The sequence below is a fragment of the Balaenoptera ricei genome, chromosome 18 (genome assembly GCF_028023285.1).
Source record: "Balaenoptera ricei isolate mBalRic1 chromosome 18, mBalRic1.hap2, whole genome shotgun sequence".
Classification (NCBI taxonomy): Eukaryota; Metazoa; Chordata; class Mammalia; order Artiodactyla; family Balaenopteridae; genus Balaenoptera; species Balaenoptera ricei.
This window is the reverse complement of record NC_082656.1, coordinates 16,860,424-17,004,602: the sequence shown is the minus strand read 5'-3', so window position 1 is coordinate 17,004,602 and position 144,179 is coordinate 16,860,424. Positions and strand designations below refer to the sequence as shown.

Sequence of the window (144,179 nt, the reverse complement as noted above, 5' to 3'; positions counted from 1 at the left end):
AAACACATGAATAATTGTTAAGCTCTCTAGTAAGCAAAAAATTGCAAATTAAAACAACAGTATAGTATCTTTTTCCCCAAAATTGCCAGTATTTAAAAACCAGGTAATGTCTTTTCCTAGAAATGATGCTGAAGAACTGGCATTTGCAAGGACTGCTATTGAGAATTAAATTGGCACAATATTTCTGGATGGCAATTTGTATTAAAGGGGGGTGGTAATCATTTTGCAATATGTAAGTGTATCAAATCAACATATTGCACACCTTAAACTTACACAACGTTATATGTCTATTATATTTCAATAACCTGCGGGTGGGGGAAAAAGAACACAGTACTACCCGGTAGTGTTGCCAAAAGGATTAAACGTGTGTCTGATCAAGACTTTGGGTCCAACTACCAATTTACAGGACATACCAAAGACAGAGGAACATGTTGACTTGAGTCAGTATCCAGTCTTTTCTACTTCTAGCATTCCCTTTCCTCCCTCCCTCCAGCACACAGATTAAACATGAGTCTGATCATGTTTACATACAATCCATAAAACTATAGGAGCCATAAAACTTCAGGAACCTTGTGTTTGGGGCTCCCTCAACAGTGAGACCACCCCCAAGTCTGCATTGATGCGCTTGAACCTGCCAGGCGTGCATTCCATGGGGAAAAGCGAAATGGGATGGGGAAGGGGGGAGTTAGTGCTTTCTCTGGGTTTGGCCTCTTGCTTATACTATCACAGCAAGTGATGAAAGGCTTCAATGTTACTTTCACTTTGGCTTGTTGCTTTAGTCACTCTAACACCTGACAGTTCCAGCTCTCTACAGCTCAGCTGATCTCCTGACAAAACATACAATCATGATAATCATGCTTTAAAGATGTTTAGGGTTAATTTTAGATCCAAGATCCCACATCATTATGAACTATTTCTGCACTTAATAATAAATGCTTTCATGCTTGTTAAATCTCCTAAGACCACCCACTGCAGCCAGATAACTTTATATTCTACTACAGGTCATTGTAGCCTTGATAGCTTGTCTGAAGTCCACTAGCAAGAGATATAAGTCTTCCTATACAAACATACGTGTTAATTTGAGACTCCTCTGTTGTTTATATGTCTTGTCCGTTAAACTTCCCTGTATCCTGTCCAAATACTTCTCTTCCTGTCCTCGACAGCACCCCCATGAGTCTCATCTTACCTACCATTCAAGCTAGACCTGTAATATAGAGTGAAAATACATTATCAGTCTGCCTATCGCCCCTTCCTTCAGGGAAAACATCCTTCTTATATTCAAAGTTGTCAAGATGGGAACAATACCGGCCACATTTTAGTCCCAGAGATGGGCATGTGACCCAAGTGTGGCCAGTGGAGGGCTCCAGCCCTATGGTCATAATGATGGTTTCAGAGATGGTTATGTAAGCCAGGCTGAATCACGATCTTCCCCAAGGATTTTTTTGCCATGGGTATGGGAAAAGATTCTTTTTCTTCTTCTGGGATCTTGAGTCCTAAAGTCTATAAGTTCAAGCTGCTTTGAGACACCTTCCTTGACTAGAAAAAACTTTCTGTTATGGGAATGAATAAGGCCAACGCTCAAAAGAAACAGAAGAAGAAAATAAAGAGATTGAAAAATTGACTCTTTGGTTCCAATTATACCCAAAGTGTACCTCAATTTTACAGTTACATGAATCAATAAGTTCATTTTCCTTTGTTTTAAATCAGTGTGAGTTGAGTTTGTCACTAGCAAACACAAAAATTCTGATTAATACATACAGTACATCACAGTTGTGTGTTTGTTTAACATAATGCTTTCCTGGATAATTGTGTTAATGAGACTAGATCCAAAATTAAAACCATAAAGTGAAGATAATAGCATTCAATTAATTCTGTCACATATTCATTTACTCAATTGTCATTATGGAGGGTAAGATTTGAGAGGGAGGATAAGAAATCATTTATAGCATAAAGCTCTGATATCTGGATTGCAAAATTCTAATCAGTATAAGATGAATATAATATGGCTATTTCTGCTTGAGAAATGAGTGGTTTCTGCCTAATCTTGAATTTTTGCCTTATTGTGTGCTCTGAATCAGTACTTCTATGAATGGAACATGTTAATTCTCATCAGAACCCATTTGAATTCTGACAATAGTTGTGATTTGTATTTGCATCTAATTACATTTTACTAAAAGGGACAAAACTGGATGTAGCAGAGATGGAATCCTATTGAGTCTCGAAAGATACAGGAGCCTACAAAAATTACAGTAAGAGTCTGGTGAAGTTGTAAGAGAGTAGGTGCTTGAAGAGCCTCATGTTTTCACCACCTGAATGTAATGTAAGATGTGACACATGCTGGATGTCAGCATTTCTTGGCCCTCGCTTCTCAGTGAACACACACACACACACACACACACACACTCTTGTATGCCTTTAAACACAACATTCACACACATGCATACTTATACACACATGCACTCAGATTCTCTTTCTCTTTCTCTCTTTCTAGCTCCTTGAATACCTAGAAGTTACTGGCCACATTTATTATCCAACCAATTAAAAGAATGATTAAAGAAGCTACAAAGTGTTAACATGTCTGTAGATTTACTCATTTCATCTACCCTTTGTGATCCGCTCCAGGCTTTCAACATCTTTAAAACAAACACTGCACAATTTATTAAAAACATACCACATCCACCCCAAATTTTTGATGGCTGCTTTAGATCTTTTATACAAATATCCATGATATTGTTTTCCACATGTTGTTGGGAAAAAAAGTTTTATTTGAAGAAGCCTCATGATGGTCCTGATTCCTCTGTTTTTGCATTCATTCATTTCCAACAAGTTTTTCAATAGATTTGTTTCCAAAATCCTGCTGCCTATCAGTATTCCCTGGGGAGCTTTCTTGGGAATCCAGGTGTGGAAACCTCTGCTCTACAGGCCTGTCACTCACAGTGTGGTCTAAGGTCAAGCAGCACTGACATCACCTGGGAGCAATTGAGAAATGAGGACACTATGGCTCCATTGCAGACATAGTGAATCAAACTCTGCAACAAAGATCCCCACGTGAGTCTATGCACATTAGTGTCCAAGAAGCAACTGCAGAACATGGTCAACAGAACTGGATCCTCTTTTCTCCATTGCTATTATCCAAAATTCTGACTTCTACTTCATTAAGAATGTTATCGTGCACTTAAATTTGATTTATTCTTCATCTGTACTTTGCTCCAATAAAATTTAAATCTTATCTTTGACTGCAGGTAAGCATAAGGCTTCAACTTGTAAAGGCCTCTTTGATGTCTCATTTTATTTTATTTTCAGAAGCGTATTCCCCACAGGTCTGCACCACTAAAGTGTCCTGAGTTTTTCTTCCTGTATTTCTTGACCTTTGCTTCCCATGTAGGTTTTACTTCCAAGGCTATTTCATCTTAGCTGTGACCTTGCCATTCATCTCCTGCTACCTAAATTTTCAAAATTTTTCTTTTGACAGTCTTCCCAGGCTTTTATCTGGGCCAGCTTTAATTCTGGGCTAATGTGGAGACCCATTTTCTATAGGCTCTCAGGTTAGATGCAATGACCTATTCCAACTTCAGATTTCATTCCTAGGAAATTGTCTGCCAATATCCACTTTCTGGCTGTTCCTATTTGACTTCAAAATGTCTAGATAAAGGTGATTCATCAATCACCTTGACATTTTATCTTCCCAGTGCTGGATGCTTGGTGTTACTCAAACCATCTTCTTGAGGATTCTCAATTTTCCACTTTCCATCTGAATATTTTGATAGATGCAGGAAACTGAAAACACACAAAAACAGTGATTGGCTTGTTATAATGATAGCAGTAGGGAGCAAGCAATGATAATCAGAGTGTGAGGGTTCTTATGAATGAATTCTGCCTCAGTGTCTTCACTTCCAAAGACCTGCACTGCCACTCCCTTTCAGTCACCTCTCCCATGGTCAGACCCTGCACTAGGCCATCATCAGGAATTGTCCATATTTGACACCCCGAATGCCAATTTCCCACTGTCTGGGCAAAAATCTTTTGTCTGTCAGACTTGTATTCCCTCATCCATGCCTGTTGACCCTGATTCAGGCTGAAATCAACCAAAATATCAACTCAGCATTTCAGCAGTTTCCAAAGGACATCAAATTGTTTAAGCATGTCATCACATCTGAGTTCATTAGTGAAGATGTTATGGAAACACACAAAAAAGGTTGCATATGGTAAAATATTACTGTTCTCCAAAGTCCAGACCTCCCCAAAGAAGGGTCTACCCTCCTCACTCCTAGTGCCTAACCCACAGACTCCTCTCCCTAATCCCCCCTCCTCTCCTACTCAAGACTTCACTCAAGTTCTCCCATCTCTTGTGCAAGGAAAGTCCATTCTGCTCCCAGCTCCTACTCCCCCAAAAGCCAGAGTATCCATTGAAACCAATGTCGAGTATGCTGCAGAATTTCAGGAATCAAGACAGGAAAACATATTGGTAAGGGATGAGGCCAAACAGCCAAGAATATGAAATGATGAAGGAGTTCTGAGGGAAAGGGTTTGAGAAAGAATCCATTAGAAATCAAGGTGTGTTTGCACCCTCTGTACCGCATGCTGACCTAGGTTTTGCATCACTGGTCCTCAGTGTCTGAAAACTATATGTAATCACTATAACTGAAGTATTACTGTGGGTAGGTATCCATCCATTAGGACTTAATAGCATAGAGGTTAGATGCAAGGGCTCTGGAATTCAACTGCTTCCTTACTAGCTCTGAACAAGTTACTTACCTGCTCCGTGCCTCATCTCTAAAATGGGGGTAATAAAAGTACTGCCCCCAAGGGTTGTGGTGAGGGGTATATGATATCATCTATGCAGAGGGCTTAGCACACAGCCTGGCCCTAAGTAAGCACTAAATGCATTTCAGTTATAGTAAGGATCTGCATTGGTCATAAACCCTTCTTCTGAAGGGCTTACATTAAAAACAGCATTTTTAAAATTTATTTATTTATTTATCTATTTTTATTGAAGTATAGTTGATTTACAAAGTTGTGTTAATTTCTGCTGTAAAGCAAAGTGATTCAGTTATACATTCTTTCTCATATTCTTTTCTATTATGGTTTATCACAGGATATTAAATATAGTGCCCTGTGCTACACAGTAGAACCTTGTTTATCCATCCTATATATAATAGTGTGCCTCTGCTAATCCCAAACTCCCAATCCATCCCTCCCCCACCTCTTCCTCCCCCTTGTCAACCACAAGTGTCTTCTCTACATCTGTGAGTCAGAAACAGCGTTTTGGTTTTTTTTTTTTTTTTTTAAACACTAAAGAGGCTTTTAATTATGTAGTATTATCCATAAGTAAAAAGACTTTCCCAGTCATGTCACTTAAGAGATCATTTTATCCACTACTCTGTTTGGCTGCCAGTCTCCTGTCTCTCTCCTCAGCAATGGTAAGGCGGATACCCTTTCCACGAGGAAGAGAGATCCATGGTTTGTTGCCTTTGCCAATAACGAAAATGTTGGAGAGCCGGGTGGCAAAGCTATTGCCGTTGGCATCTTTCACATGAACTACATCAAAAGAACCAGGATGTCTCTCCCAGTTAGTGATCACACCAATTCTTCCCAGGTTAGCACCTCCAGTCACCATGCACAGGTTATCAGTGTCAAATTTGATGAAATCAGTAATCTTGCCAGTCTCCAAATCAATCTGAATGGTGTCATTCACCTTGATGAGGGGATCAGGGTAGCGGATGGTGCGAGCATCATGGGTCACCAGATGAGGGATTCCTTTTGCCCCACAAAGATCTTTCTCACTTTGCATAACTTATACTTGGCCTCCGCAGGTGTAATACGATGAACAGCAAAGCGACCCTTGGTGTCATAGATCAGACGAAAATTCTCTCCAGTCTTGTCAATGCTGATGACATCCATAAAACCAGCAGGGTAAGTTATATCGGTGCAGACCTCGCCATCAATCTTAATGAAACGCTGCATGCAGATCTTCTTTACTTCATCTCCTGTTAGGGCATATTTAAGTCTGTTCCTTAGGAAAATAATTAGGGGGAGACATTCCCTCAGCTTGTGGGGACGGGTAGATGGACGAGGAGCAAACACACCAGTCAGTTTATCCAGCATCCAATGCTTTGGAGCTGCTACGCGCTTCAGGTGCTTCTTGGGACCACGAGCCATGGCTGCACTAGGCACGGAAAGAGCAGCATTTTGTTTTGATAATTTTCATATTTGTCTTTTATTTTGACCTAGTGTCCATGTGGGCCAAAAGATAAAAGAAATAAAGATATAGAGTGAGGTGGAGATAGCCTGGATCATTGAATTTTAAACAAAAGTGATGAAAAGGAATATAATTCCTCTGCCCTAATGAATTATTGCAGAAATAGACTCCAAAATTAAATCAGTATTGTCCAGGAAAATGAAAGGTCATCTACTTTACTCTCCTGTCTTCACTCAGGCCCACATTCAACTTATCCCTGGGAAGCAAAAATAAGTTTTATTTTCAAAGGACCTCTTTGCAGAGATTTGCATTCTTCCTGAGTAACCAACTCCTTTTCTTCTGACTGTGAGTCAGAAAAATGCAGGCCCTTTTATTCTGGAAATCAATGTATGTATAGAACAAAAACTGACTGGTGAGTGAGCATAGGATTGACAAAGGTTCCTGTTCTTATTTACAGTCTGTTTCCTAATTGCCACACATGATTTGCAATGAATAGGAAATATTTGCCCAAAATGCTATACTTTCACTCGTATATTCTTGGCAAATTTTGCTTTGTTTCCTCAGTTTATGAAACCCTTGTCACTAGTATAGTCTTGTTCATCTAAATTGGTAAAAATGATGTAAATAAATATTAAACTATGACTGCCATTTCAAAATCAGACAGTCAGCAATCACCCTTGGGTTGTAAGAGGATTGCTCTGGTCCTGATGTAGAGGAAACATGAGAAAGGCTAGAATCAGGAAGACCCTCTCTGAGGCTGGGAGGTAACACAGCTTAGAAATGTTGAGTCCAGAATAGGCAGTGCAGTGGGGATAGGGAGAGGGGGAAGGCTGGGACAATAGTAAGGAAGTAGGGCAACAGGACATGGTGACAAATTCTTCCTGTCTAAATTATTTCATTTATTTTTTTTATTTTTATTTTTTAAAATTTATTTGTTTATTTTTGGCTGCATTGGGTCTTCGTTGCTGCACGCAGGCCCTCTCTATTTGTGGCGAGCAGGGGCCACTCCTCGTTGCGGTGCGCAGGCTTCTCATTGCGGTGGCTTCTCTTGTTGCAGAGCACAGGCTCTAGGTGAACGGGTCTCAGCAGCTGTGGCTCGCGGGCTCAATAGTTGTGGCTCATGGGCTCCAGAGTGCAGGCGTAGTTGTGGCGCTCGGGCCTAGTTGCTCCGCGGCATGTGGGATCTTCCCAGACCAGGGCTCGAACCCGTGCCCGCTGCATTGGCAGGCGGATTCTTAACCACTGTGCCACCAGGGAAACCTTATTTCATTTATTATATTAGTCATTAGTGAAAAAAAGGAAAAACTTTCCATCTTTATATCTGGCAATACATCATACCTACTGAGTGCTTCAGGAGAAGGAAGGGAGAGAATGAATATTTCCTGAATGTCTGTTAGGTCTTTGAACCTCTTCTCGATCTGTATCTACTCCCTTGGTGATTTCAACCAATCTCACAATTTTAAGTATATGCGTACACTGAGGGCTCCAAACGTTCTCTGTCCAGCTTTAACCTCTTTCCTGAACTCCAGGCTTATATACTCAGCTGCCTACTCAACTTCTCCACCTGCGTGACTCTCAGGGGCCTTAACATGCCCCTAAATAAATTCCTGCTCCTTCTTCCACCTGCCCCTTCCTCAGTCTTTCTCATCTCAGTTATTAGTTTCTCCATTCTTTTCTTATTATTAAATTTTTATTTTATATTGGAGTATAGTTGATTTACAATGTTGTGATAGTTTCAGGTGTACAGCAAAGTGATTCACTCATACATATACATGTATCTGCTCCTTTTCAAATTCTTTTCCCATTTAGGTTATTACAGAATATTGAGCAGAGTTACCTGTGCTATACAGTAGGTCCTTGTTGGTTATCTATTTTACATATAGCAGTGTGTACATGTCAATCCCAAACTCCCACTCTATCCCTCTCCCCCACTCTTCCCCCCCTGGTAACCATAAGTTCTGGCTTCTCCATTCTTAAACAATCAAGTAATAAACCTCCCAGTCATCCTCGACTCCTCTTTCTGTTATGTACCTCCTCGACTCAGGCACAGAGTCCTACTGGGTTTACCTTCAAAATATATCCAAGAGGACTCCTTCTTTCCAGTATCGATCTTATTCAAACCAATGCTAACCACAAAAAATTGTCGGACAAAATATTTTTTTTAAAAACTAAGAGATGACAAGATAATAGGGAATTGTAAAAACTGAAGAGAAATTTTAATTCAGGAATAAAAGGGGCAAAAAAAAGACATCTTTGCCCTGAGGATAGGAGCCTAAGCCAGAACATTCTTCTTGGGAATGTAAACATTATGGGGATATAACAAGAAACTCTCCCCACAATAGTTGAGACCTTAAAGGGTCTTCAGGCTAAGGCTGGTCCAGGAATGGGTCAGTCCTCACATGGAATTACACTTGAGCTTTATTTCTGGGTCATCCGGTGAATCTCAAGTCTTGAACTTGATTTAAGTTGATCCCAAGCTGGTAGCATCCTGGTGCCTGGAAGAAGCAATGACAAATCCTATCTGGATGAAGTTTTCTTAATTAATTAAGGAATTGAATGTAATTCCTACATTTTTTTCGAATAAAACATCCAGTATCCAATCAAAAATAACTAAGCACACAAGGAAACTAGGAAGAACCAGCAGAAGCAAGAGATAACACAGATTCACAAGGCTTAGATATGGGAATTACCAAAGAGTCTTTAAAATAATCATGTTTACTATGCTTGAATAAATAAAAGACAAACTTCAGGATCTCTGAAGGAACAGAAAACATATAAAAATGATAAAGCAGACAAAAATAGAGTTTTATAAAAATAAAAACGCAATAAAATTTAAAACTACATGGATAGGTTCAATAACAGGTTAGACAACACTGAAGAGGATTAGTGAACTGGAGAATACAGCATTAAAAACCATAGCATAGAGGTACCAGCTTCAATGGCTAGGGTGGATGAGGAGGTGAGGGCAGGTATCACCTCTTTGCCTCATTGTCCCCTAGCACTGCCTGAACGTCACACAGGTCACCACCACCATGACGATCTGGACTTCACAGCATGTCTTTTACTATCCATGGGAAACTGTTACAACACCTGCAAGGCAGATATATCCAAACCCTAGGAACCCAAGTATGGTTAGAGTTGATGTATGGGACAGACATATAGAACCTTCTGGAAAGTTGCATAGCCATAGACTTCTCAGCACAGAGTGGGAATTGCCTTCCATTGTAAATTCACTTATTGGTGCAGCAGGAACCAAAACATATGTGCAATATATAGTTGATCTTATAAAGAAAATAACGGAACTTAAATCTACTAATATTTCATTTACAAATATGGTTTCAGTAGTTGGGAGACATATACAAACCACATCCTCAAGACCCAGGAAAAAACTATTTTGACTTAAAAAGTCATAATGATTGAAAGGAGTCAGTCTCAGCAGTTACGCAGAACGATTTATGGCAAGTACGATATCTTCAAATGCTAATCAAGGCTGAGATGCAATGGAATCAGTAATGCATAAATTAAATGCCAAGATTGAAGGGTTGACGGCTTCAGCAAGAGGAAGATAAGGACACCCATGGCAGCTGCAGCATTTGTAGAGAAATGATAATGAAAATTGGTATATAGCACTGGGTCTCCCAGGTGTCTTTTAGCTGGCAATGTATTTATTTGTTATTTTAAAAATACAACTACATTTTAGGTAGATTTTTTTTAATAACCTAAAGAAAGGCTACGTGCTTTTTGACCAAAACAAAGAGGTGTAGGACTTTTATATAAAAGGGATCATCCAAAATTAGTGTAGTTCAAAATATTCATCTAATTTTGAGGGTCCAGTAACCGGTGAAAATTTAACAATTTTTGAAAATGTATTTTGAAATTGGTATTGGCATAGTTACTCTCCTTGAGGTAGGATTTTAAAGCTTTTCCCACACTGGCATTCTATCTGGCTTGGGACCAACCTCAGAACAAAGAAGAACCACCTCTTACGTGCACACAGTTGCTCTACTGTAGTTACCCTCAAAAGCTTGCTTGAAGGAACTCACTTTAAAAGGAGAAATTGTATAGTTTTAAAGGCATATTAATTTGTATAAAATAACCTGCTCTGCTAAAAACCACAGTGTTTTGATTTGGTACTTAGATGATACTTTTGGCCTGAAAATTATATTGTATCCACAAGGACTGTATTAATTTGCCAAAATTTTGTAAACTAGTAAAGTTATTACCTTCCTTCAATTTGTACTTCCAAAAGTCTTTATGATTTAGTCTGCTGTACTGTGGGCTGGTTATGCTTCCTGAAAATATAGTCGTTACCTGGGAAAAACAGTTTAGCATAGAAAGTAACAGGAAAAGTCTACAGTAAGAAAGTCTCACATACATTAAATCAGAGTCCAAAAAAAAAGTAGAGAGTGTGAGGAAGAGGCAATACTTGATGAGATGGTGACAATTTTCTAGAACTACAGAAGGATACCAATCACGTACTCAGGGAGTTCTATGAATCCCAAGCAGGCAAATAAAAAGGATGCCACACCTACACAGACCATGGTGAAAATTCAGAAAACCAAAGACAACGAGGATGTCTTGAAAGCAATTAAAGAAAAAAATGCATATTATCTGTGAAGAACTGACCAACAGGAATACTTTTCAAGAGCAATAAAAGAAGTCAGAATGTAATGAAATTACTGGTTTGATGAGTTCTAAAAAATCTAGAAGTCTATGTCTAGCTAAAATATCCATAAAGAAGGAAGTTCAATGAAGATATGTTCAAACAAACAAAAATTGAGTTTTCTACTAACAGACCTACACGAAAGGAAATTCTGAAGGATGTATTTCAGGAAGAAAGGAAATAATCCCAAACAGAAGGATTGAGATGCAAGAAAAAATGAAAAATAAAGGTAGTAGCAAGTATGAGCTTAACTTCAAATAAATATTAATTATGCATGTTAATAGTGATTATAAGTTCTTATGGTTTTGAAAATATATATAGAATTAAGATGTACAACAACACATGATGGCATATAAGTCAGAAGAAGTGTGAAAGGATTTAAAGTATTCTAATGCCCTTATATCAGCACACAACCCAATAGAAAAAGAGAAAATGACTTGACCAGGCAGTCACAACATAGGAAATGCAAGTATTAAATAAATATATGTAAAGGTGTTCAATCTCGTTAGTACCCAGGTAAATGCAAATTTAAACCACCCTGAGATATCACTATATAAGCACCAGAACAGCTAAGATATAAAAAAGTGATAATAGCAGGTATTGACAAAGATGTGAAACAATGGAATATTTCAAACATTGTTCATGAGAATGAAATTGGACAGCAACTTTCAAAAACAGTTTAGGAATATCTACTAAATTTGAAAAAACCCATACTACATGATCCAGAAAGGTGTATACCCTGATATATACAGATTAGATAGATAGATAGATAGATAGATAGATAGATAGATAGATAGATGATAGATAGATAGATCCAAGTGTTATATATCCAACAGTAATATGGACCAATAGTTATGTAAAAGAATGTTCACAGCAGCATTGCTTGAAGTAGTTGGAAAATGGAGACAACCCCCAAATCGTCAATATGCAATGGTTTTAATGAACTGTGATCTATTCATGCAATTTAAACTTGTACAAAAATAATGTTGAGCAAAAGAAGCTGGACACAAAACAATACACACTATATGAGTTCATCTTTTAAAAATTCAAAAAGCAGGGAAAACCAAATATCATGCTTAGGTGGGAAAACTATAAAGCAAAGCAAGGAAGTGATTCTCATAAACGTCAAGAGGGTGGTTACTCTTAGGGGACATATTCAAGGGAGTTGATGCTTCAGCTTTGACTTGACGAGTGCCACACCGAGCGGTTAAATCTCTGTACACTTTTCTGAATGTACATTATATTTCACTACACAAAAGAATTGTTAATAGTCTTTTTATGAAGTGTTAACCTGTGTAAGTTACTTAACCTCTCTGAACTTTAGTTTTCTCATCATATTTAGAAATGTATAATAATATCTGTGGTATTATAAGAGCTAAAGATTCTGACTATCATAATACCTCTAAATGTCATAATACCTCCATACAGGTATAGAAGTTTCTTTCAATTTCCCCTCAACACCATCCTTTTACTACTTGCCTTGGTCCTAGACATTATTCACTTGGCCAGGGGCTAGAAGGAGAGGGTGGAGAGCTTTGAAACAGCCAGGGGACCCATAGAAGGGTGCTTTGTGCTCATCTCTGCTGCCATTGGAAGTCTCACCCCAAATAGGCAGGAATAAAGGTTTACTGTACCAAGTCCCCCTAGGGCGATAATAATAAATGGGCCAACCCAAGGGAGTCATATGAATGAATTTCAGTTACATGATGAATTAAGGCCTTTGGCGGTAGAAAATAACCATCATGTTTAATATGGCTTATATAGGAAAATACTTTCCAGGTTCCAAATGTACAGGACTAACTTATACATTCCTCTACACACTCATTTTTTCAAATTAATATAATTCATGATCATGCTTTCTAAAAATATCTGTTAACTAAAAGCCAAGTAAAGCATACCCATTAAAAACAGCCAGAAAAATAATAATGATTTTAAGAGAGGATAGTAGATGTTATCAGGCAACTGGGATAAATTGGCTACTATGGTTGAGGACCAGATCTAGGGCCAAGACTCCTGGCAGCTCAGTGTGGTGAAAGGAACATCTGCCTTTTCCCCACAGGGCAGTGACCAGAGGGACGGGGCTGATGGGAGGGGGCTGGAAGCCAAGGAGCCCAGGGCATCTGCAGGTTTCCTAACATCTCTGGGCCTGTTTTCTTCTCTATAAAAGTAGTGGGATTGACTAGATTACATGAATGTCATTTTTAGTTCTAGAATGTTGTGAATCATCCTTGATTCACTGATCAATATTTTTAAATACCCCAGTTTATTCAGAGAAACAATTTATCTTTCCTGGTATTGATTTATAGGGGGAATTTGTCACAAAGTTCTCTACTTAAGGCACACTGAGTAACTCAACTGATAATGTGCTTACTGTCATTTTGCGAAGGATACAGAAATGCACGTTTAGAAAGCTTTTCTTCCCTCTATGAAACTTAAGGACAAAAAATTGAGCTAAACTCAGTATTTCCTAAAGTTTGTTTCATTAGTCCTGCAAAATACAACTTAAAAAAAATTTCTAAAGCTTTTTGGCATCAAATAAGAAGGAAAATTCATAAGGCATATTAGCTTATTAAGGCTCTGTAAAGATAGTAAGATAGTAAAAACTTTTTTAAACCTAAAAAAGTCTCAAAACTTTTCCTCAAAACTTTTCACTTGCATTAAACCAACTAATACCCCATATGCAATGAACTGAATGTGTCCCCCCAAAATTCATACACTGCAAGCCTAACCCCAATGTGATGGTATTAGAAAGCGACATCTTTGGGAGATGATAAGCTCATGAGAATGCAGCCCTCATGATAGGATTAGTTCCCTTATAAAAGGGACCCCAGAGAGCTCTCTCTCTCTTTCCTCCATACGAGGACACAATGAGAAGGCAGTAGTCTGTAACCTGCAAGATGCTCTCACCAGAACCTGACCATGCTGGCGTCCTGACCTTAGACTACCAGCTGCCAGAGCTGTGAGATACAAACATCTGTTGTTTACAAGGCACCCAGTCTATGGTATTTTGTTATAGCAACCTGAATGGACCAAGCCACAGTATAATTAGTGTTCTGAAGAATTTGCTATAGAAAATCTTAACGCTCCATTTCTCTTTTCTCCCTTCCAAACAAAAATGTTCAAGAGATGTAGCCATAAATGTTGCCTCCTCTTCACCTCCCACTCCAGTGGGGCTTTCGGTTCCTCCACTCCAATAAAGGGCTCTTTTCAACATCAACAATAACCCTCACTCTCTCAACCCCACGGACTCGTGTCTGGCCCCATCTTCCTTCATGCATCAGCTGAATTCAGCAGATAGCTGCTCCTGTATTCTGGAAGCAAGCTCTTCTATGGTTTGTCTTTTGTGTTTTCCAGGTTTCCTCTTCCGTCCCTGCCGTCCTTCCCAATCTCCTCTTCTGACTGTTTCACCCACCAGACTTCCAAATGGGGGCTTCCTCTGTGCACTAGATCTTCTCCTGTCTGAGTCAGCTATACTCTGTCATTGTCCTCTTTTCCTCCCCACAGTGTGAAATGCCATCTCTGTGCTGATGGCTCCACAAATGTTATCTCCACTCAGCCCCCCTGTCATGTCTTACTCACTTTCACACTATTCCCCTAGGACACACTTCACTCTTCCCTACCTTGGGAACTTTAGATCTGCTGTCTCCTGTTTCTAAGACACTCTTCAAGTCTTTTCCTAGTCCCTCATTTATCACCTTAAAACTCACTTCTTCAGAAAGCCTGTCCCTCTCCACTCTATCAACATAAGCACCCTGCCAATCATTCTCAGTCACATATCCTAGTTAATGTCTTTTTAGCACTTGTTACAAGCTATCAATATTTTGCTTTATTTATTTGTTACTTTGTTGTTCATCTCCTCCATTATAACCCCAGCACTGAGAGTACAGGATGGTATCTGTCTGTTCTCCCAAGGACCTAGCACAGTGCCAGGCACAGAGCAGGTGCCTGGTAAATTTTTGTTGAATGAATGGGTGTATGAATATGATTCTTCTGGTTTCTTAAGCTAATAGAGCCCCCTCACACTCTTTTCTTGTGACAGAGTCTAGAACACATGGAGCCTAGAACACCTAGAGAAACTGGATCTTAACAGAGTTCTTGGTTGTCTCTCTGAAGGATCAAAGCTTCAAGGGAGGTTTGGGGAAGAGCAGGATGGGAGTCATTCCTAGTCTACCTCTCTGAAGAGTGTCCTAAAAGACAATTCTGCTATGTTATCATTTCCAAAGATGGCCACAAAAATACTTCCCAACCCACATACTTTTCTTAAGATGTGATGTGGACATTCCTCCTATTGAGAGTTAGGCTGTGTATTCTTTCCCCCTTGAATCTGGGTGAGCTTATAACTTTAGCAGAAATGACATTGTGTCTTACAAGTTCCCCTGAACAAAGAAACAAATAAGAAACAAGGCTACAGCATAAAAGGCAATACGGCTTTTACCTGGTTCTCCTGGGATGCTTGCTCTTGGAACCTAGCTACCGTTCTATGAGAATGCCCAAGTAGCCACATGGAGAGGCCATATGGAGGTGTTCTGACCAATAGCCTCAGCTGCAGTAACAGATGAAAACCAGTATCAACCAACAGACATGTGAGTGAGGAAGCCTTTTAAGTGATCCAGTCCTCCAGTTAGCAAGTAAACCCAGCCTTTGAGTCTTCCTAGGTGAATCCCCTATCATGTAACAGAGATAAGCCATCCCCAGATCGCCCCTCTCCAAATTCCTGGCCCACAAAATCGGTGAGCATAATAAATTTTTTAAAAATTTTTATTGGAGTATAGTTAATTTACAATGTTGTGTTAGTTTCTGCTGTACAGCAAAGTGAATCAGCTATACATATACATATATCTACTCTTTTTAAGATTCTTTTCCCATATAGGTCAGTACAGAGTATTGAGTAGAGTTCCCTGTGCTATACAGTAGGTCCTCATTAGTTATTTATTTTATATATACTGGTGTGTATATGTCAATCCCAGTCTCCCAATTTATCCCTCCCTTTCGCCCTTTCCCCACCCTGGTAAGCATAACTTATTTACAAAACAGAAATAGAGTCAAATAGAGTCACAGATGTAAAATGGTTTTTGAAGCCATTACATTTTGGGGTTTTGTTAGCGGCCGTAGTAACCAGAACACCAATATTATTTGTTGTTAGTTATAAAATGATTCCTATTCTCTCAATATCAGTTGGACAGGGGGTGGTATTGACACAACTGTGAAGATTTGCAGACAAGAATTCTACCTGGAGAAATGAACAGTTCTCCCACCTATGTATAAAATTAACGTGTCGCAGGGAGCTAGGGTCGGTTCACACTGGCTTATGATGTACACATTCCCAATGTGTACATCTTTTCCCAACCAGCCATGGTGGAAATAATTACACCATGGAAATTGGCAAGCACGATAAATCAGGGCTTTTTCCCCCTCCGCCATAGAAGTGGCTTACCACTCCACCTCTAGGAAAGTGCGGCTTCACTTCTTGGTAATAATCTTTCTGCCCTATTATAAAAAAAAGAAAAGAAGTTTGACTTTATTGGCAGTTTTTCCTCCAAGGCTCCTTTAAAGCCACCTGTGATGTTCCAAGAGCCGCAGGATGGCTCTCCCTACTCTAATATCCTCTTCTAGCATTTCCACGTTGGACCGTCCCATCCCTGCAGTGACCCTGACACCAGTTATAGGCAGATGTTGCGGGAGGGGCGGAGTGCCCCCAAGATTCCCTAGGAGAGAGGGGTTTTCCTGACTCCACTTAATTTGTGTCCACAGAAAGCTCTCCTGCTGGCCAATAAAAGCATGTCCAGCAGGTCCAGCTCTGCCACATTTTCAGGTGGGAAGGCACCCTCCATTCTCTTCCCTGCGGTGGCTGAGGACCACGCATGTGACCCAGACACACACAAAAGGATGAAGCAGGCCCATGAATTAAGCCTCTAATAAAGACTTGTGGAATTGCATTATTAAGTCAATTCTCCCAGAGCACAAGTGGTACTTTCTGATGCCACTTTAATAAATTACATCTCCAGTGTATTTGCATAGCTATTAAGTATCTTCATTATTAGGATAGGAAATTGGGCAGCAAGGGATGAAGTATCAAGCCCTATGCTGGATGAGCACAGTGGGAAATCCTAGAAGTAAAACCAAGTTTTGCATTCATTCAAACTAGACTTTGAGGAAGAAAGTTTTTTTGTTGTTTTTTTTTTAATGAACTACTGCCCATGGAGTCATTTCACACTACAGTTTGATTTTTGAGTTCCATATTTTAAATTTATTTATTTATTTATTTATTTTTTATTTTTGGCTGTGTTGGGTCTTCGTTTCTGTGAGGGCTTTCTCTAGTTGCGGCAAGCGGGGGCCACTCTTCATCGCGGTGCGCGGGCCTCTCACTATCGCGGCCTCTCTTGTTGCGGAGCACAGGCTCCAGACGCGCAGGCTCAGTAATTGTGGCTCACGGGCCTAGTTGCTCCGCGGCATGTGGGATCTTCCCAGACCAGGGCTCGAACCCGTGTCCCCTGCATTAGCAGGCAGATTCTCAACCACTGCGCCACCAGGGAAGCCCGAGGAAGAAAGATTTTAAACTTTTGGGTCATACAGCCTCATATCTTCATGTCAGCAATTCTGCTTCTAACAACTTACCCTACAGATATATCTGCACACAGACAAATTAACAAATAGGTATTATAAGGATGTTCACCCAGGTATTGTTTGGGTTAATCAGTAAGTTACTAGTTTAAATTGTGGCCACCCGTGCAGTGAAATATTAAAAGAAAGGCATTTTTAAAAGGAGGCAGGCCTGTATATATTCACATAGGAACATCTTTAAAATACTTTAAGTGAAAAATCAAGGCTGGAAGTCCCTGGTGGTCCAGTGGTTAGGACTCCCGCTTTCGCTGCCAAGGGCCCAGGTTCATTCCCTGGTTGGAGAACTAAGATCCCACAAGCCACACAGTGTGGAAAAAAAAAAAAAAAAAAATCAAGGCAATGCAGTCTGTAATGTTGCAAATTGGTCAAAAATAATATATTCATATATGTGAGTATTTGCATGGAAAATGTCTGAAAGGAAGCAGGAGAAACTGTTGGAGGGAGTTAGGTTGAAAGGACAAGAAATTTGGAGTGGAAAAGAGCCTCATTTTTCATTGTAAATGGTTTTGTTATATGTTAAATTTTTAACCATATGCATATCTTTTTTCCTGATGGAATCATTTATTCAATTACATCATTTTTTAAATTTTTAAATTTAAAAATTGAGGTAAGATACGTTGATAACATTACATAAGTGTCATGTGTATGAAATCACATCACTAACACAACAACTTAATACAACTTAATAAAAGCACTTAATTTGTGTTAAGATGATTGAAATCCTTTTAGATAATTTTATTCCTCCTCAGCTTTATTGTTCCTGAGAAGATCTTCCAGTTATCGTTTGCTAGTCAACCATGCCCTTGTAAATTCACTCCGACCCCAAGCAGATCTAAAAACATGTCTGTTTTTTTTATCACTTTTATCTTCAGCACTAGAGCAGTACCTGGTGCACAGTGGAGGCAAATAAACAATTAAAATATATAGTATGTACGATGGTGGCTGGTGCTGAGAAAAAAATTCAGCAGAGAGGGAGAGGGGTGAAGTGCAATTTTTAATTTTTTTTAATTTATTTTATTTTTTTATTTTTTAACATCTTTATTAGAGTATAATTGCTTTACAATGGTGTGTCAGTTTCTGCTTTATAACAAAGTGAATCAGTTATACATATACATATGTCCCCATATCTCTTCCCTCTTGCATCTCCCTCCCTCCCACCCTCCCTATCCCACACCTCTAAGTGGTCACAAAGCACCGAGCTGATCTCCCTGTGCTATGCAGCTGCTTCCCACTAGCTATTTTACGTTTGGTAGTGTATATATGTCCATGCCACTCTCTCACTTTGTCCCAGCTTACCCTTCCCCCTCCCCGTATCCTCAAGTCCATTCTCTAGTAGGTCTGCATCTTTATTCCAGTCTTGTCCCTAGGTTCTTCTGACCATTTTCTTTTTTTTTTTTTTTTTAGATTCCATATATATGTGTTAGCATACAGTATTTGTTTTTCTCTTTCTGACTTACTTCACTCTTTATGACAGTCTCTAGGTCCATCCACCTCACTACAAAAACTCAGTTTCATTCCTTTTTATGGCTGAGTAATATTCCATTGTATATATGTGCCACATCTTCTTTATCCATTCATCTGTCAGTGGACACTTAGGTTGCTTCCATGTCCTGGCTATTGTAAATAGAGCTGCAATGAACATTTTGGTACATGACTCTTTTTGAATTATGGTTTTCTCAGGGTATATGCCCAGCAGTGGGATTGCTGGGTCGTATGGTAGTTCTGTTTTTAGTTTTTTAAGGAACTTCCATACTGTTCTCCATAGTGGCTGTATCAATTTACATTCCCACCAACAGTGCAAGAGGGTTCCCTTTTCTCCACACCCTCTCCTGCATTTATTGTTTGTAGATTTTTTGATGATGGCCATTCTGACCGGTGTGAGATGATATCTCATTGTAGTCTTGATTTGCATTTCTAAAAATGTGGTTAGGGCAAGTTTTATTGATAAGTCGATATTTGAGTAAAGACTTAAAGGATTTAGCAAAGCAAGGGATGAGGCAATTGGGAATAAGAGATTTCTAGGCAGAAGAGTAGCAAGTGCAAAGGCCCTGAGGTAGGAGAGTGTCAATCAAATAATATGCTGAATTCTTTTAAACTTTACACTTTAAATATACATAGATCATTCCTTAACTTAACACAGGAACATGAACACAATAGGTTTGATATATGCCGTCATTTCTTTAATTCCCAGGGTTAAAGATGCCAACCAAGTAAACAATTTTATTATTTCAAGCAAATGGAGGTGACTGTTCGAAGGGACATGGAGCTGAGGTTACTACCCAAGAGAATTGAGGTGACCCTTCCAAGAAAGCCTGGGTGATCCCTCTGACAATCGAAGTTGCTTTTTAACAAGTCATAGATATGCAGGACAATTTTGCAAATAACCCTGAGCCATAAGATTTGAGCCCCCTTTTCTGGACATTATCGCAATAAGGACACCCAGCCCACACCTGTCTCATGGAGTCCTCTCTTAGCTCACACACCTGGGTTCAGGTTCACATTGCCTAATTCTCCAGTCTGATTTGGGTCTGCAACCCCCTGAACTGGAATCAACAAACCTTCCTGTCACCTGATTCTCAGAGTCTCCACTACTGTAATGACACCTCGTTTCACTTTCTGTAGGGTTTTCTGATTCTCAGCACTTTCTTCATGGATCTCATCCGACTTGACCTCCACATGATACGTCGACTTGACTGACACTCTTGATGACTAAGCCCATTCCCAAAACTCTCACCTCTGACTTCCATAACATGGTCTCCCACTAATCTAGGCTCTTTCCTAGTCTCCTCCTGCCTGGGGCCCTCCCTTAATCAGTAATGTTCCGAGGGCCGCTTTGACTATTTTCTCTCTCCCCCTACACTGGCTTCTCACTTAAATGCTCATAACATTCTCCCTACATTAACCCACAGGAAGAAGGAGGCAATTTCCACTCCCATCCCTACCCCCATCATCACTGTAATTTATAAGTAATGGCACCTACTGAGTATTAAACAGAAAAACCAATGATGCAGTGGATAATGTTTATCATATATAGAAGAAAACTAGGAGATTGTGTAGAAACACAAAACTATGCTATTTGTGTCTGTCCAAGCCCAGTCACGCTGGGCTTTCCTCTCCAAGGGGCACAATTGGAGTGAGATTTTTAGCTAAGAAAGCTGAAATCTGAACAATCGTATTTTGCTCTTCCTGAAGAAAGACTTGAATAGAAGGACGTGGTCAGCAGGTGGCCTAAAGAAAGAGCAGCCACAGTGCAGCCCTGTGTCCACTGCACAGACCAGAGGGCAGGGAACCCGTGTGTTCTGACCTGGGAGTCGCCTCCATGCTTCACGCTCTGTTTCCCCATCACCATCCCCAAGCCCCACCCAGGGTTTGCCTGAAGTAAGGAGTCCATAGCCAGGGTGCTTAAGAAAAGAATCCTATCTTTTGGTGTGTGGGTAAGAAAGAAAAAATATCAATAGAAAAGGCACCAATGTCCCAGCCCCCATCTCAGCCCCTCTCCTACCCTGGTCCTCAGGTGGAACCCCTCCATGGGTGCAGGCAAAGTGTCCTCAAGCTGACTGTGACTTACCACAGACATGAAGCTATCACCTCTTCCGGGACCATGGATCACCAGCTCGTGACTCTCACTTCCAGGGAGAGCAAAAGGAAGAGGTTGGGATCTTGAGACTGTGAACTCAGGAATCAAACCAGCGGGGTTCAGATCCCCGCTCAGCCACTTACTGGTTGCATGCCTTCAGCAAGTTCCCTGCCTTACTGTACCTCAGTTTTCTTATCTGCAAATTGGGGATAAATAGAGCATCTAAGTCACAGGGTTTTAAGCACTCAATGAGCCAAGACAGTGCCTGGCTCAGAGTTAAATTCTCGATATCACCCTAATGGGCGGGAAGGAGCAGGGGGTCTATGAATCTCAGTTCTGAGTAAATTCATTGCCTCTCCCAGTTTCTGCTCAGTAGAGCCAAGCTTGCTTCTCGGGGGTCCTTTTCCCCCGAGGCAACCGCATCAGAAGCATGGCACTTATCTCTCTCTGGTTATTTTTTTCTAAGACCCAAGCAGAAGGGAGGAATCAAATGACTATTCACTAAACTGCTTTATCTTCCTCAGAGCAAAAAGTTTAATAAATTAGAACATTCTTCCAACTGGTTCCTATGGAGAGTCCAAAGTTACCTTTCGAATTATGATATATTTTGAGCTAAATATTTCTACCTAAATCCTGAACATTTCCATAGCCTTGTGTTTTCCTTTGGTTATTTGTTTGCCCTTTTTTTTTTTTTACAAGGCAGCAAAAACATTTGTAGAAAATAATTCTCATATATAAATAAAAACAGCTACAGAAACAGACTCACAGACATAGAGAACAGACTTATGGTTGCTAAGGGCAGGGGATGGGGGCAGTGAAGGATTGGGAGTTTGGGATTAGCAGATGCATACTAGTATATATAGGGTGGATAAACAACGAGGTCCTACTGTATAGCTCAGGGAACTATATTCAATATCCTGTGATAAACCATAATGGAAAAGACTATGAAGAAGAATATATATATGTATAACTGAGTCACTGTTGTAGAGCAGAAATTAACACAACATTGTAAATCAACTATATTTCAATAAAAAAAAAACTCCACTGTTTTTATCTCAACCTCAAGTTTAGCTACGCAGCAACAACTTTAAGACACAGGCTCAACAATATCTGGAAATATGTACATGAATATTCTGGACCAACAATTCAGTAAGAATCATTCATCTCACTTCCTTACCTTGGATTTTACGCTCACGAAGCAGCCTGCTGGTTATAATGTGCCTTACAGGCAGAGAATGTATTGAGTGGTGAACTTAAGTCTTTGGGAGAATTTTTAGCATTTCTATTTCTCACTCTAAATGAATGAATTGACATGGTGATTGTACATCAATCTCTTGTGAGTCAGGTGTATACAAAACAGCCACTAAAACACTGGTTAGTTCTGGGGGTCCTAGCAAATCAGAGTTCCCCACCCTCTACATCCTCTAGAATGCTATGGTCACACCCAAGTGTGGTTGCCATTTTGTGAGCTCTGACTGGACCTTCTAGTTTACCTTTGTAACATCTCCGTTTGGTTCTTAGTTACAGCAGCAACTAACATAGTTACATCTCCTACTCTGCCTTCTCTCTGCATCTGCCCAGCAGACCCTAACTGAATGTCCCACAGGCATGTCTTTTTTTTTTTGATTTATTAATTAATTTATTTATTTTTGGCTGCGTTGGGTCTTCGCTGCTGCTTGCGGGCTTTCTCTAGTTGCAGCGAGCAGGGGCTACTCTTCATGGCAGTGCACAGGCTTCTCGTTGTAGTGGCTTCTCTTGTTGCAGAGCACAGGCTCTAGGGCACGTGGGCTTCAGTAGTTGTGGCACGCGGGCTCAGTAGTTGTGGCTTGCGGGCTCTAGAGCGCAGGCTCAGTAGTTGTGGCGCACGGGCTTAGTTGCTCTGCGGTATGTGGGATCTTCCAGGACCAGGGCTCGAACCTGTGTCCCCTGCATTGGCAGGCGGATTCTTAACCACTGCGCCACCAAGGAAGCCCCACACAGGCATTTCAAGCTCAGCACTTCTAATACATAATTCAGAGTCTCACCCTGCAAGCCCATTCTTCCTGCTGCTCCCACAGGTGGTGGGGGATCCTAGGAGAGATTTAAGCAGAGTAGTTACATGATCTGGTTTGCATTTCTGGTTTACATTCTCTATCTGGTGTAGAGAATAGATTGTTAGAGGACAGGAGTGGATACAGGGGGTCAGTTAGGAGGATATCACAGTCATCTAGGTCAGCAATGATGTTGACCTGGACTGAGGGATGACATTGAAAAGGGAGGGAAAGAACACTTATGAGATATGTATGAGGTGTATTTGTGATGACTGGATGTGAAAGGTGGGACAGAGGAAGACATCAAAGATGACCCTGGGTTGTGGTGGATGGTGGGATCATTCACTATGAAAAGGCAGCAGGTTTGGGGAGGAAGATCATAATTTCTCTTTTGGACATATTGCATTTGACACATCTCTGAGACATCCAAGTGAAAATTCCATGTAGGGAATTGGACTTTCTCTTTGAGCTCAGCTGGGAGAAATGGGTCAGAGATACAAATTTAGACGTTGTCAGCCTATTGATAGTACTTGTATTCATGGGCATGCATGGAATCATCAAGGAAATGATTAGAGAATGTAAAGAGAAATAGAGATAGAGCTAGACAGAGAGAGAAGAACTAGAACAGAGTGGACTCCAATATAAGAAGTCAGACTGGTCTGTAGGATCTGGCAAAGGCATCTGAGCCACAGGGTCCGGAGCTGTTGGGGGGAGAACCAGCAGGGGTGATGTCAAGAGAGGGGGATGCTCTAGGCAGGAGGGCACGGCCACCTGGGTGGGCTGCTGCTGAAAGATCAAGTTGAAGTGGCTATAACCTTTCCCTTGGGAAAAATTCCGTAATAGGATTGGAAAATGTTTATTACAAAGCCCCCCCAAAACAAATAAAAAACAGCTCTCTGGATAGCCATAGTTTATGGTTTGAAATGCAATGTAAATCCTAATTACATATAATAAAGAAACTTTTCAAAAATGATTTATGTGGCACCAAAATAAGGAATTGAAAAAAAACCTACACAATTTTTCATCCAGAAAGTTTGTCATTGCAATGTCAGACAGTTGCATGTTTCCAAATATCTCTCAGTGTTTGGCATCATAGAAACCAAATGGGCAGGTGTTTGGCTGTCTTTTTTTTCCCCATGAATCATCCTGATATTTAGCATTATGTGCAAAACAGCCTAAAACTTTCCACAGCTCACTGACCCACATTCCCACCTTTCTAACCTAAAGCTGGTGGTTGCACCTTGATCTTTTTGGTTTATGTACTGTTGGTTTCCTAAATCACTTAGGACACCATTTGTCAGTGTTCCCAGACTCACAGATAAAATATCACATGTGTTCCCTCCCACCATGAAGCCAAACCCAGATAAATTTTGAGTCAGTAGCATGAGCCCTCCAAGATCCTCACATCAGGCTTTGCTTGTTTCCTAGGAGACAAAGCTGCGCAGCTAGTTACTATTCCAAAGCACACAGCCAGATTCCCATCACTATGATATATTCCATTTTCTAGTCAGTTTCATCCCCAGGAGGAAACTCAGGGGTTATATGGAATTGCGCATTAAGACTTGCCCTTCTGTCAAACATTAATAGGATCACGGAATCATAATTCAGAGGGAGACTGGGGAACTCATGGAATCATTTCACTCACCATCAGCAGAAGAACGTTTAACGTAACCCTGAGGAACTAAGGAATCCCCGTATTTAAAAGACAGCTCCTTTCCCCTCCATAAGAAATGATTCTACAACCTCCGGCAAACAATTCTCAGTGCTTAGCAACCTCTACCCTGTGAGAACCCTGGGTGACATGGCGTCAACACCCATCACAGTAGGACATTGGTAGTCAAAGATAGACTGGGAAGAAAATGATCTAATTCACTTACCGACGATTCAGATATAATATTTTGAATTCTGGAAAATATTATGGAAAAGTGAAAGCACCAAAACACAGCCAGTTCACAATATAATGTTTTCCACATTAGATTACTCATGCCAGGAAGAGTCCAGAGGTCACTTGGGTCAATTCTTGAGGAGTTGTGGGAATTAACCACTGTCACTCAGTGTACCCTTTTTTCATGCTTCTTCCAGTAGATAAATCTCCCAGTGGGATGAAACTTAATTATTTGAACTGTGTCTGCTCTGTTACATATCTTTGAAAAAAATTTTAGTGTTCTCCAAGGGATTAGAAAAGGCATCAGAACATCCACAGTCCATGTGTTCAGTCACCCTTTCAGCAACATTGGTAGAATGCCTACTGTGTGCTAGGCTCACTGTTAAGTGCTAGGCATAGAGGCGTCTGTTGTAATGACATCCTCTGTCAATCACTGTGATAGACAGCGAAGGTACAGTGGTGAGTGGAATCGTCTGGGCTTCATGAAACTTATCATTTAGAGGTGGAAAGAGGGAATGATCAAAGTACCACACAAACAAATACAAAATGACCACTACGTTAAGATCCTCTGAAAGCATAAATAGGGGGATCCATCTAATGAGGGAGGAAATAATGATTGAGGGGCAACCTGATGACCAAGTGAACCAAGTGAAAAGTATCCCAGATAGGGAAACTGGCACAGCAAAGGCTCTGTGCCTGGAGAGGAAGTGCAGTTGGTCATTTGAAGAACTAAAAAAGGCCAGTGTAGTCGAGAACAGAGAATGCAGAGAGAATGGCAGTGGGGTTGGTGTGGGGGAAAGTGGTGACACATGGGTGGAGGTTTGGTACAGTTCCGCCCTCCATCCTAAGAGCAACAGGAAGCTCTTGTAATCCTTCAGGCGGTACAGGGGATGCCACAGCCAGATCTGTCTTTCAGGAAGAGCACTCTGGCTACAGTACAGTGACTCAATGAGAGGGGCAGGAATGGATGCAGGGATCCATTTGAAAGATTAGTGTAATAAGCTGGCTTAGAGAGGGGGGAGGAATGGACTAGGGTGATGGCAGTGGAGTTGAAGCCAAGAGAAAATGTCAGGGCACATCTAGCAAGCAGAAACGGCAGGACTTGGTGATGAACTGATAAATGGTTAAGGGAAAGGAGAGTTTTCGAGGATGAAACCTCTGGCTTGCATACTAGGATGGATGGTGTTACTACTTACTGAGATGAGAGACAGAGAAGAGCATCGTGGCAGGGTGAGCGGGTAGAGAGGATGGGCATGGCCACCACGAGTTCAGTTTTGTAGGACTTTCATTGGAAGTGCCTTTGGGACATCCAAGAAGAGACGTCAAGGAGACAGTAAGATCGACAAGGCTGAGGTACAGGGGAGATGTCGCAGTTAGAGATTCGTACTGGGAGCGTATGTGCATCAGTTGAAATCATGGGTCAAGGGAGAGAGTGCAAAGTAAGAGGAGAAGAGAGCCTAGGAACAGAATTTGAGGACTCCAGTCCAGGAAAACTGTGGAGGAGGCTGCATGAGAGCCAAAGTAGATGTGACCAAAGAGACGGGAAGCAAACCAGGGAGCGTTATACCATGAGAACCCGGAAAAGAGACTGTCCCAAGAAGAAGGGAGGCGTTGGTGTCTAAGGAATCTGAAGCCTATCTGGAATGGAAGGAAACGGAGATGACAAATATGGACAATGCTTTCAGGAAATGGGCTGTGTGAAGGGGTGGCAGTTGATGAAAGAGGACGTGGAGTTTAAAAGGTTTTTTTCTTGTTCAACATGAGAGAGAGGACTATTTAAATGTTGATGGGAGAGATCTTGGGAGAGGTTGAAGATACAGCAGAGAGAAACGGCAAGCAGCAGGGCAAAGTTTCTGAGAAGGAAGGATGGGATGGGAGCCTTTAGGTGGAGAGATTTTATTTTGAGGGTAGTCATTGTGGATGTTGACAACCCACGCAACTGCCAGAGCAAGCCGCTGTTGCCAGCATCATGGTCCCAAAGATACTGGCAGTACCTCTCCACGTTGCCACCCTGAGGCGGCTAGTCTAGTCAGAGCACCACCCACCAGTCAACCCAGCAGAGGGGTCATCTGAGCCTGAGGCTTTGTTCAACCCCCCTGCCAGTCCAACCAGTAGGGCAACCTTCTCATTCAGTGGCCACGTTGTTTGTAAACCCACAGCACGATAAAGGGCTCTGGACCCCCAGACATAGTTCTGGCAAAAAAAGCTAGCAAACAAGGTGAGTACACCAACAGGGTTACATAAAAGGTCCGGGGTTTATGGAGGTAAGGAGGAGCCTTTCATCCTGGCTTTGGATTTGACAAAGGTTATCACATTGTTTTCAAACTCTCAGGTTGCTTTTTAACTCTTGAATAAGCTGGCAACTGCTTAAGGGCAAGAATTGTGCTTTTTTAATTTACGTCCCCAGTGTCTAGCGCTATCCGGGATACAGTTGACGGACCAGGAGGACAGGATCCCTCACAGGGGGTGGAAAGAGGACAGAGAGAGAAATGAGACTGGAAAGAGAGCCCGGGTGAAGGATCAGCGCCGGGCTGAGGTGTTTGCCCGTATTCTGTGAGTCGATGGTGGCCGTGAAAGTTCTGAAATCTGCAGACCTATCCAGAGACCTTTAGGGTGGTTCAACTCCGAGATGCATAAATAGAAGTCTTTATGAGGTTAGGGAACAGGTGGGGAGACAGAAACAGGAGTAGGAAGGCTGGGAACATAAATTTGTATCTTGGAGTTTTAAATTGCAGCTGGAGCAGTTGTAAAATGAAGGCATTATCGGGGTGGAAAAGATGATTGTGAGCCAAATGTCAAAGTCGTCACTGGACCAGGGAAGGAACTAGGAAGTCTGTTATATCGACCCACCAGGAGCAAGGAGACCAGAAGGGGTGGGAAGGAGGTGGAAGGGAAGACAGAACAGCCTAGACCTCAAAGAAGAAAGGTTTGTGCCCTTCCCCTTTCTGTTTGATGAATTCTATTCACTCCTTAAGTCTCAACTTACGTTTTCTATTCTGTGAAACTTTCCCATCCCTTCCTCCTGGTTCTCGCCCACCCCGCCCAACCCTGCTCAGGATGTATTGTTTCCTCCCTTCCATCCCTTGCATGGCTCTAACAGCGTTTCGAAACTGAACTGCACACACATCTGTCATAACATTAATTACATCGTATTGAGGTTTGCAGTTTACTTGCCTGGATCCCCCAGTAGGCAGGGGGTTCAAGGGCAGGGGTTTATCTTATTTGAACCAGATCCATCACGATACCCAAGTCAGTATCTTTTGAGGAGAGAGTGAGTGCGTGGCATTGGTGTGGAGGCGGGCAGGTGCATTTGGACAGTCAGATACAGATCGTGAGAGAGCTCATGGAGAGAGAGACTTGGAAGCTGACTGCAGAACAAAATGATGATTAACACCCAACACTTCCCACGTGCCAGGCGCTACCTCCATGGAATAACTCCTCAGTCCTCACAAGCCCTTAGTGTGCCTGTGATACAAATAAGGAAACTGACTCTCAGAGAAGTTACAAAACTTGCCTCAGATCACAAACCTAGAGTTAAGGTCTCTAGGGTAATAAATTAAAATGAGGCCATTGGGGTGGGCCCTAATCCAATCTGACTGGTGTCTTTATAAAAAGAGGAAATTTGGGCACACGCAAAGACACCAGGGGTGCGCACACTGAGGAACGACCACGTGAGGACACAGAGAGAAGGCGGTCGTTTACAAGCCAAGGAGAGAGGCCTCAGGAGAAACCACATCTGCCAACGCCTGGAGCTTGGACTTCCAGCCTCCAGAACGGTGAGAAAGTAACTTCCTGTTGTGGAAGCCACCCAGTGTGTGGTATTTTGTTATGGCAGCCCTAAGAAACGAAGGCAGGCAGAGTGGTGGAAGACTGGGTCACTGAAGCAAAGTGTGAGAAGAGGAAGAGGACAGAGAGCCAACATCCCAAGTCTACATCGTTAATATGATAAATAGGTGACCCGGCCACAATTCCCAGAAGGCATGACCGTCCTCTCAGGGGCCTGGAGGGCAGCGTCCTGAGTCTAGGGTTTCCCCGTATTTGTAAATTTCCACAGCACTTTTCCAGAGGTCTTTCACGTTCCCATCTCATTTTTCGCCCACCACCTGACAGTTGGAGGGGTAACCATGGGCACGGTGTGGGATGTCTGGGCTTGGACTCCAGTTCTACCCCTTAAACTGCAGGCTGAGAGTTCTTGCGGAGGCTCCAGGCAGGACCACTATCTTTGCTCTCCCCTATCCAAGCGGAGTCATTTATATTTTAATAAGATTATTTTCCAACTCAACAGTGTATCTTTAGTTTCATGTATCCCTTTGCCATCTGGTCCCCTTATGCTTGCCTGTAAGGCTAGTGGCTTTCTTTGTCTAAGTAGACTTGTCAATAGTTTATAATTTTTCTTGTCATGATCATAATATTTATTTTTCACATCAGACAAACTCTTCTGGAGACTTGGAAGAAAGAGATTGTTTTTTCATGTCTCTCTTTAACCTGAATTTTTTATTTCTGGGTTACTTCCCCAACCAGGGATCAAACCCGCACCCCCTGCGGCGAAGGCCTGGAGTCTTAAACACTGGACCACCAGGGAAGTCCCAGAAATGGATTTCTTAAAATAAAGAATTAAATAAAACTGAATGAACAAAACTTCTCAAACTCTACTGGATACCCTAAATTAGTGTATTAGATCAGGCTGGTCTTACAACAAATGGTCCAGAAGATTTAGACTCCTGCAGTGAAGTGGCCTAACTTCCCTCTAACTTGAAACTCAAACCCAAGCAAATCCCATGCCCAGGAGATTTTTATTTTTATCTGTTTTCAATCTCTAGCCTTTAAATTTCTTATCTTAAAGCTACTTACCTTCTATTGTTTAAAACCTTTGGCGTCTTGTCCCAATTACTTTTGGCCTTCTTGATTACTAATCTCTCTCTTTCACTGGCAAAATCAAAGCTCTTTACCATCAGATTATTTTGAGTTTTTCCTCCAATAATGGTGTCAGGTACCTGGTAGGGCTTCCTCTAAGGAACTTCAGCTTGGTGGGAGGGCCAGCCCTGCCCGTGGGGTCTGGAACAAGATAAACTGCCCTCTCATTACCTCAAAAGTCCCATGAGGCCAGCCACTGCCTCTGACTTGTTCCCCAATGTGTCCCTGACACCCAGCCAATGCCTGGCACACAATGAGTGCTTAACAAATAAATAGACGGATGGTCTTGTTTTCTAATACACCACCCCATGCTACAACGTCCAGAGGCTGAAACAGTATTCTAGGTGAAATACAACACGAGAGTGTGTTCAGATCTGTCTGAGAAAAAGTGATAAAAAAATCAGTGACATCTTGTAATCATATGCTTCGCGGTTTCTAGAGGGCTTCACATTTCCTCTGCGATTTACGCCAAGAACCCCATTTTAAGGACAATGGAAGCCCCACAGGTTTGTGTGAGGATTAAAGAGATGATGCTCATAAGGCCCCTACCACAATGCCTGACTTGTAGTGAGAGCTTCTAAAACAGCTTATGATCTACCCTGTTTCTCTAGTGGCCTGTCGGATTCTCGTCAGAAATCAGCTTTCATTTTTCCTGGCCTATTACACCCTACCTCAGTGTTCCTCCCATTCTCACGTTGATGGGAACATCTTTAAGGAGGAGGGCAGGGCGTTCCAAGCAGACCAGTGACACTCCTCTGCCCCCATCTTACAGCGGGGAGGGGGAGGGCGTTGCATCCCCCGACAGTTAAAGTGATCAACGTTAAATAGCTGGAAGTAGAGCCCAGGAACCACGTAAAGGTTATGGGCAAAATACCCTATTGCGATCGCTACAAGGTCCTTGTGCTGATTACCCGCTGACACCTCTTTTACCAAAAAAATAACAAAGTGAGGCTCCTAAGACCCAAAAACTTAAGCGGGAGCCCATGCATAGCTGGATATGGGTGCTCAGAGGGACAGTGAAGACCGTTCAAAATTTTTCTCTTCCCGATAGTAAATGCATCACTGAGTCACCATCTGAGGCTGTGCCAATAATAAATAACACTTGTGTCTCCTGCAGTTGAGGGGACCTGAATCAGTGTATCATTTGAGATGCAGTCCAGGTTTTTATGTGGTCTGACCTTTCTCTGGATATTTGAGAAAGACTGATATAACTTAAGCAGCATCTCATTTTCTAAGGGCCATGCTAATTTCACTGTCTCTTCTCTGCTCTTTTTCTTAGTGTTGCCTTCCTGAGGGTGTAACTGGCCCACCTATAGCCTTCCTGGCAGATGGCAAGGACTCCATCCACATTAAATGGGTCACCTGGCTCCCTGACTCACTCACTGGGTGGCCTGGGGCAAGGCCCTTGAACTCACTGGGGTTTAGTTTCCTCGACTGTAAAGTGGAAAAATAAACCTATTTCACAGACCTTTGTGCAGGATTAAATGAGGTGACAAATATGAATTGTCCCTACACAGACTAGACAAAGGTAGGTTCCCTCGTGGCTGTAAGGATAACAAGGTAGCAGAATGTTCATTGGACTTACCTATTTGGCCACTTTTATCACTCCCTTTAATCTGGTCTCATGGACACTGTATTTGTCCTTCTACTTTTCAAATAGGCTATAATGGTCTATTGATTTCGGGGAGATGTTACATGTATATAGAACTGCCTCACTATCATCTTTGCCATTTTGTGTCCTTCTGGTCCCCCAGCTTTCCTTCCCTCCCTCTCTAATCAAATGCTCAGTGCCCTGTCCTGCCGCACCCTTGCTGGTCTCTGCACTGGGAAAGCTCTCCTCACTAACCCCCCTCCACTCTGGGGCTGCTTCCCTTTCATTCACTCAACACATATTTATTGCTCGAAGGACTATTCCAGGTGCTGGGAATACAGCAGTGAACAAAACAGAGTCCCTGCTCTCCTGGAGCTGGCATTCCATGGATAGGATTGGGGAAGAAAGAACAGGTAATAAGTCAACAAACCTATCATATGTTACGTGCTTGCAGAGTTATAAGAGCAGAGCAGGGTAAGGGATACTGTGATGTAGGTTTAGTTGGGAAGGGCTCTCTGATGAGGGGCCATTTGAACAGACTACTGAAAGACATGTGGCAGGAGCCTTGCAGAAAATATGGGAGAAATTATTCCAGGGAGAAGAAACGGCAAGTGCAAAGGCCCTGAGGCAGAAGAGGGCTAACTATGCCTTCCCAAGAGAGCGTTCCCTGACATTCCAACTTGAATTACATTCTCTCTCAGGGCACACTGTTCTTTTCTTCATAGCATTCATCTCCACTGATGTTTTATATATATATATATATATATATATATATATATTTTTTTTTTTTTTTTGGTGCTCTACACGTTCAGAGAAACTTCTCTAGTAACGAACTATAGAAATGATCCCTGAAAGTATAGTCTTCATATAGGTTTTAATATATACTTGTTTAATAAGTCTCCCTCTCCTGATTACAAGCTCAGCGAGGGCAGGCATCAAATCTGTTGCTGTTTTCCCTTATTTGTATATCCAGAATTCAGCCTCCTGTCTGGTATTTAGTTATCAACTGCATGGATAAATTTAAGATGGTCATTAATGACGTTGTGCTGTAAATCTCTCACAACATTCCTTTTGCCTCATCTGAGAATTTTCTTTTAGGAATCAGTACATGGGGTGGGAAGCGGGGCGAGTCTCCTTTGAACTGGCATGCTCCTTTCTTTCAGCTAATGAGCACAAATTGAGTATAATATATCCATTTCTGTTTTGTGTGCAAGGAATTTTATGCTCAGTAAGGACAATTCAGTTAAGATTTGGGGTTGGCATATTTACCTGTGTTTTTTCTTGATGATGAGATTGCATGTCTATTCTTCTTTTGTTTAGTTGGATTTCTCTTTTATGTAATTTAATTAAGATAAGAATCAAAAGGAGTGACATTTAGGTAAGTAGGAAGGAAGAACAGAAGGGGGAGAGAGGGAGAGAGGAAAGACAATGGATTCCCCTTCAGCGATACCACTCGTCACTGCTTTGCAAATTGAGACTGGGAATGCAGCTAGCTCATGCTTTAAAAGTAATGATAGCTGCCTGGTACTACTGCTTAGCACGTATCAGGACCAATGCTACGTATTTTTATGTATGATCTCAATAAATTCACAACAGGCTATAGGGTAGCTATCAATAGTCCCATCTTACAGATAAGTAAATAAAGGCTCAAAGAGGTTAAATAACTTGCTTTAAAACAGGAGAAAGAAGAAATGAGTGCCTTCCAATGGCTTGGACAGGGCTGTCAGAATTAAATCCAAATTGTTTTGATCCTCCCTGCCCCCAAATTCCATCCAGCCTCACCCTACTAAGAGGAGGTGAGGCTCTCCAATAGTGATCATTAACTCACCCCAGGTGCTGAGCAGGGTACTTTACAAACATCCATTATCCCCTTACAACAACAACCCCTGAATGCAGGTGCCTGCAATGGTCTTTAAGTTATTTTTAAAGGCTTTTTTTTTTTTTTTTTTTTTAACTAGCAAAAGAATGCATGACACCAATTGTAAACTGGCAAGTTGGTGGTGGGAAGCCACTAAGACCTGTGCTAAGAAAGGTGATAATGAATTCAGTGTTGGCAATTCTGAGGAAACTGTACGAAAACACCTAGATGTTCTAACTGGTCCAGAAGTATAACTGATTCCTCCTTGCTTTCACCGTGCGGCCGGGGGTTTCTCGGTGGGACTCGCGACGCTGGGGCTGAGGAACCTCCGGGCAATCCCTAGGATTCTGAATTCCGGGACTGTGGGCCCAGGGGAGAGGGACGGCTCACTCACACATCACACGCGGTCACAAAGCACAGACGGGAACACGCGGTCAGCAGACACCCAGAAGCGTGCACCTACAGATACATACCTACCCACAGCAAACCACAAAGACAAGTGTGCACGGCCACACAGACCTCGCCCACTCATGCATTCACACCACTCATAGGCGCGCAACACGCGGGCTCACGCGAGCTCGCGCACAGACTCACAGCCGGAGCACACACCCTCTTGCGCGCGCACCTACCCTCGCGCACATGCACACACTTTCTTGCGCGCGCTCATACTCTGCACACATCCCCCCGCGCGCGCTCACACCGCGTGCACACGGCCTCTTGCGTACGCACATACCCTGGCTCACGTGCACACCCCCGCACGCACACGCGCTCCGTGCACGCACCCTCTCGCACGCGCACACGCTCGCACGGCCGAGCGGCGAGGGGCGGGGCGGGAGCAGCCCCGGGGGCCTGGCTGGGCGCGGCCAGGAGAGGGCGCGGCGCGGGGTGGCGCCTGAGTTGTTTGCCGGAGCCCGGGCCGTGAGACGCTCAGAGGGAGCCCGGCCAGCTCGGGCTGGTCCGGGCTGCGCTGGGCGGCCCGGAGGGAGCGCGTCCCGGGTCACGCCGGCGCCCGCGAGCGGAGAGCGGCGGGGAACGCGCTATGGACCCCAAGGCGGGTAGCGGCGAGGAGGATGACTGCGTGGACTCGGGCGCAGAGACCGGAGGGTGAGCCGCGCGGACCGGGCCGGGCAGTGGGCGGGGGCCACTCTCCGAGTTGCGCGGCGGCTCCTCCCGGCCCGGGACCTTCCTGGACCCCGCGCCGGAGTCGCTTCGGCGGAACGCGGCTGCGGGGACTGCTTCTCCTGCCGGGTCCCCTGGGGAAACCGGAGGGGCTGTGGCGAGCCCGCTCTCTGCTGGGCCGGCCCTGAGGGCAGAGCGGCGGGGTCCGTGGCTGCCCCGGGTCAGGGCGGGCCCCACCCTGGAGGGCAGAAAAGTGGAAGGACGCAAGGTTCAGGGTAACCCCACGCAGCCCACACCACCCCAGCCCGTCTTGCCCTCCGTCATCACTGAGCTGATGCGGAGTGCCGGGCAAATGCAGTGTCCCCCTGTATCACCGTTAGAGAGACAAGGGATGCTCTTGCACTTGTTTCCACCTTCCGCGAGGACTTTCTTATTGTAGCTCCGGAACCCCCTGGAGTCCAGGATGGGGTTCTGGGGATGGGGAGAAAAGGTAAAGAGAGTAGGACACGTGAGACCTAAAAGTCTTTCAGAAGTCTTCTAAGAGGATGGCGTTTTTCATTTTATGGCTTTATTGTGCTTGCCAAGACGCCCTCCCCAACTCCTCCACTGCCCCGCCGAACTTCCTCACTTCTGAGCGCACCTGTCCCAGTTGGAGCCGCTTGCCTTGGGCACAGGTGGGATGAAGATGATGCTATGATCTAGCCTTACTTATTTTTAAAAATGTCTTCTCTTCAGCGGACTCAAACAATAAGTCCAAACCTTTGGAGACTAATCTCCTCTCCGAACAACACTGTTTTCCTGAGTGGGACAAAAGAGTGAATGTCTTTTAGGAGACGAACGTCATTGTAAACGCTTCCGCCCAGCCCCTATCTCTAGAGGACTTCCCGGTGCAGAGTCAGCGTTACATCCAGGATGCGGGTACCGACCCAGAAGGAAAGGGTGTCTTTGCCTATCTGCAGTAACCCAGGGGGAGGGCTGGAGCTGCCCAGAACACAGAAAGCCTCATTCCAAGAAGGCTGGGGAGATTTAGACATAGATCTAAGGATTTGGCAACCCTGTGAGGACAGGAAGAGAGTCCAGGCCCAGAATGGACCTACGGTCACACCTGACCCGGAGAAAGGTTCCCTAGGCAGCACGCCCTGCCTGCCCAACCCCGCCCTTCCTTACAGCCTCTATCCACTGGAGCCCAAATCCGGGACTTTACTGCCCCAAAACATTTACCCTGCAATGGGCTTTCCCTGTTATCCGCCCTTGTGATCATTGATGGTTCGCTACAGAACCCTGTTACACTCCAGTGTTGTAACCTGATTCCAAATACTGAACTCCTGTGCTTTCTCCCACGCTTTGTATGTGGGGCATTTATCAACTTTAACTGAAGATCCTTGGCTCCCCCCCTACCCCCGCCCCGCCCCAGTTAGCTGAACAGGAGTAGAAGAAACAGAACAAAAGTAACCAGGTCATTTTCAGCTGGGTTAGATAAAGCACCGGCTGGTCCATTGGTTTTCAATTTGCAGAGCTCACCTGAAACAGATCTTTTATGCCGGGGCTCTCTCGGAGAAATAGAAAGCCCTGACCCAGAAGTGTCATCGCCCCGGCATCCGAACAAACGGCATGACAGCTGTCAGGGCTCCTGGGAGGGGCTTGCTGAGTATGCTGACACCTCTCTGTCTCTGTCATAAGTGTGTAAATTAACAGGACAGAATTGTTTGAAGAATTCTTTTTGCCTCAGTAGCATTCTTAAGCTAAAGGTAAAGTGGCATGCATTTAAATGAAATAGTTTCAGTGAATGCTTATTAGTCTTGTATTTGCTGCATATTCATATATCCCTTAAAGTTGAGATTACTTATTAAAAAACTGTTCACAGTTTCCCTGCTTTTCCAGAGCTTGCCACCTCTTACCCTCTCCAGCTTTCGTACAGCTACCTGTCGAGATTGTGTAGAAAGCATGAAGAAAGCTTGCTCAGTATGTGTTTGTTATCATTATTTTTAAAAACGCAAATCGGATCGTGTCTCTCTGCCTTGCAAACTTTTAGTGGTTCTGTCATCTATAAAGCACAAAGAGTTTAGCATGGCCTACAAGCCCCAGTGTTAATGGGGTCCCCACCCCTCTCTCTCTGGCCTTGTCACTTGGTAGGCTCGTCCCTGCACCCTGCATATAACCACATCAGCTGGGTTTTTTCCAATTCCTCACCTGTGTCAAGCTGCCCTCTTTGCCCCTAGGCCCTTCTCCACCTGGCACGCCTGTCTGCCAGGTGAAACTCTACTCTTCTTTCAAGAGTCAGCTCAAGTGACACATCCACTCAGACAGGGAGCCTTAATTTGGGGTGCATGAATTGCTTTAAGTTGCATGCAAAATGATGGGCTTTGTGAAGTTTTATAAGATACTGTTTTTCATCAGATTCTCAGAGTAGCCTGTGATCCCCTCCAAACCACGTTTGGGCAGGGTATAAGTTTCATTTTCATCATGCTGCGTTTGAAGTATTGGGAGACATCCAAGTAAAGATGATGAGTCAGCAGTCAAGTAATCTACCTAGAGAGGAGGTCAGACAGGAGGACTGCAGTTGGGAACTGTCAGCCTAAAAATGGCAGTTGAAGCCCTAGGAGTGGATTCAATCAACTAAAGTTCGTAGCAGACACGAGCCTGGCATTTACTATGTGCCAGGTACCATTCTAAGACTTACATATTTCATTAATTCATTTAATCCTTCAACAAATCTGGGAAGCAGGTACTATTTAAGACCAGCCTTGAAAAACTACAGCATTTAAATGTCAGGTAGAGGAGGATGAGCTGATAAAGGAGCCTGAGAAAAACTAGGCATGGAATGAAAAAAGGAAGAAGGTGATATCCTAGAAGCCAAGGGAAGAAAGGAAAGAGATCAGCTGTGCTATTTAGAAACAAATCAGGATGAGGAAATCATCTCCCTTCTTTTTAAAGGGAGATAATGAAAAGAAGGCAGAGGAGTAGTGGAGGAGAAGCTGGGTCAGCGTGAGGTGGCTGGAGCCCTTTGTCTGGGAAAGGGAGGGGTGAGGAGAGACAGTAGCTGGAGGGGAGAGTGGGATGAGGGAAGGATTTCTTAAACGTAGGCATGACTTGGGCAGTAAATGCTCATAGAAAGGATTCTGTAAATGGGAAATGATAACTACGTAGGAGAAAAACGGCTATCTGTGATGTCAGCTTTCTGAAAATATGCGGGTAGATGGACTTCAGGTCATGTGGACAGATTGGCTTTGGAAAGAGGAGGGACATCCCTGTTGCAACCAGTGGGAGAGAAGGGAAGATGGGGTTTCCATTCAGTGCAAATGCAGCCCCCGTCCCCCAGGAGAATGGAGACTTGGCACTGTTGTTCCGGGCGATGGTGAGTGAGAACCCAGTCAAGATGAGTGATTACATATGAAGGTACCAGTCTACCTTGCCATTGATTTTCCTGCAGCGGTGTTCACCCACCTGGGGGCAGGCAGAGAGAGACAGTGGGTAGTTGAGATCATCAAGGTCTGGGGGAGAGGGACTGTTGCTAGGCTGGTGTGAACAGAACATAGGAGCAAGGGAAATCTGCGGCTGTTGCTTGAGCTGATAACTGATCCTTTTAGCAGCATATCAGAGGTGCTTCCAAGAACCTTCGTGGATTCCGCTGCCAGTAGACAGACTGTGCTGATCTCTTTGAAAGCTACAGTCCAAAGAGCCAGCCTGCTGGGGTTCAGATTCTGGCTCCTCCACCTAGGAATTGTGGAACCTTGAGCCAGTTACTTAACCTCTCTCTGCCCTCAGCTTTCTCCTTTGCAAGATGGGGATGACAGTAATAGTACTCACCTCATAGGGTGGTTGTGAGGATTAAATGAGTCTATACACTTAAAGCCCATAGAACAGTGCCTGGCATAAGTAAACCCTCAGTACCTTATTATTTCTTATGAAACACACTCCAAGTGGTAAACTTAGAGTTTTATATGATAAAAATGTACATCTCCAGGTGCACTCAAGACCATATGTTCTTTGTACTCATCACAGTAGAGGCTCTGATGCTTTTAAATTGCCTTAAGCAATTTGATTACTGTTCAGAACATCTGAAAGAGTACGGCACATGCCTCAATCTGATAATTATTTTTATTTTGAAGCTGAGGAAACGGAGGTTCAGAGGGTGCCTGACTAGTTAGTAGCCTAGATTGCAGCTTGGGTCTCCAGCACGCCTCCTGCGTAGTGAAGTTGCCTTTCAAAGAGCTGTTTGGTCTGTAATTAATTCTTGTTTTCTGCTCAGACATTTTCTTTTGCTCGAAATGCTACCTTTGCTGTCTGACACCCCCAGCAATACAGGCTAAGACTAAAAGCAAACTAGCATTCTTCTGTGGCGATTGATGTCATTTTGAAACTCCCACTTTCCAGATCCACTTGAAAACAAGCCTTGTGCTCCTGTGTACTTTCTGTTAGAAAAAACTGGCAAGTTGGCTATTGACCATGGTCAACTGTCTTAAGAAACAAGAGTCTCTTAACAGAGGGACAGGCAGTGTTTTGTAAACCCAAACAAAAGGCTAAGATGAATGTTTTCCAATGGGTGTTGCATTAGTGCTGTCTCTCAGATTTGGCCTCTAAGCCAGTCTTTCAGATATAACCATAGCTGATGGATTATTTTCATTCAGAAGTTTGACCTGGCATTAATGGATCTCCACGTCTGTGGCAGCTGTCACTGAGCTTCTGAAAACATAGGGTCATACCATGCTCTTTATCTTTGGGTGACCTCCAACTGATGCGTCACTGTGATTTCAGTGATAAACAATTTTCAGGTCTAGAGTTTATAAACAGGTGGATAGAAAGGAATAGGTAGAATCCATTTTTAAAGGGGACAGGCTTAAAGAATTTTAGATGGGGAAATCTTGCATAGAAGACAAGATGATCTATTGGTACTCTATTATCTTTGCGTTCAAGGTGGAGCTAGATAGCTCTAAATTACCATGGCATCTAATTCAATGGACTGGGAGTTAACAGATGAGGTCCATGGTGCAATGAGCTGATGTTTTACAGAAATACCAAGGTCAATTCTTATCCCAGGATTTCCCTGGAAAAGAGAATTTAGGAAGGTATCCATTTTATATAAATATAAAAATTGGCAAGTAGGCTGCTGACGGTGGTAAACTATCTTGAGTGCAGACTCCTTTATATTTAACCCCTATACTTATAATTAAAGTACAGTCAAGGGACCACATCTTACTTTCTGTTCATTATTGGCACAGATACTAAATAAATGTCATGTTTGAAAATGTGTTTACTATGCGTGTCAGGCATGTGAATATATATAATCCTTGTATTATTCTGCTCATCTGTATCATGTGTCCACAAATTTTCCGTCCTAAAATTTGTGGATTCACCTTGCATGCTTCATTCTGGCAAAGCTGAATGTCTTATTCAGAGCCAGCTGGATAAATTCTTAGGATGTGAGACCAATAAACAAAATTCCCAAGACAGGTACCCTACAGCTTGCTTCCTCCTACCTAAAAAAGCTGGGAGTACACATCCCTCCAGAGAACCATAGTCAGTATCTGAAATTGTTTGAACCTATTTATGCATACAGTTTTTTCAAGCTTTACAGCTTGTCTTTCACCAGCCATATTTCTAGTAAATAACCTTTTGGGGTTATTTGGAATGTATTTTAAGAACTATAAAAGTCTTCATACCTTGACTCAACCCCCATTCCCCATCATGATAATTTTTCCAAGGAAATTAAATATCAAGCTGTATTTATAAATTTCTCATCACCATGTGCTTTGCAAAAGTGAACAATCAGGAACAATCATATAGCCAACAAAAGGGAAATGGTTGACTAAATTACAGTACATCACTTTTTCTAAAATTATAGTTACAGAAACTATGTAGCAGCATTTTATGATGGAGTTTAGTGAAAAGAGCAGTTTAAAATTGTATCTCCATCGTTATGGCAACTGGGTACAAATTACATCACCAGGACCAGAGGCTGGAGAGTAATGTGAAGTTTTAGGTGACTTTTCTTTCTGTTTGATTTCTGTTTTGATGGTGGACAGGGGTAGAAGTTGGGGTGATGGATGAGACCACAGAGCTGGGCAGAGGCCATCAGTCATAGAAAGAGGGGTGTACTGTTGTGCACTGTTGAGCTTGAACTTCATCCAGAGAGGGACATGATCAGATTTTGCCTTGCAAAGATTGGCTGCTGTATGAGGAAGGAATTGGAGCAGGGCGAGAGTGACAGGCAGGTCTGACCTGGGCGGTGCCTTTCATCATGAGAAATATGGAGAGATTCATGGCAGGGGCATCCGTTATGCTAGCACCTGCCCTAAAATACCCCCTTAAAATACTTCAAGATTCTTGGAATATGTTTCAAATGTAAATTTCATTCTATGTAGGTATCCATCTGTATGCAGATCTTTAAAACGTATGCATATGCGAAACCCATATGCTTCAAGAGTATTTGGAAGATCCTAGCTGAAAATACTGACAGAATTTTAATAATAAAATCAATACGATTGCACATTCTTACTGAATGTTTTATTGGAATTGTCATGCAATTTCTTTGAAGCCTGGCCATCTTAAGATGATCATATTATAATGGAATTGTTCTGCTGTTGCATCTACCACAGTGGATGTTGGTTGAGTATTCATTGCATATATGTACAGTTACATTTCTAAGTATTGTCCGAAAGTTTATTTATGTCCTGCCTGGTTCCAGAAAGAATTTAATGCACCAACACTAGGGTTACAAATCCTGCATTTCAGAATGTTCCGGATTCCTGACTCTCCTCTCTCATTTTCTCTCCCACCCTCTCCTCTCCCTTTTCCCTTAGCCAGCATGTCTCCAGGCTCTATCCAATCCATTCTCCCTTCTAACTCCTTCCTTACCACCGCTCTACCTGCCTAGTTCAAGCCTCACCTCCTGGTCTCCTTACAGATACTATCACTTTAGTTTCCTAATCAATGATATAAAAAATTGGATGAGATCTCAGTGGATGCAGTTTGTAGTATATAAAGGGATATGCAAATGTTAGTAGTTGTTATTCTTTCCAGTTTTGAAATTCAGTGACTCTGTGACAACTAAAGTATTTCATTTGAAAAGAGAAAATCACATGCTGTTTTTCTTCCATTTTGTTCCTCTACCAATAAGTCAGTGCATCATTTTGTGTGGGAGATGTAGGTGGTTTGAATTAGTGACAGGCATGCTTTTTATGACTTTTTAAAAAAGTTGTGTATATATCTTTTTAATGTGGTAAGAAACTCAATGGAGTAAAAATTGGATGATTCAAGAAAGGCAGCATGAGACTAAGTAAATAAAAGGAGTGTATATCTATAAAATTAAACATAATTAACCACTTTATTTGCATAACTATGTCCCCTAACTACCACCTTGGTAGAATAAACTCCTCCATGCCTGAGAGCTTAATTTCCTGCCAAGAATGACTTGGGGACACTGTGGGGAGAAAACCAATAGCTTCTATACCATGTACGTTGCCAGAGAGGGACGGTTTAAGAGCCACACAAGTAGAGCAGAAGCTTAGCAGAGATTAAGCAGACAAGTTCCTGGCCACATTCCCATTCTCACAGAGGCCGAGTGCCAGCAGCTGATTTTTCAGCATACAAACTGATGGGTTATTTCACCCTGGCCCTAACCCTGCCTTTTCCCTTTCCAGATCATAGCCCACATCCTGTTCCTCTAATATCTAGCAGGATTTCTTCCCAGATGGAACTGAAATCAACCATCATTGTGCTTGTGTGTTATCTGATGGTCAGCCAGGCCTTGAATGTGGAAGCCCTCCCAGCCAGGGTTCCCTCTCACTCACCAGGGTCCACCTCCCCTCTGCTTACATCAGCAAAGAAACATTTCCCTGAGGGATGGTGCTGACATTTCAAGGGTTTAAATAACCTTTTGCAGTGGTTTAACCTTTTGTGGGAGTCATGAACCCCTTTGAGAGTCTGCTGAAAACTTTGAGCGTTCTCCCCGGGAAAATAAGCTTCCATTCAAAAATTTGCCAGTAAATTTAGATGGTTCGGGACCCATCTGGTCTTCCATCTGGGAGACTCACAGAGCCCATATGAAGGACCCCGGGTTTCTAGAATGCCTTTAAAGTTGTGCTTTCAAATCCAGACATAACTTGATTCTGCACAAAACAGTCCGCAGCATGACAGTTTTTAAGTTGTGGCATTTCTCTACCAGTTAAATGCTACTTACCACTGACTGTTTAAAATTCTACTTTGAAGAGATCACTTGGACAGAGAAAAATAATGTCTAATCCTACTAATACTAAGGTTTTGTGTTTCAGGTCTGACTACAGCCACATGTCCTCCACCAGCAGTAAGTATGGCTTAAATGTCCTTCAGCTTTGTCTTCCGAGTCCCCCTGGGGGTCAGTCCCATCTCTGTATGTAGAGAAGGCCGTCCATGTAACCCTTGCTTTAATAGAAAGAATCTCCGAAGGTATCCTGGCCAAAGGGTGTGATACAGGATTCTCTGGGGAGTGGCGAGAAGTGGAGGCTTTTCCTGGAGAATGTGATTGTACCTTGATTTGAGGGCTAGACGTGCCACTACTTTCCCTGTGGAAATTCAGCCTGGAGGAACTAGCCCAGGCTTTACTAACCCGCATGCTTGGAAAATACCTTCTCTGATGAAGCTGAGGTAACTCATTCATTCAACAAACATGTATCAAATACCTGCTGTCCGTGGGCTCACAGCTCAGAGTGCATTCATTGGGTCATGAGGTGGCCCCAGTTCCTCTGTTGGGCAGATTTCCTCCTGTGTATTTCTGTACCTGCAGGCAGATACCACAGCTGATGATTATATATGGTAAAAAAAAAAAAAAAAAAAAAAGTATGTTTATAAACATACTCTGAGCATAGAAAAAGGTGTTTGTATTGAATATTAAATTACAAGTAAATCTATTTATGGGAAATTAGGCGTTATATCTAGGAACACCTTTACAATGATGAAGATCACTACAGAGCCATTCAGACTGATTAAACACTTATTTTAAAATAACAAAAAAATTTTCTTACAATAAAAGCCCTGATTTTTTGAGTCGGTAAACACTGAACTGTTTTGGCCTATCTCACTATCCTGATAAGCTCTCAATTCTAAATAGTTCCCAAATGGAAAGACACTTAATTGGATTATTCTATTTATTGATGTTATGGCTTAGTTTTTCCTTTGCAATGAGATACTGTGCGGAAAGCTGTATATCTGGGATGGTTATTTAGTGTCAAATTATATTTAGTTAGTATAACTGCAGCGAGCAATTTCTGATCATTTCAGCCAACTGGAGACCCAGCATTGCCCCTTAGTTATTAAGAACCATTAGTAATAATGAAAATAATGCTCCAGTGATTTGCATTCCCTCCCTGACGCTTCTGCGTTCCTAAAATCAGAGAATGCTCTCTTGAACTCTCTCTCTCTCTGCTGCCATTTTCAGTTTTGCCCAGAGGCTACATTTCTTTAAGAATGATTTTTATAAAATACTTGCCCGAAGCCTTTGCTCAATTTGTAGCTCCCAAAGCAGTCCTCTGGGTCACAACAAAGCGCCTCTCTTGTCAGCGAAATGGGTAATTTGGTTTGGGATGTTTTTCTCTCCATTATTTTAATTGCGATCTCTGAGTTGGAATTTCTCTTAGTGCAACTGGGATCAATAGCCTTTTATTGCTGTTCCTTTTCTCTTTAAATTTTTGGCGAGTCCTGCCTCATTCTTCAGTGTTGGGGCCTCTTGGTGAGTGAGGGTGTATATGCGTTTCATATTTCAGTTAGGAAATGTATTTGACTACCAATAATAGAGAAAAAAATGACTTAAGTAAGGGTTTGTTTTCCTCTAATTGAAAAAAAAAAAAGTCCAGAGGAGGCAGTGCAAGTGTGCTACACAGTCCTCAGATTTTGGCTTCCATCCTCGGGGTTGCCTCAAAGTTACAGAATGGCTGCCTCTGCCACAGCCATCACATCCTTGTTCTGGGCAGGAAGAAGAGCTGAGGGGATACTGGTGGGCCCCTGACTGTCTTTGCTCTCTCTGTTGCCTGAACTGCCTTTCCTCCCAGCCAGGAGCATCAATCCTGGCCGCACCCATACACAGGAGAAGGCCCCTTATGCATTCAGTTAAAGGTAACAGAGTGGACCCTTTCTGAAAAGAAAAAAATGATATTAAATCTAGAGTCTTAAATCTATCCTTTAACACATAGGTTCAACAGTGCTGCAATAATAAAAAGTATTTTCCAAGTAGATGTTAAAAATAGCATTTCCCCACAAGCTAGATAATCACTCAGAGGCCTGAGTAGAAAGAAGTTTCCTATTTCTCCTGAATGGTGCAGTTCCAGGGTCACTCTCCCTGTCACAGCCAACTTGGTGCCAGCACCTTCTGTGTGACCACGGGCCCAGAGGGCTGACCAGGCGGTCCCAGTTCCCACATTTTGGTCCTGGAAGCAGCTCCCGCACGTCATTGTCATTCTCCTGCGATCTGTCAGCCTCTCGCCACTGAATGGCTTGTTTCTGAATGACTCCTGACTCCCGATTGGGATTTGAGCATTGGTTACCATTTACTTTTAGGAAATGGACTTTTCTGTGTGTGCAAGTGGTTCTTCCCACACATTCACCAGATGCCCCTTTACCTGTCTGTTCCTGAGTTCACAGAGGCCCGAGTGCTTCCTTGGGGAGAGCTGGGGTTAGACTCTGTCCACAGTTGGTTTCTGTCGTTACCGGGATTGTCAGCAGAGCTTCCTGCGAGAACATCACTCTATTTAGTTGCCGGTTTTCTTCTTGGAATGCAGGGGCTGCTTCTTCACGCTGCCTGCCCCTGATGGCAGAAGAAGAAAGGTCATCCCTAAGACAAAGTACCAGAGCAGTGGTGTGGGGTTCAGGTGTCCTAGGCCCCAGTCCTGGTTCCACCATACATTAGGTGTGTGCTCTCGGGCAAGTCATTTACCCTCTGTGAGCCTCAGTTTCCCCCTCTTTGGAATGAGGAAATTGGGCTGAATGACCTCTAAGGACCTCTCCAGGAGCTCTAGGATGCTCAGATGTGACTGTCTTACAAACTCCTCTAAAAAGAGAGGAGAAGGGAGGGAGGAAAGTCGTGAAGAATCAAGGACACTGTATCTTTTTCCTTGGTCCCAGAATAAGAGTCCAGAGGATGGGCATCCTCTCTGGAGGCCCGTAGCATTAACCCTGAAGTGAGCGCTGTTCAGAATCAATTTGAGCTTCTGTATTGTGAGCTGCCCATAAGTCGGTGGCGGTAGAGACCTTGTGGTGAGGGGCAGCTGCTGCTTTTTTTCCCCCCTCCCCTCAAATAAGTGGAAGGGGGGCACCATGAGATCATTGGGCTTCCTGCTTCTCCTCGACCTCTTGGGTTAAAGAATCGCATTTCTGTTGACTGTGTCCCGTGTCACTTTCAATTCAGGGGAGTGGCTGAGGGGGCTTCTTTAATGGATGTTTTGGTTTTATGTGGACGAATTTTTTCTAATTGCGACTTGTCCGTTTGTATTTTTTAGATTGATGGGCAGAAAGGCTTTTTCTTTGTGTTTTCTGCAAAACTAAACCCACTCTTAGCACACAGGAGATCTCAGTAAAGCCTAATACTTCCTTAGGAAGCTGAATTTAATTTATACTCTCAGAATTTTAGGTTGTTTTTTCCAGCAACCTGGTTGGAAGATCATCAAGCCACTGTGTACAATTTGCATTCTTAAGCGATTTAAACAGAAAGGGGAAATTTTATAAACAGAATAAAAGAAAAACAATAATTATGCTGGGGGAAAAACATCAACTGTGCTACGTAATGCTAATGAAATTCTCACATGTGATTGAATATTTCCTTTCAAATAAAGATCGTGATGATACTTGGAGAATTCGTCTTAGAAGATGCTGGGAGCTGAAAAAATGATATTTTCAGGATAGTATACCATTTCTTGCGGGTCTCTAGCCCCAGGATAATGCCAGTAGGAGGCAGTCAAAGAATTAACTAGTTTTCTCTGTTTGAGACTCTTCTCCGAGAGCCTCTTCTCTAGTTGCCCTACTAATTGTGCCCTAAGACTGTTCCTTCTTGAACCTCAAGTAGAGTCGTTAACTCTTCACCTGGCCCTTATAAACTGCCAGTCAGGGCAGGACTGCCTTGCGGTTTTGTGCCCCTTCAGGCTTTTCAGAGCACACGTGATAAAAGGTCAGTTGAAATGATAGAGAGGGCTCTTGGCAATGCCCTGAGGAATTCTCTGTGTCTGAAATTATGGAGAAATGGCCATGAGCAGCGTGTTTTGCTCATTTGAGCCCAGGAGCGTGTAGCAAGCTGTAGAGAAAAGGCGCATGTCGTGGGTGGGTGGGCGGGAGTCACTGAATCTATCTTCACCTCCCTCCTCCAGGCCTCAGATTCCTGCCCTACTATTTCTTCCCTAACTTTCTTTCCCTGACTTCCTGCTCTGTCCTTCCAGTGACTCAGGTAGTTTCTCTGTTTCCTGCCTACACTCTCCCTGCTGGCCCCGAGCTTCTACAGGCTATTGGTCCCATGGACTTCTGTCCCCTCAGCTTTCCTGGGGCTGCCATGTCTATGACCTGCCCTTGAGGGCAGCCTTACAGAGGTCCAGCTGGTGCCGGGGGCCTCTGGACACACTCTGGTGTCCAGGAAAAAGGGCCAGGTGGATTGCAGGTGATTTTTAAATAGGAAAATTGGGGTGTTTCGGTTAATTGCAAGGCACTGTAGCTGGTCTGGAGCCACCATGGGGCTTGTCAAGTCTGCCTCGCTGCTCTGACAGGATGACATACCATCCCTTCCTGAGGTTGCCTTTTCTCACCCGCGCATCTTTCTAAATGCTGTCTTTTCCCTTTCATTTCTCAGTGGTGTTATCATTTCCTTGCTGTTTCAGGATACCGAAGCATCATACGTTTTGATTTTGTCTCTGGCCACATCTGTGGGTCCTGTCAGCGTGCAGGGAAAGATAAGCCCATTGTGGTTTAATTAATAAACAATGTAAGGAGCTTTCAAAGCAGCAACACCTTGAAAAGATACAATTGCGCACTGTCAAACTCATGAGTGACGGGGGACATTTGAATGTATACGATTGCGCACTGTCGAACTCACGAGTGACGGGGGACATTTGGATGTATACGATTGCGCACTGTCGAACTCGTCAGTGACGGGGGACATTTGAACATATATGATCTGTGTCTCCATATCCAAGAGCTCAATTCAGACTTGGGATATGAAATATTCGTTATTTTCTTTCTGTTTTTGTTAGAGGAGACGATAACTTATTGACAGAATCTGCTCATTTTAGAGCCAGTTTTTATCACATACATCCAAAAAAGGAAGATCAGTATCTTGGAAGAGGTGGTGCGAGCCAATTTCACTATGATCCATTTGTAAATGTCATAGTTTTCATTTTTTTCTTCTGTGTACAATACTTTTCTCCATTATGATTTTCAGAACACATAGCTCTCAGAATCTTATTCCACAAGATCTAGGCAGAACTCAAATCTATTCATTAATCCTTATGAAGAACAATTTCAGCCAATGAAGTGGCTTAATTTTGTGATCAGTATGGAGTTGGCAATATGCACAGGTTTGCCAAAAAACTAAAAAATCCACCTATTCTATCCCCAGCCTCACACTCTTATTGCAGTAAAAGCACCAAAAGAAAAGTCACCGATTTTCTCTAATTTAGAATATCGCCTTTCAGACAGAGTTATAGATGGTAATACAATCATCAGAGACCAACCTGCCAGGTATTTTAAGTATCTCAGTTCACGTCCATCACTACTTTCGTTGATTTTCTACTTCCTCTGATTCCAAAGGGCTTATTAATATTAGTGACACTGCTTGATATACAGTGTCACTAGTGTTAATAACTGTTGTAAACCCAACAGTTGACATAAAACAGATCAATGCATCGGGAACATGTGTATATATTTTCAATGGAGGACAGTCAGGGTTTTGTGTGCCAGGAGGTCTTGAGTGTGCAACTTCCAGCAAATGAACCCCAAACAAGAACTACTCTCATTTTTATTCTGGTTGAGACCCTATTCTGTTCCAACAGTCATGTTCACGTGCAGAGCTGTTCTCATGGAGGTTCAGGGTGAGCTCCTGCACGGCTGGAATGACTTCACAGCCCTAGACGGGCTCTCCGTGAGTGGCCTTGTGCTGGACGATTGTATCGCTGATGACACAGTCCTTCCTGATGTGTGGCCATGACTGCAGAGACCAATCGGAAACCATTAAGATGTGCACATGGGACAGATCAATCTGATTTTCTTGTCTGGTCTGTCCTGCTTTGTGGCTCTGCCTTCCAAAGTGACTGTGAGATTAAAGCTTTTACTCAGAAGTACCTATCGCGTTCTCTACCATGGGGCATCTGGGCCACTGACCGCTCCAGCTCCTGTAGCTATGTGGGAAAGAGCCCTTAAGGCTTCCTCTGTCCTCCTGGGAATGCACTGGCCTCACTCCAGTTAGGAACTGGCTCTCCTGCCTATGGAGAAGGGCCTGGTTTCCATGCCCCCAGGCATCGAGGCTTTCTGGGACAACTGTGGCTTCATGTTTGAGACACTTCTTATGTTCCTGGACCTTTCTCTTAGGGCTGGAGCCATTTAACATGTAGCTTGTAGGTAACGCTAATAAAAAGGCCACAGTCCTGGAAGTGTCATTTTTGGCAGGTATGGATCTTGCAGCCACTCAGGTGGGGGCTTAGCGGAAGCTGAGAGCCACAGAACGCCAGCTGGTGCAGGTTGGGGTATTTGCTCCTTCCACATTTTGTCAGCTGCCCAGACAGGGTATTCTTGGCCTGGCAGAGCACATAAAATCACCAAACTGGAAAACTTGCTACTCAGAGTGTGGTCCACAGACCACTGCATCACCCTGAAACTTGTTAGAAATGCAGAATCCCAGGCCCCACCCCTGACTTCCTGAGTCATGTGAGTTGTTTGTACTGAAATTTTACAGAGCACTGATCTAGCCCATCTCCCCAGTAAATAAGATTGCTCTTAAATCATCCATGATTGATGTGATTTATCCAAGTTTCTTACTTTCAGAGGCTAATTTTTAATGGTATAATCTGTAGGTTCTAGGATTTGTATAACGTCTAGATAAAATTATTCACTTAAGTTATTTGATTGATAATTTAAAAGAAAATTGTGTCCCTCCTCTAAGAGTAGTTTATTTTAAAACATGGGACTTGTTCTTTATAAGGCAAGCTAGAGGTATTTGTTTGTTTGGGGTTTTTTTGAGAAGCAGGTGGCAGCCTTATCTACATGATCATGAAATTAGCAAACGATACCTGAGATGAATGAAACTACTGGAGGTGAAAGAGTGGGTGCACTTAGAATGTTATTTGATGGTATGGGGTCTATATATTCAGAGTCCTCTGAGTGGGAATCTGGAAAACTAGACAGTATTACTGTTTGATAGTTGATAAGAAAAAAGCAATAACCAAAGATATTCATCAGGAAATCAAAGGCTGAGGACAATATTCCCACACAGACAACTCCCCTGATGCTCTGTTACACAAACATCCATTTCTGAAAAAATGATTGTGTTGTCCTTCTGGCTTCAAAGATTAAGTTTTAATTCTGTGATTTCAATTACATATAGGGTGTCAATTTCTAGCCAGGATATGAAAGAAAAATGGAGGCAGGCTTCTCATGATCACATTTTCCCTGAGAGGCTGAAGTGACACCTCAGGGACATCTGGCCTACCAGGGTTGTCAGGACCCCTATCCCACGAGAGGGAACAAAAGTGTGATTAGCTGCTGCTACGCATTCTCCTGACATGCCAGCTGCTTTTCCCAGTTTTAAAATAATTATATCCAAATAATACATAGTCATTGTAGAAAAATCAGAAAATACAGATTAGCAAAAAGAAGAAAACTCAGAATGCAGCCATCCAGAAACAAGTTGTAATTTGGTGTCTGCCTTTATAGATATTTTTCTGAGCATCTATATTCCTATATATGTGTATATTATGACCAAAAATTATATTGGATAGTTTTATAGTCTAATTTTCTCACTAAGCATATTGTGAAGTTCTTTATATACCAGTAAACTTACTTCTATAATAGTTTGACTGTCTATACAGGATTCCATTGTATTTCTTTCTGCACCATACTTTATTCACCAGTGCCCTACTGTTGGTCCTATAGGTTCTATTCACTTTTTCATTATTATAATCAGCATTTTATACTACATCTTTGTGCATATCCTTCCTTATTTCCTTAGTATAAATTCCTACGAGTGGAATTGCCAAGGTAAAAAGCATACTTACTTTTTAAAGCTTCTGATCCCTATTGCCAGGTCATTCTCCAAAGGTACCATTTTACTCTCCCATAGGCATGAATGAGAGTGCCAGCGTCTTATAAAAATTGGGATTTTTATAAACAAAAACTGTATGGATGGATACACACACAATAACAATGGGCACAAGTGCTCTGAAGAGCAGATCGCGAACAGGGAGACTCTCAGCTTTTGGAGACCCACAAGCTGAAGTCTCTTCTGTGGCTCTCGTTAAAAGTATAGTATTGATTACATGCCCGCTCCAACCTCAGGCAGCAATAACGGTGCCTCCAAACCATCAGTGCACTGCACAGGCTTCATGGAAAGTATTTCCCTTCCAGTAGACAATTTCTATCTTTATTCAACATCAGTGTTGTTGCCATTAACCTTTGAGGGGAAAACAAGTTGGAAGTATTCAGGGAAGGTTGTGCAAAAAGCCAGGTCATATCCACTAAGCGTTAACAATATTCAGAATTGACTAGGAAAGCGAAGAGGATCCCATCAGCCCTCCCTCCTTCTTTGTAAACCTTCTCTCCTTCATCCTCATTTGTTAAACTTTTAAATTTTGTACAACACACTGGTTATGGAAGGGAAGGAACATTCCATTTGCTCTCTCTCCCCCTTTTATTTTTATCTCACCCTGACATCTTCTGACATTATTATCGGTACCATAAGGTACTGATGCTGAGCTGTGCAACCAGTGCCTGGAAGACTTATCTTTCCTTCTTTGTAACAAGAATAGTTGTGAGAAGTCTTTCCTTTGTCTGTTGCGGGGAGAATTGGGCTTCCTCTGTGAGCCCATCTTTAATATTTCATTGCCTCAGCCTTGAGCATAGGCTAAAATGTGTGGGTCACAGACAATCTAGACTCAGAAGTTGGAGGTCTTTCTATGAGCTGGCATGTTTAGAGGCTCACCATCAGTTGGATTATAACGCTTTCTGCTGTCTATTGAGAACTCTGTAAGAACCTCCTGTTTCAGTGAGTATGAATTTTCACAGTCACCTGCTCAGGTATAAAAGTGGAACTGTTGTGTTTCTCTATAATCGAGCTGAACTTAGCTCTTGAGCCACCACGCTCACCCCCTGGCACGTGAAGGCACGGGTCTGCTCTGCTCTGGAGCACCCACCCCTGCAGGGCTCCGCCCAGGAGTTCAGTACATGACCCTCAGAAACCTTCTGGCATCCAGGCTTTGGTCAGGTCTCTTCCAGTCTTCTTCCTCCCACCAGAAGCCCAAACCGGACATCTGCTGAGGTGGAAAAGCCACCCCTGCAGCATCACACGTTCTTCTGCAGTCCGATTCACAGGGTAAACGCCCTGCCCTAGGTTCTTAGCCTTTCTCAGCTCAGAAGGCCTCTTCTGTCTCCGAAACCTCAGTCCTTGCAATAGAGAAGAGCCTTGCCCTTCCAGACTGTTTCCTCTGCTGTGATCTGAAAACAGTCTAAATTCAGAAACTTGATGAATGGTGGGTCCATCTGCCCCCACCTGCCCTGAAGCAATGAACAGCCCAGACTCTGCAGGTGGAGGGCCACAGGCAAAAAGAAAATTGTGGGAGAGGGAAACTTTGGTTATTATCTCTGAAATTCATCCCCTACATCATTCAGAACCTACCATCTCCCATTTTGAGTTTTTCTTATATTTCTCACATGTGAGCATCTTGCTTTCTCAGTTAGGCTGTGATCTCTGCAAGGGACCCTGTCTCCTCCTGCTTTGCAGTCCTTGGGGCCATTAGCAGGATTAAGCACTTCAGAGCTAGGGGGAGCCCCAAACTGGGAGTTGGGAGATGTTTGTTCTCTCCTAGACCTGCCGTTGACTAACGGGTCGACCTGGTCGAGTCGTCTGACCTCATCTGTAACATGAGGGGCTGGACTAAATGCCTCCCCCATCTTTAATTTTCTAGTCATGCCCAGGAAGCTTGTTCTTCAAATGGGATGTAAGGTACCTATTTTTTCTGAGGAAACTTGGAAACAAGGACCAGGGATACGTCAGCATCCCATTCAAGTTAGCAAAGCATTTGAATATTTCACTGAATTTTAGGCCAAAAAAAAAAAAAGAGTCCACAGCCTCCATTTCCCACATTGCTGGTTTGATCATGAGCAAAAGCAGTGCCACATTTTATCACTGATTTTTCAACGCCCATCCATGATATATTTTATAAGCATGTCCATAGTGTTTTTTTTCCTGGAACACTTGTAAAGCTAATCACGGTTCATCTCATTTCTCGACATCCTGCCAGACAAATCCCTTTTTAAAATAAGTCTCAGTTACTGTGATTGCGAGGATTCGCCCCGCTAGCTCTAGTGTAAGGCTGAGCAGCCTTGATGAGCAAATCCTGGGGATGGATTTGCCTAGCATCCTCTTCTTTTGTCTGTTTGGCTCTGATAGATGTGCCTTCTTAAAACAAGATGAAGATTCTAATCCTGTTGTTTGCAAGCCCTGCTGCCTCATCTCCAAATCGACAGAATTTCACTGAGGCCCTGGCACTCTCAGGGTGACTGTGGCACCGACGGAAATGGCAAGATACAATGTGGTTTAGCAAGAATGGCAGTTACTGAGTAGAAGAACGGAGTCTGTGTAACATACTAGGGTCTCTCTTTTCTTTAATTTATTTTTTTATTGAAATATAGTTGATTTACAATGGCCAGTAGGCACATGGAAAGAGGCTCAACGTCACTAATTATTAGAGAAATGCAAATTAAAAACTATCATGAGGTACCACCTCACACCGGTCAGAATGGCCATCATCAAAAAGTCTACAAACAGTAAATGCTGGAGAGGGTGTGGAGAAAAGGGAACCCGCTTGCACTGTTGGTGGGAATGTAAATTGGTGCAGCCACTATGGAGAACAGTGTGGAGGTTCCTCAGAAAACTAAAAACAGAATTACCATATGACCCAGCAATCCCACTCCTGGGCATTTACCCAGACAAAACTATAATTCAAAAAGATGCATGCACCCCTATGTTCATAGCAGCACTATTCACAATAGCCAAAACATGGAAACATCCTAAATGTCCGTCGACAGAGGAATGGACAAAGAAGATGTGGTACATATATACAGTGGAATACTACTCAGCTGTAAAAAAGAAAGAAATAATGCCATTTGCAGCAACATGGATGGACCTAGAGATTATCATACTAAGTGAAGTAAGTCAGAAAGAGAAAGACAAATACCATACGATATCACTTATATGTGGAATCTAAAATAAGACACAAATGACCCTATCTACAAAACAGAAACAGACTCACAGACATAGAAATCAGACTTGTGGTTGCCCAGGGGGAGGGGAGTGGGGGAGGGAAGGGCTGGGAGTTTGGGATTAGCAGATGTAAACTATTATATATAGGATGGATAAACAACAGGGTCCTACTGTATAGCACAGGGAACTATATTCAGTATCCTGGGATAAACCATAATGGAAAAGAATATTTTAAAAAATGTCTATATGTGCATAACTGAGTCACTTTGCCGTACAGCAGAGATTGGCACGAATAGAGTCTCTTCAGTCATCTGAACCGTATAACTTTTATACACAAGGGGTCTTGTGTACATTGTTAAGCATTGGAGACTGGTGTGCGTCAGACCTGTCTTACCTTCTCATAAAATTGCAAAATCATTATAGTCCTCAGGACTTAGGTAACTATGCCAGATATATTTAAGTGTTTCTAGCTGAATTAAACCTTCTCAGACCAATTACGTATCAACTTCCCGGTCCTCTTCCAGAATCAATGTCAAGCAGTTTCAGAATTTAAAGGACTTTGTTATTCCTCTCTGGTTGGTGTCTGGCTTTTCCTTCCCCCTCCTCTTCCCGTCTGCAGGTTTGTTCCACAACGAAGCTTGGAAATACATTTAAAGTCAAGTTGATGTCACATTTCCAAGTGGAAAAACATGCAGGGTGTCTAAAGCATCTGCCTTACTTTCTATATCATTTCTTTCTTAATAGTTTTAGAGTGAGCTCAAGAATAAGCCTCTCACATCCAGATTCCTGACATTGTTTCTGTAATAGGTGATGAAGATTGAGAGAGCAGTCAAATAACTACAGGGATAGCAAAGCCGTACTTCTTACAAAATCTTGAGAGGGCCTAAGGATCAGAAAGATGCCATAGTGTTCTCCTCTGTCAAAGGAAAATACAGTTTTTGGCTTAGCCTCTTCAGCCTATATTCCATTCTTCAATTACAGAAAAGTTCTGTGGATTCAGGCTGAAGGAGGAGAAGCATTTTATCTATATTATGGACGCATTTTGGATCCCCTATATTAAATACACTGCATGTCACCTCATTGCCACCAGATTGCCACTATTCCCAACCCTGCGTCTCATTTTGACTGCAGTCTGGGGCTGGCACTGGGACCAGCCTTGCCCCTTTCATAGCTCAAAGTTACAGGCCAACCAAAGGCCTTGTCGAAATCATAAAATTACTAAGAATTGAGAATGTCTGAGACTTTAAGTGTTGTCAGGGACAAAGGGGATTGCTTCAATTTTTTAATTAGTTCAGAGGTTCCAAGAACTGGCTTTAAAAAAAAACTGTGAAAAAAAAAAAACAAAAAACTGAAGGCAGGTTATTCATTACATTCCGGATGAATAGACTCTCCCAGGAAGGAATTTGGAAGCCCCTTTCTGGGAGCTTTTATTTCAGGCATTCTGGGAAGACCAAGCAGCTTGATGTGGGGAGGTTGGCCCCCTGTGCCACTTTAACGTAGTAGGTTTTGTATTCCTTGTCATCCTGGAGCTTCTTTCCCTCCTGCTTTCTGACCTAATCTTTCTTCACAGCATCAGCCTATGCCCTGGGCATGTCTTTCTTAACATACCTGGTCCACTGTCTCCTGTGGGTTTTCTGCCACTTGGTCACATGTGTCTGGTTGACAGACCACACATCCAAGCCCCTGAACTGTTGGGTGCTGCAGAGTGGGGCTTTAGAAATGCAAATCAGGAGTTTATTCAGCCTCCTGCATTTGAGGTTAGAGGGACTCAAGCTAAGCCCCAGGGCCAGATTCCCTAAACCATACAGCCTGCAGCAGCTAGAGGTGCCCTTGTTCAGACTCTTGGCCTCCTGGGTGTGTCTGGGGCCCCGTGGTTCTTATGGCGCTGGAATGGAACGGTCCAGGGCAGTCTATTCAGGTGATGGTAAGGTTACTGCCTTGGAAACCCCTTGTTGTACCCACATTGAACATGGGTTTGTTCAGTGAAGTGTCTATTGCATTTAGGTACCTGACTTCATCTTATATATTTGTTTTATTGTCTGTCTCCCACCACTAGATTATAAGTTGTATGAAGGCAGAGACTGTTTTAGTCACCACTGTAACCTACAGTGCCTGGCAGATAGTAGGTGCTCAATAAACATTCCTTGGTTAAGTAAGTGATTGCCACTGAATTGCAAACTGTCAGTGATAAATGGTGGATAAAATGACAGGGGACATCAATCATTGCCCAGAAATTCTAGAAAGGGGTATCTGAGCTTGTCATATCCTGAGACTTGGCCAGGCATTCCGTTTGGAATGAGCGATCTGGACCTTCAATTAGAGATGTACCTGCTATTGGGAAGTGAGTGTCTTGGGGACACATCAGTTTGCCAGTTCTGGGAGGAGGGCAGTCTGGCAGGCACTGGACAGCAGGGGACAGTGCGGGCAAGAGAGTGGCAGTGAGGGGTCCCACTGGCAGTGAGGCAGCATTGAGATAGCCGAGTGGGAGGACCAGGACATCTGTCAACAAGCAGAAGGACCTCAGTCCCCTCCCTGTCCTCCACCAGACTTAGGATGTCCGCGTGGGTCAAGGATTGCCAGAAACTGTCCAGGGGTACTGGTCAGTCCATCTGCGGCAGAATCACCCACCCACATTTCCTGATGGAACCCAGCCACAGTTTCAGAGCCCAGCCAGGCAGGCTGAGGTTCAGGGCAGGATGATTATAAGGATGGTGGACTCAAGAGCCAAGAAAAAGCACATGGTGAGGCGCACAGACGCGCCGTCCTTCTCCAGCCGAATGGCCTTTGGCGGGTCAGTTAACATTTCACCTGCAAGATGGGGAGAAAGAATACGCCTTTAGCATGGTGGTGTTTTAAAGATTAAATGAGATAATATATATAGTAAAGCTTTTAGGACAGTGTCTGACAAATAATAACATAATACATGGTTGTTATTGTCTAAGTTATTTTCTGTTACGCTTACGAAAAAAAAGGGATATACTGGGGAAAATGGAACAAATCCTCAGGTTAATAATACACTTTCTGCCTCATAGAAGGCCTGAACTGGTGCAATGCTTTACTTACAGTTGTTTGTGTCTTACCTTATCCAGGGAAAATCTAATTGTAAATGATCACATGGGAAAGAATCTTCCTTGTCCTCTTGGGAAGCATAAGCTAGTTGGAAAGCTCTGTGAACAGCTCCCATCTCTCTCCAGCCCTGGGGAGATCCCCCCATTGGCCGGTTTGCGTCTGTGTCCTGCCCTAGCTGAACAGGTGCTCTCTGAGGGCCTTTGAGAGGCCGTGTAATAGATATGATAAAGGCATATCCTACAGTCGCAGCGTCTCTGCTCCTCCAGGGAGGCGGAGAGGCTTTTCATGTCAATTAATTATTCACATTTTCTCTTCTTCCCCTCAAACACTTGGCGTCCTGTCTAGCTCCACGGAGGCAGGTTTGCTCTGGGCGTGCGTAACCCCAGCACCCGATGACGATGACGGCGGGGAGCTGCATTCTGTGCCCCTTTGAGCCTGTTTATTTCAGGGTCCCATGCAGTGGGCACATGCTGGCGACGGCCAGAGCGTACTAATGCCACCACTCTTTGCCCCGACTCTTCTCAGGGGCAGGATATTAGCCGCTTACATCTCTGTGGTTCGCACGGTGAAGAGGGAGCTCTGGGGTCGGGTCTTCGTCCTTCTTGCTTGCTTGATCAGGTCTGTATCCCGGGTGAGCCGTGCTTGGTCGAGTGCCTTTCAGCCCCCTCCCTGCTCCGAAGCTGGGCATCTTGCCCTTTTGCAAAGCTGTAAACATCCACTCGGCCGTGCAGGCTTCTGCATGGCTTTCGTTACTGCTCCCTGGGAAACCTTTGTGCCGCCCATAGAGGTGGCCGACTGAGCGCCCTGACAGCCCTGTCTCGGAGACTCGGAGGCTGACTTACCCCGGGCCTCTTCTCACCCAGGCCTCTCACACCCCTCCGCTTTCCCTCGTCGCTCTTCTGCTTTTCTGTCACTGTTGTGCCCACCTGCAGTGCTGACCTGCACTTCCCCTTGAGGGCAGCGCTCACATGCAAAGACCTGGGCACGTGCCCTCAGGGAGGCGGTTTCTGGGATAGTCTTCCTCGGAGACCCAGGGCCGGAAGAAAGAGATGTAAAGGGGTGTCCACGACAGGAAGCTCTGGATTGGTGGCCGAGAAGCCAGCCAATCAGAAGCAGGCAGGAGAGCAGGAGAGAGAGGTGAAGTAGCAGAAGCGTGGCCAGAGATGGCTGGAGGGTGACAGCTGCTCCTTCGGCTGGGAAACAAGTACTTCTGTGCAGAGCTGCGGGGGAACTGTGCACACAGACCTCAGATGCCATAGCCAAGTGCCTGCGCACTCGCTCCCTCTGTGCCCTCGGCAGGTTCCTTCACCTCTTTGTGCCTCAATATCCTGCTCTCTAAAGTGAGGACAAGGGGAGCGACCCTCCCCCCACCCCCGACTTCTGGGGTTGTTGTGAGGATTCCATGAGCTCGTACCTGTAGAACACTGGCCCACAGTGAATGTCATCCGTGTGTCACCCAGCAACATCACCCCACGTCCATGGCCACGCACACCCTGAGTGTGGGGTTAGGATCTTAATGGGACCGGCTGATGCGCTGACAGCTTCTTTTCCCAAACACTCTTCCTACTCCACATGTCCTTTTTTTCCCCTCGTAGAAATCATCGGTAATTTTCTCAAGTGAATGTCTTCATCCCCAGATTATTCAAAGCCTTTCTACACCTTCCGTTTATAGTGAGCATTCACAAGTGTTAGTGAAATCATGTCTCCACTGGTGGGCGATCAGGGCACCATAGAAAAGTGAAATATCCATCGTAGGCGACTGTGGTATCTCCTCCTGCCACCACTGGAGCTACTGGCTGGCAGGAAATGTCATTGGTTTGTGTTTTCACTACTCTTGCTTCAACTTCACTTCTGCTGATAGTGGTGCTTGTGTTCAGTGAAACAGAAAGCAGCCAGGTGAGCTGAAAGAGCAAGCAAAGAAAAGGACCAGAATAATCTATGAATTCCAATCGTTTTTTAAGCCACCAAGATGAATTTTCACTGGTTCAAATCAAAACAGGGTACACACGAGATAACTGTATGAAAGCAGGAATGTGGCCGAAAGGTAACTGGTCCATCCTTAAGTTCAGCACATCACCTCAGCAACACACAGGTCCAGTTGCCAACAGGACATCCCTCCTGGAAGTCAGTCGGGCATCACAAGCCAGCATGGCCAAAGCGGGTCTCCTTATCTTTCCCCACAAACCTGCCCTTCTTCCTCTGTTTTCTGTCTCAGCTAAGCATCAGCATCAGATGAGTTGCTCAAGCCAGAAACATCAAGGTCAACTCCTGCTTTTCTTGCTCCTACCTCCAGGCCTGTGGGCTCCACATGCTTCCTAAATAGCCTGTGAGACTAGCCCTCTTCTGTACACCCACTGAAAGTGTCGCTGTGTGTTTTGAGCCAACCCCAAGCGGTGGCTCAAAACAGCAGTCATTTATCATTTCCCATGTGTCTTGGGTCAGCTGTTCCAGACCAAGATCTGCTGGGTGTCTTTGAGTGTCTTGAGCCTGGCTGATGGAGGCTTGGCTCAGCTAGGCTGGCTCGGGTCCATGTCGCCCTCATACTCCTTTCTGGCCCCAGTGGGCTGGCCCGAGCATGTTCTTCTCATGGAAATGTTAGAAGCACAAGAAACAAGCCAAAACACGTGCCACTATTTCTGTTGGCCAAAGCCAGGCATATGGTCTCATTTGAAGTCAAATGGTGGGGAAATGCACTACAGCCATTTAGTGGAAGGAACTACAAAGCCACATGGCAGAGAGCAAGGTGACAGGGTAAGATAAAGAACCAGGGCCAATAATGCAATCTCCCACGTCCTTGTTATCCTGACCTAGACTCTTCACTCATCTTCTAACTTCTTGCTTTGCCTAGAGCCAACCGCCCCTGACTTGATCCCAGCATCCCTTTATTAAAAATTTCCACTGCCCCTTATCACTGCCAAATTGAGCTGAAGCCCTGTACAGCTTGGCTCCAATCCATTTTTCCTGCTGTATCTGTTGCCATGTTTCAGAATTACTCACCACCCCTTTCCAAATGTGCTTGTTTTTCTCACAGTTCTGTGCCTTCATAAACAGTCTTCCCTCTTCCTGCTGCAGTGATCTCCCTCATATTTGAGGTTATTGTAAGTGAGATATCATTGACCCTTCAAGACCCAGTTCACCTGGAGCATCTTCCAGAAAGCCCTCTCAGAAGCCCCCTGGAGAAAAAATTGCTCCTTCCTTTGTGATGTGGTAGTAAACTGAATTTTCATCATGCTGAATTTGCATCATGCTGAATTTGCATCATGCACCTCATAGCAATTCGAGAATACATGCTCAGCCAGAGAGAGAAAGAGAGGCAGAGCTTGAATAATTCCACCCACCATTCTACTCCGTGATTGTGGGAGTACTGAGACTTGACTTTGCTGTTACCTTAGTCATCCTTTGGTTTCAGAATCCTCTTCAGCTCCCAAAAGCCTCTTGTAGCGTAAAAGGCACAGCCTACTGAGCGGGGGTCTAGTGTTTAATGATGCAAGACTCTTCTTTTACAACAGCCAGGCAGCAAGCCTTTATTTCATCTGCTGTTCAACCAGAGGAACATCTATCTGGACGTGTGGTCTTGTTGCAAATCAGGACCTTCCAGATCTATACTGGAAATTCAAGGGACTATCAGTGGTAATAGTGTCTATAGTAAATGTTTATGTCGTGGTGACTTTAGAATCTCCCCTCCACTTAAGATGCTACTCTATCATATTTCCTATAGAGTTACATCAGATTGAATTTTAATCTTTATGTCGGTGTTTCCCAGCTAAGTCATGAAGTTCTCTTTTGTGGCTTATGGTTCTTTATGGCTGCTGCCTGTGGCTCTGCAGGTCATACACTGTACAACTCTAAGGGGACACTAGTCACGCCAGAGTCTATGTAAATGGACTCCCCCGTAGTCATGGTGCCAGCTTCTTTGTCTTCCAGTGCCTGGTACATATTGATTGCTCAAGAAATGTGTGGGTGAATGAGTGAAGGAGAAAGAAGGCAACAAGAAACTGAGCTAACTCTTCCCAAGTGAGATATTTAACAATCAAGGTTAGAATGAAAATTCAGACAGGTTTTGCTCCAGCAAAATGAAGACCATGTTAGCATAGGTGCCTGTGATGAAATGTACCTGTAAACCCACTTGGAATGTCTTGTTTAACTACAAAAAAATCACCTTTCATCCTGCAAACTGATCAAGGTGATGGCTCCTAAAAGCACATCATGCTTCTCAAACGTTACCGACCCCATCATCGCCCTATGCCTGATACCCTAGCAGACATCGTGAGGCATGTGTGTGGAGACAGGTCTAGATTCTAGATGAATCTTGCCCTCCAAGTCACAACAGACTCAAAGTTTCCTTGATTTCCCTTGGATGGTCATACAACTTAAATAAATGCAAGAGGAGCCATCATGAACAAGAACAAGGCTTTTATCAGGTTACTTGATGAAATACGCTGAATATTTTTAAAGTAGAAATATGCCAATGTGACTGGCAAACTGTTCACCCCATGGGAGAAGGTTGCCAAGGTAAATGGTCACCTTCACACTTGGAATTTGCTGTTCTGCCAGAGGACACGGGGAGGGGAAGTGACCTAATCAGGATGTGTGGGCTTCTGGGTGGACGTGGCCTGAGGAGGGGCCCAAAAGGCAGCAGGACACGGGCAGTGATGTCTGACCATGCGTCACCCCACCCCTAACCACAGCCCCTGGAAGCTCTGACAGCAACCACACGGTGCTCGCCCCCCTCCCCGCTGGGTCGTTCTTCCCTGCGTCTCGAGCAGCAAGATGGTCACCGCCCGGCCACCCTACCATCAGGACACAGTTGGCAGGATGCCTCACCAGCCAGGGCTTGATGTGTCAATTAGAGTAAGTGCCTGGTGAAGAAAGGATTCCATAAATGTTAAATGAATGGACAAACCGATGAATAAACCAATGAAATAAGCAAACCAAAGAAGTGCAATGATATAGGGACCATTTGTGGGGGAAGGCACTGCAGTTACCTAAGGAAATTCTCAATGGTGTTCACTTAGTGCTATAGCATCTTCCCTAATGGCCCTGTTATCCCTTCCAAACCCACGGAGACTGGACTCTGTGCTGTTCAATAGAAAATACACTCAACCTGATGAAGCACCGCACCAAGGTTGTCCTGACAGCGCCCAGCTTGGGAACCAGTGTGAGTAATAGTTCTTGAGTCTGGGGCTGCTAGGGTGCTGCAACAGTAGTATTTGCACGTGAACTTGGGATCAGAATTTCAAAACGTTCAAGGAGTCCGTTCAGTTAAAATTTAGCTTCTCTTCCTGCCCGAGGCCTTGCGTGTTATCACGGGACCCCTCAATGAAATAGTCACCCTTTGTTTCTTGGGTTTTGTTCTGTGCTGCTAGGTGAGCTCTCCGTGGAGGAAGCGCAGGACCCGTTCTTGGTCAGCATCCACATAATCGCAGACCCAGGGGAATCCCGACCCCTGCAGGAGGCCATCGACAAGGTCTTGGCTTGGATCCACCCAGACCTCCAGCTGTTCAGGGTCTCTGAAAGGAGGGCGTCCCGGCGGCGGAGGAAGGCCCCCAAGGTGGCGCAGCCAGCCCTGGCGGTGGTCCTCTTCCTGCAGGAGGAGTACGGCGAGGAGCAGATCCTGCAGCTGCACCGCACGCTGCAGCGGCCGCCCTGGCGCCATCACCACACGGAGCGCGTGCCTAGCAGGTTTCTGCCCTACCTGCCCTGCAGCCAGGAGTTCTTCACCCTGGCCCCTGGGACGCCGCTGTGGGCCATCCGGCCTGTGCACTACGGCAAGGAAATCGTGCGCTTCACCATCTACTGTCGCCATGACAACTACGCCGACATCCTCAAGTTCTACGAGCTGATACTCAGGCGGAGCCCCAGCCAGAGGAAAACGGACTTCTGCATCTTCCCCATTTTCTCCAGTCTGGATGTGGACATCCAGTTCTCCCTGAAGAGACTGCCCTGTGACCAGACCCCGGTCCCCACTGATTCCTCCGTGCTGGAGTTCCGAGTCAAGGACATTGGCGAGCTGGTGCCTCTCTTGCCCAACCCCTGCAGGCCCATCAGTGAGGGACGCTGGCAGACGGAGGACCACGATGGGAACAAGATCCTTCTGCAGGTACCCTGGGGGAAGTCTGTCTGTCTGTGTCTATCTCCACTTGGGGAGAACAGAGAAACAAGTGAATTGGTTCTGTCAGAAACCCTGGTTAGTACCTGTTACAGAACAATGAGTTAAGAAAAAAGAGAGATCAGTGACCCTCTGTCTGGCTCGTAGACCAAGTCAAGGTGTCCATACTCTAATTAAACAGTTTTCACTTAGCTGCCGTGGCCATGTGCCCCAGGCAAGCAACGGCCGGTTCCTCTAGCGCCTCTTCACCCACCTGTTTGAGCGTCCACTAAATGCTTGTGGCTCCCGGGGATTTAGAATGAGCTGATATCCCAGGGAATTTGGTATTAAAGATTCCTTAATCTGCTCCCTCACAAGTAGGGAGTTTTTACCAATGAATTCTTCACTTCCACAAAGGAACTTCAGGAAAACCCATCTATGACAATTGTAAAATATGTTGACGTTCAATAGAGAAGATACCTGTTTTCTTCGTCGCTCTGGTGCCTCCCCCCCCGCCCCACTTCTACCCTTCCACCCTTCTGCTACTGGGCAATAGGTGGTTCAAATTCAGTGATCAATGGAAATGACTTTCTTGGTGTTTTAAAGGAGTACGTGATGCCTTTGGAGCTTCTTTCATTCAGCTTAGGAAGGGGGAGTGAATACATGGAAGGAAATGGATGCAGTAGACTGTTCTGTTGCTTCCGTGGTTAATGTCTTGGCTCAATTACTGGACCCATTTTTCCTCCCATCCTTCCAGCGATCGTCCCAAACTCTTTAGACGTCATTAGTTATACTCTAGAATTCAAAGTTCAGCATACAGATTTAAGAAGGTCCTATACCTACCCTACCTGATAAATGCTTTCAAGACCCAGGCTTTCTAGAATTAACAGGTAAATCCGTTCCAGGAATATAGGATTTTGTCTTTCTGAAACACCTCTGCCTCTGGTGTCTCAGTTTTCACATACGGCTACCTGAGAGGAGAAAGTTGATAGCAAGTTCAGGGACATTGTCTTGAAAGGTGCTGATTGTATTTACTTGAATCACAGGTAAAGTTTCATAGTTTTTGTTGGTTTGGGCATTAAACATCAGAACTATAATCCACATATCGCAAAATGAAGTGAGAAATTGGCACATGACAGATACCTGGCTCAAACTACAGCCAGGCCACATGGCTCAAGTCAAAAAGGTCACCTTGAGATATTTACGATTTAGAGGAACTAGATAATTTCCAGATTTCCCTTTGAACTATGCAAATAAGAAATAATATTGCTTTATTATTCACTGAACTAAATGCTAGCTAGCATTTGTTTTATTTTTTATTTTTTTTTTTTTTAATTTTTTTTTTTTAACTTGTTATTTATTTTATTTTATTTTTGGCTGCATTGGGTCTTCGTTGCTGCGCATGGGCTTTCTCTAGTTGTGGTGAGCGGGGGCTACTCTTCGTTGCGGTGCGCAGGCTTCTCATTGTGGTGGCTTCTCTTGTTGCAGAGCATGGGCTCTTAGGCACGTGGGCTTAGCAGTTGTGGCTCATGGGCTCTAGAGCGCAGGCTCAGTAGTTGTGGTGCACGGGCTTAGTTGCTCCGTGGCATGTGGGATCTTCCCGGACCAGGGAACGAACCTGTGTCCCCTGCATTGGCAGGCAGATTCTTATCCACTGCGCCACCAGGGAAGCCCCTGTTTTATTTTTTAATTTTTATTTTATATTGGAGTATAGTTGATTTGCAGTGTTGTGTTCGTTTCAGGTGTACAGCAAAGTGATTCAGTTATACATATATATATTCTTTTTCAGATTATTTTCCCATATAGGTTATTACAGAGTATTGTGTAGAGTTCCCTGTGCTATACAGTAGGTTCTTGTTGATTATCTATTTTATGTGTAGCAGTGTATATATGTTAATCCCAACCTCCTAATTTATCCCTCCCACCCACCCACCTTTCCCCTTTGGTAACCGTAAGTTTGTTTTCAAAGTCTGTGAGTCTGTGTCTGTTTTGTAAATAAGTTCATTTGTGTCATTTTTTTTAGATTCCACATATAAGTGATATCATATGATATTTGTCTTTCTCTGACTTACTTCACTTAGTATGATAATCTCTAGATCCATCCATGTTGCTGCAAATGGCATTATTTCATTCTTTTCTGTGGCTGAGTAATATTCCATTGTATACATGTACCACATCTTCTTTATCCATTCCTCTGTCCATGGACACTTAGGTTGCTTCCATGTCTTGGCTATTGTAAATAGTGCTGCAATGAACGTTGGGGTGCAAGTATCTTTTCAAATTATGGTTTTCTCTGGTTATATACCCCAGAGTGGGATTGCTGGATCATATAGTAGCTCTGTTTTTAGTTTTTTAAGGAACTTCCATACTGTTCTCCATAGTGGTTGTACCAATTTACATTCCCACCAACAGTGTAGGAGGGTTCCCTTTTCTCCACACCTTCTCCAGCATTTATTGTATGTTAGACTTTTTGATGATGGCCATTCTGACCAGTGTGAGGTGATACCTCATTGTAGTTTGATTTGCATTTCTCTAATAATTAGCGATGCTGAGCATCTTTTCATGTGCTTTTTGGCCATCTGTACGTCTTCTTTGGGGAAATGTCTATTTAGATCTCCTGCCCATTTTTTGATTGGGTTGTTTGTTTTTTTGATATTGAGCTACATGAGCTGTTTGTATATTTTGGAGATTAATACCCTGTTGGTCACACCGTTTGCAAATATTTTCTCCCATTCTGTGGGTTGTCTTTTCATTTTGTTTATGGTAGTTTTTTTTTGTGCAGAAGCTTTTAAGTTTTTATTAGGTCCCATTTGTTTATTTTTGTTTTTATTTTCATTACTCTAGGAGGTGGATCCAAAAAGATATTGCTACGATTTATGTCAAAGAGTGTTCTGCCTATGTTTTCCTCGAAGGGTTTTATAGTATCCGGTCTTACATTTACGTTTTTAATCCATTTTGAGGGTTATTTTTGTTTATGGTGTTAGAGAGTGTTCTAATTTCATTCTTTTACATGTGGCTGTCCAGTTTTCCCAGCACCACTTATTGAAGAGACTGTCTTTTCTCCACTGTATATTCTTGACTCCTTTGTCATAGATTAATTGACCATAGGTGCATGGGTTTATTTCTGGGCTTTCTCTCCTGTTCCATTGATCTATAAATCTGTCTTTGTGCCAGTACCATACTGTTTTGATTACTGTAGCTTCATAGTATAGTCTGAAGTCAGGGAGCCTGATTCCTCCAGCTCCGTTTTTCTTTCTTAAGATTGCTTTGGCTATTCAGTGTCTTTTGTGTTTCCATACAAATTTTAAGATTTTGTTGTTCTAGATCTGCATTTGTAATTCCATTGGTAATTTGATAGGGATTGTGTTGAATCTATAAATTACCTTGGGTAGTATAGTCATTTTGACAATATTGATTCTTCCAATCCAAGAACATGGTATATCTTTCCATCTGTTTGTGTCATCTTTGATTTCTTTCATCAGCATCTTATAGTTTTTGGAGTACAGATCTTTTGCCTCCTTAGATAGGTTTATTCCTAGGTATTTTATTCTTTTTGATGCCATGGTAAATGGGATTGTTTCCTTAATTTCTCTTATATTTTGTTGTTAGTGTACAGAAATGCAACAGATTTCTGTGTATTAATTTTGTATCCTGTAACTTTACCAGATTCATTGATGAGCACTAGTAGTTTTCTGGTAGCATCTTTTCTATGTATAGTATCATGTCATCTGGAAACAGTGACAGTTTTACTTCTTTTTCCCAGTTTGGGTTCCTTTTATTTCTTCTCTGATGGCCATGGCTAGGACTTCCAAAACTATGTTGAATAAAAGCGGCAAGAGTGGACATCCTTGTTTTGTTCCTGATCTTAGAGGAAATGTTTTCAGCTTTTCACCATTGAGAATGATGTTTGCTGTGGGTTTGTCATATATGGCCTTTATTATGTTGAGGTAGGTTCCCTCTGTGTCCACTTCCTATAAAGTTTTTACCATAAATGGGTGTTGAATTTTGTCAAAAGGTTTTTCTGCATCTATTGAGATGATCATATGGTTTTTATTCATCAGTTTGTTGATGTGGTGTATCACACTGATCAATTTGTAGATATTGAAAAATCCTTGCATCCCTGGGATAAATCCCACTTGATCATGGTGAATGATCCTTTTATTTTATTGTTGGATTTGGTTTGCTAGTATTTTGTTGAGGATTTTTGCGTCTATGTTCATCAGTAATATTGACCTATAATTTTCTTTTTTTGTGTGGTATCTTTGGTTTTGGTATCAGGGTGATGGTGGCCTCATAGAATGAGTTTGGGAGTGTTCCTTCCTCTGCAGCTTTTTGGAAGAGTTTCAGAAGGATAGGTGTTAACTCTTCTCTAAATGTTTGATAGAATTCGCCTGTGAAGCCATCTGGTCCTGGACTTTTGTTTGCTGAGAGGTTTTTTTTTTTTTTTTTTTTTAACATTTTTATTGGAGTATAATTGCTTTACAATGGTGTGTTAGTTTCTGCTGTTGAGAGTTTTTTAATCACAGTTTCCATTTCAGTACTTGTGATTGGTCTGTTCATATTTTCTATTTCTCCCTGGTTCAGTCTTGGGAGATGGTATCTTTCTAAGAATTTGTCCATTTTTCTAGGTTGTCCATTTTATTGGCATATAGTTGCTTGTAGTTATCTCTTATGATCTTTTGTATTTCTGTGGTGTCAGTTTTATAATCCCTTTTGAAATGTGAGAAAAGTTTTCTTCTGTGTTTGAAGACTGCCAGTTTTTTATGCAAAACAATGCAGTTGTGTAAGTAAAAATTAATGAAAGGATTTTGTTTATACTAAAAGATCAAAATGAATGTGATTGTTTCTAAGGAACTTTTTCCTTTTTGCAGTATTTAGAATATTTTTTTCCTCTCTCAATCCCTGTAACAATGTAAATGAAAGAATAAAGTAGGAAAGCTTGGCCTGAACTCCACTCAAAGGAATCATTGAAAGAATATTTCAAAGAAAAGCCACAGATTTAAATGGCTATACAATCTGTATGGGTGCAGGCTTTTGAATTTAGAGCATCCAAGAGTGAAAAGAGTAAGAGAAAAATATTTGTATCATGGGGTCTCAGGAATTTGGGCCTTTGTTCAAAATAGTAATATGCCAAAGAGTTAAATTAATGTGGGCAGAAATGACTAATAGTCCCCTCACAGTTCTTGATTATGGCTGTTTGAACAGGTTACTATTTACTGCATCACTGCAGAAAGCAGTCCTCTGCTCTAGCATGAGAGATACGCCTGCCCACCTCTTTAAATTACTTTTAAAAGTTAAAATTTATACTTCATTCTTTAGCAAAACTAAGATATTTTGGTCGTGGAGGGAGGGACACAGTTGAGAGAACGCCTTTTTTTTTTTTTTTTTTTACATTCTCCTTAGCAGTGTGTTTCCCATGTTTCATTTTCAACTTACATGCTTTTGTTCCATTGGGTGCAGTTATACGTTGAAGGCAATCTTGGTTGGGTAGTTTCTAGTTGCTTTCTTAAAATATAGATTGCATTTCAGTTCTTCATCCTGCCCCATCGAGTTAACATTCCATATTTCAGAGACCTCCTCCAGCCATTTAATTCCTCTGGAGGAGAAAAGCTGAGAGGTTTGTTTCTGGGAGCTACCCAGCCTCTTATAAGAATTTGGAAATGTTTTTAACTAAGATCTGATTAGATGGAAGGAAAGCCTTCTACCTCCTCAAACTCACCTCTCCTTTCTTGGCATTGCCTGATTCAGGGGAAAAAGGCAGAGAGGAGGTGGGTGGGGAGTTGCCAGCATCAGATGTTGCCCAAGATCCCTGTAGAAAATGCATCTTAGAAATTTGCATTAATGCTTGATGATCGAAACTACAGCTTTCTATAGCCAAGATCTGTGTTACACGAACTAGAAGTAAACTGACACTGTACTTTGAACATAATAAGTTCTCTTTATACATTTCTCTTTACTTTTTATTGAAGAATAATATAAATGATATACACAAGGAAAAGTGCACATCACAAATATATGCTCAGTGAATTTTCACAAATTGAACATTTGCATAAGCAACACCCAGATGAAGAAACAGAACATAGAAACAGAAGAGAAGTCTTCTCTTCCCCCATTCCTGGGACTCCCTTCCCTTAAATGAACATATTAATTACTCTGTATTTCACAAAAGTGGGGGGAAGGAGTACCTGGTCAGAAAAGTTGGGAACGTGGCTGTGTTATCTGGGGGTGTTTTTGTATTTATAGGTAGCTCCCACTTTTTTTTATAAAAAGACTTAGGTTGGCTGACAAACATATAGATCATACAAGAAAGATTAATAAAAATAATTAGATACCAAAGGGACTTGAAGTAGAGGAAAAATAATAATAGGAAAGTAAGGTAAGCCAAGTATGACATCCAAAGTGCATGTCATTTCCTATCTGAGAGCTATGCTGTTTAACTGGTAGCCACTAGCCACATATGGCCATTTAAATTTAATATTTAAGTGAATTAAAATAAAAAGTTCAGTTCCTCAGTCTCACTAGAACATTTCAAGTCCTCAGTAGCTCCACGTGGCTGGTGGCTACCATACTGGTTAGCACACATACAGAACATTTCCATCACTGCAGAAAGTTCTGTTGGACAGCATTCTTCCAGAAATAGGCCCCAATTTTGATTTTGAGTTCTCCAGCAGCAAAAACAGAATGGAAAGTCAGCAGTGATACAATTTAGAATCCATGAGGCAAAAATAAACTATGCTTCAGATGCACAAGTGTTCCAGGTTCTGCGTCCTGGAAGCAGCGTTGCTCCCACCTTCTCATGTCCAGTGAGGTGTCGGCAGCCCGCCCTCAACTGTGCCCTAGAACAGCTGCATCGAGGCCTCGCAAGGCTTTCTTACACGGAGGGCAGGGTGCCCAGCCAAGTGTCGTGCAGCAAAGCCACTGCACAAAGGGAGGCTGGGCAAAACAAGGTGGTCCCTGCCTCCAGCTTCTGGGGCCTTGGCTGAATCCCAGAGGGAGGGATACACCTTCAGAGAATCTCCCCAAATGTGTTTCTCTCAGCTAAGCTTTTGGTAGATCGCGAGGGACAGTGGGCTTCGCTTGTTTCTTTCCAGCCGAGTCCCTGGAGTACACCTGTGCCACGTAGCTGGTAAAGGATGGAGTCATATGTCTTGCGACTCAGCCAAGCTGGGTTGTATGTTGATGTCTTCTTTTTTTTTTTTAATAAATTTATTTTATTTATTTATTTATTTTTGGCTGCATTGGGTCTTCGTTGCTGTGTGCTGGCTTTCTCTAGTTGTGGCGAGCGGGGGCTACTCTTCGTTGTGGTGCGCGGGCTTCTCATTGCAGTGGCTTCTCTTGTTGCAGAGCACAGGCTCAAGGCGCGCAGGCTTCAGTAGTTGTGGTTCGCGGGCTCTAGAGCACAGGTTCAGTAGCTGTGGCGCACGGGCTTAGTTGCTCCGCAGCATGTGGGATCTTCCTGGACCAGGGCTCGAACCCATGTCCCCTGCATTGGCAGGCGGATTCTTAACCACTGCGCCACCAGGGAAGCCCTGTTGATGTCTTCTTAGGGAACTCTAAGGAGCCTGACAAGGACACAGGCCTCAACGATAGGCCACCGCCTCCCTTGGAGGTCTTCCACGGGAGTGCCATGGGCAAGGCCAAACTCCTTAAGAAGTGATTTGGGGTCCATCCAAACACAGAGAAGCACAGTTGAGGACCCAAAGGTCAGTTTCACAAAGAGAATGCAGCTGCAATTTTAGGCTGGAAAAATGTGGAAGGCAGGTCACTCCATGTCTTTGAAGAGGTAAGGTAATTTAACAGTGGCGTCTAAGCCTTTGGAAGACTTCTTCCATAGAGGGTGGTCACCAGCTGTCCTTCTCATCCTCATAAGGCAGAACAGGGAACTGGCTTAAACAAAAGGTTTTAAGTAGCATTTAAAAGACAAGAAATCCTGACACGCAAAATTGTTACCAGTTGAAAGGGCTGCCAGGTTCAGTCTCGAGGACCGTCCTCACTGGAGAGCTTTTAAGATTTCATTCACACCAGCTCGTTTACTTGTCTTCTTCACCCAGCGAGGAGATTGTCTAGACAGTCAGTCCCGGAATCCTGGGGCCATCAGCGCTGTGAGGACAGGGAGACGGGTGCTAATGAGGATGCAATTGAGGGACCAAGTGGGCTTCAGAGACTTTTAAAAAATTTTTAATTGTGGTAAAATACACATAACGATAAAATTTACTGTCTTAACCATTTAAAAATGTATGGTTCAGCAGTGTTAACTACACTCATCACATCATAGTGCAACCGTCACCACCGTCCATCTCCAGAACTCTTTTCATCCTGCAAAACTGAAACTCTGTCCCCATTAAACAATAACTCCTCATACCCCCTCCCTCCAGCCCCTGGCAACCACCATTCTACCTTCTGTCTCTATGAGCTTGACTGCTCTAGGAATCTCATATAAGTGTGATCGTACAGTATTTGTCTTTTCGTAACTGGCTTATTTCACTTAGCATCATGTCCTCAAGGTTCACCCAAGTTGTAGCATGTGTCAGATTTCCTTCCTTTTTAAATCTGAATAATATTCTGTTATGAACGTGCCACATTTTGTTTAGCCATTCACCCGTTGATGGACAGGTGAGGCACTTCCATCTTTGGGCTATTGTGAATAATGCTGCTGTGAACATGGATGTGCAAATACCTCTTTGGGTCCCTGCTTTTACTTCTTCTGGGTTTGTACCCAGAGGTGCAATTGCTGGGTCACATGGTAAGTGTATGTTGGAATTTTTTGAGGAGAGGAACTGCCATACTGTTTTCTGTAGTGGCTGTGCCATTTTACGTTTCCACCAGCAACGTATGAGGATGGGACATGTTTTTTAAGAAAGCAGAGAGAGGCTTGCTCTTTGTTTGCGGGGTACGGTACACCGTATTCTGCACTAGGCGATAAAGAGGGTGATGGTTGGAAAGAATTGAGCAAATGCTGAAGTGAGGCATTGACGCTTCACCCGACACACTCCAGATCTAGACTCTACAGCAAAAATTCTTAACGTGCTGTCCTTGGATCCCAAGCGCAACTTGTATGCATGTGTTCATGTGCATCATCATAAAAGGTACATCATATCATGTCTCTCAAAATTAACTCTCCAAAGGGTTCCCATTCTCTGGCAGCCCTTCTAGATGTTCACCAAGGCCCAAGGCTTTCCATCAGCGGCTCACCTCTCTGGCTTTATCTCGCACTTCTCTCCCTCCTGCTCCCTCTGTGCCTTCCACGTTGGCCTGCTTTCTCTTCCTCAGACGCAGCAAACTCATTCCTGCCTCAGGACCTTTGCACCTACTGCCTGGAATGATCTCCTCCAGGATCTCCACATGGTTGGTTCCTTCTCATCAGTCAGGTTTCAGAGATGCCTTCCCTGCCCGCCCCACCGAAAGTAGCTCCCAGATAGCCTCCTGACCAGTTACCTTACTTCTCCACTGGACAGCTAGAAGGTCCTTTTAGAACGTAAGCCAGATCATGTGACTCCTGTGCTCAGAACCCCCAGGGGCTACCTGTCCCATCTCTCGTGCAGTATAAAGCAGTTTCCTCGCAGTGGTAGGTTGCCTCCCTGCTCTGCTCTTCTCCCATCACTCTGCCCCAGCCACCCTGGCCTCACCCTTGACCCTTCAGAACATCCTGTGTCTGCTCTGTCCCTCTGCCCACCATCCAGCTGGCCACGTGGCTGTTCCTTCTCCTCTCCCCCACCTCGTCGGGTCTCTGCTCCGTGTCCCCTCCCTAGCGAGGCCTTCCCCGGCCGCAGCGGGAAGAGCACCTCCCTCTCCCGTTCCCGCACACACGGACATGCCAGCAGCCGTGCTCCTGCCCTTCTTGCCTTTTCCCCATGGCACCATGCCCTTTAACTGACTGCATGTTGACCGAATGGAGGCTTGTCCGTCCCTCCCACCAGAACCTGAGCACCTGGAGGGCAGGGACTTTCCCTGTTTTGCCCACCGTTGGGTCCCTAGTGCCTCTAACGGCGTCTGGCACACATTAGACACTCAGTGTTGAACGAATTTTTTTAAAAAAAGGAGACAGAAGGGGAGAGAGGTGGGGACTTGGGGCTGTTCCGGGCAGGCCCACGGAGGCGGGTTGAGCAGGGGGAGAGCCCTGGCTGGTGGTGAGAAACAGGGAGAGGAAGAGTGACCAGGGCCCGGAGGAGGGGACCGTGACAGGAGGCGCCCGTGGGAGGACTCCTTGGGCCACAGTGCCTGCTGGCTGATGGCAAGGGGGACTCCGGTGCTAAACGCAGGGCAGGGGGCAAAGAGGATGAGCGGGTGGCCTCCCCCCACCCCTCACGTCAGGCTGGGGGCCCCAGAGAGAGCAGTGGCCATGCTGACAGGGGCCCTTCTCCCGCTGAGCCTCTCTGCTCCCAGGAGAGGTGGGAGAGTAAGGGGTGGCTCAGCCAGCATCTCTGGGAAGGCCAGACGACACACGCGACAGTGTAACACTGTCGCCCCTGCAGGCTGGGCACCTCTGCTTCTAGCTGCCAGAAACGGACACAGACCGTCTCCAGTTGGTCAGCTTCTTGTCTGGGAAGGAGCTTATGCAGGGAAGAGTTTACCGAAGAAATAATAATGGTGTGATAGTGAATACTGATTGCTTGCTTAGGAGCTGCCACATTGTAGGCTAAGTGCACTCTAATACCTTCCTTACTTAACCCTCTCAGCGCGTCTACCAGCCAGGGACCACTCGTACCCCCATCCTGCAGACGCACACCCGGAGATGTAGATCAGTAACTGCCATGCCCAGGATTACCAACAGCAAATGGTGAGACTGGGAGCGAACTTGGGGACATTTGACTCAGGAACCCATGCTGGCTGTGCTGTTCCCTATTCTTTTTATTTTATTTTATTTTATTTTATTTATTTATTTATTGGCTGCGTTGGGTCTTCGTTGCTGCGCGCGGGCTTTCTCTAGTTGCGGCGAGCGGGGGCTACTCTTCGTTGCAGTGCGCGGGCTTCTCATTGCAGTGGCTTCTCTTGTTGTGGATCACGGGCTCTAGGCGAGCCAGCTTCAGTAGTTGTGACACACGGGCTCAGTAGTTGTGGCTCGCAGACTCTAGAGCGCAGGCTCAGTAGTTGTGGTTGCTCCGCGGCATGTGGGATCTTCCTGGACCAGGGCTCGAACCTTTGTCCCCTGCATTGGCAGGTGGATTCCTAATCACTGTGCCACCAGGGAAGTCCCACGTGCTCTTCCCTATTCTTTTCTGAGGAACACAGCCGGGACCTGGGTGTTCCCTCTGCTGGCACCTCTCAAGCTTCAGCAGACCTGAAAATCACAGATCCCTGGGCTCCACCTCCAGAAACTCGGATCTAGGAGGTCCAGGGTGGGGCCCGAGATCCTGCATTTCTAACCAGCTCCCAGGTGCTGAGGCCTGTAGCATCCTCTCTACATGTGCACCGGGCTCAGGATATTCGAAGCAGGACTACCCAGTTGTCAATTCGTGTTTGATAAGCACTGCCTGGGGCACATTCCCTTTTTAAAAATTATTATAACCATACTTAGTAGCAGGCTCAGGACAGAACATCAAGAGTACAAGTCACAGTATTGTGATGACCATTCGCAATTTAAACTACATGCATTGAATCGTTGTTGCACACCTGAGACGAATATAATGCTATATGTCAATTATATCTCAATTAAAAGAAAAAGAGTACAAGTCACAAGAGGTGTCTGTAAGATGAGCTCAGAGCTTCCTGAAACTGTTTGTATCCTGTTCCCAGCCCCAAGCCCAATGCCCAGCAGCTACTCAGTACACGTTAGCTTGTCCCTCCTCCCCCTTGGTCTCTGGTGTTCTCAGGGCAGGTGCAGTGACCCGAGGGGCGGGGCATGCACACGTGCAGGCAGGGAGGGGTTTGAATGAATGGGAGGCCACTGGGCACGCCAGCATGCTACACCCGCCCTGGGGTTTTGGCTCCCAGTCCAGACTCTGAAGAAAATTGCTGTTTTCAGTCAGCCGCGTTGCCTGCACTGGGTTGTTTTATCTGTGCAGATCGCCCAGGCTGGCTGAAAGTCACCCCTAGAAAATAATTTCCCGGAGCATCGTCTGAGTTTGCTGTTCCCGCAGAATGTGTAAGTGACATCATAGCTCTTTCAGGCCTGGAAGGAAGAGTAATTTGCTTTTAGGTTAAAAAAGGAAGTGAACTATGATTATAGACCTTGGCAGGACTTGGAATCAGATCTTTGAGGCAGAGGAAGGAAAATGAGGAATTTTAGTCAGTGTTTTCTGCTCTCAATCTTAGAGCAGCTTTCCCCTGTGGCCTGCCTGTCTCACTTGTCTCACTTAGCTTAGTTAGTTTGGTCTGGCCAGGGCTCTGCTTCCCAAGGGGTTTGGTTTGGTGGTGGACCTGGAAGAAAGGGCTGCTGTTTCTGCGTGTAGCAAGCGACTACCAGCAGGTAGGGCCGGTCCCCTGCAGGCCGACCGCGTGGTGCCTGTAGGTAAACTGCAGCGGAAGGGGACGGTCCAGCGCTTTGCGGAGCTGGTCAAGTCAGCAAACACTTTGAATATCTCCTCTCAGTCAGACATGGTACTGGAGATGGGCGAAGATGAACAGTAGAGTCCTGTGCTCCAAGTTCATGACTGATCCCAGACCATTCCACGGAGTGTGACGTGCAAGCTGTGGTACAGCAAAGTGGGGTGCAGAGGGTGTGCTCCGGAGGGGCGCCTCCCTCCAGGGCTGGGAAAACAGGAAGACCATAGCAGAAGCCTTCTGGAAGCCAGCAGTTAGGAGTTGGGTCTCTAGATCCCACCGATCTAGACCACATCCTATTCGGACAGCTCTGAGTGGTTGGCTGAACCTTCAAACACTGGGCCGAAAAACCTATTTTAATTTCCACGGAATTTTCCTCTTGTGTTAATAAATTTTTTGTTAGCTTCCAATTAGGCATCCCTTTTTATTGACGTATGGTTGATATACAGTATTATATAAATTACAGGTGTACAATATAGTGATTCACAATTTTGAAAGGTTATACTTCATTTATACTTATAAAATATTGGCTATATTTTCTGTGTTGTACAGTATATCCTTGTAGCCTATTTTATACCTAATAGTTTATACCTCTTAATTCCCTACCCCTATGTTGCCCCTCCCCACTTCCTTCTCCCCACTGGTAACCACCAGTCTATTCTCTATATCTGTGAGTCTGCTTCTTTTTTGTCATATTCACTAGTTTGTTTTATTCTTTAGATTCCACATGTAAGTGATATCATATAGTGCCTTTCTGTTTCTATTTCACTTAGCATAATGCCCTCCAAGTTCATCCATGCTGCTGCAAATGGCAAAATTTCATTCTCTTTTATGGCTGAGTAGTAGTCCATTGTATATATATACTGCATCTTGTTTATCCATTTATCTGTTGATGGATACTTAGGTTGCTTTCATATCTTGGCAATTGTGAATAATTCTGCTATGAACATTGGGGTGCATATCTTTTCAAATTAGTGTTTCTGGGTTTTTTGGATATATACCAGGAGTGGAATTGCTGGGTCATATGGTAGTTCTATTATTAGTTTTTTAGTTTGATGTTTTCATTTTTAAAGTTATTATATTTTTATTAGAAAGTAATCAAACCAAATTACCCAAAATATTTTTGGAAATTAGAGATTTTTTTAAAAAATTACTCTTCTTACCACCATAACAGAGCATGTTTTGTTCCATTGGTCTATGCATGTGTTTTTATGGCAGTACCATACTGTTTTGATTACTATAGCTTTATTTTTTTTTAATTTTATTTATTTAGTTAGTTAGTTATTATTTTATGGCTGTGTTGGGTCTTCGTTTCTGTGCGAGGGCTTTCTCTACTTGCGGCGAGCGGGGGCCACTCTTCATCGCGGTGCGCGGGCCTCTCACTATCGTGGCCACTCTCGTTGTGGACCACAGGCTCCAGACGCGCAGGCTCAGTAGTTGTGGCTCACGGGCCCAGTTGCTCCGCGGCATGTGGGATCTTCCCAGACCAGGGCTCGAACCCGTGTCCTCTGCATTAGCAGGCAGATTCTCAACCACTGTGCCACCAGGGAAGCCCACTATAGCTTTATAATACAGCTTGAAATCAAGAAGTGTGATGACTCCAGATTTGTTTTTCTTTCTCAGGATTGCTTTGGGTATTCTGGGTCTTTTGTGGTCCCACATAAATTTTAGAATTTTTTTTTCCATTTCTATAAAAAAAAAATGCTGTTGGAATCTTAATAGGGATTGGATTGAATCTATAGATGTCTTTGGGTAGTATGAACATTTTAACAATATTAGTTCTTCCAATCCCTGAACATGGGATACCTTTCCATTCATCTGTGCCTCCTTCAGTTTCTTTCATCAGTGTCTTGCAGTTTTCAGTGTACAGAACTTTCACCTCTTTGGTTAAATTTATTACTGAGTATTGTATTGTTTTTATTACTGAGTATTGTATTGTTTTTGATGCTATTGTAAATGAGATTGTTTTCTTTATTTCCTTTTCAGATAATTTATTGTTAGGATACAGAAGAGCTACTGATGTTTTGTATGTTACTTTTGTATCCTGCAACTTTAATGAATTCACTGGTTAGCTCTAATAGTTTTCTGATGACGTTTTTATGACTTTTTATATATAAAATCATGTCATCTGCAAATAGAGACCATTTTACGCCTTCCTTTCCAATGCGGATGGCTTTTATCTTTTTCTTGCCTGATTGCTTTGGCTAAGACTCCTGTACTGTGTTGAATTGGAGTGGTGAGAGAGGGAAGCATGGTCCTGTTTCCAATCTTAGAAGAAAAGTTTTCAACCTTTCACCAGTATGATGTTAGCTGTGGTGTGTTATATAAGGCCTTTGTTATGTTGAGGTATGTTCCCTCTATACCTAATTTGTTAAGAATTTTTAACATGAACCGATGTTGAATTTTGTCAAATTCTTTGTCTGCATCTATTGAGATTATCATTTGATATTTCTTTCATTCTATTAATGTGATGTATCATATTGATTAACTTCCACGCATTGAACCATCCTTGCATCCTGGACAAATCTCACTTAATCATAGTGAATGATCCTTTTAATGTGCTGCTGAATTTGGTTTGCTAGTTTTTGTTTTTTTTTATTGGAGTATAATTGCTTTACAATGTTGTGTTAGTTTCTGTACAGTGAAGTGAGTCAGCTATATGTATACCTATATCCCCTGCCTTGGACCTCCCTCCCACCCCACCCCCATCCCATCCATCTAGGTTGTCACAGAGCACTGACCTGAGCTTCCTGTGCTGTATAACATGTTCCCCTTAGCTATCTGTTTTACACATGGTAGTGTATATATGTCAATCCTCGTCTCCCGATTTGTCCCACCCTCCCCTTCCCCCTCTGTGTACACATGTTGGTTCTCTACATCTGTGTCTCTATTCCTGCCCTGCAAATAGGTTCATCTGTACCATTTTTCTGGATTCCACATATATGCATTAATATACGATATTTGTTTTTCTCTTTCTGGCTTACTTCACTCTGTATGAGTGACTCTAGGTCCATCCACATCACTACAGATGACCCAATTTCATTCCTTTTCATGGCTGAGTAATATTCCATTGTATATATGTACCACATCTTCTTTATCCATTCATCTGTCATTGGACATTTAGGTTGTTTCCATGTCCTGTCTATTGTAAATAGTATTGCAATGAATATTGGGGTACATGTGTCCTTTTGAATTATGGTTTTCTCAGTATATATGTCCAGTAGTAGGATTGCTGGGTCATATGGTACTTCTATTTTTAGTTTTTTAAGGAACCTCCATTCTTTTTTCCATAGTGGCTGCACCAATTTACATTCCCGCCCATGGTATAGGAGGGTTCCCCTTTCTCCACACCCTCTCTAGCATTTATTATTTGTAGACTTTTTGATGATGGTTATTCGGACTGGTATGAGGTGATACCTCAATGTAGTTTTGATTACATTTCTCTAATAATTAGTGATGTTGAGCATCTTTTCATGTGCCTCTTGGCCATCTGTATGTCTTCTTTGGAGAAATGTCTATTTAGGTCTTCTGCCCATTTCTAAATTGGGTTGTTTGCTTTTTTGATATTGAGCTCCATGAGCTGTTTGTATATTTTGGAGATTAATCTTTGTCTGTTGCTTCGTTTGCAAATACTTTCTCCCATTCCGAGGGTTATCTTCATCTTGTTTATGGTTTCCTTTGCTGTGCAAAAGCTCTTAAGTTTCATTAGGTCACATTTGTTTATTTTTGTCTTTATTTTCATTACTCTAGGAGGTGGGTCAAAAAGATCTTGCTGTGGTTTATGTCAAAGAGTGTTTTTCCTATGTTTTCCTCTAAGAGGTTTATAGTGTCCGGACTTACATTTAGGTCTTTAATCCATTTTGAGTTTATTTTTGTGTATGGTGTTAGGTAGTGTTCTAATTTCATTCTCTAACATGTAGCTGTCCAGTTTACCTAGCACCACTTATTGAAGAGGCTGTCTTTTCTCCATTGTATGTTCTTACCTCTCTTGTCATAAATTAGGTGACCATATGTGCATGGGTTTATCTCTGGGCTTTCTATCCTCTTCCATTGACCTATATTTCTGTTTTTGTGCAAGTACCATTCTGTTTTGATGACTGTAGCTTTGTAGTATAGTCTGAAGTCAGGGAGCCTGATTCCTTCAGCTCCGTTTTTCCTTCTGAAGATCGCTTTGGCTATTCTGTGTCTTTTGTGTTTTCATATAACTTGTAAAATTTTTGTTCTAATTCTGTGAAAAATGCCATTGGTAATTTGATAGGGATTGCATTGAATCTGTAGATTGCTTCCGGGTAGTATAGTCATTCTCACAATAGTGATTCTTCCAATCCAAGAACATAGTATATCTCTCCATCTGTTGGTGTCATCTTTGATTTCTTTCATCAGTGTCTTATAGTTTTGTGAGTATAGGTCTTTTACCTCCTTAGGTAGGTTTATTCCTAGGTATTTTATTCTTTTTGTTGTGATGGTAAATGGGATTGTTTCCTTAATTTCTCTTTCTGATTCTTTGTTGTTAGTGTATAGGAATGCAAGAGATTTCTGTGTATTAATTTTGTATCCTGTGACCTTACCAAATTCATTGATTAGTTCTAGTAGTTTTCTGGTGGCATCTTTAGGATTTTCTACGTATAGTATCATGTCATCTGCAAACAGTGACAGTTTTACTTCTTTTCCAATTTGGATTCCTTTTATTTCTTTTTCTTCTCTGACTGCCGTGGCTAGGACTTTCAAAACTATGTTGAATAAGAATGGCGAGAGTGGACATCCTTGTCTTGTTCCGTTCTTAGTTGAAATGCTTTCGGTTTTTCACCATTGAGAATGATGTTTGCTGTGGGTTTGTCATATATGGCCTTTTTATGTTGAGGTAGGTTCCCTCCTATGCCCATTTTCTGGAGAGTTTTTATCATAAATGGGTGTTGAATTTTGTCAAAAGCTTTTTCTGTATCCATTGAGATGATCATATGGTTTTTATTCCTTTATTTGTTAATATGGAATATCACATTGATTGATTTGCATATATTGAAGAATCCTTGCCTTCCTGGGATAAATCCCACTTGGTGTATGATTCTTTTAATGTGTTGTCAGATTCTGTTTGCTAGTATTTTGTTGAGGATTTTTGCATCTATGTTCATCAGTGATACTGTTCTGTGATTTTCTTTTTTGGTGATATCTTTGTCTGGTTTTGGTATCAGGGTGATGGTGGCCTTGTAGAATGAATTTGGAAGTGTTCCTCTCTCAGCAATTTTTTGGAATAGTTTGAGAAGGATAGGTGTTAATTCTTCTCTAAATGTTTGATAGAATTTGTCTGTGAAGTCATCTGGTCCTGGACTTTTGTTTGTTGGAAGATTTTTAATCACAGTTTCCATTTCAGTACTTGTGATTGGTCTGTTCATATTTTCTACTTTTTCCTGGTTCAGTCTTGGAAGGTTGTACACTTCTAAGGATTTGTCCATTTCTTGTAAGTTGTCCATTTTATTGGCATATAGCTGCTTATAGTAATCTCTTATGATCCTTTGTATTTCTGTGGTGTCCATTGTAACTTCTCCTTTTTCATTTCTAATTTTGTTGATTTGAGTCCTCCCCCTTTTTTTCTTGACGAGTCTGCCTAAAGGTTTTTCAATATGGTTTATTGTCTCAAAGAAGCAGCTTCTAGTTTCATTGATCTTTGCTATTGTTTTCTTTATCTCTAGTTCATTGATTTCTGCTCTGATCTTTATGATTTCTTTCCTTCTACTAACTTTGGGTTTTGTTTGTTCTACTTTCTCTAGTTGCTTTAGGTGTAAGGTTAGGTTGTTTGAGATTTTTCTTGTTTCTTGAGGTAAGATTGTATTGCTATAGACTTTCCTCTTAGAACTGATTTTGCTGTGTCCCATAGATTTTGGATCATTCTGTTTTCATTGTCACTTGTCTCTAGGTATTTTCTGATTTCCTCTTTGATTTCTTTAGTGATCCACTGGTCATTTAGTAACATATTGCTTAGCCTCCATGTATTTGTGTTTTTTGCAGTTTTTTTCCTGTAATTGATTTCTAATCTCATAGCATTGTGGCTGGAAAAGATGCTTGATATGATTTCAGTTTTCTTAAATTTACTGAAGCTTGATTTGTGATCCAAGATGTGATCTTTCCAGGAGCATGTTCTGTGTGCACTTGAGAAGAAAGTGTATTCTGCCACTTTCAGGTCAAATGTCTTATAAATATCAATTAAATTTATCTGGTCTGTTGTGTCATTTAAAGCTTGTGTTTCCTTATTTATTTTCTGTTTGGATGATTTGTCCATTGGTTTAACTGGCATGTTAAAGTCCCCTACTGTTATTGTGTTACTGTTGATTTCCCCTTTCATGGTTGTTAGCATTTGCCTTATGTATTGAGGTGCTTCTGTGTTGGGTGCATAAATATTTATAATTGTTGCTTCTTGTTCCTGGATTGATCCCGTGATCATTATGTAGTGTCCTTCCTTATTTCTTGTAACAGTCTTTATTACAAAGTATTTTATCTGATACGAGTATTGCTACTCCAGCTTTCTTTTGATTTCCATTTGCATGGAATATCTTTTTCCATCCCTTCACTTTCAGTCTGTATGTGTCCCTAGGTCTGAAGTGGGTTTCTCGTAGACAGCATATATATGGGTCTTGTTTTCGTATCCATTCAGCCAGTCTGTGTCTTTTGGTTGGAGCATTTAATCCATTTACATTTAAGATAATTATTGATATGTATGTTCCTATTACCATTTTCTTAATTGTTTTGGGTTTGTTATTGTAGGTCTTTTCCTTTTCTTGTGTTTCCTGCCTAGAGAAGTTCCTTTAGCATTTGTTGTAAAGCTGGTTTGGTGGTGCTGAATTCTCGTAGCTTTTGCTTGTGTGTAAAGCTTTTGATTTCTCCATCGAATCTGAATGAGATCCTTTCTGGGTAGAGTAATCTTGGTTGTAGGTTCTTCCCTTTCATCACTTTAAGTATATCCTGCCACTCCCTTCTGGCCTGCAGAGTTTCTGCTGAAAAATCAGCTGATAACCTTATGGAGATTCCCTTATATGTTATTTTTTGCTTTTCCCTTTCTGTTTTTAATATTTTTTCTTTGAATTTAATTTTTGTTAGTTTGAGTAATATGTGTCTTGGTGTGTTTCTCCTAGGGTTTATCCTGTATGGGACTCTCTGTGCTTCCTCGACTTGGGTGGCTATTTCTTTTCCCGTGTTAGTGAAGTTTTCCACTATAATCTCTTCGAATATTTTCTCAGACCTTTTCTTTTTCTCTTCTTCTTCTGAGACCCCTATAATTCGAATGTTGGTGCGTTTCGTGTTGTCCCAAAGGTCTCTGAGATTGTCTTCAATTCTTTTCATTCTTTTTTCTTTATTCGCTCCTTTGCAGTTATTTCCACCATTCTGTCTTCCAGCTCACTTATTCATTCTTCTGCCTCAGTTATTCTTTTACTGATTCCTTCTAGTGTATTTTTCATTTCAGTTATTGTGTTGTTCATCTCTTTGTTTGTTCTTTAGTTCTTCTAGATCTTTGTTAAACATTTCTTGTATTTTCTCAATCCGTGCCTCCATTCTTTTTCTGAGATTCTGGATCATCTTTACTATCATTACTCTGAATTCTTTTTCAGGTATGTTGCCTATTTCCTCTTCATTTATTTGATCTTGTAGGTTTTTACCTTGCTCCTTCATCTGTGACATATTATTTTGTCATCTCATTTTTTTTTTTTTTGATAGGTGGGATTGTGTTCCTCTCTTACTGGTTGTTTGACCTGAGGCTTCCAGCACTGGAGTTTGTAGGCTGTTGGGTAGAGCCGGGTCTTGGTGCCGAGATGAGGACCTCCAGGAGACCTCACTCCGATGAATATTCCCTGGGGTCTGAGGTTCTCTGTTAGTCCAGTGGTTCACAGTTGGAGTTCCCACCGCAGGAGTTCAGGCGTGACCCCCAGCTTGTTAACCAAGATCCCGCAAGCCATGCGGGGCAGCAAAAAAAAAAAAAAAAAAAAAGGAGCAGAACAATAATAAAGAGTAAAAAATAAAATAAGATTAGAAAACTAACAGATATGTTAGAAAAATATATATATAGATGAAACAACAACTGGAAGGTAAAACAGAACCATAGTAGCAAAAAAGAGGGGAAAAAAAGAAAGCCAGGAAGGGCCTTGGCTGTGGGGGGTGGGGTTTAGGTGGGGACAGGGCCTATGTTTAGGACTCACAGGGCTGGTAAAAGCCCTGGGGTGGGGGCGGGGCTTAGGCTCAGCACAGCCAGAGGGGCCCAGGAGTGCCTCTGGCCTCAGAGGGCAGAGGAACAGGTCCGGGACCCCAGCAGGCTCCCTTGGCCCAAGTGGGCAGGGGAAACGCTAAGCACATTCCCCCCAATCCTCTGATCCTGGAGGGTCCCTCGCCATTGGCCTCTCCTCTTCTTCCCCCCCACTCTTATGCCCCTAGGACTTTTGTGGTCAGAGGGGGCCCCAGAAGGCAGGGGACCAGGCCTGGAAGCCCAACAGGCTTCCTGGGGCCTGAATGGGTGGAGGAAGTGCCCGCCACATGTCCCCTGATCCTCCGGTCCTGGAGGGTCTCCCTCACATCTGCCTCTCCTCCTCTTTTCCCCTCCTCGCTCCTTCCTATGCCCCTAGGACCCATGCGGCCAGAGGGGGCCTCGGAGGGCAGAGGACCAGGTCCAGGAGCCCAGTAGGCTTCCTGGGGCCTGATTGGGCAGGAGAAACAGTAGCCATGCTCCTCCCTGATCCTCTGAGCCCCCAAGGGTCCCTCCAGGCATGGGAACCCCTCCCCTCTCCCAGCCACCCCTCAGGGGCACTGGTCCCGTCTGGCCTCCACTTCTCCTACCCGCCTCTCCCCCGCCATGTCCTACTTGGTCGCTCAGGGGTTCCTCCCGTCTCTTTGGGCATCAAGGTCCCCCACCAGCGTCTGGTAAGTGCCCTAGTTGTGGGGAGACAGGAACTCCGTGTCCTCCCACTCCGCCATCTTTGCTAGTGTTTTAGTGAGAATTTTTACATCAGTATTTATTAGGGATATGGCTTGTAGTCTTCCTTTCTTGTAGTGTCTGTTTCTGGTTTTGGTGTCAGGGTAATGCTGGCCTTATAAAATGAGTTTGGGAGTGTCCCCTTTTTTTCACTTTTTTGGAAGAGGTTGAGGATTCACATTCATTCTTCTTTAAATGTTTGTTAAAATTCATTAATGAAACCATCTGTTTTGGGGGTTTTCTTTGTTGGAAGATTTTTAATTACCAAGTCAATCTCCCTACCTAATTGGTCTGTTCACATTTTCTATTTCTTTATGATTTATTCTTGGTAGGTTGTATGTTCCTAAGAATTTTTCCATTTCTTTTAGATTGTACAGTTTGTTGGCACATAATTTTTCATAGCAGCTTCTTACAATGCTTTGTATATCTATGATATCAGTTATACTGTCTCCTCTTTCATTTATAACTTTTAATTTTGGTTCTCTATTTCTTTCTTTGGTTTGTCTAGCTAAAGTTTTGTCAATTTTTGTTTATATTTTCAAAGAACCAACACTTAGTTTTGTTACTCTTTTCTCTTGTTTTCCTGTTCTCTATTTCATTTATTTCTGTTCTAGTCTTTATTATTACCTTCCTTTGGCTAAACTAGGGTTAGTCTTATCTTTTTTTTTTTAATTATTAGCACCTTTAATTATTTATTTATTTATTTATTTATTTGGCTGTGTTGGGTCTTCGTTTCTGTGTGAGGGCTTCCTCTAGCTGCGGCAAGCGGGGGCCACTCTTCATCGCGGTGCGTGGGCCTCTCACTATCGTGGCCTCTCTTGTTGCGGAGCACAGCCTCCAGACGCGCAGGCTCAGTAGTTGTGGCTCACGGGCCTAGTTGCTCCGCGGCATGTGGGATCTTCCCAGACCAGGGCTCGAACCCGTGTCCCCTGCATTAGCAGGCAGATTCTCAACCACTGCGCCACCAGGGAAACCCTAGTCTTATCTTTTCTAGTTCTTTGAGGCATAGACTTAGGTTGTTTATTTGATATATTTCTTGTTGCTGTGTAGGTGTTTATTATTGTTAGGAACTTTCCTCTTATAACTATTTTTGCTGCATCCCATAAGTTTTAGTATGTTGTTTTCATTTTCATTCATCTAAAGGTACTTTTCAATTTCCCCTTTGATTTACTATTTGATCCATTGGTCTTTCAGAAGAGTGTTGTTTAATTTCCATGTATTTGAGGGTTTTCCAGTTTTCCTCCTGTTACTGACTTCTAGTTTCATGCCATTGTGGTCAGAGAAGATACTTGCTATGATTTGGATCTTGTATTTGCTAAGACTTGTTTTATGGCCTAACATATGATCTATCCTAGATAACGTTCCATGTGTGTTTAAGAAGAATGTGTGTTCTGCTGCTGTCAGAGTGTTCTGAATACGTCTGTTAGATCTATTTAATCTATGGTGTTGTTCAAATTTGCTGTTTCCTTATTGATTCTCTGTCTGGATGATCTAACCATTGTTGAGAATGTTTTACTAAAAACCCCAACTATTATTTATGTTGTTCATTTCCTCTTTTGCTCTGTTAGTTTTTGCTTTATATATTTATGTGCTCCAGTGTTGGGTGCATAAATTTTAAAATGGTTGTATTTTCTTGAAGGATTGACCCCTTTGTTACTATATAATGACCTGCTTTGTATCTCCTTACTACTTTTAGTTTAAAGTTTATTTTGTCTAACATACGTATAGCTACCTCTGCATTTTTTGGTTACCATCTGCTTGAAGTGTTTTTCTCCATCCTTTTTCTCTCAGTCTGTGTGCATCTTTAAGGCTAAAGTCAGTCTCTTGTAGGCAGTATATCATTGGATCTTGTTTTTTTAAATCCATTCAACCATTCTTTTTCTTTTGATTGGAAAATGTAATCCATTTATGTTTAAAGTAATTATTGATACTTAAGGACTTAATAGTGCCTTTTGTTAATTGTTTTCTGGCTATTTTGTAGATCCATTGTTCCTCACTTCTTATTCTGCAGTCTTTTTTTTTTTTTTTTTTTTTATAAATTTATTTATTTATTTATTTTTGGCTGTGTTGGGTCTTCGCTTCTGTGTGAGGGCTTTCTCCAGTTGCGGCAAGCGGGGGCCACTCCTCATCGCAGCGCGCGGGCCTCTCACCATCGTGGCCTCTCCGATTGCGGAGCACAGGCTCCAGACGCGCAGGCTCAGCAGTTGTGGCTCACGGGCCCAGCCGCTCCGCGGCATGTGGGATCCTCCCAGACCAGGGCCCGAACCCATGCGCCCGGCATTGGCAGGCAGATTCTCAACCACTGCGCCACCAGGGAAGCCCCTCTGCAGTCTTTTTTGTGTTTTGATGTCTTTTGGTATCAATATGTCTTGACTTCTTTATGATGTTCTTTTGTGTAATTACTACAGGTTCTTCCCTTGCGGTTACCATGAAGCTTACATAAAATATCTAAGAATTATAACACCACATTTTAAACTGATAACAATTTAACTTTAAGAGCATTCCTAAAACTTTACACTTTCATTTCTCCTCCCCTCACATTTTAGGTTTTTGCTGTTATACATTTCATATTTTTTATATTGTATATCCCATAACAGATCACTATAGTCATAGTTTTTACTACACTTGTTTTTTAATGTTTAAATTAGAGGTGTAAGTGAATTACACATCACCATTACCATATTACTGAGTTTAACTTTGACTATATATTCACCATTACCAGTGAATTTCACACTACCTTCTTATGTTTTTATAATATTAAATAGCACCCTTTTACTTCCACTCAAATAACTCCCTCTAGCATTTCTTGTAAGGCAGGGTTAGTAGTTGATCTTCCTTATACAAACTTTTGTTTGTTTGGCAAAGTCTTTACTTCATTCCTGAAGGAAAGCTGTGCTGGGTATAAAATTATTGCTTGACAGTTTTTCCTTTCAATATTTTATATATATCATCCCATTTTCTCCTGGTCTGAAAAAATTTCTGTTGAGAAACCCACTAGTAGCCTGTGGGGGTTACTTTGTATGTAACTTGTCTCTTCTCTATTGTTGCTTTCAGAATTCTTTGTCTTGACTTTTGACATTTTAATTATAATGTGTCTCAGTGTAGTCTATTCAGGTTCAACCTATCTGGGGTCCTTTAGGCTTCATGGATCTGCATGTCCATTTCTTTCCACAGGTTTGGGAAGTTTTCGGCCATTATATTTTAAATATACTTTTTGTTCCTCTCTTACTCTCCTTCAGGAATTCTCATAATGTAGATACTGTTTCCTTTTATTGTGTTCCATTAGTCCCATAGGCTTTCTTCACTATTTTTCATTCTTTTAGTTTTTGTTCCTTTGACTGGATAATTTCAAATATCCTGTCTGCTAGTTCATTGATTTTTTTTCTTCTGCATAGTCGAGACCATTTTTGAAGCTCTCTATTGAATTCTTAAGTCATTGTATTTTTCACCTCTAGGATTTCTGTTTGTTTGATGCCTTCTGTTTCTTTGTTGAAGTTCTTGTTTTGTTCATGCATTGTTTTCCTAATTTCATATAGTTGTCTGTGTTCCTGTAGGTCATTAAACTTCTTTAAGAGGGTTATTCTGAATTTTTGTCCAGCTCTTCATAGATCTCCACTTATGGGGGTTAGTTTTTAGAGCTTTATTAGTTTCCCTTGGTGATGTCATATTTGATTTTTTTTGACCCTTGATTCCTTACATTGATATCTATGCATTTAAGTGCTTTCTTTTCCAGAACTTTGAAGGTTCACTTTGGCAGGGGCAGTTCTTTACTAGTTTGCTCAGCTTAGTGTTGTGGACATGTCAGCTGGTACCATACTTGGGCAGGAAGGGCTTACTGTCAGGGTCTGTTTTTGGATGAGGCCTCTGCCTGGGCTCTGAGGTCATGGGGAGGGGAGTGTATCACTGGCTGTGAATACTGGATGGGACTGCTGGCTTGGTTCCCTGCCCAAAAAGACTGTAGGATGGGCTCCACGTTTGTCTGGACTGTCTAGTCAGGCTTCCTAGATGGTCGGGACTGGGTATTGTACTCTGCAGTTGGCTGGGCTATGAATTAGTTTCCCTGCCTGGGGATGCAGCAGAACAGGGCCCAAGGCACTGTTTTGGGGACCCAAATCAGGCTGGACTGTGCACTGAATATCCTGTTCAGATGGGGCCATTAGTTTTGCTTGCAGACAGGGAAAGCCCTGTGCTGTGCTCTCTGTTCATGTGCCACTGTGAACAGGGCTGTGGGGTGGGCTACACAGCTTTCCTGTGTTCTGGTTAGGTCCCCTGGTCAGGTGGGCTGAAGGCCATATTCGGCAGTGGATGGAGCTATGAGTTAGTTTCCCTTCCCAGGCAGGGCCCCATACAGTCCCCAAGGCCAGCAAGGCTCTTGTTTGCAGATCAAATTGGGCAGAACTATATTCTAACTTCCCTGGCCTGATGGGCCAGCATCCTAGCTCTGCTGATGGGCTGGGCCACTGGCCAGGTTCTCCACTCAGTGCTGCTGTAATTGGAGTTGCAAGATGGGCTACACAGATTGCCGGGAGCTCTGGTTAGGTTCCCATCTTGTTTCAGGCCTAGAGGCTGTATTCAGCTTTGGGTCTGGCAATAAATGACCTTCCCTGCATGGCTGGGACTGCAGAACAGTCTCCAGGGACAGCAAGGCTCTTCGGGAATCAAATCAGACAGACTTACACACTAAGCTCCCTGGACAGATGGGGCTACCTTCAGATGCAGAGTTGCTGGTCAGGTTCTCTGCTCAAATGCTGCTGGGACCAGGGCTGCCGGGTGAGCTACCGAGATTCCCAGAAACTCTGTATAGGTTTCCTAATTAGCAGAGTTGGAGGCTGCACTCAGCACTGGGCAGAGCTGCAGGTTAGCTTCTCTGCTAAGGGGGTGGGGGCGGGGAGTGGGGATGCAGAGCACACCTCAGAGCTGAGAAGACTCTTCTTTGGGAAGCTAAGCAGGCAGACCTGTGCACCAAACTCTCTGCTCAGACGGGGTCACTGGCTTGTCTCTGCAGACTGGGGGAGCTGCTGGCCAGGCTCTCTGCTCAAGTGCTGCTGGTCTATGCCATTTCCCAGGTGGTCAGGCAGGGCCCAAAGCTACCTCAGCAGTGGGCAGAGGTATGAATTAGCTCCCCTTCCCAGACAGAGCAGGAGAGTTCACGGCAAGCAGCTTTCCAGGTGTTCTGGAAGGCATTCTGGTTGGGCAGAGCCAGGAGCTACACTCAAGTAGTCTGGCTATGAATTAACCCTCTGCCTGGGCGGAGAAGAGAACTGGCTCCCAACCTGGGAAGGCTCTTTGTTTGTGATCTTGACTCAAGCCAGCCTACACCCCAAGTTCCCTGGCTGAACAGTGCTGCTGGCTTTGCTCTGTGGATGATCAGCTCTGCCTGCCGGACTCTTTGCTCAAGCGATGCTGGGCTACGCAGCTTTGAAGCGTTCCCACCTGGCTCTCTGGTCGGCAGGGCCAGGAGCTACCCTCAGCAGTGGGCGGGCTCTGACTCAGCTGCCCTGCCTGGGCGAGGGGACAGACCCGCTACAGAGCTGTGAAGGCTCTTCATGTGAGGTCCCACGTGAGGCAGACCTGCGCCCCGCTGAGTTCCCTGCTCAGACCGCGCCACCACCTTGGCTCTGCACATGGGCAGAGCCGCTGGTGGGACCACTACTTGGGTGCTGCAGGTAGGAACTGAGGCTGCCAAGGTCCCAGCGCTGGTTGTTTCAAGCCCCTCCCACCTTTTCCATCATAGTCAGATCCCTGGGGTCAAACCCCACAGGTTCCCCTGCCATCCTCATGGGGCAGGACCAGAGTGGGGCCTCCCATAAAGTGACCCGCAATGCTGGGGGAGCTGGATGTTCCTGCTGGGCTCTCTTTTCACACTGGAGGAGCCAGGGACCCAGGGGAGACCTCTCCATGCGGTGCTGTGCTGGCCCGGAGGAGGGGCAAGGCTGGCAGTGTGTAGCTGCCCCTCGTATACCCTTCCGGCGCAGTCTGTCTTGGTCTCTGTGGTGGAGGGGATGCTTTAGCCTCACCCCATGTTCTAGAATTTCCTCAGTGGCGTTTTGCCCATGAATGGTTTGTCGACAAAAAAATTAATCCATCGATCTAAGAAAGAGATGGAAAATTTTATTCTAGCCAAGTTGAGGATTACAACCTGGGAACAGCCTCTCAGAAAGCTCTGAGGACTGTTCCGCCTGTCAGAGGTCAAACACAGTTATATAAGTTTTTGAAACAGAGGGCTGCACATTAAATGATGTATTCTTGGCAGTTTACACAATCCAGACCTAAGCGAGCAGTGGGTTGTGGTTCGTCGTGGCCCCTTACAAGATTCAGAAGGAATGTTATCTTTTAAGGAGTTGTCTTGTTGGCGCTAAGAGAATGTTGCTCTTTATGACGGAGCAGGTATTTCTGCCGATGGGGAGGTTTGGTCGTTGCACAATGTGGATACACAGTGCACAGTAGAGGGTAGAGAGGAGGCCAAAGGGCAGAAAATTTTTTTTTTCAGTTTAAATTTTTCTTGTCTTGCCATAAAATATGAATTATATTTCACAGGTTGTTAATTGTTCTTCTTGGGAGGGGAGCAAAGTCAGGAACAACCTATGTTGCCATCTTGGTGATGTCACTCCTAGGAAAGGATCTAGAATAGTAATCCTGGCACACAGTAAGGTCCATTAAGTGCTTGCTGCTGCCGTATCATCAGTATTATCACCACCACCACCACCACCACCATCATCGTCAGAGCTAGTAAGCCACTCGCCCCAGGCCACAGGGCTGATAAACAGCCTAGTAAGGATTCAAATGCACAGAGGAGGCTCTGCCATTAGCTGAATTTGGTGGGTGCCCAGGGCCTCCCAACTTCAGGGGCCTCTCTCCAGGCCCCAACAAGGCACCTTCCTGCCTGAGACAAGAATACAAGGTGCTTGCTTGGTACATGTGAACATCCCAGCCACATACATGGGATTTACGTAAATTATTCTTAGAGATGAAGGCTGAAATACTTAGGAGTAAAATGTTACGAAAGCCACAAGTTGCTCTCAAGTGGTTCAACAAAAAGCTATATATAGATTCTACTACATATACATATTCTCATACATATATGTATACATATAGATAAATCAAATGATAAAATATGCACATATAAAACGTATCTGTACATTGGAGATGAAGGGAATAAGACAAAATAATATTTGTATCTAGGGTGTTCCTTCTACTATTTCAATATTTTTTGGATATTTGAAAAGCTTCATAATAAACATAGAAGAAAAGTACACATATTTTTTAACCATTTTAAGGGATAGTTTTGGGGGCCTTTCATCTGTACAGCCCACTGCATGGACATTGTCAGATTTTTATTTAGAATGTATAAAAGCTATAGTATGGTAGGCAAAATATCAGATAAATTCAATGCTTCTCTACTCCTAAATTGGATAGCTGAAGCTGCATTTCAATATGTATTAGTGACCAGGAATCTTCCCATTTGACCCCAAAGCCAATTGAATTAGCAGGGCTCAGTAATGCTATGAGGATACATGTGCAGTTGTTTGTTTATGGCAGAACTTGGTAACTAAACTTTGTGATGCGGCCGATTATGAGTGATGTGGATTAATGATTTGCAATACTGTAAGTTTACAGCCATTGTAAAAATGTATGCAAGTAGGAATGGAAGTAGCAAGGTCAGAAACTTGAGTTTTATCACACTAAAAGACCTACTGATTCATATTCTTTTGGCTGAGGCCAGTGAATCTGCCTAAGATGTTTTATTCAGGTTTGTACTTCGGGAGCTTTGATGTTGGTTTATTTCCTTGGTTTTTTTAATTGAGGTATAACTGACAAAAAATATTAGTTTCAGGTGTACAACATAATGATTCTATATTTGTATATTGCAAAATGATCACCACAGTAAGTCTAGTTAATATCCATCACCATACATACTTATAATTTTTTTTCTTGTGATGAGAACTTTTAAGATCTACTCTTTTAGCAACTTTCATATATGCAGTAGAGTATTATTTAACTATAATTACCATGCTGTACATTACAGCCTCATGACTTATTTATTTTATAACTGGAAGTTTGTACCTTTTGACCAAGTTAACCCATTTTGTCCATCCCCAACCCCCTGCCTCTGGCAAGCACCAATCTGTTCCCTGTATCTATGAGTATGGGGTTTTTATTTTTTAATTTTTTTAGATTCCACATATAAGTGAGATCATACAGTATTTGTCTTTCTCTGACTTATTTTGCTCAGCATAATGCCCTCAGGGTCCATCCATGTTGTCACAGATGGCAAGATTTCATTCTTTTTTATGGCTGAATAATATTCCACTGTGTGTACGTATATGTATATATACGTGTGTGTATGTATATATACACATATATATATGCCACATTTTTTTTATTGAAATAGAGTTGATTTACAGTGCTGTGCCAATCTCTGCTGTACAGCAAAGTGACTCAGTTATACACATGTAGACATTCTTTTTTTAATATTCTTTTCCGTTATGGTTTATCCCAGGAGACTGGAGATAGCTGCCTGTGCTATACAGTTGGACCTTGTTGTTTATCCATTCTAAATGTAATGGTTTGCATCTACCAACCCCAAACTCTTGGTCCATCCCTCTCCCTCCCCTCCTCCCCATTGGCAGCCACAAGTCGGATCTCTATGTCTGTGAATCTATTTCTGTTCTGTAGATAGGTTCATTTGTGCCATATTTTAGATTCTGCATATAAGTGATATCATCTGGTATTTGTCTTTCTCTTTCTGACTTACTTCACTTAGTGTGATAATCTCTAGTTGCATCCATGTTGCTGCAAATGGCATTATTTCATTCTTTTTTATGGCTGAGTAGTATTCCATTGTATATACATACCACATCTTCTTTATCCATTCATCTGTCGATGGACATTTAGGTTCTTTCCATGTTTTGGCTATTGTGAATAGTGCTGCTATGAACATAAGGTGCATGTATCTTTTTGAATTATAGTTTTGTCAGGGTATATGCCCAGGAGTGCGATTGCTGGATCATATAGTAATTCTATTTTTAGTTTTCTGGGGACCCTTCATACTCTTTTCCATAGTGGCTGCACCAATTTACATTCCCACCAACAGTACACAAGTGATTTGTTTTCTCCACATCCTCACCAACACTTGTTAGTTCTTATCTGTTAGATAAGAGCCATTCTGACAGGTGTGAGGTGATATCTCATTGTGCTTTTGATTTGCATTTCCCTGATGATTAGTGATATTGTGCACCTTTTCATGCACCTGTCGGTCATATGAATGTCATTTTGGAAAAATATCTATTCAGATCCTCTGCCCATTTTAAAATCAGATTGTTTGGGGTTTTTTTGTTGTTGTTGTTGTTGTTTGCTGTTGAGTTATATGAGTTCTTTATATATTTTGGATAATTAACCCCTTATCAGATATATGACTCGTAAATATTTTCTCCCATTCAGTAGGTTGCCTTTTCATTTTGTTGATGGTTTCCTTTGCTGTGCAGAAGCTTATTGGTTTGATGTGGTCCCATTTGTTTATTTTTGTCTTTGTTGCCTTTGCTTTTGGTTTCAAATCCAAAAAATCATCTCCAAGACTGATGTCAAGAGCCTACTACCTATTTTTTCTTCTAGGAGTTCTTTGGTTTCAGGTCTTATATTCAAGTCTTTAGTCCATTTTGAGTTCCTTTTTGTGCATGGTGTAAGACAGAGGTCCACTTTTCCCAGTGCCATTCATTGACGAGACTGTCCTTTCCCCATTGTATATTCTTGGTTCTTTTGTCATAAATTAATCGACAGTAAATGTGTGGGTTTATTTCCAGGCTCTCTATTCTGCTCTGTCCATCTAGTCTCCGTTTTTATGCCAATACCATATTGTTTTGATTACTATAGCTTTGTAATATAGTTTAAAATCGGGAGGTGTGATACCTCCAACTTTGTTCTTTCTCAAGATTGCATTGGCTATTCAGGGTCTTTCTGTGATTCCATACATATTTTAGGAATGTTCTGTTTCTATGAAAAATGCTATTGGAATTTTGATAGGGATTGCATTGGGAGGTTTTTGATAGGGATTGCATTGGGAGGTTTTTGATTCAATCTTGTTACTGGTAATCTGTTGAGATTTTCTATTTCTTCATAATTCAGTCTTGATAGGTTGTATGTTTCTAGGAATTCATCCATTTCATCTAGGTTGTCCAGTTTGTTGGTATATAATTGTTCATAATAGTGTCTTATGGTCCTTTGTATTTTTGTGATATCAATTGTGACACTTCTTTCATTTCTGTTTTTATTTATTTGAGTCCTCTTTTTTCTTGGTGGATATAGCTAAAGGTTGTCAATTTTGTTTATCTTTTTAAAAACCAGATCTTAGTTTCATTGATCTTTTCTTTATTGTCTTTTTAGTCTCTATTTCATTTATTTCTGCTCTGATCTTTGTTATTACCTTCTTTCTGCTAACTTTGGGATTTATTTGTTCTTGTTTCTCTACTTCCTAGAAGTGTAAAGTGAAGCTGTTTGAAATCTTTGTTTCTTGATTAGGCGTTTATCACTATGAACTTCCCTCTTAGAGTTGCTTTTGCTGTATTCCGTAAGTTTTGGTATGTTCTATTTTTATTTGTCCGAAGGTAATTATTAATTTTCTCTTGATTTCTTCTTTGACTCATTGGTTGTTCAGTAGCATGATGTTTAATCTCCACATATTTGTGGATTTTCCTGTTTTCTTCTTGTAATTAATTTCAAGTTTCATACCATTGTGGTTGGAAAAGATGGCTGATATGATTTCAGTCTCCTTAAATTTATTAAGCCTTGTTTTGTGCCCTAACATATGATCTACCCTAGAGTATGTTCCATCTGCACTTGGCAATATATGTATATGATTTTGAATATTGCAGAATGAAAGTCATTTTAGTCTAAAATCAATGCATTACTTAACTATTTGTTGTCAGAAATTGCAAATAGATTTTTCTCTCTTGGACCTGAAAAGATAAGGATATATTCCTAAAAATGAGAAGCAAAGAAAATACCTAAAACTGCTAGGCTGAAATCATACCTCAGTCATTAGGCTATTGGCTACCTGTTCATTTCCTACAAATTTTCAGGAAGTAAGCTTTTTCAGTCTTAATTACCACCTAGCTTTCATATAAATAAGATTTTTTAAAAATATTCTTTTTTGATACAGAAGACTTTCTAACAATGTAAATGAGAAATATAATTTATTTAAGAGAAAGCCTAATGTTGGACCATCTAAGCAGTGATCTGAAGTGTAAAGATTAGGATGCCCTTCTGTTAATGTTCAGCCTGGTCATCTCCATACTGTGGCCAAGTAAGGTATTCCCTTCCCAGTAGTCCTTTGTTGAGAGCCCCCTCCCCCATTCACACAGGTACAGGCAAAGCCCCATGTTAGACTAACCTAATCCTGCCTTCCAGCTGTAGTTGATATATGTCAACTATCTGTGCACTGTCATTTTCGCATTGGGGAACTGGTATTGATTGAGAAAATAAGTTAGTCTCTGTCCAGATGGCTGAAGCTCTAACATATAAAGCCTGGGAGTGGTCAGCAGCTGTGTTTTCTACCATGTAGAGAAAGCCACCCTACCCTGAAAGAAAAGAATAGTACTGACCTACAAGAAAAGGCCTGAGAAGAGAAAGAATGGGCCTTATTGTGTATGAATCCTTAGCTCTGCCTATTCCCATGGCTTGCTGCCCTTCTGCAGTTATGAATGTCTCCTCAGTATTCTTACGTAAATCTTTCTTTTTAATAGTTTGAGATGAGTTTCAGTCCTTGACAACCAAGGGAGTAATACATTCAATCTTAGAGGACAAAATTCAGTTTTGATTGCCATCTTTTGAAAGGGCCATAGAAAGGATCAATGGGAATACCTGACGAAATAGTAAACAGGATCAAGGAGGAAGCTTCAAGGGCTTGGGTATTGTTAAATAAAGAAACAGTTTTACAGCATTTTCCTAATGCTATAGAAAGACGGTCTTTAACCTCCTTTCACCAGAGAACGTGGGGTTAGGTCAGAACTAATACTTTTTCTGTTAGACAAAACTCCAGACTCCTGGGACTTCCCTGGTGGTGCAGTGGTTAAGAATCCGCCTGCCAATGCAGGGGACAGGGGTTTGAGCCGTGGTCCGGGAAGATCCCACATGCCATGGAGCAACTAAGCCCGTGCACCGCAACTACTGAGCCTGTGCCCTAGAGCCCGCGAGCCACAACTACTGAAGCCCACGCGCCTAGAGCCCGTGCTCCGCAACAAGAGAAGCCACTGCAATGAGAAGCCCGCACACCACAACGAAGAGTAGCCCCTGCTCGCTGCAACTAGAGAAAGCCCGCATGCAGCAACGAAGACCCAATGCAGCCAAAAATAAAGATAGATAGATAGATAAAAAAAAAACACTCCAGACTCCTGCTGTGCCATTGGTGTGACCACCCTTGGCTGCGTGTCTTCGTTCAGAAGAGAATCCAGTTGTTCAGCCCAGTATTTTTGCTTGTTTCCCTTTGGTCAGGTGTCCACTTTTGGCTCAGTCACTTAGGTAGCAGGAGCAGGATCATGTGACATGAACACATGCAGCTGGGACCTCCAAGGAGGTAGAGACACTGGAGGCCTGTGGGTCCACGAGTGGCCACAAGAGGATGCCATGTTGGAGGGTCCTGGAAGTCAGTACGTGAAACTGTTTTCCCAAGATCCCCTTAAGTCTAATGATGTTGATAGTTGAGTTATGAACCAGTCTAACACCTTTCTTTCCTGAACCTACCTCTCTCTTCAGTTGCCCAGCTGCTTTGGGGTCACTACTTTAACACCTGATCACATGGGACATTTTTTTTTAATTAATTTTTATTGGCATATAGTTGCTTTACAGTGTCGTGTTAGTTTCTACTGTACAGCAAAATGAATCAGCAACACATATATCCCCTCTTTTTTGGATTTCCCTTCCCATTTAGGTCACCACTGTGCATTAAGTAGAGCTCCCTGTGCTATACAGTATGTTCTCATTAGTTATCTATTTTATGCATAGTATCAATAGTATGTATGTGTCAATCCCAATCTCCCAATTCTTCCCACCGCCCCCCCCCCCCACAATGTGGGACATTTCAAATGGCTGGGCTTTCCAGGCTCAACTGGCTCATCCTTCCATGAACCCAAGAACACCTGGTTATCAGCAGACTGCAGAGACAGCAAAGCCCTGGGAGATGTAGAGTCCAATGGAGTAACATGTAAATATCTTATAGATTTGTTTTCGTTTGGGGTATAGAATAAATGAGTTCTATTTATTTATTTATTTATTTATGGCTGTGCTGGGTCTTCGTTTCTGTGCGAGGGCTTTCTCCAGTTGCGGCAAGCGGGGGCCACTCCTCATCGCAGTGCGCGGGCCTCTCACTATCGCGGCCTCTCTCGTTGAGGAGCACAGGCTCCAGACGCGCAGGCTCAGTAATTGTGGCTCACGGGCCCAGTTGCTCCGCGGCATGTGGGATCTTCCCAGACCAGGGCTCGAACCCGTGTCCCCTGCATTGGCAGGCAGACTCTCAACCACTGGGCCACCAGGGAAGCTCCCTGTAAATATCTTAAGTGAAGCAGACTTGCAGAGCTAATGAAGCAATGATGGAAGTTGCCACAATCTGAGGGGAGGATGCAGAAGTCTGTTCATAGAGAGAAATTAGATAACGATTTGACTTAAATCCAGCAAGATGGACCATGCAGATAACCTCTTTAACTCCTGGAATCCCTGTTTAGCAACCATAAAAGAGGGCCCTATTTGTCCCTCCTTGTTGGAACTCCTCTTGGCCAAAATAGCTGTCCACATGCAACCTCGGTCAGCTCGAAAAGCAATGCCAAATTGTTTGGGATAACAGAGTTATCTCCTTAGTGGATGTGATGTCTTAATCCCAGAATAAAATAGGATTAAGTATAGAAATAATAAAGTAAACAAAACCTGTGTTAAAAAGTTTGTGTTAGGTTCAGAAATAATTTGTTCATGTCTGGTATTTAAGAGTTTGTTGTGTTTTTGAGAATTTGGTCTATGAGAACAAGAGATCAGTATTGTGATTCCAATTTAAAATGTAGCTTAGAATTGATTTATATTTGCTGTTTTAAGTAGAGGGATATGAGAGTCAAGTTAGTAAATTTGTAACATTGAAACATTTAAGAGGATTTAATAGTCAACATTTCTATGTTTAATTGATTAGATTTACTAGAGTTATTTAGGGACTGAAAAGGTTTTGTTTATTAATCAGACCACTGAACTACTTAAAAGAAAATCGATACATTAAATGCAGTTTAAGATGTTGAAGTTAATTAAGCTGCAAGAGCCCTTTTAAAAATAAGTGTTAATTATTAACATTTGCTAGATCTATTAGTGGAGTAATAAGATTTGGGAATTGAACTCAAATTAGTAAGTTTAAGGAAAATTTGGGCTTGAAATGGGTAGCTGTATTTAATTGGATATTACTTTTTCAAAAGTAGTTTTTAGATAGTTTTCTGTGCACAAAAGCAGATCAGAAAACCTAAATTGATAGTCAAGAATTTTCACTGAGTGACCAATGGGATGTTAGTTTAATCCCAGCCAGAACTAGTCCAAGTACGGCCAGCCTGTTCCCCAAGACAGTAGAAGGTCCAAGGACCCAGCTACTGAACTGGGTGAGCTTGGGACCAGGGAGACAGTTCTGTGGGCCACTCTTACTCATGGTGTTCTGGGAGAGGTCCTGTTTACTCTGGGCACTCCCAGATCGCATAGAAATGGGGATCTGGCCCATCCCCTCAACGGTCTTCTGAAACTTCAGCGTGGGCCCAGCCCAGAGCAGTGACCCCAGGCCCATATTCGTCCTCCAGTCCTGATATCCCAGCGGGTTAGAGCGGCTGGTGCTTCTTTAGGCAAATGGGCCAGTGACTGCCTGTCAGATTGTTGGCGTATCTGAATATGCAAGCCTGAAACGAGCCATCCTTTACGACATCTGAAGATACTTGCATCCTTTCTTGTCTTGAGTAAAAATGCTTACTTAATTGGCATATTCGTTGCACATCTATCAGGTTGTCCCATCTTTAGATCCTTCTGTTTCTGCATCTGTGTTTTGAATAGTGAGCACTTCAAAGACTGGATTTTTTTTTAATTTAATATTTTTACTTGCTTTTCACCACCCAAGAAAGCCCACACATAATTCTGGTCGGGAAAGCTCCTAAGGACATAATGAGTACTGCTGCTTTGCAAATAATAGCCACAGTGAGTTCTTGACATATTCCTGGCATGCTGCTTATTAACTCATGAAATTGGAGGCACTGTCCTAAATTCTGTTTGCTGAGTAGAGGCATTGTTATTACAGAACTAATCTCAACAATCAGCATTTTTCCCCAGTGAGGCAGATTCATGGAAAAGATTAGATCCATCTTTGCTCTTTAGAATCTACAATGACAGTGATGTCTGTGTATTCTGGGGAAGGCTAGATGGAGCTTTTGTTCAGCCCAGGTCTTTTTTCTGTGGGGCAGTTAGTTGATCTCTTCTGATGTAGGCAGCCTTGTGTTCCTGGCCTAAGCATTACAAATATATTCAATAGTTCTCTGTTTTAAGTGAGTTAACAGATAATACTGCAAGAGGAAGCTTAGGTAAGCCATAGCTTACCAATGTGGCAGTGGAAACTTATTCTTCGGAATTTCCATTATCCATATTTTCCAGACAAAGATTGAGAGGACAAGTTCAGTATATTTTAGCCAAAATAATTGTATAAAACGAGGGGAAAAAGTGAATGCTAATCTAATTAACATAGTGGGGGGTTAGACAGAAAAGAATATTCCTGTGTGCTAACTCTGTTTCTCCCACCAGCTTTCTTAGTGAAAGTTACATAAGGCACAGTTTTCTGGGTCTGGGTTTTCAGAATCGCAGATTTTTGGAGCTGGAAGGTGGCAAGAGTTTACTTCACAGAAAGTAAGAAAGAGAGTTTTTAAATTTTGAGGAGTATACATTTATGAAAATATATACTCTCAAGTCATTCAGAATATCACTTTCAGTAGCCATAAAAATAGTTACGTGCCCTGGGCACAAGAGAAAATCAGGAAGTTGGACTAAAACAGCGGTCCCAGTTCTGGCTGGACGTTAAAATCACCTGGGAAGTTTTTCAACTGATGCCTGGGACCCACCCCAGAGATTTTGTTTCATTTGCTCTAGAGTGGGGTATTTTTAAAAGCTTGCCAGGTGATTCTTACGTGCAGCCAGAATTGCAAACTACTGGCCTGCCTAATACAATTAATTCCACTCTCACTTCTGTTGGCATGATTTCATGACAGCCTTGGTCTCAAGGACTCATTTGCCAGTATCTGTTCTGGCACATGTGTGTGTTCACTGCCCTAATGACAGTGTCAGGGGCTGAAGTTGAGAGTGGCCAGGAGGGGAATAGTAGTCTGGCAGTAATGTAACCTTGCCCAAGTCAACTGGAAGGTTTTGAAGATGTTCACTAGACATGACTCATTGGTGTTGCCTCCTTTTAAGTGTGGTTCCTTATCTGATCTGATACGGGCAGCTAGCTCAGCCTTGAAACAGCATTGCCTTTGAGTTTTGATAGTTCATTTTTATTTATTTATGCCAGACAGTAGTGATGGGTGCCCAATTATCCCTGAATTAGTAATTGGAGTCCAGGCAGAAAAACAGAGGTGTTAAGAACGCTACACTTGAAATTTTGAGAAGCTCCAACTGTGAGATCAGCCGTTTCCCTCTACAAGGCATGCCGGGTGACCCAGTTCAGCAGAACCGGAACTTCTTCCAGCCCCATCTCCATGTAAGGGGGCTGGGGGCATTGTCAGGTCAATAAGTTATCTTTGGGAGGACACAGCCCCTCTGCTTCCTCTAAGATTGAGGGTCCCCAAACCACACTCCCTTCCTGCCTTCATGAACTAGGGGACTAGTGACTGTCTCTTGTCACTGACAGGCTGGTCGCTTCCATACCAGACAGCACAGATATAAAACATTTACATCATTGCAGAAAGTTTTATTGAACAGCACTGCTCTAAGAAATAAGACTCGGGGGTAAAAGTAGAACCTTCTTTTTTTTCCACTACAAGTTTTGTAGAACCACAGTTGACCCTTGAACAAGGCAGTGGTTAATCCACATATAACTTAGAGTCAGCCCTCGGTATCCATGGTTCCTTTGTATTCATGCCATATAGTACTGTAGTATTTAGTATGGAAAAATATCCACATATTAAGTGGACTCATGCAGTCAAACCCGTGTTTTTCAAGGGTCAACTGTACTTTGTTTTTAAAACTGTCTACATATCAGTTTATAAAAATAAAAATTTAATTTAAAAAATGATGATGAGGGAGTCCCACAGAATTTTTGACTGCTGAGTTTATTTAAAGGCGTTATATTTCCATAGTACAAAAGCAGTGGTTCTCAACTGGGGCATTTTTGTACCCCTCCCATGCCTGAGAACATTTGGCAATATCTGGAGACATTTTTGGTTGTCTCAGTATGTCAGGGGGGAGAGGGGTGCTACAGGCATTTGTTGGGTAGCATACAATGGATGCAGAGGGCAGCCTCCCGCAGCAAGGAACTATCCGGCCCAAAACGTCAGTTATGCTGAATTGAGAAACCTTGAGCTAAACTAAATCTCTAAGATTCCAACCAGGTTCCCAAATATATATGTGTGTGTGTGTGTGCATGTTGACTTAAATGAATAATCCTCTGACCTACAATATAGTAATTGGTTAAAGGTCAGTCCCACAGGCTAGCATTATACCTTCAGTGCACTAGAAAACTAAAAGGAAGAATTGAAACAATTATCTGGATAATTCACAACCAAAAATATACTTTCTCTTGATTAATGCTCAAATAAAGTAAAAATGGGATTTTTAAGAATTCCAGGTGCACAGTGTGTTGCTTTGATAACATTTATATATTACAATATGATTACTTCAGTAGTGTTAGCTAAAAGCTTTATCATGTCTATTATTTTTTGTGTGTATGGAGAATAATTAAGATCTACACTCTTCACAACTGTGAAGCTTATAATATTATAAACTATAAACTGTAGTATACTATAGTATACTATAGTATACTGTTATAATATAGTATAGTATACTATAGTATACAGTGTACTATATAGTATACTACATACTATATAGTAGTATATAGTATAGTATACTATATACTACTATATAGTATGTAGTATACTATACTATATACTACTATATAGTAGTATATAGTATAGTATAGTAGTACTATAGTATAGTATAGTATACTATATACTATTATAGTAGTATATAGTAGTATATAGTATACTATATAATAGTATACTATTATATACTATAAACAATATAGTATTGTTGACTATAATCACTTTGTTGTGCGTTAGAACTTCAGAACTTACTCATCTACTAGTTACAGGTTTGTACCCTTAAATAACAACCCTCCAATTTCCCCACCCCCAGCCCCTAGTAACCACCATTCTACTCTCTGTTTTTACAGGTTTGGTGTTTTTAGATTCCACATATAAGTGATGTTTGTCTTTATCTGACTTACCTTACTCAGCATAATGCCCTCAAGGTCCATCCCTGTTGTCACAATGGCAAGATTTCCTTTTTTCTCATGGCTGAATAATATTCTATGGGCATATATATCATATTTTCTTTATCTGTTGATGGACACTTAGGTTGTTTCCATGGCTTGGCTATTATACATAATGCTACCATGAACATGAGGGTGCAGATATTTCTGTGACACAGTGATTTCATTTCTTTTGGACATACTCCCAGAAGTGGAATTGCTAGATCATATGGTAGTTCTATTTTCAATATCTTGAGGAAACTTCATATTGTTTTTCATAGTGACTGCATTTATATTCCCACCAACAGTGCACAAGGGTTCCCTATTCTCTGCATCCTTATCAGCATTCGTTATCTCATCTGTTTGACGATAGCCTTTGTAACAAACAAGAGGTGATAGCTCATTGTGGTTTTGATTTGCATTTCCCAATGATAGTGATGTTAAACACCTTTTCCTGTACCTGTTGGCCATTCGTATATTTTCTTTGAAAAAATGCTTATTCAGGTCCTTTGCCCATTTTGTTTGGGTTGTTTTTTGTTTGTTTTTGCTATTAGGTTGTGTGAGTTCTTTATATATTTTTTGATATTAACCCCATATCAGATATGTAATTTGCAGATATCTTCTCCCATTCCATAGGTTGTCTCTTCATCTTGTTGATCATTTCTTTTGCTGTGTAGAAGCTTTTTATTTGATCTAGTCTCACTTGTTTATTTTTTATATTGTTGTTTGTGCTTTAGATGTCATATTCAAAAAATTACTACCAAGACCCATGTCAGGGAGCTTTTTTACTATGTTTCTTCTAGGAGTTTTATAGTTTCAGGTTTAAGTCTTTAATCCACTTCAAGTTAATATTTGTTAGTGGTGTAAAATAGGGGCCTAGTTTCATTCTTTTCCAAGTGAATATCCAATTTTCCCAGCACCATTTATTGAAGAGACTGTCTTTTCTCCATTGAGTATTCTTGGCTTCTTTGTCAAATACTAGTTGACCATATATGCATGGATTTACTTCTGGGATCTCCATTTTGTTCCATTGGTCTATGTGTGTCTGTTTTTATGCCATACCATAAAAACACACAGTTTTGATTACTATACCTTTGAAATATAGCTCAAATCAGGTATTGTGATGCCTCCAGCTTTGTTCTTCTTTCTCAGGATGACTTTTGCTATTTGGGGGTCTTTTATGATTCCAAACCCATTTTAGGGTAATTTTTTCTGTTTCTGTAAAAAATGTCATTGGAATTTTGATTGTGATTGCACTAAGTCTGTAGATCACTTTGGGTAGTATGGACATGTTTACAATATTAATTCTCCCAATCTAGGAACACAGGATATTTTTCCATTTATTTCTGTTTTCTTCAGTGTCTTATAGTGTTCAGTGTACAGATCTTTCACCTCCTTGGCTAAATTTATTCCTAACTATTTTGTTGTTTATAGTGCCATTGTAAATGGAATTGCTTTTTTTTGGGGGGGGGGGGGAAAGAAACACTTGTATTTCTCAGATAAACAGTTTACATGGATAATATTTTTGCACAGTTCATTATTACTACTGACACATGTATTAATCAGCTTGCCATATGTTGGCACAGCTGTGGTGGATTTGTCCAAATCTCTACAGATTTTTCTTTCTCTGCTCAGAGATATTTTTCTTTCTTTTTTTTTTTCACACTGCATTTTATTTTTACAAGAGATAAACTGACACCAAGCATTGTAAATGGATGACCACAACAAAAGCAACAATGATTGCAATTACCAAACACGAAATACACTCATACTATGTCATAATATTGACATTCAGTCCAGTAATCCTCCACTGTAACAGGTCCTTCACTTTGCAGTGAAAATTGATTTGTATATTTTTTGCCTGAGTCCTTGTGGGGTTTTTTTTTAATTATTCAAACAGAAAGTCACAAAAATTATAATCATCCTCATCAGTTCACTCAGTCCCATGTAATTATTTTTTTTTCATCTTGATCTTTTGTTAGCACTTTTATGAATTCATCAGTTTTCCATTAGAGTTCTGAAAATGCTTATTCATTCAGTTCAGCAGTATAGTCAGTTACCAGAAACCTGTACTTGTCAGAGTCTTTTCCATGAATTCCTTGAAGATGAAACCCTTTTATAGGAACATATTTGCAAAAGCATCAGGGTACACCCAGAACTGTCTGTAAATGACAAAAGACTTAAAAATGACCACGGTTAAAGATTTGATGAAAGTTCATAATAATGCAATTGACAAGGAAATTTAGTTATTTCTGAGATATACATTTTAAAGTAATAACTAGAATTATGACTTATAACATTATACCAGAATATATAAGATTTTTAGAAATTTCATGTAATGTCTGAAACATTTATATTAACATATTTCCATACAAATAACCCAATGAAAGTTTAATATTAGTTGTTTTGTTTGGTTTTTTTATACTGCAGGTTCTTATTAGTCATCAATTTTATACACATCAGCGTATACAAGTCAATCCCAATCGCCCAATTCAGCACACCACCATCCCCACCCCACAGCAGTTTTCCCCCTTGGTGTCCACATGTCTGTTCTCTACATCTGTGTCTCAACTTCTGCCCTGCAAACCGGCTCATCTGTACCATTTTTCTAGGTTCCACATACATGCGTTAATATACGATATTTGTTTTTCTCTTTCTGACTTACTTCACTCTGTATGACAGTCTCTAGATCCATCCACGTCTCAACAAATGACTCAATTTCGTTCCTTTTTATGGCTGAGTAATATTCCATTGTATATATATATACACCACAACTTCTTTATCCATTCGTCTGTCGACGGGCATTTAGGTTGCTTCCATGACCTGGCTATTGTAAATAGTGCTGCAATGAACATTGGGGTGCATGTGTCTTTTTGAATTATCGTTTTCTCTGGGTATATGCCCAGTAGTGGGATTGCTGGATCATATGGTAAATCTATTTTTAGTTTTTTAAGGAACCTCCATACTGTTCTCCATAGTGGCTGTATCAATTTACATTCCCACCAACAGTGCAAGAGGGTTCCCTTTTCTCCACACCCTCTCCAGCATTTGTTGTTTGTAGATTTTCTGATGATGCCCATTCTAACTGGTGTGAGGTGATACCTCATTGTACTTTTGATTTGCATTTCTCTAATAATTAGTGATGTTGAGCATCTTTTCATGTGCTTCTTAGCCATCTGTATGTCTTCTTTAGAGAAATGTCTATTTAGGTCTTCTGACCATTTTTGGATTGGGTTGTTTGTTTCTTTAATATTGGATTTTTTCAAAAATCCTGGATTTTTGTTTCTTTAATATTGAGCTGCATGAGCTGTTTATATATTTTGGAGATTAATCCTTTGTCCATTGATTCGTTTGCGAATATTTTCTCCCATTCTGAGGGTTGTCTTTTCGTCTTGTTTATGGTTTCCTTTGCTGTGCAAAAGCTTTGAAGTTTCATTAGGTCCCATTTGTTTATTTTTGTTTTTATTTCCATTACCCTAGGAGGTGGATCAAAAAAGATCTTGCTGTGATTTATGTCAAAGAGTGTTCTTCCTTTGTTTTCCTCTAAGAGTTTTATAGTTTCAGGTCTTATATTTAGGTCTTTAAGCCATTTTGAGTTTATTTTTGTGTATGGTGTTAGGGGGTGTTCTAAGTTCATTCTTTTACATGTAGCTGTCCAGTTTTCCCAGCACCACTTACTGAAGAGACTGTCTTTTCTCCATTGTATATCCTTGCCTCCTTTGTCATAGATTAGTTGACCATAGGTGCGTGGGTTTATCTCTGGGCTTTCTATCTTCTTCCATTGATCTATGTTTCTGTTTTTGTGCCAGTACCATATTGTCTTGATTACTGTAGCTGTGTAGTATACTCTGAAGTCAGGGAGTCTGATTCCTCCAGCTCCGTTTTTTTCCCTCAAGACTGCTTTGGCTATTTGGGGTCTTTTGTGTCTCCATACAAATTTTAAGATGATTTTTTCTAGTTCCATAAAAAATGCCATGGGTAATTTGATAGGGATTGCATTGAATCTGTAGATTGCTTTGGGTAGTATAGTCATTTTCACAATATTGATTCTCCCAATCCAAGAACATGGTATGTCTCTCCATCTGTTGGTATCATTAATTTCTTTCATCAGTGTCTTATAGTTTCCTGCATACAGGTCTTTTGTTTCCCTAGGTAGGGTTATTCCTAGATATTTTATTCTTTGTGTTGCAATGGTAAATGGGAGTGTTTCCATAATTTCTCTTTCAGATTTTTCATCATTAGTGTATAGGAATGCAAGAGATTTCTGTGCATTAATTTTGTATCCTGCAACTTTACCAAATTCATTGATTAGTTCTAGTAGTTTTCTGGTGGCATCTTTAGGATTTTCTATGTATAGTATCATGTCATCAGCAAACAGTGACAGTTTTACTTCTTCTTTTCCAATTTGTATTCCTTTTATTTCTTTTTCTTCTCTGATTGCCGTGGCTATGACTTCCAAAACTATGTTGAATAATAGTGGTGAGAGTGGACATCCTTGTCTTGTTCCTGATCTTAGAGGAAATGCTTTCGGTTTTTCACCATTGAGAATGATGTTTGCTGTGGGTTTGTTGTATATGACCTTTATTATGTTGAGGTAGGTTCCCTCTATGCCCACTTTCTGGAGAGTTTTTATCATAAATGGGTGTTGAATTTTGTCAAAAGCTTTTTCTGCATCTATTGAGATGATCATATGGTTTTTATTCTTCAATTTGTTAATATGGTGTATCACATTGATTGATTTGCATATATTGAAGAATCCTTGCATCCCTGGGATAAATCCCACTTGATCATGGTGTATGATCCTTTTCATGTGTTGTTGGATTCCATTTGCTAGTATTTTGTTGAGGACTTTTGCATCTATATTCATCAGTGATATTGGTCTGTAATTTTCTTTTTTTGTAGTATCTTTGTCTGGTTTTGGTATCAGGGGGATGGTGGCCTCATAGAATGAGTTTGGGAGTGTTCCTTCCTCTGCAATTTTTTGGAAGAGTTTGAGAAGGATGGGTGTTAGCTCTTCTGTAAATGTTTGATAGAATTCACCTGTGAAGCCATCTGGTCCTGGACTTTTGTTTGTTGGAAGATTTTTAATCACAGTTTCAATTTCATTACTTGTGATTGGTCTGTTCATATTTTCTGTTTCTTCCTGGTTCAGTCTTGGAAGGTTATACCTTTCTAAGAATTTGTCCATTTCTTCCAGGTTGTCCATTTTATTGGCACAGAGTTGCTTGTAGTAGTCTCTTAGGATGCTGTGTATTTCTGCAGTGTCTGTTGTAACTTCTCCTTTTTCATTTCTAGTTTTATTGATTTGAGTCTTCTCCCTCTTTTTCTTGATGAGTCTGGCTAATGGTTTATCAATTTTGCTTATCTTCTCAAAGAACCAGCTTTTAGTTTTATTGATCTTTGCTATTGTTTTCTTTTTTTCTATTTCATTTATTTCTGCTCTGATCTTTATGATTTCTTTCCTTCTGCTAACTTTGGGTTTTGTTCTTCTTTCTCTAGTTCCTTTAGGTGTAAGGTTAGATTGTTTACTTGAGATTTTTCTTGTTTCTTGAGGTAGGCTTGTATAGCTATAAACTTCCCTCTTAGAACTGCTTTTACTGCATCCCATAGGTTTTGGATCATCGTGTTTTCATTGTCATTTGTCTCTAGGTATTTTTTGATCTCCTCTTTGATTTCAGTGATCTCTTGGTTATTTAGTAATGTATTGTTTAGCCTCCATGTGTTTGTGTTTTTTACGTTTTTTTTTCCCTGTAATTCATTTCTAATCTCATAGCATTGTGGTCAGAAAAGATGCTTGATAAGATTTCAATTTTCTTAAATTTACTGAGGCTTGATTTGTGACCCAAGATGTGATCTATCCTGGAGAATGTTCCGTGCGCACTTGAGAAGAAAGTGTAATCTGCTGTTTTTGGATGGAATGTCCTATAAATATCAATTAAATCTATCTGGTCTGTTGTGTCATTTAAAGCTTCTGTTTCCTTATTTATTTTCATTTTGGATGATCTGTCCATTGGTGTAAGTGAGGTGTTAAAGTCCCCCACTGTTATTGTGTTACTGTCAATTTCCTCTTTTATAGCTGTTAGCAGTTGCCTTATGTATTGAGGTGCTCCTATGTTGGGTGCATATATATTTATAATTGTTATATCTTACTCTTGGATTGATCCCTTGATCATTATGTAGTGTCCTTCCTTGTCTCTTGTAACATTCTTTATTTTAAAGTCCATTTTATCTGATATGAGTATAGCTACTCTAGCTTTCTTTTGATTTCCATTTGCATGGAATATCTTTTTCCATCCCCTCACTTTGTCTGTATGTGTCCCTAGGTCTAAAGTGGGTCTCTTGTAGACAGCGTATATATGGGTCTTGTTTTTGTATCCATTCAGCAAGCCTGTGTCTTTTGGTTGGAGCATTTAATCCATTCACGTTCAAGGTAATTATCGAAATGTATGTTCCTTTGACCATTTTCTTAATTGTTTTGGGTTTGTTTTTGTAGATCCTTTTCTTCTTTTGTGTTTCCCACTTAGAGAAGTTCCTTTAGCATTTGTTGTAGAGCTGGTTTGGTGGTGCTGCATTCTCTTAGCTTTTGCTTGTCTGTAAAGCTTTTGATTTCTCCATCAAATCTGAATGAGATCCTTGCCGGGTAAAGTAATCTTGGTTGTAGGTTCTTCCCTTTCATCACTTTAAGTATATCATGCCACTCCCTTCTGGCTTGTAGAGTTTCTGCTGAGAAATCAGCTGTTAGCCTTATGGGAGTTCCCTTGTATGTTATTTGTCATTTTTCCCTTGCTGCTTTCAGTAATTTTTCTTTGTCTTTAATTTTTGCCAATTTGATTACTATGTGTCTCGGCGTGTTTCTCCTTGGGTTTATCCTGTATGGGACTCTCTGCATTTCCTGGACTTGGGTGGCTCTTTCCTTTTCTGCACTTCCTGGACTTGGGTGGCTATTTCCTTTCCCATGTTAGGGAAGTTTTCGACTATAATCTCTTCAAATATTTTCTCTGGTCCTTTCTCTCTCTCTTCTCCTTCTGGGACCCCTATAATGCGAATGTTGTTGTGTTTAATGTTGTCCCAGAGGTCTCTTAGGCTGTCTTCATTTCTTTTCATTCTTTTTTCTTTATTCTGGTCTGCAGCAGTGAATTCCACCATTCTGTCTTCTAGGTCACTTATCCGTTCTTCTGCCTCAGTTATTCTGCTATTGATTCCTTCTAGTGTAGTTTTCATTTCAGTTACTGTATTGTTCATCTCTGTTTGTTTGTTCTTTAATTCTTCTAGGTCTTTGTTAAACATTTCTTGCATCTTCTCGATCTTTGCCTCCATTCTTTTTCCGAGGTCCTGGATCATCTTCACTATAACTATTCTGAATTCTTTTTCTGGAAGGTTGCCTATCTCCACTTCATTTAGTTGTTTTTCTGGGGTTTTATCTTGTTCCTTCATCTGGTACATAGCCCTCTGCCTTTTCATCTTGTCTATCTATCTGTGAATGTTGTTTTTGTTCCACAGGCTGCAGGATTGTAGTTCTTCTTGCTTCTGCTCTCTGCCCTCTGGTGGATGAGGCTATCTAAGAGGCTTGATGGGAGGGACTGGTGGTGGGTAGAGCTGACTGTTGCTCTGGTGGGCAGAGCTCAGTAAAACTTTAATCTACTTGACTGTTGATGGGTGGGTCTGGGTTCCCTCCCTGTTGGTTGTTTGGCCTGAGGCAACCCAACACTGGAGCCTACCTGGGTTCTTTGCTGGGGCTAATGACAGACTCTGGGAGGGCTCATGCCAAGGAGTACTTCCCAGAACTTCTGCTGTCAGTGTCCTTGTCCCCACGGTGAGCCACAGCCCCCACCCCTGCCTCTGGAGGAGACCCTCCAACACTAGCAGGTAGGTCTGGTTCAGTGTCCCGTGGGGTCACTGCTCCTTCCTCTGGGTCCCAATGCACACACTACTTTGTGTGTTCCCTCCAAGAGTGGAGTCTCTGTTTCCCCCAGTCCTGTCAAAGTCCTGCAATCAATTCCCACTAGGCTTCAAAGTCTGATTCTCTAGGAATTCTTCCTCCTGTTGCCGGACCCCCAGGTTGGGAAGCCTGACGTGGGGCTCAGAACCTTCACTCCAGTGGGTGGACTTCTGTGGTATAAGTGTTCTCCAGTCTGTGAGTCACCCACCCAGCAGTTATGGGATTTGATTTTACTGTGATTGCGCCCCTCCTACTGTCTCATTGTGGCTTCTCCTTTGTCTTTGGATATGGGGTATCTTTTTTGGTGAGTTCCAGTGTCTTCCTGTCGATGATTGTCCAGCAGCTAGTTGTGATTCTGGTGTTCTTGCAAGAGGGAGTGAGAGCATGTCCTTCTACTCCGCCATCTTGGTTCCTCTCCCCTGGAATTGCTTTCTTAACTTCTCTTTCAGAAAATTCATTGTTAGTGTATAGAAATGCACATGATATTGATTTTGTATTCTGCAACTTTACTGTATTCAGTTATTCTAATAGTTTTTTAGTGGAGTCTTTAGGGTTTTCTTTTTATTGAGGTCTAATTGGCATATCACATTATATTTGTTTCAGGTGTACAACCTAATGATTCAATATTTGTATATATTGCAAAATGATCATAATGAGTCTAGTTAATATTCATCACCAAACATAGTTGGAAAATTTTTTTTCTTCTGATGAGAACTTTTAAGATCTACTCTCTTAGCAACGTTCGTATATGCAGTACAGTATTATTAACTATAGTCACCATGCTGTACATTACATCCCTAGGACTTATTTTATAACTAGAATTTTATAAGTGGGCCCACTTTACCCATTTCACTGACCCCCCCCCCCCCGCAACTAGCCTCTGGCAATTAATACCCTGTTCTCTGTATCGATGCACTCATTTTGTTTTCTTTTTTGGTATTTGTTTTTTAGATTCCACATACAACTGAGATCATATGGTATTTGTCTTTCTCTGTCTGACTTGTTCCACTTAGCATAATGCCCTTGAGGTCTATCCATGTTGTCAAAAATGGCAAGATTTCCTTCTTTTTATGGCTGAGTAATATTCCACTGTGTGTATATGTGTGTGTGTGTGTATGTACACACCACATCTTCTTTATTCATCTATTGATGGACACAGGTTGCTTCTTTGTCTTGGCTATTGTAAATAATGCCACAATGAACATGAGGGTGAAGATATCTTTTTGAGTTAGAGTCTTTAAGTTTTTGAGGAAGCTCCATATTATTTTCCATAGTGACTGTACCAATTTACATTCCCAACAGTGCACAAAAGTTCCCTTTTTTCCATATCTTCCCCAACACTGTTATTTCTTGTCTGTTTGACAATAGCCATTTTAACAGGTGTGAGATGCTATATCATTGTGGTTTTAATTTGCATTTCCAATGTTGAGCACCATTTCGTGTACCTGTTGGCCATCAGTATGTCTTCTTTAGAAAAATGTCTGTTTAGATCCTCTGACTGCTATTTAAGTGGATTTTTTTTTTTTTTTGCCATTGAGTGTGTGAGTTCTTTATATATTTTGGATAATTTTTTTTTTTTTTTGCAGTTTGGTTTGTTTAATAACTTACAAAATGGGTCATCAGGGGAGCAGCCATAAAGTTTACACCATATTCTGCTGGGAAAATAGTAGGACCAACTCCTTACTCTGCCCAGGAGAAGGGAGTGTGAGGTCACCAAGGACCCTAAGGGAGGTGGGCAAGAGCCTGGGGACGCGGGGGTCTGGAGAAGCCTGGCTCATGCTCAGAAGACCACACTGGGAGGAGGAAAGTCTGGATCAGGGGTGGGTGGCACCACTGGTGCTCAAAATTGTGTGGTTTGCAGAATTTCTTCTATTGAATATTAGTCTTCTTTCTCATTTGTAGATCAAAATATTTAGTAGGGAGATTGAGACACATCATCTTGTCAAATCATTGCTTTCTACTTCTTAAACTCCAAACACGTTTTCTGCTGCCCATTTCCTTCCCTAAACCATCATCTGACCTGAATTTTCTATTATTCTAAGTACACCACAGTAGGCTGCAAAGTTCCTACTATCTTCATTTTCACCACCTACTCCTTCCCATGCATCAGTTACAACTCCGTTGCTCTTGCCAACTTCTATGTCTTCCTCCTCTCAAAGTCACATTCATCCTCTTATTTTACTATTTCAAATCCTGTATGTTCCGTGAGTCCAAATATTCCCAGCCCAAGAGACTCTTTCCGTCTCCTTCACACCCTTCACACTTTGTGACGCCTACCGTGTATGGTCACATCTGCCTATAGTGGTCCTCAAGCTTGACTGCAACTAGAGTCACATTGATAGTTTAAAAAAAAAAAAAGACGGGGGCGTAAACACAGAGAATCTGATTTAATAGGTCTAGAAGGGACAACATGGATCAGTACATTTTGTTTTGTTTTATTGGAGTATAATTGCTTCACAACGGTGTGTTAGTTTGTGCTGTATAACATAGTGAATCAGCTATACATATACATATATCCCCATATCTCCTCCCTCTTGCATCTCCGTCCTACCCTCCCTATCCCATCCCTCTAGGTGGACACAAAGCACCAAGCTGATCTCCCTGTGCCATGCGGCTGCTTCCCACTAGCTATCTATTTTACATTCGGTAGTGTATATATGTCCATGCCACTCTCTCACTTCGTCCCAGCTTATCCTTCCCCCTCCCTGTGTCCTCAAGTCCATTCTCTAGGACTACGGCCATACCACCCTGAATGCACCCAATCTTGTCTGGATAATTAACTCTGTATCAGATATATGATTTGCAAATATTTTCTCCCATTTGGTAGATTGCATTTTCACTTTGTTGATCGTTTCCTTTGCTGTGCAGAAGATTTTAGTTTGACATATTCTCACTTTTTTATTTTTGCTTTTGTTGCCTTTGCTTTTGGTGTCAAATCCAAATCATCGTCATCAAGACCAATCTCAAGGAGCTTACTATGTTTTTTCCTAGGAGTTTTATGGTTTCAAGTTTTACATTCAGGTTTTTAATCCATTTTGAGTTCATTTTTGTGCATGGGATAAGTTAGTGGTTCAATTTCATTCTTTTGCAAGTGGCTGTCCAGGTTTCCCATTATCTTTTATTGAAGAGACTGTTGTTTCCCGCATTGTATACACTTGGCTCCTTTGTCATAAATTAATTCACCATATATGCATGGGTTTATTTCTGGACTCTCTATTCTGTTCCATTGATTGATGTGTCTGTTTTTATGCCAGTAGCATACTATTTTGATTACCATAAGTTTGTAATATAGTTTGAAATCAGGAGGCATAATGCTTCTTTGTTCTTATTTCTCAAGATTATCTGCTTTGGCTATTCAAGGTCTTCTGTGGTTCCATACAAATTTTGGGATTGTTCTATTTCTGTGATAAATGTCATTGGAATTTTGATAGGGATTGCATTGAATCTGTAGATTGCTTTGGTTAGTATGGACATTTTCATAATATTCTTCCAATCCAGGACATAGAATATCTTTCCATGTATTTGTGTATTCTTAATTTTTTCATCAGTGTCTTACAGTTTTCAGTGTACAGCTCTTTCACCTCCTTGGTTAAATTTATTCCTAGGTATTTTATGCTTTTTGATGCAATTGTAAATTGGATTTTTTTAAACATCTTTATTGGAGTGTAATTCCTTTACAATGTTGTGTTAGTTTCTGCTGTATAACAAAGTGAATCAGCTATATGTATACATATATCCCCATATCCCCTCCCTCTTGAGTCTCCCTCCCACCTTCCCTATCCCACCCCTCTAGGTGGTCACAAAGCACCGAACTGATCTCCCTGTGCTATACGGCTACTTCCCACTAGCTATCTGTTTTACATTTAGTAGTGTATATATGTCCATGCCACTCTCTCACTTCTTCTCAGCTTACCCTTCCCCCTCCCCGTGTCCTCAAGTCCATTCTCTACATCTGTGTCTTTATTCCTATCCTGCCCCTAGGTTCTTCAGAACCATCTTTTTTTTTTTAGATTCCATATATATGTGTTAGCATACAGTATTTGTTTTTCTCTTTCTGACTTACTTCACTCTGTATGACAGACTCTGGGTCCATCCACCTCACTACAAATAACTCCGTTTCGTTTCTTGAGTAATATTCCATTGTATATATGTGCCACATCTTCTTTATCCATTCATCTCTCGATGGACATTTGGGTTGCTTCCATGTCCTGGCTATTGTAAATAGTGCTGCAATGAACATTGTGGTACATGACTCTTTTTGAATGAATCATTAGAGAAATGCAAATCAAAACTACAATGAGGTATCACCTCACACCAGGCAGAATGGCCATCATCAAAAAATCTACAAACGATAAATGCTGGAGAGGGTGTGGAGAAAAGGGAACCCTCTTGCACTGTTGGTGGGAATGTAAATTGAGACAGCCACTATGGAGAACAGTATGGAGGTTCCTTAAAAAACTAAAAATAGAACTACCATATGACCCAGCAGTCCCACTACTGGGCATACACCCTGAGAAAACCATAATTCAAAAAGAGTCATGTTAAACCATTCTTGCATCCCTGGAATAAATCCCAGTTGATCATGCTGTTTACCACTTTTAACGTCCTGAATTTGATTTGCTAATATTTTGTTGAGGAATTATCCATCTATGTTCATCAGGGCTATTGGGGCCTGCAATTTTCTTTTCTTCTGGTGCTCTTGCCTGGTTTTGGCGTCAGGGTTATGCTGGCCTCATAAAATGAGTTTGGAAGTGTTCCCTCCCATTCTATTTTTCTGGAAGAGTTTAAGAAGGATTGGCGTTAGTTATTCCTTAACTATTTGGTAGAATTCACCAGTGAAGCCATCTGATCCTAGACTTTTGTTTGTTGGGAGGCTTTTGATTACTAATTCAATCTCCTTACTAGTAATCAGTCTGTTCAAATTTTTTCTCTTTGTTCATGATTCAGTCTTGGTAGATTTTAGGTTTCAAAGGAATTTATCCATTTCTTCTAGGTTGTCCAATTTGTATATAATTTTTCTTAGTAGTCTCTGTGTTTCTGGGATATCCATTTTAGCATCTATTCTTCATTTCTGACTTTGAGTCTACTCTTCTTTTTCTTGATGAGTCTAGCTAAAGGTTGTCAATTTTATTTATCTTTTAAAAAACCAGCTCTTAGTTTCATTGATCTCTTCTATTATCTTTTCAGTCTCTATTTCCTTTATTACTGCTCTGATCTTTGTTATTCCCTTCTTTCTGTTAAATTTGGGCTCAGTGTCTTCTTCCCTTTCTAGTTCTTTGAGGTGTAAAGAAGGTTGTTTATTTGAGATGTTTGTCACTATAAACTTCCCTCTTAACTGCCTTTGCTAAATCCCATGGGTTTGATACGCTGTGCTTTCATTTGTTTCAGGATATTTTTTATTTTGCTTTTGATTTCTTCTTAGACCCATTGGTTTTTTATGAGTATGTTATTTAATCCCCACATATTTGTGAATTTTTCAGCTTTCCTCCTGGTATTGATTTCTAGTTTCATACCATTGTAGTTGGAAAAGATACCTGGTATGATTTCGCTTTCTTAAATTTGCTAAGATGTGGTTTGTGACCTGTCATGTGATGTATTCTGGAGAATGTTTTGTGTGCACTTGAGATGAATGTGTATTCTGCTGCTGTTGGATGGAATATTCTGTATGTGTCTGTAGGTGCATTTGTTCAAAAGCATCACTCACATCCATAATTTCCTTCTTGACTTTCTGCCTGGGTGATCTGTCCATTGTTTAAAGTGGTGTATTGAGGTCCCCTACTACTATTGCATTGCTGTCTATTTTTCCCTTCAGGTCCGTTAATAATTGTTCAATATTTTTAGATGCTCTAATATTGGGTGCGTATATGTTTACAATTAATATAGCTGATGAATTGCCCCTTTATCATTGTATAATGACTTTGTCTTGTGTTACAGTTTTTGATTGAACATCTATTTTGTCTGATATAAATATAACCACCCCTGCTTTCTTTTGGTTTCTATTTGCTTGAAATATCTTTTTCCATCCCTTCACATTCTGTTTGTGAATATCCATAATGCTTAAGTGAGTCTCTTGTAGGCAGCATATAGTTAGGTCTTATTTTTAATCCATTCAGCCCATCTGTGTCTTTTAATTGGAGAATTTAGCCCATTTACATTAATTATTGATAGCTAAGGACTTTACTGTTGCCAGTAGGTTAATTGCTTTCTGATAGTTTTGTCATTCCTTAGTTCCTCTTGCTGTCTTTCTTTTTGAGTTGATGATTTTTTGTAGTAGTTTGCTTTTCTCTTTATCATTGTATATCTGTTATCTAGTTTTGGTCTGTGGTTATTACCATGAGGCTTTCATAATATGTTATAACCATCTATGATAACTTCAATTACATAAGAAAGTTCTACCCAATTACCTGCCCCCCTCAGATTTATGTTGATGTCCCAATTTATATATTTTTATATAATTATACTTATATATTATACATTTATGTATTATATTTATAAATACTATATTAACATAATATTACAGCTATAGTTATTTTCAACACTGTTGTCTTTAACCTATATGCTAGATTTCAAAGTGATTTACACACCACCATTGAAGTATTAGAGTTTTTTGAATTTGACTATATATATTCACCTTTACCAGTAAATTTTATATTTCAGTATGTTTTCATGCTACTAATTTGTTTCAGTTTGAAGAACTTCCTTTAGCATTTCTTGTAGGGCAGGTCTAGTGGTGATTAAATTCCTTCATGCTTTTGTTGGGTAAGATATCCTTGGATGAGTTTTGTTGTTGTTTATGTGCTTTGAATGTATCATCCCACTGTCTCCTGGCCTGTAAGGTTTCTGCTGAGAAATGTAAAGCCTTATCAGAATTCCCTGTATGTGATTTTCTTTCTGACTTTGATTTCTGAGAGATTGATTATAATGTGTCTCAGTGAGGATATCTTTGGGTGGGATCTCTAAGCTTCCCATACCTGGATGGCTGTATCTCTCCCCAGATTTGGGAAGTTTTCAGCCAATATTTCTTTGAATAAGATTTCTGTCCCTTTATCCCTTCTCCTCTGGGACTCCCAAAGTGAGGATGTTGTTTCTTTTGATCATGTCCCACATAGTTCATGTATGCTTTCTTCACTCTTTTTCATTCTAATTTCAAAAATGGGACTCTTGCTTAAGCTGCTGTTAATCATTTCAGTCAGCTACTTTTAGGATCTGCTCATGGAACTGTGGCAAGGAATATTTCTCTTTTGAAATTCCTTAAATCAGTGATACTTAAATTCTGATGATCCTTTGTTGATATAAAAATCAGTCTACCTCGTGTTTTACAGCCAATGGCAGGGTAATTCATAAATCATACTGAAAAATAAATATTCAGGGAACATTCAGAAGTTATACAAAGAGAAAGCTTTGCATTTGGGCAAGATATGTTTGTTTGTTCTTTTTCTGAGTCGTCTTTTCAGTTTTACAGATTCTGTCATTTGATCTGTCAGCCTCAGCTCCTAATCCTGAGGTCTATGACCTTGATTTTCTCTCCTGTTCCTTCTTAAAAAATGGATACCTTTTTAATATATATCAGATCAGTAGTCTGATTGTGTCCTAGCAGTTCTAGGTGTTCACAGTCCCTCCATTTAGTATCTTCTGTGATGCTTGCCACATTTTCCCAAGAGCTGATACTGATGTTAAACAAAGCTGGTCCCTGAGGCAGCCCCTCAAATACTTCTTGACTTAAAACTTTTTCATTGTTAGATATTGCTACTGCTCTCCAGTAATACTAAAGTCCTCATTTTTTTCCATCAAAGCCACATAATAACTGTTGATATTTATGATTTATATATGTATACTTATACATATATAAGCACCTTAAAATTCCCTTGATCATAAGCGATCTTAGAAGGTATGTATTTTTATCTCACATGTATTTATTCAGTATGAATTTGAGTGCCTGTTATGTGCAAATATGAGTATTTTTTAAAATACTTATATAAGTATGGGTGCTAGAGGTCAATCAACCCAGCTCCTAAATACCTTACAGCACCAAGTAAAAATTTTACAGTTAAAGCCAGTTCCTTTAAATATGTAAGTGTACTTCTGTGCAGAATGTTTCTTGTTTGTTGTGGTGATATGTAAGCTCAGGTTCAACTGAGAAAGACAGAGGCTTAAAAAAAAATAGAGGCTTAATAACAATAGATGCTTACTTCTCTCTCCTATGTATGGCAGCCCACAGTCCTCAGGGATCCAAGCTTCTTTTCATTCTGTCCTTCACCCTCTGGTTCAGAATGGCTGCCAGGTGGAATAGCAAATATTCGTAGTCTTAAAAGAAAAAAAAAAGATAAATAACTTTATAAGAACTTCTGTTCATCAAAAGACACCAAAAAAGAGAGTAAGATGGCAAGCCACAGACTGGATAATGATATTTACAATACATACATCCACGAAAAGAATCCAAAATATATACAAAGAGCAAGTGCTTCACTAAAGAGGGTATTCAAACGGCCAATAAAAAGATAATATCATTAGTCATCTGGCAAATGCCAATTAATAGCATGATGAAACACTGTTACCTATCAGAACGATTAAAATTAAAAAGAATGCTAACAATAAATGTTGGCAAGGATGTGAAGCAACTGGAATACTTATAAATTCCTGGTAGAATTACACATTTTGATGCAATCAGTTTGGACATTTGTTTGGAAGTACCTACTAAAACTAAAAATTGCTCACCCTGTGCCCCAGCTATTCCACTCCTAGTTATATGCCCAAGAGAAATGCGTGCATTTTGTTAACAAAGGAGAGTAAGTGGTCAGATAAGGCTTCACAGCATCACATTAGGCTTGGTCTCTGAAGATGAGCAGGTGTCTCTAGGCAGACAGGCATCAGGAGCAGCATGAAGTCAGTCGTGAAGATATAAGCCAATCTGGTTTGTTGGGGAATGATGGCAGTTCCAAATGGCTGGATCATATAGGTTGCAATTCCAGAAAGACACAAGGCCTGAAGGAGTAGACAGGGTCTTGTAGAGCTTGCTAGTTAGTCTCTTCTGCCAAGAAACATGGTCAGGTTTGTATTTAGAAAAGTCATTCAGAGAGGTGTGGCGGGGAGGCAGCGGGGGGAAGCTATATAACTGTTGGCAGGAAGACAGTCCAGGTGGATAGTTGTCATTTTGCCAATTCTGGAGAATAAGTACTCTTCTTATAGTCTGTCTTTCATTCTATGAGGAATGGAATTAGTATGTTGCTCTGATAATTCTTCAGAAAGTCTTACAATTCCATAATGGCAGAGAGGAAAAGAATGGACAAATAACTGTCCAGCAAAGATTTGCTTAAACCACCATCCTATGTGGCTTAGAATCTCTTTGAAAATTTTCAAACTTCCAACCTAGAAATGTCACTGATTTGACAAAATGTACCCAGGCTTTGATTACTTTTAGAGTGAATCTTGCCTTTTTTCCCATAAGTCCTCCTCTCTTTCTACTAACCATTCGAAAAAGAACCCCAACATTCCAGTTCAGGAGGGTGACATAGGAGAATCCTGAACTCACTTCTTCTCACACCAAGTCTACAGCTAGATATGGAACAGTTTCTTCTAAAACTATCTGAGCAATTCCTACAAATTAGGTAGGAGAGGCTGAGACACAGTATCACCATGAACCCTGGCATGGTGACCCACAATCTGGAGGAATCTCACAACTCCAAGCCTCTCCCTGAGGAGCAAAGGGTTTGAAACCCAACTTTTAAGGCCTGCACCTGAGAGACAATTACCTCTAACTTTGAGAACATCTAGCTTTGAAAGCCAGTGGGGCTTGTTTCCTTGAGACCCAGAAGGTGATTGATAGTGATCTGGGAAACAGTTTTTGAAGGGCTTAGGTAGAATCACTCGGCCCAGAGCAGAGGCAGCCAACTAAAACGTACCCAGTCTTTCTGTTAAAGAGGCCAACTTGCTTATTTTAAAGCTTCAGCCCGAGAGGCAGGCATCTAATTTAATACATCTCCAGGGACTTACTGAAACACTCTCCAAAACAGAGGCGGGCAGGTGCCATCTTTACAGTCTCCCTTGCTCCAAGCTGCTGGTATCTCCCAGAAAGGAGCTTCTGTACTCCTCTCATGTTCTGCTTTTTGCAGATGCCACCCAGGGGACACCCCTTGATCACCTGGCACTGGTGGACAGCAGGGCTTGCACTCACAGGTCCCACAGGATTGTAACAAATAGAGAAGACTTCTTAACCACCTCACCCCAGGGTACAGCAGAGAAGCAACGGACTTGAAAGTCCCAATCCTTCTCTACAAGAAGCCTCTTACCTTCATAGCTGTGGCCTGTGGGCCAGGCTTCTTTCTAACACACACATAGAGGATGACTACAGTTCTCTCCAGAGACCAGGGAAGCTGGCAAGTATCATCTTCATGCTTTCCATCTTCCCAGCCCCAAGTCGCCAGTGTCTCTGAGAAAGGAGCTTGTGTAAATATCTGGTGACCCAGCTTTTGTGGCTGCCACCCTGAGGACACATCCTTTGACAGACTGGCTCTTGCGGCCAGTGAGGCTTGTATTCACAGGTTCAATGGGACAGTAGCAAACAAAGAAACAGTTCTTAACTGGCTATCACCCCAAGGCTCAGCACAGAGGGGAAAGACAGATTCTCCTCTCTGGGACACTGACAGATCTAGGAACACCCTCCCTTCTTGGAGCTACTAAGAATAAAGTAGGCTGCTTAAACAAACACAAAGGTTTGAGAGAGAACCAACTAGGGCAGGGTTGAACAATAATTTTATCTATTACATGAGGCCACTACTTCATACTGGGAGAGGTGGCTGATTTCTCTAATGCATACATACCAACACGGAAAGTCAAGAATATATTCCAAATGGAAGAACAAGATAAAATCTCAGAAAAAAACCTTAGTGAAATACAGATAAGTAATTTACCTGATGAAGAGTTCAAAATAATGGTCCTAAAGATGCTCATGAGTTCAGGAGAACATTGGATGAACAAAGTGAGAACTTCCACAAAAGATAGAAAATATAAGAAAGTACCAATGGAAGTCACAGAGCTGAAGAATATAATAACTGATGTGAAAAATATACTAGAGGGGTTTAACAACAGACTAGAGGAAGCAAAAGAAAGGATTAGTAAACTTGAAGACAAGGTACTGGAATTCATCAAATCAGAGAAAGAAAAGAAAATGATAGATTAAGGGACTTAAGGGACACCATCAAGCAGACCAACATTTGCATTATAAGGGTCCCAGAAAGAGGAGAGAGAGAGAGAAACGGGCAGAAAACTCATTTTAAATAATAGCTGAAAATATTCCTATCCTGGGGAAAGAAATAGACATCCAGATCCAAGAATCCAGAGAATTCCAAATAAGATAAACCCAAAGAGACCCACACTAAGACATATTACATGTAGTTAAAGTGTCAAATTTAAATACATGGAGAGAATCTTAAAATCAGCAAGAGAAAAACAATTTACATACAAGGGAACCCTCATAAGACTATCAGCAGATTTTTTCAGGAGAAACTTTGCAGGCCAGAAGGAAGTAGCATGATATTTTTAAAGTGCTGAAAGAAAAAGCTGCAAACCAAGAGTATGCTACTGAGCAAAGCTGTCCTTCAGAACAACTGAGTTGATGTTTGTTAAGTCAAATCATTTTGCTATACACCTTAAACGTATATAGTAATGTATGTCAATTATATCTCAATAAAACTGGGGAGGGGGAGAATTACAGGAGAGATAAAGTGTTTTTCAGATGATCAAAAGCTAAAGGAGTTCAACATCACAAGACTGGCCTTACAAGAAATATTAAAGGTACTTTTTAAAGCTGAAACAAAAGGATGCTAATTAGTAACGAAAACATGAAAGTATAAATCTTACTGGTAAAGGTAAATTTATAGTAAAATTCAGTATAATCTAATGTAAAAGTGATGGGTTAATCACTTATAAAGCTAGCATAACAGTTAAAGGACAAAAGTGGTAAAAATAAATGTAACTACAATAATTTGCTAATGGATACACAAGATAAAAAGGTGTAAACTGTGACATCAAAATGTGAAAATGTAGAGCTTTAGAATGCTTTCAAACTTAAGCTATCAATTTAAAATAGACTGTTATAAATATAAGTTGTTTTTTGTAAGCCTCATGGTACCCCAAAGCAAAAACCCATAGTATATACACAAAATATAAAGAGAAGGTACTCTAAGCATGCTAATGCAGGAAATAATCAAATTACAAAGGAAGAGAGCAAGAAAAGAAGGAGTAGAGGAATTACAAAACAGCCAGAAAACAATGAACAGAATGGCAATGAGTACATACCTATTAATAATCACTTTAAATGTAAATGAACTAAATGTTCCAATCAAAAGACATAAAGTGGCTAAGTAGCTTAAAAAAACAAGATACATCTATATGCTGCCTACAACATACTTCAGATGTAGGAATACACATAGTTTGAAAGTGAAGGGATGGAAAAAGATATTCCATGCAAATAAAAAACAAAAGAAAGCTGGGGTAGGTATACTTATATCAGGCAAAATAGACTTTAAGAAAAAGACTAATTAGAGACAAGGTCATTTTGTAATGATAAAGGGATTAATCGAACAAAAGGATATAACATTTGAAAATAGCTATGCACCCAAATATATAAAGCAAATACTAAAGAAATAGACAATACAGTATTAATAGAGGACTTTAATACTCCACGTTCACCAATGGATCGATCATTCAGACAGAAAATCAATAAGGAAACATTAGCCTTAATGACATGTCAGACCAGAGAACTTAACAGATATATACAGAACATTCCATCCAAAAGCAACAGAATATATATTCTTCTCAAGCACACATGAATATTCTCCAGGATATATCATATGTTAGGCCACAAAACAAATCTTAAGTTTAAAAATACATCAACTGTCTTTTCCAACCACAATGTTAAGAAACTTGAAGTTAATTACAAGAAGAAAACTGGACAATTCACAAGTATATAAAGACTAAACAGCATGCTACTGAACAACCAATGGGTCAAAGAAGAAATTAAAAAACACTTTGAGACAAATAAAAATGGAAATGCAACATACCAAACTTATGGGATATAACAAGAGAAGTTCTTGCTATAGAGGGGAGTTCGTAGTGATAAATGCCTACATCAAGAAACAAAAAAGATCTCAACCTATCTCTATACATCAAGTAACTAGAAAAAGAACAAAGAAGCTCAAATTTAGTGGAAGGATGGAGATAACAGATCACAGTGGAAATAAATGAAAGAGACAAAAAATAGAAAAGATCAACAAAACTAGGAGCCAGTTCTTTGAGAAAATAACAAAATTGACAGACCTTTAGCTAGACTCATCAAGAAAAGGAGAGGACTCAAGTCAGAAATGAAAGAGGAAAGATTAAAATGGATAACACATAAATACAAAGGATCATAAAAGACAACTATGAACAATTAGGTACGAACAAATTGAACACCCTAGAAGAAATGGATAAATTCCTAGGAACATACAACCTACAAAGACTGAATCACTGAACAAATAGAAAATCTGAACAGACTGATTACTAGTAATGAGACTGAATTAGTAATCAATAGTCTCCCAACAAAACTCCAGGGTCAGATGGCTTCACTAGTGAATTCTACCAAACATTTAAAGAAAAAATTAATGCCAATCCTTCCCAAACTCTCTCAAAAAAACCAGAAGAGGAGGGAACACTTCCAAACTCATTTTACGAGGTCAGCATTATCCTGAAACCAAATCCAGACAAGGATGCCATAAGAAAAGAAAACTACAGGTCAATGTCCCTGATGAACATAGATGCAAAAATCCTCAACAAAATATTAGCAAACTAATTCAACAATACATTAAAAGGATTGTACACCATGTTCAAGTGGGATTTATTCCACGGATGCAAGGATGGTTTGACATCTGCAAATCAATTGATGTGATACACCACATTATCAAAATGAAAGAAAAATCATAATCTTAATAGATGCAGAAAAAGCATTTGACAAAATTCACTCATTTATGAAAAAAAACTTTCAACATATTGGGTATACACGGAACATACCTCAACATGATAAAAGCCACATATGACAAGCCGACAGCTAACATCGTACTCAGTGGTGAAAAGCTGAAAGCTTTACCTTTATGATCAAAAACAAGATAAGGATTCCAACTCTCACCACTTTTATTCAGTGTAGTATTGCAAGTTCTAGCCAGGACAGTTAGGCAAGAAAAAGTCATAAAAGCCATCCAAGTCAGAAAGACGGAAGTATTCTAAGAACTCATTTATGACTGAGGATGTTAACCATTTGTCATGCAGTTCAAATGAAATGCCATATTTTATTGCCATCAATTAACTATGGTGTTTTGTATTTTGGTTTTGTATTAAAATATAATCATGTTGTGTTTTTTTAAAAAAAGGAGTAAAACTGTCACTATTTGCAGATGAAATGCTATTATATAGAGAAAATCCAAAAGCCTGTGCTAGAAAACTGTTTGAACTAATAAATTCAGTGAAGTTGCAGGATACAAAAATCAATATATTAAAAATCTGTTTTGTTTCTATACACTAATAGCAAACTATCAGAAAAAGAAATTTTAAAAAACACCATTTACAATTGCATCAAAAGAATAAAACACATAGGAATAAATTTATCCAAGAAGATCAATGATATATACATTGAAAACTATAAGACTTTGGAGGGAGGAATCAAGATGGCAGAAGAGTAGGATGTGGAGCTTACCTCCTCCCACAAATACATCAGAAAACACCCACAAGTGGAATGATTCACACAGAACATCTACTGAACGCTGGCAGAAGACCTCAGACTTCCAAAAGTCCAAGAAAACCTCCACATAACCAGGCAGGACAAAAGAAAAAAGAAAAAAAAAAAGAGAGGTGGGGGGAGCTTTCCAAGATGGAGGGAGAGTAGGAGGACGTGGAGTTCATGTCTCCCTACAAACACATCAAGAATACATCTACAAATGGAACAATTCTCACAGAGCACTTGCTGAATACTAGCAGAGGACCTCAGACACCTAAAAGGACAAGAAAGATCCCCACATAACCGAGTAGGATGAAAGAAATAAGGTAAAAAGAAGAGGAGAGGAAACAGGATGCAACCTGCACCCCTGGCAGGGAGCTGAAGGTGAGGAGAGGTTCCCGCATCTGGGGAAGCCCCCTCATCACCTGGGAGATCAGCTGGGACAGAAGGGAGCCTCAGGGGCTTGGAGGAGAGCCCAGCAACTGGTCTGTGACAGGCAGGACAGAGTGAGACCTACACAGATGGTCCATGCCACAGTCCTGCATGCCCCAGCCTGAGACAGGTGTCCGCCGGTACACATGGGGGCTGGGTGGTGGAACGTAGGGTTTGGAGAGCAGACCCGGGGGGGAGACCATTGTTGGCTGTGAGGAGACAGCCTGTGGGGACAGGAGTGAGGAGCTCCACAACTGGGAATGCTCGTGGAGGAAGCCCGGACCACCACAAACGAGAAGCACCATGGTTGACATGCAAAGGGCAGGGCCACCATCACACCCTCTCTCCTCACACACCAGCCCCTGCCTCCACGGGCACTAGGGAGGGCTCCACCAGAGCCAGCTCACACGCCCCTGCCATCGCCTCCCCTGCAACCCCCCTGCAAGCCTGGGTGACCCGCTCACCCTGATTGCCACCTGATGGGCTTGCATTTTCCAGTCCCTACCCTAGCACCCTCCCACCTAGTCAGCCTGCTCGCCCCAATCACTGCCTCGGCTCCTTCCTGCCTGACAGGCTCATGTGCTCCGGCAGCCTCTGGAGCGGACTCCAGTGGGAAGAACATATGCACAGCTGAGGCTGAAACTACACCTGAGCCCCAGGGGCCGTGTGACTAAGGAAGAAGAGCTGAAATCGCTCTTCAAGGCTGCACGAACCACAGAGTTACATCTCTGCTGGCAGCTTCCTAAGTTCAGCGCCTGTGAAACATTTGAAAGGACAACAAGTGCTCCTGCAGCTGGGATGGGTCTGGCTTCAGCAGCTGTGGGCTTTGTGGGCACATACATGTGGGGGTTGGTCCAGGCCAGAATCTGAGCTGCCTCTATAGCTCCCACAGCAGGTCCAGGTGCATGACTACTGCAGTCCTGGGACCTGACCTCAGTGTATCTGTGACAGTGACCTGGTGAAAACACCTGAGAGTCACCAGGGCCAGTTGCCAGCATACCCACAGTTAAGGGCAGACTGAGAGCAGTGCCAACAACAGTGTACTTTGTGAGTCCACACAATGGGCAAAAGGGGGCACAACAGAGCACATTCACAGGTGAACAGCTCCAGAGCAGGCATACTCAGTGGCTTGTCTCCCAGTGGGAGTGCTCCAGTCCCACCTGCCTCACACCACAGATCAGAAACAGAGCTAAGAAACAAGATCTGAGGGCCTCTACTCCAACAACTAGGGAACAGACCCCACCCCTGACAGGGCAGTGACAACCACAGAGCAAAGGGGAGGCCCCGCTCAATATCCAGGGCAGGCTCTGGTCACCACACCACCAATCAAACCCCCTGTCAAGGGGATAATGGCAAAGCCTCTGAACCAGCCTCACCCACCAGGGGTCAGACACCGGAAACAAGGAATTACGATCCTGCAGCCTGTGGAAAGATGACCACAGACACAGTAAGTCTGACAAAATGAAAAGACAAAGAAATATGTTGCAGACAAAGGAGCAAGATAAAAACCAGAAGAACTACTAAATGAAGAGAAGGCAAGCTACCTGCAAAAGAATTCAGAGTAATGATAGTAAAGATGATCCAAGATTTCAGAAAAAGAATGGAGGTGCAGATCAAGAAGAAACAAGAAACATTTAACAGAGACCTAGAAGAACTAAAGAACAAACAAACAGAGATGAACAATACAATAACTGAAATGAAAAATGCACAAGAAGGAATCAACAGCAGAATAACTGAGGCAGAAGAATGGATAAGTGACCTAGAAGACAGAATGGTAGAAATCTCTGCCATGGAACAGAATAAAGAATGAAAAAAAAAGAGGACAGTTTCTGAGACCTCTGGGACAACACTAAATGCACAACATTTGACTTATAGGGGTCCCAGAAGAAGAAGAGAAAAAGAAAGGGTCTGAGAAAATAGTTGAAGAAATTATAGTTGAAAACTTCCCTAACATGGGAAAGGAAATAGTCACCCAAGTCTAGGAAGTGCAGAGTCCCATACAAGATAAACCCAAGGAGGAAAACGCCAAGACCCATATTAATCAAACTAACAAAAATGAAATACAAAGAAAAAATATTAAAAGCAGCAAGGGAAAAGCAATAAATACAAGGGAATCCCCATAAGGTTATCAGTTGATTTTTCAGCAGAAATTCTGCAGGCCAGAAGGGAGTGGCATGATATATTTTAAGTGATGAAAGGGAAAAACCTGCAACCAAGACTACTCTACCCAGCAAGGCTCTCATTCAGATTCAGCAAAGAAATCAAACCTTTACAGACAAGCAAAAGCTAAGAGAATTCAGCACCACCAAACCAGCTTTACAACAAATGCTAAAGGAACTTCTCTAGGCAGGAAACACAAGAGAAGAGAACAAAAGAGGAAGGGAAGAAAAACGACCTACAAAAACAAACCCAATGATCTGTATTTCTGTTTTTGTGCCAGTACCATACTGTCTTGATTACTGCAGCTTTGTAGTATAGTCTGAAGTCAGGGAGCCTGATTTCTCCAGCTCCATTATTCTTTCTCAAGATTGCTTTGGCTATTCCGGGTCTTTTGTGTTTCCATACACATTGTACAATTTTTTGTTCTAGTTCTGTGAAAAATGCCAGTGGTAGTTTGATAGGGATTGCATTGAATCTGTAGATTGCTTTGGGTAGTATAGTCATTTTTACACTGTTGATTCTTCCAATCCAAGAACATGGTATATCTCTCCATCTATTTGTATCACCTTTAATTTCTTTCGTCAGTGTCATAATTTTCTGCATACAGGTCTTCTGTCTCCTTAGGTAGGTTTATTCCTAGGTATTTTATTCTTTTTCTTGCAATGGTAAATGGGAGTGTTTTCTTAATTTCACTTTCAGATTTTTCATCATTAGTGTATAGGAATGCAGTCTCTTCAATAAGTGGTGCTGGGAAAACTGGACAGCTACATGTAAAAGAATGAAATTAGAACACTCCCTAACACCATACACAAAAATAAACTCAAAATGGATTAAAGACCTAAATGTAAGGCCAGACACTATCCAACTCTTAGAGAAAAACATAGGCAGAACACTCTATGACATCAGTCACAGCAAGATCCTTTTTGACCCATCTCCTAGGGAAATGGAAATAAAAACAAAAATAAACAAATGGGACCTAATGAAACTTAAAAGCTTTTGCACAGCAAAGGAAACCATAACCAAGACGAAAAGACAACCCTCAGAATGGGAGAAAATATTTGCAAATGAAGCAACTGACAAAGGATTAATCTCCAAAATTTACAAGCAGCTCATGCAGCTCAATATCAAAAAAACGAACAACACAGTCCAAAAATGGGCAGAAGACCTAAATAGACATTTCTCCAAAGAAGATATACAGATTGCCAACAAACACATGAAAGAATGCTCAACATCATTAATCATTAGAGAAATGCAAATCAAAACTACAATGAGATATCATCTCACACCGGTCAGAATGGCCATCATGAAAAAATCTACAAACAATAAATGCAGGAGAGGGTGTGGAGAAAAGGGAACCTTCTTGCACTGTTGGTGGGAATGTAAATTGATACAGCCACTATGGGGAACAATATGGAGGTTCCTTAAAAAACCTAAAAATAGAATTACCATATGACCCAGCAATCCCACTACTGGGCATATACCCTGAGAAAACCATAATTCAAAAAGACACATGCACCCCAATGTTCATTGCAGCACTATTTACAATAGGCAGGTCATAGAAGCAACCTAAATGCCCATCGACAGATGAATGGATAAAGAAGATGTGGCACATACATACAAAGGAATATTACTCAGCCATAAAAAGGAACGAAATTGAGTTATTTGTAGTGAGGTGGATGGACCTAGAGTCTGTCATACGAGTGAAGTAAGTCAGAAAGAGAAAAACAAATACCGTATGCTAACACATATATATGGAAACTAAAAAACAAAAACAAAATGGTCATGAAGAACCTAGGGGCAAGACGGGAATAAAGACACAGACCTACTAGAGAATGGACTTGAGGACACAGGGAGGGGGAAGGGTGAGCTGGGACAAAGTGAGAGAGTGGCATGGACATACATACGCTACCAAATGTAAAATAGATAGCTAGTGGGAAGCAGCCACATAGAACAGGGAGATCAGCTTGGTGCTTTGTGACCACCTAGAGGGGTGGGATAGGGAGGGTGGGAGGGAGGGAGACGCAAGAGGGAAGAGATATGGGGATATATGTATATGTATAACTGATTCACTTTGTTATAAAGCAGAAACTAACACACCATTGTAAAGCAATTATACTCCAATAAAGATGTTAACAAAAACCCCAAAACAATAAACAAAATGGCAATAGGAAAATACATATTTATAACTACCTTAAATGTAAATGGATTAAGTGCTCCAACCAAAAGACACAGACTGGCTGAATGGATACAAAAACAAAACCTGTATACATGCTGTCTACAAGAGACCCACTTCAGACCTAAGGACACATACAGACAAAGTGAGGGGATGGAAAAAGATATTCCATACAAATGGAAATCAAAAGAAAGCTGGAGTAGTAATACTCATATCAGACAAAATAGACTTTAAAGACTGTTACAAGAGATAAGGAAGGACACTACGTAATGTTCAAGGGATCAATCCAAGAAGAAGATATAACAATTGTAAATATATATGCACCCAACATAGAAGCACCTCAATATATAAGGGAAATGCTAACAGCCATAAAAGGAGAAATTGATAGTAACACAATTATAGTGGGGGACTTTAATACCCCACTTGTACCAATGGACAGATCATTAATAAGGAAACATAAGCTTTAAATGACACATTAGACCAGATAGACTTAATTGATATTTATAGGACAGTCCATCCAAAAGCAGCAGAATACACTTTCTTCTCAAGTGTACACAGAACATTCCCCAGGATAGATCACATCTTGGATCACAAATCAAGCTTCAGTAAATTTAAGAAAACTGAAATCATATCAAGCATCCTTTTCGACCACAATGCTATGAGATTAGAAATCAGTTACAGCAAAAAAACTGCAAAAAACACAAACACATGGAGGCTAAACAATATGTTACTAAATAACCAGTGGATCACTGAAGAAATCAAAGAGGAAATCAGAAAATACCTAGAGACAAGTGATAATGAAAACACAATGATCCAAAACCTATGGGACACAGCAAAAGCAGTTCTAAGAGCGGAGTTTATAGCAATACAGTCTCACCTCAAGAAATAAGAAAAATCTCTCACAGCCTAACCTTACACCTAAAGCAACTAGAGAAAGAAGAACAAACAAAACCCAAAATTAGTAAAAGGAAAGAAATCATAAAGATCAGAGCAGAAATCAATGAATTAAGAGAGAAAGAAAACAATAGCAAAGATCAATAAAACTAAAAGCTGTTTCTTTGAGAAGGTGAACAATATTGATAAACCTTTAGCCATACCCATCAAGAAAAAAAGGGAGAGGACTCAAATCAATAAAATTAGAAATGAAAAAGGAGAAGTTACAATGGACACCACAGAAATAGAAAGGATCGTAAGAGATTACTACAAGCAACTATATGCCAATAAAATGGACAAATTCTTAGAAGGGTACAACCTTCCAAGATTGAACCAGGAAGAAATAGAAAATATGAACAGACCAATCACAAGTACTGAAATTGAAACTGTGATTAAAAATCTTCCAACAAACAAAAGTCCAGGACCAGATGCCTTCACCGACGAATTCTATCAAACATTTAGAGAAGAGTTAACAACTACCCGTCTGAAACTCTTCCAAAAAATTGCAGGGAAAGGAACACTCCCAAACTCATTCTATGAGGCCACCCACCGTGATACCAAAACGAGACAAAGATGTCACAAAGAAAGAAAACTACAGGCCAATAACACTGATGAACATAGATGCAAAAATCCTCAACAAAATACTCGCAAACAGAATCCAACAGCACATTAAAAGGATCATACACCATAATCAAGTAGGGTTTATACCAGGAATGCAAGGATTCTTCAATATACGCAAATCAATCAATGTGATACACCATATTAACAAACTGAAGGATAAAAGCCATATGATCATCTCAATAGATGCAGAAAAAGCTTTCAACAAAATTCAACACCCATTTATGATAAAAAAAAAAAAAAACCCTCCAGAAAGTAGGCATAGAAGGAACTTACCTCAACATAATAAAGGCCCTATATGACAAACCCACAGCCAACATCGTCCTCAATGGTGAAAAACTGAAACCATTTCCACTAAGATCAGGAACAAGATAAGGTTGCCCACTCTCACCACTATTATTCAACATAGTTTTGGAAGTTTTAGCCACAGCAATCAGAGAAGAAAAAGTAATAAAAAGAATCCAAGTCGTAAAAGAAGAAGTAAAGCTGTCACTCTTTGCAGATGACATGATACTATGCGTAGAGAATCCTAAAGATGCTACCAGAAAGCTTACACCATATAAAAAAATCAACTCAAAATGGATGAAAGACTTGAACATAAGACTTGAAACCATAAAACTCCTAGAAGAAAACATAGGTGATACGCTCCTTGAGATTGTTTTTGGTGTCAAATCCAAATTATTGTCACCAAGCCAAAGGCAAAAGAAGCAAAAAAAAAAAAAAACAAGTGGGACTACATCAAACTAAAAATCCTTTGTACAGCAAAGGAAACTATCAACAAAATGAAAAGGCCACCTACCAAATGGAAGAAAATATTTGCAAATCATATATCTGATAAGGTGTTAATATCTAAAAAAATATAAAGAATTTATACAGGGCTTCCCTGGTGGTGCAGTGGTTGAGAGTCTGCCTGCCAATGCAGGGGACACAGGTTCGAGCCCTGGTGTGGGAGGATCCCACATGCCGCGGAGCGGCTGGGCCCACGAGCTACAACTACTGAGCCTGCGCGTCTGGAGCCTGTGCCCCGCAACAGGAGGGGCCACGATAGTGAGAGGCCCGCGCACCGCGATGAAGAGTGGCCCCCGCTTGCTGCAACTAGAGAAAGCCCTCACACGAAAACTAAGACCCAACACAGCCAAAAATAAATAAATAAATAAAGTAGTTATTAAATTTAAAAAAAAAATAGCACAGTGATGAAAATGTCTGCGAAACCACCAAGGATTCGTCCTCTGCTAGTTGTTCCTGATTTTAAGTCTAATTTAACACCGCTCTGTCTCTGACAGTGGAGAGCTTCAGATGTCTCCAAACAGTTCCTCAAGTGGGAACCTTGACCTTTGGCTTCTCATGGAGCAGTATTCACAGAGGCTTCCTCTTTCAGGCAGACTCAGACTGCAAGCACGCTCACCCAGAGCATGCCCCTCGAATAAGACTCTGAACATGCAAGTTACAGGGTGGTACATACTTATTGGGGCACCCAGGGGACTCAGCCCTTGGGAAAAATAAGATAGACATCTTAACTAATAAACACTGTCCCCCCACTGGAAGCAGCCTCTGTACCTGAGGACTTCCTTCTCTAAAGAGCCTCATGACTTACCTTCTCTCTTATTTAGCCGAACTCAAATGATTGAGAAAACTGGTTTGTCTCTTCAACAGCCACTCAGCTGTCACACCTCCCAGGTACACATGGGCCTTCTGAGGCCACGCCTTACCCCATCCCAAAGCTGTGACTCTTCATTCATGCTTAAGTTCCTGCTGTGTATCGGGTACTGGTTGGGGTATGTGCTGAGCAAGATCTCCCTCGTGAAGCACAGAGCCTTGCAGAGAAGATGAATCACTAACCAGAGCAGTACAGCACAGAGTCAGAATGGCTGGGTTGGGAGTTCAGGGGATGCTGGAGCACAGAGCAGCAAGCCCTGGTGAGTGGGTCATACCCCAGGAGGAACAAGCTTGGCTCAGCACCTTCCTTGCCATATTCAGCGAGGTCGCCATGCACATAAAATGCACATAGAATGGCCTTGTAGAGTGTGATCTTTACGAGAACCATATCTTATAACCTGTACTAAAAACATTTTACATCATATTCTTTAAGAATCTATAATTTAGACTGTCAGAAATCTCTGTAATTGCTGCTCTTGACCTTCAGCTCCTTAAACCACCCTTAGCAGAACAGCTTGAGAATTTCATTATGCTGTACAGAGCCTGTTGGGCAGGAAGACAGCAAGTCACGGGGACAAACACACACCCCACACACAGAATTAGAGACTGAGGATTAAGAAGAGGATCAGTAACCCTCCCAGACTTCAGACAATACTACAAAGCTACAGTAATCAAAACAGCATGGTATTGGCACAAAAACAGACATATGGATCAATGGAACAGAATAGAGACCCCAGAAATAAACCCACACACCTACCATCAATTAGGTTTCAACAAAGGAGGCAAGAATATACAATGGAAAAAAGCAAGTGGTGTTGAGAAGGCTAGACAGCTGCATGTAAACTCCCTCACACCATACAAAAATTAAACCCAAAATGGCTTAAAGACTTAAATATAACACATATAACACATGACACCATAAAACACCTAGAAGAGAACATAGGCAAAACGTTCTCTGACATAAATCGTACCAATGTTTTCTTAGGTCAGTCTCCAAAGGCAATAGAAATAAAAGCAAAGATAAACAAATGAGACCTAATCAAACTTATAAGCTTTTGCACAGCAAAGGAAATCATAAACAAAACGAAAAGACAACCCACAGGCTGGGAGAAGATATTTGCAAACGATGCAACTGACAAGGGATTAATCTCCAAAATATACAAACAGCTCATACAACTCAATAACAAAAGAACGAACAACCCAATCAAAAAAATGGGCAGAAGACCTAAAGAGACATTTCTCCAAGGAAGACATACAGATGACCAACAGGCACATGAAAAGATGTTCAACATCGCTAATTATTAGAGAAATGCAAATCAAAACTACACTGAGGTATCACCTCATACCAGTCAGAATAACCATCATCAAAACATCTACAAATAATAAATGCTAGAGAGGGTGTGGAGAAAGGGGAACCCTCCTATACCATGGGCAGGAATGTAAATTGGTGCAGCCACTATGGAAAACAGTATGGGGGTTCCTTAAAAAGCTAAAAATAGAGCTACCATATGATCCAGCACTCCTGGGCATATATCTGGAGAAAACCGTCATTCGAAAAGATAAATCCACCCCAATGTTCACAGCAGCACTATTTACAATAGCCAAGACATGGAAGCAACCAAAGTGTCCATCGATAGGTGAATGGATAAAGATGATGTGGTACATATATACAATGGAATATTACTCAGCCATAAAAAAAGAATGAAATAATGCCATTTGCAGCAACATTGATGAAGCTAGAGATTATCATACTAAGTCAGACGGAGAAAGACAAATATCATATGCTATCCCTTATGAGTGGAATCTAAAATATGATACAAATGAACTTACCTGCAGAACAGGAACAGACTCACTGACATAGAAAACAACTTATGGTTACCAAAGAGGAAAGGCAAGAGGGATGGATAAATTAGGAGTTTGGGATTAGCAGATACACACTACCATCTATAAAGTAGATGAACAACAAGAATTTACTGTGTAGCACAGTGAACTATATTCAGTATCTTGTAATAACCAAAATGGAAAAGAATCTGAAAAAAAATATACAGAGGGAGAGGCAGCTTGTGCACACAACAGCACGCCCCCGACGAGGCTCCTCTCACTTCTCAGGGCTCGCCTCTTGTTTTGGTTCATGCCCCCAGCCTCTGCTCAGGCTGTCTCTGTGCCTGTGTGCCTTTCCATGCCACGCCCACTGCCCTCCAGTTGGCAAACCCGTCTTCCACTTCCAAGATCTTGTCCAGTCGTGACTTCAAGGCAAGCTTTTTCTACCCTCTCCCCGTGCTGCCTCACCCCCTCTGTAAAATCAACCCCTCCCCCCTTGGTGCCCCAAACGCCCCCATTAGATCGCCGCTCACTTTATCACTGTGGCTCACTTTATTACCCTTGACGGTTGTATTGTTAATTGTGGGGGGCTAAGATTGTGTCTTATTCAAAATTATCTGTGCCTGGTCCTCCAGACCTTTTTCACATCAGAGCACATAGGAAACGATAATATTTCTGTGGTACGAGAGGCTGCTGGTGACAGAGATCAGTCCTCAGCACACCTTTATAACCCAGGCAAAGCTAAAACACACCAGTTGAGGAGCCCTGCTTAAAAGACTCTCAGTTAATGTTGATTGAAAATGAGTCAGTCGGTCTGTTTATAGGATTAAGAGAGATCTGGAACTAGGCAAAAAAGATCTAAGAAATCAGTGAAAGGAATGGTCCTATAGAAAAAAACATAATCAGGAGTGAACATGGCCCCAGCAGAAGGATAAGTATGTGGATTTCTTGCCCAGATGGTCAGGGTCTCCTTGACCCATACTAGACTCCGTCCCCAAGCTGACCTACAGCACTGCTTTCCAGGCACCTGGGTCTGTAATCAAGCCAAGCTGCTTGCTCCCCGCCCCCTGCAGCTCCCTTGCTCACCTGCCAACAGTCAGCGCCCGTTTGTCTTGGCCTCTCTCTCCAGCACAGCCTCCTCTCCACGCATGCCACCCGCTAGGACGCCAGCTGCCCATCTCCATGGCCACCTCCAACTGAAGACTCCTGTGCTCCCGCAGGCAGGCACGGCCTCTCTCTCTTCGCTCTAGTATTGTGCCTGTCATCACACGCCCTCGTCTGAGTTCTTTTTGTCTCCGATCCTGTCAATGAGATATAAGTTTCATGTGGTTGAGGACAGTCCTTCTCATTGTAGTTTCTCCTCCTTTACCTGTAATAGGTACAAATAAGTGTATATTGCATTGGATAAAATTTCCCAGGTGGCTGTGAAAAAACCAGGTTCCTGTCTAACAGGGAGGTGGGGGACTTGGCTGTCCAGGGAAAAGCCAGCGTCTCATAGCCTGCTGGGTGCCAGGAAATACCCCTTATAGTAAACTGCACTCAGCCCTCTTATTTCAGGGATTCATAAGTCAGGTAATCCTATACAAAGCAGAGCCAGACCCACTGTCCCCAGATCCATTATCTGGGTAGTAAGTAATCCAGACTTTGGCCTGCAGGCCTGGTGAGCCAGACCAGGGGGAGAACCTGAGAGCAGCAGCCCCAGGGGGGCATGAGCGTCGGAAGTGAAGCCCCAGTTCTGTGCAGCAGAAACAGCTTCCTGCAGAGCTGCAGGGAAGGTCGGGGAGACTAGGAGGACAGGGCTGAGTGTTAAAGGGTGAAACTGCCTGTCCAAGCCCTGTGGGGCATCCACGGGATTAGTCAGTAGTCGGCCGCCCCCTTTCCCATACAGTTTCTGAAAGGCAAAATAGAGGAGTATCGTGGAGTTCCTTAGAGCAAGTAAATAAATGCCAATTTCCTGACAGCCCTGCACTCTTTGAAGATTTACTGCCCTGAATCATAGGCCACCCCTAGGATGTGTCCTGATGTTCACACGTGTGCTGGAGTCAAGTCCCATCCCGATCCTTCCATCCTGCCGTCAGTAGTATTTCCAAACAGTGGGGCTTTGGTTGGAGGGAGAGAAACCCTTCAAGCAACCTTTTTGCACTGAATGGTAACTCTTGTCTCCCCTCTCCTGCTCAGCCAGGCCTCACGCTCGCGGCTAATCTGTTGAGCCTCCTTGCGTGTGCACTGGAACACGTACCGTTCCCCGTCGTGACAAGGGACTGCCTCCCTCCCTGGGTTCGGGGATGTCTGCTCAGACTGAGAAGTCTGATCTGTATTCCCCCAAGCTCCGCTACCTCTGTCTTTGCTTTAGAATGTGGAGAATGAAATCGCTGGTAATGCTTTATTGCCGAGACATTGCTGGAAGTTTCCAGTCATCAGGAAATGTGTCTCACGTTCTGTTAACAGCGGAATCCCCGGCCCCGGTGACCGGCCAGTCCTGCACTGATGTGACATGCCCTCTTCCCCCTGCAGGCACAGAGGGTACACAGGAAGTGCCCTAAACCCAGCAGAGCTCACCATGCCTCAGAGCAGAAAGCTGGGTCCGCGCCTTCTCCGAGTGCCGCTGCACAGAGCCGGACCCCTGGCAGCGGCCCGCAGCCCCCCATGGACACTTCAGACCTGGGGCTCGGCCAGACAGGCCTGCCTACGCGGCAGCCGCAGGACTTCACCAGACCAGCCGGCAGCCCTCCCAGCCTCCCCTGGTCTTTCCAGAGAAGCAAGTCCTTGTTTTGTTTGCCCACGGGAGACGCCTCCCCGGCCTCCTCAGCCGAACCACCGTGGTCTGCAAACACAGACGGCCCGGGGCAGAGGGCGTCGGAGCGGAGGCACGGCCACCTCCTCCCCATCGATGACTTACAGGGGGCCCAGGAGACGGACGTGGACACGGGGCTGCGGCTCTCCTCCTCCGACCTGTCCGTGGTCTCTGCGTACTCTGCACCCAGCAGGTTCTGCAGCCCCACGGAAACACTGCTCCCCTCCGAAAGATGCAGCAGCCTCTGGTCAGAGCGCAGGGCTTCCAGAGAAGGACCCCTGCCCGCTGGGGGCGGCGTGACCACAGAGGCCTCCTGGGCTGCCCTCCCTCTGTCCACCAAAGGGCCTTCCAGCTTCTCGGCCACAGCTGTCACCGCTTCCCCAGCTTCCGACACCTCCTGGCTCACAGAGTCACCCCCAGAACTCCCTTATGATGCTCCCGACGCCCAGCAGACTGGCAGAGGCGTCCTACCACCCTCAGTGCTGGCCGGACGCGGGGGCAGCGACGTGGAGGAGGAATTCTACATCTGAACGCACCCCACTCTTGTCTTTCAGACCCACAGGCTCAGGTGCCCCTGCCCCTCTGGGGTCTGCACGCCACCCGTGTTCTCAGCCCCGCTTCCCCAGGTCCCTCCGGAATCTAATTCTCTGTCTCACGGGGTCATTACTAGCATGTTTGACACACCACCCGTTCTTACCTGCGAGGTGGTGGGCTCAGTGGAAAAATACTGGGATTTTTATGCAAACAAATTCTCAACAAACTTAAGGCATAAAATATATGTTTTGAATACTCAGTCCCATTTGAGATATGGTTTGGTGCACTTATTTAAATGCTTCATATAATTATTTGAAATGGAAAGAAAACCTAGTCAGCTGGAGCTGATTTCACAATTTTTCATGCTGGGAAGGAAAAACAAAGCCAAAAAACGTTGAATGTGAGAAAGATACCAAGTGACTTGTATGAGAGATTAGTGCACATAATTCCACCTTACTGGATTCTTCATATCTGTTTACCTTACCAGGGAGCAGTGGCCCTGAGAATTTCCAGGTACCGTTACAGTGAAAGGAGTCACCTTGATAAAACAGTAAACTTATATCAGACTACAGTGATACCTCACTTTGATGCCACGCAACATCTGCATTTACACAAAAGTAGCTACTATGCTTTATAGAGATTCAGCCTGAGTTAACAGACTCTTGGTGCATTTATAATAAGATTTTGAGTTCCAAAAACTAGATTTGCATACATCTTTCAAACATATTCACTGTAATAGTTGGGGGTCTACAGAAGACTCCACTACCTAGATTTGTCTGGATCAATGAGGAAGAATCGTTCTTGGAGTTACAGAATAGTAGGGTATTAGACATAGTGGGTAGGTATTCTTAAGTTGCTTCAATTTTTAAAACCACAATCCAAGGGCTATATATACACAGCTCTATGTAAATGACAGGAGCCACATCTTATACTGCTTTCTCCAGTAAACATGCATCATCCCACACCCTTTTTCATTTTTAAATAATTCATAACAATTTTAACTGGCATTTTGATTGCACAGGTTAATAAATGCACTCCCCTCTTCTCCAAGCGGGAAGCTTTACACAAAATGCTGTCCTGAACCAACACTGTTGCACGCGTGCATAGGAGCCTTAATTAAAGCTGGAGCTCTAACCTGACCTTGGCCTTTCCTGCCATTGCCTGCTTCTGTCACAGCGTGAACAGTATTTACATCTCACCTCTCTCCCACTCCAGTAAGGGTATGTTTACAATTCCAGCCTCTACAGTGCCAAGTGCTGGCGTCGGGGACAACGCCAAGCTGTCCCTAGTTGCTGTATACCTTTGGGGAAGAAGGGCGTAGACTTGCCTTGCTTACGTCCCACTCTGGTGCTCCCTGCCTGAATGACTCATGGCCCAGTTTACCCCTCTCTGGAAGCGCCCACACCAGCCCAGACACAGCTCCAGAATCCTCTTCAACACAGCCCTTCCGGCAGCCGTTACCAGCCATCAGACTCGAGCTGAAGCCTCAGGTCTTTGCCATCCCTGTAATGAGAACCTTACCTCCTACCCCGAACATCCCGCATATTCCAGGACTCCGAATTACAATATTCTGCTCTGCTTTAAGTAAATAAAAGTATGGTCTTCTATAATTCTAGACCAGGAGTGAGCAAACTTTTTTTTAAAGGGCTAAATAATAAATACTTCCGGCTTTGCCAGCCATACAGTCATCTGTCATTATCGTGTGAAAGCAGCCTATGATATATAAATGAATGGGAGCGGCTGAGTTCTAAGAAAATTTATTTTACAAGAACGGGTGGAGGGTCGGATTTGGCCCAAAGGTCGTAGTTTGCCAACCTTTGTGCTAGACTGACGTTGATTTGAGATCTCAGCCACGGTCAACGATAAAGAACAGAGGGTTGCACCCCTCTGCTGCTGTGGTGCCCGAGACCAAGAAAATACACTCTAGGGGCCACACTGGTGACTACAGAACCACAGGGCTCAGAGCTGCCTGGGGCTTCTTTCTGCAGAGATGATGCCTAGAAGGCCGCTGCCTGCCCACCTGCTGCCCGGAAATGTGATTCACAGACAGGTGCTGATAATGCAAAACAACACGCTAATCACTCAGGGCGCCGACGCAGCCCCAAGGAGCGGGAGACAAGCTCAGGATAGCACAAGTCACCGAGGCATCCACGAGTAGACCCACGGCCAGGTGATGGCTCCTCCTGTCTCCACCCTTCATCAGTGCCCTTAGTTCAGAATATTCACACACACCCCCTACGGATGCTTCAGAGCACAGCTCTGACGCGCTCTGCCCCCATCCTTTCTCACCGACCCCTGCCTCAGCACAAACTGAGTGACCCCAAAAGATGTCAGCAAAGCCCTTCAAAAGCAGAAAATGCAAGATGCCCCCCATAACACAAGGGGAGAAGGGGAGAGAAGCCCACTGCAGACCACACTCAGACGCTCCCCTCCTCACAGACGGCAGTCGCTCTGAGGAGAAGGCGTCACAGAGACACTACTGACGGCATCACCCCCTTTTCTGACCTACCGCTAGCATTGTCCTCATCCAGGAGGGCTCCTGACACCCACCGGTAGATCCTGACTCTTTTGGATTATTATTGTGATAGATGCTGCCATACTGTAGGTGCTCAATAAATTTGTTCAATTAAAAACAACATTGAGGTTGTCTCATACATTTATTTTTCTCCTGGATTTGGCTCTGTGATGGAAGACATCTAGACTTTAACCCTAGTAGTTTTTTGTTATTTAATGGACAAAACGTCTCCTTGACCTTGCAGTTCCCCCTAGCGTTGCCCTGGGGGGTGCGTTAGTAAGTGCCCTGGTCTAGCTCACAGCCCATCCCTTACTTGCCTCTTTTCCAAATAAGACTCCCCAAGTTACTGCTCACGGTGCCACCATGGCCCACCCTACACACCACCTAGTATCGGCTTTAAAGATCAAATGTTTCTCGGGGGTCCCTAATGGACCTGGAGAGCGAGCCCTACTGAAATCATCTTGGATCACCCATGGGGGAGGGCGGTGAGCCACCGAAGAGACTTCTGCGACGGTCGAGGGGCTGATGTGTGGAGTACAAAGTAGCCTGTAGCACTGGCTGCTGCTTGAGCCCTGAGACCCGAGGACAGGGGAGCGGTCACGTGGAAGCCCGCTGGGCTGCACCGTCTAGCGCCTTCCAGGTGAGGCCAAATGTGTACTTGTATTGGGAAGACCCTTGAACCCATGGCTGACCTCTTTAGACCCTTGTGAATCAGGAGAAATGCGGGTACTTCCTATCCCCCTACTGGGCTTTCTGAAGATGAATGAATTCTCCAGTCTACCAGGTAGGAGGCACCTGAGTAGACTCATAGAATTCCTAGAAGAGATTTTTAAGAGCAAATAAACTGTTGAGAGCTTCTGCCTTCCAAGCCCTCAGAACGCTATCATGACCAGTTCTGGCCAGTGATCCCGAGTCTGAATTTCAGGCGGGCAGGGGGCATAGCTGGTTGGTCGCCTTCCCCACCCTGCCCTGAAGAGCCCCTTCCCTGTGCCCCTATAACACACCCCCTAAACTCTCCATTTGTGATGAGGGTCCCACCTCCCACTGCCTTGGATGGTGTAGAAAATGGAGCTGCTCCCTTGGAGGATTCACAGCCCTCAGCTGGCCTAGTCTGGTTCAGAGCTGCCCCACCTTATTTGATCTCATAGGTTGAACATCTGAAAGAAGCCAGCCAGACTCCCTTAGGTCAGCTTTGCCCAGACCCTAGAACTAAACCTAGTGCGTTCTGGACAGGAGCAGCTCTCAACGTGGTGAGCACAGTCCAAGAAATGGCCAGAAACGCTTATACAGAAACGCTTTCAGGCCAAATCGCCCGGCTAAGGATGGCTGTGGGAAGGCTTTGGTGCCACCTAGTGGCCATCGTGCCCAGGAAGGCCAGCGACTGCCCTTTGCTTTGCAGAAGACTCCACCCTGGTGAACACAGGGAGGCACTTCACTTCCATGTATTATTCTGCATTTAATTGTTTTATTTCCACAAGGTATTGAAGCAACTGAAATTACGATTATATAAGACGATGCAAGGGCTAAGGAAAAAGAGTCTAGAAATATTCCAACCATAAAGAAAATCTGCTGCAGATGAATTTCCTAGAAGCCAAAGCAAAAAGGGAAACATGAGCAGCTTAGTGGTGGTTCTCATTTACAGTTAGAGAATCTAGTGACATTGTCTTATTTCATTGTAATTTAAGTTGCCTCAATGCTATTTCTCAACAGAAACCAAGTTTTCCTTAGCAAAGACGTCTAAAATCACTTTCTCCTCACAGACTTAGAGAACGAACTTACGGTTACCAGAGGGAAAGAGTTGAGGGGAGGGATAGACTGCGAGTTTGGGATTGACATGTACACACTGCTATATTTTAAATAGGTAACCAACAAGAACCTACTGCATAGCACAGGGAACTCTGCTCAATATTCTGTAATAACCTACATGGGAAAAGAATTTGAAAAAGAATAGATACATGTATCACTCTGAATCACTCTGTCCTACACCTGAAACTAACAGAACATTGTTAATCAGCTATACTCCAATATAAAATAAGTAAAATAAATAAAAATAAGTAAAATCATTTTCTCAGAAGAGCATTTTCATAAGGGATTTTCTCTGTAGGGTTTTTTTTTGGACCAAGTTGGTAGCGTTCCTGCTTGAAGGGTGGAATTTACAAGACCTGGGGGAGTGGACACAGCCTCCTGCTGTGGATGAGCGTCCCTGGACAGCTCCGGCCATACTGTGGGAAGAGGGAAATTTGCCTCTGGGCAGAAGGCCTGGAAGCTGGCTTCCTCCAGTCTCCTGAGACCTGATCTGTAAAGTTCGGCAAGCAGAGGGCAAGCGGTGAGGCCCACACCCTCCTGGGAGACGGCAGGCTCCTACCCACGGTTCTAGCCTTGTGGATAGAGAGCCCACATCGACCGGAGCCCCCCTGCATCCTCATCCGCATTCCGCAGTCCCAAAGTCAACTCCAGTTGTCTAACACCCCTCCCCACTACCTGCACTGGTTACAAGGGCTTCTAGCACTTTGAAGGCCTTCCAGGTAAGTTATAAATCCCCTCAGCCCACCCTCCACTGAGATTCCTGAAAACTGATAGGAATTCAGTTCCCTGTACCTCTTTTTTCAGTGATCTGAGTGGATTTACTTATTCATTCAACAAGAATTTACTGAGTCCCACTATGTGTCAGGCAGTGGGCTGTTTGTGGCTTTTTTTTAATTTAGAGGAGAGATTTATTTGAAGAAATATTATTGTACAACATTTAAAAACTACATAAAGTCTTAATTTCCCCTCATAGGCTGGTAAATTTGATATAATGAATAAACAAAAACTTTTAAGATCCAGAATGCACGAAGTACTGCATAGTTTGATCACTAAGTCAAATTAGTTGACAAGCAAACCTCACAGAAC

General features: G+C 42.2%; 1 protein-coding gene and 3 pseudogenes across 1 annotated transcript; 2 read left to right on the top strand and 2 right to left on the bottom strand.

Moving 5' to 3' along the window:
* Positions 1 to 5,346: 5,346 nt before the first annotated feature.
* On the bottom strand, positions 5,347 to 6,167 carry LOC132352274 (small ribosomal subunit protein eS4, X isoform-like; annotated as a pseudogene).
* A 3,064-nt stretch (positions 6,168 to 9,231) lies between these two features.
* LOC132352638 (PRELI domain containing protein 3B-like) lies at positions 9,232 to 9,806 on the top strand (annotated as a pseudogene).
* Positions 9,807 to 32,257: 22,451 nt separating this feature from the next.
* On the bottom strand, positions 32,258 to 32,344 carry LOC132352772 (small nucleolar RNA U3; annotated as a pseudogene).
* A 1,913-nt stretch (positions 32,345 to 34,257) lies between these two features.
* FAM124A (family with sequence similarity 124 member A) lies at positions 34,258 to 139,701 on the top strand. The gene is made up of 4 exons (XM_059902791.1): positions 34,258 to 34,442; positions 42,728 to 42,759; positions 62,310 to 63,043; positions 137,959 to 139,701. The coding sequence occupies exons 1-4, from the start codon at positions 34,378 to 34,380 to the stop codon at positions 138,766 to 138,768; spliced, it is 1,641 nt and encodes a 546-aa protein (XP_059758774.1). The 5' UTR covers positions 34,258 to 34,377; the 3' UTR covers positions 138,769 to 139,701.
* Positions 139,702 to 144,179: the final 4,478 nt, after the last annotated feature.

Bases quoted from the DNA above. Each gene is read 5' to 3' on its own strand.
- FAM124A (XM_059902791.1), top strand. From the start codon at position 34,378: ATGGACCCCAAGGCGGGTAGCGGCGAGGAGGATGACTGCGTGGACTCG. The intron at 34,443-42,727 runs GTGAGCCGCGCG...TTTGTGTTTCAG, and splicing joins TCGGGCGCAGAGACCGGAGG to GTCTGACTACAGCCACATGT. The intron at 63,044-137,958 runs GTACCCTGGGGG...TTCCCCCTGCAG, and splicing joins GGAACAAGATCCTTCTGCAG to GCACAGAGGGTACACAGGAA.